At 41.8% G+C, this 142,262-nt stretch overlaps 6 protein-coding genes and 1 long non-coding RNA gene across 7 annotated transcripts in view; 4 read left to right on the forward strand and 3 right to left on the reverse strand.

The window, feature by feature from the left end:
- Positions 1–51,032: 51,032 nt before the first annotated feature.
- dlx4b (distal-less homeobox 4b) lies at positions 51,033–55,692 on the forward strand. The gene is made up of 3 exons (XM_084567938.1): positions 51,033–51,945; positions 52,843–53,036; positions 54,494–55,692. The coding sequence occupies exons 1-3, from the start codon at positions 51,639–51,641 to the stop codon at positions 54,746–54,748; spliced, it is 756 nt and encodes a 251-aa protein (XP_084424064.1). The 5' UTR covers positions 51,033–51,638; the 3' UTR covers positions 54,749–55,692.
- A 4,999-nt stretch (positions 55,693–60,691) lies between these two features.
- Positions 60,692–63,581, reverse strand: dlx3b (distal-less homeobox 3b). The gene is made up of 3 exons (XM_084567023.1): positions 62,875–63,581; positions 61,968–62,152; positions 60,692–61,670 (listed from the first exon to the last, which is right to left on the reverse strand). Exons 1-3 carry the CDS (start codon positions 63,209–63,211, stop codon positions 61,356–61,358), a joined length of 837 nt encoding a protein of 278 aa, XP_084423149.1. The 5' UTR covers positions 63,212–63,581; the 3' UTR covers positions 60,692–61,355.
- Positions 63,582–78,800: 15,219 nt separating this feature from the next.
- On the forward strand, positions 78,801–102,947 carry itga3b (integrin, alpha 3b). Its single transcript, XM_084566903.1, has 26 exons — positions 78,801–79,216; positions 91,365–91,492; positions 92,811–92,893; positions 93,770–94,019; positions 94,234–94,332; positions 94,412–94,616; positions 95,163–95,356; positions 95,611–95,699; positions 95,775–95,911; positions 96,171–96,257; positions 96,348–96,415; positions 96,626–96,768; positions 96,873–97,019; positions 97,145–97,242; positions 97,442–97,610; positions 97,858–97,932; positions 98,029–98,108; positions 98,634–98,711; positions 98,843–98,942; positions 99,264–99,440; positions 100,594–100,725; positions 101,385–101,498; positions 101,761–101,859; positions 101,944–102,069; positions 102,298–102,453; positions 102,808–102,947. Exons 1-25 carry the CDS (start codon positions 79,041–79,043, stop codon positions 102,406–102,408), a joined length of 3,165 nt encoding a protein of 1,054 aa, XP_084423029.1. The 5' UTR covers positions 78,801–79,040; the 3' UTR covers positions 102,409–102,453; positions 102,808–102,947.
- A 37-nt stretch (positions 102,948–102,984) lies between these two features.
- Positions 102,985–121,268, reverse strand: ace (angiotensin I converting enzyme (peptidyl-dipeptidase A) 1). Its single transcript, XM_084566898.1, has 25 exons — positions 120,542–121,268; positions 117,232–117,399; positions 117,055–117,142; positions 116,075–116,218; positions 115,757–115,948; positions 114,732–114,829; positions 114,415–114,584; positions 114,063–114,286; positions 113,777–113,921; positions 112,943–113,041; positions 112,245–112,367; positions 111,937–112,142; positions 111,626–111,762; positions 111,159–111,317; positions 110,584–110,671; positions 110,012–110,155; positions 109,060–109,251; positions 108,577–108,674; positions 108,106–108,278; positions 107,644–107,867; positions 107,418–107,562; positions 107,224–107,322; positions 106,855–106,977; positions 105,891–106,081; positions 102,985–104,970 (listed from the first exon to the last, which is right to left on the reverse strand). The coding sequence occupies exons 1-25, from the start codon at positions 120,773–120,775 to the stop codon at positions 104,789–104,791; spliced, it is 3,846 nt and encodes a 1,281-aa protein (XP_084423024.1). The 5' UTR covers positions 120,776–121,268; the 3' UTR covers positions 102,985–104,788.
- Positions 121,269–129,501: 8,233 nt separating this feature from the next.
- Positions 129,502–131,956, forward strand: abi3b (ABI family, member 3b). The gene is made up of 5 exons (XM_084568209.1): positions 129,502–129,884; positions 129,984–130,151; positions 130,645–130,824; positions 130,996–131,066; positions 131,300–131,956. Exons 1-5 carry the CDS (start codon positions 129,741–129,743, stop codon positions 131,706–131,708), a joined length of 972 nt encoding a protein of 323 aa, XP_084424335.1. The 5' UTR covers positions 129,502–129,740; the 3' UTR covers positions 131,709–131,956.
- Positions 131,957–132,129: 173 nt separating this feature from the next.
- Positions 132,130–134,007, forward strand: LOC311504920. The gene is made up of 4 exons (XR_014699648.1): positions 132,130–132,320; positions 132,811–132,855; positions 132,939–133,197; positions 133,342–134,007. It is a non-coding gene; the product is annotated as an uncharacterized lncRNA (long non-coding RNA).
- A 3,435-nt stretch (positions 134,008–137,442) lies between these two features.
- mpp2b (MAGUK p55 scaffold protein 2b) overlaps positions 137,443–142,262 on the reverse strand; it is a 25,826-nt gene continuing 21,006 nt past the window's right edge. Inside the window, 9 exon segments of the mRNA XM_084567821.1 lie at positions 137,443–138,585; positions 139,269–139,397; positions 139,748–139,863; positions 139,866–139,905; positions 139,907–139,950; positions 140,251–140,412; positions 140,517–140,585; positions 141,647–141,749; positions 141,865–141,996. Coding sequence (XP_084423947.1) covers positions 138,409–138,585; positions 139,269–139,397; positions 139,748–139,863; positions 139,866–139,905; positions 139,907–139,950; positions 140,251–140,412; positions 140,517–140,585; positions 141,647–141,749; positions 141,865–141,996 — 972 coding nt within the window. The 3' untranslated portion in view covers positions 137,443–138,408.

Here is a 142,262-nt window from a genome sequence, read left to right on the forward strand (position 1 = left end):
TCTGTCACTCTGGATGAAGCTGCGCACTGATGCCATGCAGGCTCCTAAAGGTGCTTTCAGCGTGAATGAAACCCTGCTCTAGATTTGTGGCATCTCAACACTTTTCAGCGAGTTATGGAATTTTAATTTGATAACACAAACAGAGAGAGCCTTCTGTATTACACTCATCTGCAGCAAGGGAAATTGTACATGACAGATGTAACAGACAATGTCTGCGCCTAATTTCTTTGTGGTCTGCACTAATGGAAACCATCATCTTTTCCATTGTGGAGTGCGCATTACATAACTCTGCTAATATGGTGCTAAATTGACACCATATTCTTGATTTACTAGGGCTGCTGTTTTTATCACAGACAACTGGGTTTAGCTTTAAAACGGCACATGCGCTGCAGGTACGTCTTAATGAATAATGCAAGGTGACAAAACCAGTCAGGTTTTCAGAGCTGAGGGCCATAATCCCCTGTTAGCTACGTTATCAGATGATTGATACCATCACCTCTGAGCCTGACAGAGCAGCTTATAAGGCTGTTAGTCCCGCTGCTGTGTATCCACACAATCTTAAGCCATGTTAATACTGACAAATTAGTCCATTCATCAGACTAAGTGAGCTTTACTGGAGCTGGTAAGTCCAGTAAGCAGCAGACAGAAATGTAAGGGAGAAACTACTAAAGAGTTGTAGGTATCTTGGAAATACAGCCATCTCTAAAACATTTCAAATTCACATTTACATTTAGACTGTCACATGACCAGAATTTAGTTAAGACCATGACTGTGGGTCAGAACCAAGATGGACGCAGAGGAAGGACATAGGACCCTGAAATCTATGTGTTTTCCAAGAAGCTCACATGATAACTGTCTTTCATTTGTTTTTTTGTTGGATAATGCTTATTGCCGTGCCTTTACAGAAAAAAAATGTAAAACACTGGCATTGATTGAGTTTGGATTAATTTATATTTCTCATGTGCTAAAGTGTTTTGCAGCATATACACACACACGCACACACACACATACGTGTTTCAGAATGTAAAGTCTGTACAGTATATATATATATACAACAATTCCTGTTTTCTTTTTTCTTGTAGTTTTCACAATGTCTGGTGAAGAAGAACAGCGAGAGCCACAATGAATCTTCAAAGAAGTCGGTCACATGCATGGACTTCTTTTCGCTGGACCAGATGGTAAGTTTAGGGGAAAAGTTTACCCCATGACACACTTCAAAAGGAAAGCCTCCCTCATTTGCCTAACGAAGCAGAAACGCATAAACAATTGTAGAAAGAAGAGACGAGGAACAGTCAACTTGTGGGGGAAAAAAGTACGGGAAATGCAAAGGGGGATAATACTGAAATAAATCTGTTAATAAATCAAATGGGAAAGTAAAAAGATAAGTGAATCAATACAAAAATAAATAAACACAGAAGCTAATTCAAACGGAAATAGCGATTTAGTTTTATTAATTAATTTTAACCTGTGCCCATTTAATATTATGTTGGTGCGTTTAGTGAGATATTAATTTAACTATGGACTAATTTTTGTGCGGGGGAAGTAATAAAATATACACATTAAAATCATAAATAAGTCATGTTTTAAGAAATAATTAATACCTACATTTTTATTTAATATTATGTTGGTGCTTTTAATGGCTTACTTACTACGAGCTCTCTCCACTGCAGTCGGTCCTTGGCAGCATGTTGGGCCTCTCCCCATGACAGATTAATCTGATTTTAATGGCATATTAATTTAAATTATAGTAATTTTTGTGATGTGTTTATTTATTTTTATTTTCATCAATAGTGAACATGTTGTCCAGAAGGTGGCAGTGTTGTATCGTACATAAAATCAGACAGGCATGGCCTGCAGTGCTTGGTGCCCTCACTACCAAAATGTTTCCAACTCACTGGAGATATTTCATCAACTCTTTAAAGTCTAAAAATTATGACTTTATGTATCTCTTGTTAGGCTTTGTCTGTTTAAAGGACACACTTAAAAACGAAGGAATGTGCAAGTATTGTTTTGACGATTTCTCTTTAGCTTTTGCGGTTCATTGCTGTTCATTCTTATAAATGGAAACAGCATACAATATTTTGCCACCACAAACATATCTGTTTATTTGCTGTTGTACTCAGTGAACTGGCATTAAATTATCCCCATTAAAAGATGAAAACCCTGCTTTTGCAATAGTTTTGCATAAATCAGGAAAAACATGGGACTGTGTGTCATGACATCTGTTCAGACCACAATGTAGAAAACATGTTAAAACACGTTCAGTATTTCAGTTTACAAACTGGAATCACTATCAATAGGAAATTAGGCTGTTCTGCTAATTATTTTGTAACCATTATGTAGATTGTTTATGAAACAAAAGTGGATGACCTTTTAAGCACAATTATGGATGATATTAAAACAGCTAATTTTTTTCTGTAGTACACTGAGAGGGCGGACCCTGATCATTTTCATATTCAGTGTCACACACCAGAATAGATAAGACGCTGTATGATATATTCTGTTCATACAATGGTAGGCGGTGCAATCTAGTGTACACGTAACTATAAATTATGTTTGAAGTTTTCACTGCTGCAGTTAGCGTGAATGCCTCCGGACTCTCTTGTTCCTCGAGTTGTTTTTCCCGTTTGGTGCCCTGTGGCACTTTAGTGTGGTTTCTCTGGAGAGGCATAAATTTGGCTCTTCAAGGCTCCCTGAGAATGAAATACCACTGTCTGCCTTCGCATGCTCAGACTGGGGGCTTCAGGCTGGTACTGTGGCCGTTCTGTCTTTAGTGTCAGACAGCCTGGTGTCATGTGATTGGCTGAACCGAAAGGAGCGTGCGATGTGTATTTTATGTGTTTGATTCTGTCCACGGCGACAAACACCAGAGCGATGCCATCTCAACTTTCTCTTGAGAAAATGCAGGTGCTTGGCTTTGATTTATGACAGCAATTTTGCACAAGTAGCCAAGTGAGTGGCCTCCAGAGTAAACACAACCGATTTCCTCACCGATAGATCATAAAGGCATTCCGCCGCCTGCAACTCTCACACATCAGCAGGTCCTGTTATTGTCTTATCACGCTGGTCACGCTCTTTTGGAGGTGATGTCAGGTGGCGGAGGTTCGCTGGATCCTCCTCAAACATAAACAGCAGCAACAGATTCTCTAGGAGAGGCCTGCATTGGAAGCAGCTGATTGTTTTCTTTGAAGTCAAGAGACGTTTGAGTCTCAGTGTTTACTTTACAAATTACCTATATTTCCTCAGCATTGCTACAGTTCTGGCATCTTTTTTAAAAAAAATGAACATCTTGAACACAAGTAGGTCATGACTTTACACCGTGTCAAGTTAAGCGTTGGTAAGTTACAATACAGGTTATATTAGCTGCCTGCCCTGATATGTTGTCATACTTGTTGGTTCTGTAATTCCTCACAATATTATTTCCCTAGAATACTACTTCTAAGTGTTAGTGGCTATCCTTCACATATATTGACCAAGAACATTTAGCTTGTATGCAAATGCAAAGTTAGGGTTAACCTGTTCACAGGAAGTGACATATTTTCCCCGAAAAGAATAATTTAACATTTTGCGTAACATGCCCTCCGGCGGAAAGTTGAGTTGAGACGAGAGGATAAATGTCACTCTGATGTTTGCAAGCCAGTTTTGAAGCTTCAGTTAGCAGCCAGCAGACTTAGCTTAGCACAAACCCCGAGATGGGGACACTGCCCAGCAGAGTCAAAACCTCTAAAGCTCACATGCTGTGCCTTGTTTGGTTTACTTGTTCAAATGTGCCAAGATATTATATTAGTCACCATTAACACTAAGTTTTGGACAGAGTCAAGCTAGATGTGTTCCCTTTTCCTGTCTTTTTGCTAAGCTAAATTAGCTGGGTGCTTTTCATATTGGCGTTCCCATAAGGCTGTCTACAAATAGGGCTATGTTTATCCTGTTCATGAGGAGAGTAAATATGAACCTCCCTCTCTTGTGGTATTTACAACCTCATGTGGAAATTCTCAGTAAGGTCTGGACTTGTGACCCGTTTGCTGTCATTTTCAGAAATGATGGCCGTAGTTGGAAAGTTAATATATTTAAATTTGGCCATACCAGGTCTTCATTGTCGCTTTATAATATGTTGGAGGTAAATGTTGAAATTCAGCCTCATTCTTTCTCTATGCCTTCGTATTTCCCATATTAAGTTCCCTTATTGATAGCGTGTCAAACTGTTCGCAGCTGCATCGCAACGGTACTCTTACGAACTCAAGTCGCAGTTATAACGGGGTGTGTATTGGTGTGTTTCATGTGCAACTCTTTGCCCAGAAGTTGACGTCGGGCTTCGTTGCTGATAATTCCCTGATGTTGGTTTGGTGTGTCCATACCTTAAAAGGATTAAAAGGCTTTAGACCTTACTAAAAATGAGCAAGAAATCATGACGTCTCTCGTACGTTGTTAAAGTTAATACTCTGAGATTTGACATAGCCTACAAGCGTCCAAGTCTGCATTAGAAAATTCATACACTTTTACAGAAATTACATTTCTGTAGCAGCCATGTGGCTTTAAGCAAAGAATTTGCTTGCTTAGCAAGTTGCATACATTGGACTTTTGCCATTTATCATGCTGTCTTCACGTCATGGGAGGAAGGTAACAATGTGAGAGATTCTCTAGTTGATGACTTGTGAGCGTTCACGTCATCGGAAACTCAAGATGACAGTTATCAGTCTTCCCGTGCTTTTGCTTCACCCTCATTATGAGACAATCAAGCAGTTTTAATTATTGAACACTAACAAATTCAAACAGAAATTTTAGCCACATTTTTTAAAACAAAGTTTGTCTTCCTCCTGGGAAAACCGCTTAAACTCTCGGAATGTAATTTGAGCTAGGTCGAGTGATGGTTGATTTGCTGCAACGTTTCTGCATTTAATTACCCGTGACCTTTGCTGGCGTGCTGTCGATGTTTATTTTATTGTGCTGGCACTTCAAATACTTTTTAGCACCAGGTTGGACATATTGGAGCTTTCACTTCTCACTTGTGCGATTTCAGTGTGGACTCGAAGTCTATTTAGAAGTGTGAAACATATAATTATGGTAACTCCGACGTGACGTTAACACAGCGTTTACTTTCACATTTCGCAATCAGGTGTGAGAATGGTATTAACATCTGAGTATTTCCTTTCCAATTTAGATCCTGACTGGGTCATTAATATGCTGGGTCCCTCTGTCGCAATATGATTGTTATCTTTTCACAGCCTCTCTACAGTGCTCATCTGTTGGTTCCTAGGTCAGAGCCTACAGGTCCCCAGAGGCCCGTAATTAGCCCTGTTACTGATGTTCTTGTTTGCTGGGCTCTTGTGGCTTCTTCGACACTGTCAGCCTATTGCAGGCCTCTCTCGGTCAGATGTGCTTACTTTGTCGAGGAGCCAATCACCAATTCATTCCCAAAGCCTCAGAGGTTCAAAAGCCAAGTGCATAATTGCTCCTTAAATCAATCTGCAAATTTCGTGGTATCCGAGCTGCAAACATTTGGCCTGGAATCGTTTATTCACAAGGAACGGCCGTAAATAGTATGTATTTAGAGTCACAGAAAATATTACAGTGTCCTGGGGAAAATTACACATGAAGTGGGGAAGATACATTCAATTACTGTGTAAGCGTGCGGTTTACATGCATTTTACATTGGCCTTAGTACAATCTATCCCATTTGTTCAACCTTTATGGTTATCATTGTGTTTTTGTGGTTCTGATTGTGGGACAGGCCACACAGATAGAAAAGTGTCCCAGCTCTGCGTCTGAAAGCCCCCCCCCCCCATCTTAGTTTGAGCTTTTTCCCTCAGTCCCTCTTTATAAACTCCAGTAGACAGACAGAAGAGACAGACAGTGCGGTTGCAGTAGTGTCACTTTAAAAAACAGACAGGACTCTTCTTTTAGTCTCTCCACCTTAATAACAGCTCCTCTCCACACACACACACACTTTGATGCCCAGGGCTTTACGAGTCTTGTTTAATGCACACTGTCCTGCTTTCTGCTTCTGTCTCTCTTTTGAGTTTTCTGTCTCCATCTCCTTCTTCCTCCTTCCCTCCCTCCTTTATGTCTTTCTCTCTTTCTGTCTCTTCACTCCTCCTACTCCTCCTCCGCCTCTCCCTGCTGTATTTGCAGTCAGCTTTAGTGCCAGACACCCTGAGGCAGCGGTAGCGCCAGCGAGTCTTCCCACCTCTGTTTTTGTGGTGGGAGATGACATGTCGAAGCTTTGAAGGGCAGGGGAAGGGAGGGAGAGGGGGAGGGAACGGGAAGGGAGGGAGGGAGCACATCACTCGGCGCGGAGGAAAAGCAAGGGACCCAGAGAGAATGTCATGTGGCCTGCAGTCCGCCCAGATACTCTCTTTCTCTCTCTCTCTCTTTCTCGGGCTGTCTATGTGGGCAGGCAGGAATGGCGACAGGAAGCAAACCCCCCTCCTTCCTCCCTTCATCCTCTCCTGCCCTCCTTCAGCTTTTCACTCACTCACTCACTCATTCACTCATGTCTTCCCCGCTCCACCACCCCCTTTTCCTCTTTGCTGTTCCACCTTCCACCCCCCTCGCTCATGCTTCTCTCTCCCCCTCTTTTAGGGCCCAGTTTCTGTGAATTTCCCAAACTTCATTTTTATTTTTTTTACCTCCACCCTTCTTTCAGTTCGTCTGCCTCCATCACCCACGGGCGTGCCCGTGCATCATAACTCACTTGGTGTTGAAGTGTGCTGAGGTGTGTTGAGGAGTAAACTGTGAGTGAGTAGCAGACAAAGCATGTTTGATTTCAGATCCTCAGGCGTTACTCATCCTTTCAGGTGAGAATGGAAAGCAGCAGTATTCTTGTCGCAAGTATAGGTTCCATATATGTGTATATGTATATATGCACCATTCATATATTTTTACAATTTTAGTTTATGCAAGCCCAAGCCACATGACTAACTGTAACTGGCATCTAGACTAATAAAACAAAACCCCAATAAAACACCTGAGAACATAGTCTAGTCTTCCAGGTATTTCACTGGAGGAATGTTCGGTTTGTGTACTTATTTGTGTACCGGAGCAGTGGGATTAGCACTGTGGCAGACAGGATGGGGCCACACAGAAATGATCAAACATCCTGTCAGATACAGTATGCTCTGCTGGGTGAATGGGCTGGTCGTGCCTTTGTAAGAGAAAATACAAGACGCTCACTGTGATTTTTCCCAGTCAAGCTAATAAAACGATAAAAGGAAAACAGAAGCCTGCGCTGTGGTATATACATAAAAAAAAACTTTCCACCGAGTTTGATATGAGCCTCTGATGGTACTTCAACCATACTGTCTTATGTGGCTGCCTTCTCACCTGTGCTCTTTGAAAGCAGTGACACTTAAGTTGTGCGTTGTAAAGCATCCTCTAAAACGGAGACAGGGACTTTTGCAATGGGTATTTTCTCAAAGAACATATTAAAGATGTAAAAGATGCACCAAGTCACTTTATGTTTAAACTAGTGTGGGGGGTTTGGTAGACGTTGTCTCAGTCAGTGTGCGCATGTACACAAACAACCTGCAAATAGATTCACAAAGAAAGAATAATAATTGCACATTTGCAGATTTTCATGTGTAAAACGTGCCGATCGATGCACATCTTAGGTGGAGAATTAAGATTTTTTTCTTTTAATACTAAATACTTTTAATTTTTTTTCAAAATAAAGACCATGTACATGCATATTCTTTTAAACACTCACCAGTTTTATTCACATTTACACACTGAAGTACACTTTCTTCTCACAATAATAATGTCATCACTTTGGTACAATAATAGTCCCATAGCCTGAGGATAAAAAACAAAAGCATTGTCATTTGTTGACCAAGCTAAGAGACCTTTTCTGGCTCAGGTGAGCTCACTCGATACTGAAACGTTGTGTGTTTACATGTGTGTGTGTGTGTTTACGCCACCGTATGACATGCTATTTGTGTTTGCATGTGTTTGTACGGATTGTATCACTGCAGGCCAGTTTGATATTTCAAGTCATTACCGTCGTCAGAACGGGAAGAGATTACAGGGTACAGCAGCAATAACACTCACTATTAGCAAGACAAGGTGTTATTATGTCTCTGGTGTCAGGTGAGATGTCAGAGCAACTCGTCTGTGTCACGCTTACAATTGCTGGATCAGCAGGCTTATACGGTAACAAGTGAGTAGTACAAACAGGTTAAAAGAGAACCAAACACAATAATGCTTTCTGAATAGAAAGTCACGGGTTTTGTTTTTGTGGACTGATTGTTTTAGAAGCTTCTGAAACTGATACAACATGACATTTTGAAATGCCTGGTCGTGCAGCTTGTCATCACGTTGCGACATATGCATAATCACATAGTTGTTTTGGAGCACATAGTAAGCTACTGTTACAGTGCAGTTTTTTCTTTCACTTTCAGATTTGACATTTTTCTGCGAGTTCTCCCCTTTACAGTAAGTGTGTTAAAGACATTAAGCAAATGCTCATGCCCGCAACTGTGAATGAGCACATAAATTTCTCCTGCCTCTCTTTTCTCCCCTTCTTTCTTGTTGCGTCTAAATTTTCCATGCCTGGCTTCCCTACTGCTGAGAGTGCTGTTCCTCGAAGCCGCAGTGTATTTTGAAGCAAGGTCGGGAGAGAGCCAGAGACTCCAAAATCAGGCACAAGACTCCCAGTGTTCCACTGTTCGGCTTGCTCTTGGCATCGACTCCTGACCATAGAGGTCTAGCTAGCCACAGCCAGTGTGTGTGTGTGTTTACGTGCATGTGTGTGTTTTTGTGTGTGAACATATATAATCCTCCCCACTTCCAACTTCCAGGCCTATATAGAAATAGCTTTGGTTGACTCATTTATGGGCTCTCCCACATTGACACACTACATAGGTGTGAGTCAGAGAGACTCGAGTGCAGTTTCGGTTGGAAGAATTTCCAGTTTTTGTTATAACCCCCAATCCATACACAAAGTCTCTGCCGTAGTAAAGTATGCATGTAACTGAAGTGGAAGTGGGCCCAGATGTACTGGAGTTTGACAAATATGAACACACAAGCAATTCAGGGGAGCTCCTCTAAATTGGTTCCATACCTTTGCTGACAGTGGTGAGGTCATCCCCCCCATAGAAAAGCGGAGCTGGTGATTCCGACAAGGCTCAAATTTCAAACATTTTCTGATGCTGTCATTACAGACCGTCATCTAAAATGTCAGGTCTTTACAAGAGGATAGTGTGTCTTCGACCGTAACCTCTTTTGAGACATAGACCTACAGCATTTTGTTTAGAAAAAAGAAAGAAAAATGGCAGATGGGGTTGGACCACACATCAAATACTCACACTCGATTAACACATATGGATCTGACATTAATCCTGAAGGTTCCTTTAAGTATCTCAATGGAAAGCCATCCATCTGTCTTCATCCTCAGACAGAATATCCACCCGGGGTCTGGAAGTCTAGGACGCAACACGCAAAACCACAGTGAATATAAATAAATGGCTGTATTTCTCTCCCTGCTTTTGTCTGGTCAGGACACTCCGTCGACTGCCTGCCAAGTTGAGCATCTACATTTGGGTTTGGCTGTTCCCCTCTCCCGACAGCTCGTCCCGGGCCAAACCACAAGGAAAAGGAAGCAAAAGGTTCTCTCTGAAGGGCTTATAAAATATTGTCCCGGGTAAAAATGGCCGACATGAATGGCAACATTCAGTCCCTCCACTACAAACAAAAGGCCTTTGAAGGACAGACATTGGGGAAGTCTCTGTTGCTTTCGCTGGCTTTGCTGCCCCAAAACGCTTGTCTTTTACTGTTTCTCATAGTCCATTTGTGTTTCTAGTAAGTGCTGTGTGTGTTTCCTGGCAGAGATACATGATAGGGTCTAATAACCTCGGAGAATGGCACTTTTAACTGTTTATTGGCACTAACACTGCATAGTTATGGCTTCAAATTACCTGGAAACACCATCTAATATAAACGTTGTTAGTGCACTGCGCAAAGTGCATACTTCTAACGTTTTGCACGTTCAGATCAGGTTTTAATATCGTGGTAATACAGTACATGATAAACTGCTAGATCGCATGTTTGTATGATCTCAACCAAACACTCTTTCGGCTACCACAGTTTAATTTGATATTGTGGAAACTGCCAGAGCAGACACTGAGAATTTCTCTCTTTTCTTGACTGAACTTGATCGCCGCCAACTCTTCACCCCGCTAGCTTACAAAAACAATAACCAAACTCTTAAAGGGGCCACAGAAAGTCTAACAACATTTAACAATGTGTCGAACGTACACCAAACATTGGTCAATTATGCCCACTGTAATATCAGTTGTGTTGGAACTTCATATCTGAGAGGCAGACTTGTTTTGCTCATTTTGATAGAGCGTTTTGCATGAGATTTATCAAACAAACTATCCCTGCGCATATGAGGAAAATCTAGATTATAACTCTATCACAGAGTGTGCCCATATTATCTTCCCCATTCTCTTAATCCTTAGCTATTTTGCTAGCAAACCTCGCAATTGATGGTTATTGATCCGATGGCATCTAATAGCTAACTGGGGCTTCTTTTTATTGACCAAATGGTGTGACGTCATAGCACGTGTATCCAGGTCTTCTGGTATGCAAGCTGGTTGTAAATTTTCCCATAATGTCATTTATTACTTCAATATTACTGCAATGATGCTAAATGAATTTAAATCTTGTATACAAAATAACAACACCTGCTGCAGTCCACTGAAGTGCCAGTAATGAGCAGAGTTACTACTTAACTGAGATACGCAATACCTGCTGTGTAGAGGACTAGCCGCGAAATTGAATTGATACGTGGTGGTGGTGGAAAGGACCCATCTTCCATTTCAATGTTTTTCCATGTCTCTTCTGTGGAGTTGTCCCCTCCCATCAAACACACACATGTAACGCAAACCAATGTCTCAAATGCTTAAACTCAAACAGTAAAGCAAACTAATTGCCTCCTACACACACAGATACAAACCAAACACACAAACATGCACCACACGCATCCTCCCACTTTCCCGCCCGCTGCCTCTCTCTCCCTGGCGGTGTCTGAGACAGAAGTCGCTCGGGTTTGTGTGCGTGGATCCGTGTGGTGTGTCTCATGTGTCTCCTTGCAATCATAACAGCATTTTAGGGAAGGTGCATGAAAGCATGGCTAAATGCACCGGTGCGTTCGTTATACGCACGCATCGAGTGTGTGAGGGCTCAGTCTGCTCGTGTCATGTGATGTGTGCGGAGGGCCATCTGGTCACCCCTGCCATGCCGTGGTCCCTGTGAAGTGCTGTCAGCGTGGCCGTTGTGGTCTCCCGTGGCGACTGGAGGCTTGCTGCACAGCACTTCCAGCCCAGGCAGCCGACCTCAGAAAAGGAAATTTGGGTCGCTCAAATGGAGGGGTTGCTCCTGAGCTATTTACAGAGCCCTCTACCGGTCCAGCACCACCCACGATATTCCATATGAGAACCAGTGTGTGTGTGGTGCCTGCGGTGTATGTGAGTGTTGGGGTTGAGGAATTGGGGGGGGGGATGCAGAGAGGGAATGGGGGTGGCGGGGTACGTTTGCGTGTGCCTGTGTATGTGAATGCAAGTGCTTTTATGAGGAAACACTGGTTTTACATACATGTGTATGTCTCCAGGCATGTGTGCCGTGTTCTGGCATACAAATGCATGTGTATTTAAAGCTCCATTAAAACAACAAAAAAAATACTTTATACCTTTATTATAACTTGTAGAACAGAAATAATTAGCAACAAAACTAAACAATACACTCTGATGCCAAAAAATAATAAGAACTAAAACCACAAACGCTTTCTCCATGCATTGAAAAATCATAAGTCACTGTCAAATATACGGATACTAAATCTAAAGAGTGCATACCGAAGCTGATATTCTGCCAAGCCCTTTCGAACCTTGCCTGTATAAACATTTGGGGCGTCATGGTTTCATGATTGTGGAAATACGATGAGGATATGGAGAAGAGCGATGGCTCAGATTAATGAGAAACCTGCCTGTAGGAAACTTTGGTTCATGTGAGATCATGGGCATTCTCTTTTGATGCCCATCACTTGGGTTTTGTGGTTTTCTGGTGGAGCTATGTAGACTTGTGGAATAAGGCTGAGACAGGGCTGTAGATCCATTTACTAAGATGCAGAGGATCTGATATATGTTCACAGTAAATCACATCATGGCTATTGAGAAGTGGGGAAATCATTTGACCTAAAATGAGTACCTCAGTTCCTGATGTATCTAAGAGAGGTAAGCAAGCAAACAATCTCTTAACGCCCACAGGGTGAGGACTGTCCACCGCCACCCAAGGGGAGACCTCCAGCATCACTCAAAGTCTCCTTATGTTGTGAATATTAGGTTAAGGTTATTTTAGGCCGACCCGCTCTAGAAGCAAATTACAGTGCAAGAAAGGGGGTGAAAAACCAAGTGGGCTGGCTAGCGTGTAATTTTCCTGTTTCTCTTTCAAAGGATGAGGTATTCCTCGAGGAAGCCCTGTTAAATTTACAAGCCATGACCCCACATCAGCGGGAAGGAGACTTCTCTGACAGTGAAGAGGAGGCATGAATGTAGGTTTATGACTTTATTTCTAGCGCTTGATGGAGCTGACTTGCTGCTTTTCAAAAATCTCAAGTGTCTGTCAGACACGGAGAAGGTAATCAGAATTTGTTTGAGCTTGGCACGCCATTCAAAGGAAAATGAAGTGATAAATCAGACACCTTGGGCACTTCTGTCACGGTTTAGCGCCAACGCTTGCGCACACCGAATTTGGCTGGTATAAGATTCTCGAATAAGTCCCTCTGGCTGATCTAAAGAAACCTCACTTTGAATAAGTCTTTCCTGCCTGAACACGAGCGCAGCCTTTAGAAGAATGAAGATGATCACTGCTTACTCCTCAAGTGTACCTCCAGACGTCTCCCACCAGTAATTATGCCAGTCTGGGAGAATTACTGGTACCCTGGCATTACTCCTAATATGCACACACTTACCTTTTCTTTATCAAAAGGTACTACACTCTTGTTTTCTCATGGTTCAAGTTTGTAAACTCTTCAGAATACCGTTCAGCTATGCAACTTTGATCTTTGCCAAGATCACTGGCTATAATTATGAGTTAAACGTTGCATGCTAAATTGCAACCAGGGAGTTTGCAACACTTGAAGGCAAATGATTGAAAGTGTTGACATGTAATGCTGTTAAGACACACATATGCACCATGGATCCTTTTCTGCACTTTTCCAGAGCATCTTCATGTATGGGAAGCAGAGTGAGGACATGTATTCTTCCTCCCGAGTTTCCGAGGGGCCCCAGCAGTACTAGCGTGGGGAGGGGGAGGGGATGTGCTCTCCAGTGCGGCTTGCTGGTTAATTATGGGTCGCGAGCTGCTGCTCGGCTGGCCTGGGCGGGTGTTGGAGCCAGTGGGTCTGGCACAGGGAGGTCTGGCCACAGACCCCGGCGGTGACGGCATGAAGTCTGGGACGAGTCAGAACACCAGCCCGGGGTTTGGAGCATTCCTCGCATTCCCTCCTCCCATGGCTGCCTGCCTGTATGTGTATGTGTGGATGTGTGGATGTGTGTGAGACAGAGAGCAAGGGAAGGAAATGTGTGAAAGATGCAATATGTGTGCATTAGGATATGTGCACAGGATGTGTGCACGTTATGCATCTCAGCTGTATGGATAGTGGATCAGTGACATCTAAGCTGAGAGGGAGGAGAATAGCTTAGTCCTTGATGAAATTGCCGCCACTGAATAGACATATTTCCTTGGCACAATTGTATGAGTAAGTCTTTAATGATTTTGACATGCACAAGCAATATAATATCCTGTGGACTTGTTTAAAGCAGAGCAGAGTTCGGTTTTGTATATTTTCCCACTCACGATTCAACTGTCGTGAAGACAGAACCTGTTAAATTAGTAATTTGTATAATAAATGTTTAACTCTCACTCAGACACATCATCAGTGAATATCATGTATAAATAGTGTAATATACAATGGTAGGTAATTAGAAACACGTTCCAGTGGCATGAGTCATGTTCTGAAACCTGCACTTTAATGACACACCGTGTGCTTTCAAATAATTTTACTGTCACCCTTTCATCTAGTTTGTTTTCTATGATGGTTTAGTTTAATATGAAACGTCAGATTGTTAGTAGAACATAAGATGCTGGTCTTAAGAGACAACAGAAGAAAAAAACTAAACTAAATCTATTTATGGAAGGGTTTAGTTCCCCACTTCTTGAATCTTTTAAATTTAACATGCATTTTGTTTTAAAAGAAACCTTTGCAATAATGATTTGTATGATCCCTGAATTAACTTGCAGCATGCTATTTGCAACCTGCTGCTTACTGTTTTTGATACAATGGAAATTCCATTAAAAATATGCAAATTAGTGCTACATGTGTATATTCACTTGTAGACACATTTCTCAGTTTTGGATGTTGAGTCAGCCTGCAATTAAAACACACAGACATTAATTAGTTCCTTTATTAATGCTATTTTTGCTATAATTTTCAGATTACAACCTGAACTGTGCTATCTGTGTATTACAGTGATAGACTGACTGATATGGTTTTAAAAATCGTTCTTGTTCTTGAGTTTGGGGCTCATTTGAAGAGCTGAAGTTTTACATAATTTTCTTTTGAAGTCTTAAGAGCCTGGTCGGAGTCTGCTCTTAGCAGGTGACAAAAGCATCTTGAAGATTCTTTTGTCTTGAGGGGAGCATTTAGAAGAGACCTGTCGTAGACACAGACAGGTGAGTGTTCTCCAAAGACAACAAGGAAGTCTCCGCACTCTGAAAACACAGATCAAAGCAGGCGGGCACGCCAACGGCCTGCCGTGTGTACACAGCACAGGCAACGCTTTACAGCTATCTGTATGTCTTTCTTTGCCACTGTGTCAAAGGATTTACGCCTTTTTAACCCAGTCACGTCAGCTCACCTGCATGTTGTAATAAAGGTATCCAATCGGCTACAGTGTCTGTGTCAACATATTTTTATGTTTCTCATTCAGCTGTGGAAATTTCGCAAGCGAGGGCAGCTGGTGTATTTTTAGCTCGCTTGATGCTGAGCTATGCTTAAAAATACTCTAACGAGGAAGGAACCTCCTTGAATTTGTCTTCATGTATCACTCGGCTTCAGTGCAGCTTCACCCAAAGGTAAAGAGTTCGTTTACTCAAAAATAGCTCCAAAGTGGGGGAGAGGGCCACCAAAAAGGCCCCATTTCTTTCTCCCCACACAACCTTTATTTTGACAAGGCTGGGAGAATAGAGTATTTATATATGGGGCTGTGTGCTGTGGTTTCCCCACAATTACAGAGTGGCAGTGCTTAGACTGGGAGGCGTGCTGGAGGTTTATGGAGGGGGACATGAGGGGACCAGCCCTCCCGAGCCTCTTACAACCTGACGTATGGATTCAAATACCACGCTTTCATGCATGAATATCACTTAAATGCTTCAGCAGTAGAGTGTACAAGACTTGCAAACAAGCACACTTCACCAAACCTCAAACTTTATCATATATACGTCTGTTAATGCTCATGCATTTCAAATGTATGAACAGAATCTTTCCAAGCTGGGCCTACAGACCTCTAGCCCCAAACCTTTACATTGCAATGAGGCTGAATTTCAGTGTTTAGAAGGTGGTCAGTAATGTTTTGAGTGGTTCTGGCGTGGGCTGGAGTTTCTCTTTGTAGATCCACCATATTATGGCTGCGATATAAACACGGATTTTCGACCAAGCGTCTTGCACAACCACTGCAGGCCACGTAGAGGGGAACAGTGGGAGTTTGTGTTTGTTTCGTGGATGCTGTGTTGAATCTGGCACCGGCCCCTGCAGGGGTGAGCCGAAGGGGGAAGCGGGGGTTTGCGGTTCTGCCGGGGGAGCCTGGAAGTCAGTCAGGGCGGTGGCCAAACCACCTTCCCTCCACAGTCCACCCCACTCCCCAAACACGTGCAAACACACGGTTTCACAGGAGCATACAAAATGTATACGTGCATGCACACACTCACAGACCTCCTCTCCTCTTCTCCTTCTTCTTCTTCTCCTCCGTATAGAGGATCGAGAGAGGTGGCGTGCCAGACAGGCAACAGCAAATACAAGTCGGCCTTGTTTACAAGAACAGCTCGAGATGCAGCAGCTACACACACACCAGAGAAATCGGTGCCAGAACAGAGCCGCGTTAATTAAACACCTCTTTTACAGTCTGCAGCGAAATAGGTAGCTCTTTTGATGAGGATATGGACTTTTATTTACAATTTTTTTTCCTCACCAGTGAACTTTATACTGCTTCAGACTTGCTCTTGCCTGTCTGTATATGTCAAGCCGGGCTTTGAAATGTAATACATCTCCAGGGGTGTGAACGAGCCTGTTGTGTCTCTGCGCTAGAATGACAGATACCTGCAAGGGGAAAACAAACAAGTAGAGCTGGTGCCGATAGATGCACCTACAGTATGTGCAATTCCTCTCTTTGCCATAGTGGCACTTTATGTGTCAGGTATTTGCTTTGGGATGATATAATCACATATTTTTTTACAATGCCAAACGGATAATGTGAATCTCCTTGTTCCTCTTTCCATTCTTGTTTTTGTCCCCCTTCCCCAGCCGCTGCCACCGCCTCGATCTAGTCGTTATGGCAGCAAAGCAAATACATGCATTTAAGGTAGCAACTGAATCGCAAAACCCTGCATTTTCCACCCACATTAAAGGATGTCATGGTTTGCTAGTGGAGACAATGGGGCATTTAGGCGTATAGGATGAATTGTGACATGGCTTGCATTTGTGGTGGGCAGACTTAGGGTGTATTGTGATGTACACAGTGTGGCTTCAAGCATAGCTGACGATAAATGGGAGAATTTTGTGATGTCACTCATGCCGATGAAGCGCTGCCGGCAGAGACCGTAAATGACCTATTGTAACATGCGCCGGCTGCAACCATCGCCCACAAGTCTGGCTGAATGTGTTTGAGGAAATATAATTCTTGGAGCAGTTATCATCCTTCCATGTAATGTTTGGTCGATACAGTTAACTGTTAAAGACACAGTAGTACATATGCAATAGACAGCATTCAAATCCTTTATCACACTGCAAAGTGACTTGTAAACATGATGCAAAAATGTGCATCAAGTAAGAAAAGTGACTGTTACATATTACCAGAGTTTTCTTACATGTGCATTCATTTAAAAGCAGGATTTAACAGTAGCTGTTTGAGGCGGAGCTCACTTTGTACTGCTTTGTGTCCATCTGCAACTAATAATTGTTTTCATTAAGGATAATCTGGTTATTATATTCTAAATTAATCGACTAATCTGTTCTAAAATAAAAACAGGAAGAAATGCTCTTGGAATAGTTCTGAACACTTATCAAACTAGATGAACAACTAACACTTTCAGCTGTATTTTATATTTTTATATGTATTGTATTATATCATAATAGCTGATTAAATTTAGTTTATAAATATATTGTTCATATATTTTTTGTGCAAAAAAGTTAAGTACAGCTGTCAGATAACTATAACAAAGCAAAAAGTACAATATTTAGTAAAGCAGACATATATATTACAGTAACATTTACATAATGTGAAGCTTAACCCATAGTAATAGAAACTCATTAAGTATTTTTGTGTATCATCATATGCATTAGAAACTAAAATTTGACCTGTTTCATCTAACACCTTTCTTCTAGACTGTAGTTGAGCAAGAAAATAAAAGGTGTCATGATTAAAATAGCTCAGCATTTATATATTTGTAAGGTAAGTGCAGCTAATGTGTGCTTTCAGAACTGATTTGAAACGTTTCCGAACTCGTATCAGCATCTTCATCATCATCTACATGTTACCGCCTTGCAGGTTTGTCACCAGAGACGTATGTAGGGCACTTTTATTTTTCCTGGTTCTTCCTCTTCTCTCTGCACTCAGGGGCAGATCAAATAGGAGCTGCGCCCGTCACCTGTCAGAGGAATGTGCCAGCACTCCCATCCATCAGCAGCTTGACTAGATCAGGCGTAGCTGTGGCTCGCAGTAGGCCCCAGAGAGCCCCCAGGGGCAGGAGCACCTTACCTGGTTAAACGGCTAGAACGCCCGTGTGTGTGTGTTTGTGGTGCAGGTGAAGATCTGCACGCAGGTTTCCACTCATGCATGTTTACAAGGCATCTACGCAGGCAGCGGTTCCATCATGTGACCCAACATGTCCTGCCCTGCTCCGCAGCCTATGTGATGTCTGCGGTTTAGACAGGGCGTTCCAGCGTGTTCACCACCAAGCTGGGAGAAAGAGGTGGATTTGGCATGTGTCAACAGGCATACCTGTAACCTGGGAGATGTGCCCTGCAGGCACCTAGTGATTTTCTCATGATTGTGATGGCCAGACGCAGACGACAGGGCTTGCAAAAGTAGACTCCTCAGCAGGACTGAGGTGGCTTAGCGTGGCGTCAGACACACACACCACTACATTCCACTGGGATGCTCTTTATGCAAAGGGAGGGGTTTTACACTGTGTGTGTGTGTGTTTATGTGTGTGGTGTGCGCTTATGTGTCTGTTTGTATGAGTCTATCACAATTACTGTTTGTGTTTGTGGCCACTGAGGGCCAGTGTCGTGATAGCGCTCGGGGAACGGAACGCAGGTCCAACCCTGAGAACCTGAGGAACCTGAGTAGACGTCAGGGGACTAACAGAGTCTAAGGGGCTTAGCCTGGCCCGACACAAACACTTACCTACTGTGTCTGCTGTCTCCGTCACTGTGTACTGGAAAACAAGAGCTTTGGTGGAGACGCTGGATCTGAGGGGTACCCCTAGTATCCTACCCAGGCCCTGAGCTTTTTGTTACATGTTTCGTGTTTGTTTTCGGCTTTGGTCATGTTGAAACCACGTTGCGTCTCTCACAATATTCCTCTTGTATTCTTTTTTCTCCCATGTCGTCGTCAAGTCTCTGATATGGTTCCCAACGCCAGGCAACAACAAGTTGGCCCCAAATGCGAGGTAAAGGCGTGTGAGGAATATTAATCTCTCTTTGTCAGCTTGGAGACAAAAGGATGGCCCTCTTATGTGTGAAACGGCTTATGTGTGAAAAATTTTGATGATTGCCATGAGCTGTCATACAGCGTAAGATGAAACACTCGCTCAAGAGGGCTGAACAGAGGAGCTACTTCTATTGCATTTCTAGCACTGCCACACCTAAATACTCTATTCTCTTTGATCTCACTTGTCACTGTAGCCTTTGTGATCTACATTTTTTTTTTTTTTTTTTTGTTGGCCATGGAGTGCATCCAAACCCATTGCGCATGCTTTTACATCAGGTCAGTTAAAATTAGGCAATAACTTCACGTATTTGCATATCCATTCGCCTCATAATAGCAGTCATTATGCTGTAATTGAGCTTCTTTCTTCAGTCAGTAATCTCCATTAAAGCTGTATTTGTAGCCTTTGTCCGTTGACTCAGGCAAACTAATATGATAATTTAGATAGCTGTAGACCCTGAGGTAAGTCTTCCTGGTTGAGTTGTGTAATAGTAATAACAGGGTTCCCCCATGACCAGGGATAGTGAAGCAGGGGAATCTCTAATTGCCCCAATTATCAAGGGAAACCTGCATTCCAGCAGGTGGTAGAGTGAGCAGGGATCGGCTGAGAGTTATGACATTAACTGTGCCATTAGATAACAATAACAAGCGCTACAAATACCTGGAGCTTGATTTCCTCCCAGGTAAAGTTAAAAAAAAAAAAAAAAAAAAAACTGTTGGTGAAAAGGCTATTTTAATATTTCAATTCGGTCACAACCTTGGACAAACAAATAATCAGGAGTCAATCAAATGGCTGATGCGTTTTGGGCGTGGTGATTCGCATGTTCTCCTTGCGTCGACGCCATCGTCGCCACTGGCTGAAAACAGGGTGGCACGCTGAACTGACGCAGTGTGATCAAATATTCACCTCACATGAACCGACCTCATAAGTTAACTAAGTGCTCGAGGCATGGTTCCAATTAGACTTGCGTTCTTTGTTGTGCTGCCAGATTGTTACTCTAGATGGCCTCAAATCAAAATGAACGTGCAACTTGCGCCGTGATCGTAGAACGGGCTGTCATTGCACACAAAGTCCGGAATATACACAGAAGCAGACGTTGGCTGCGTTTATTACCAAGGCCAAGAGGTGCTAGAGCCCTGGAAGTGTCAGGACTAATGTCATGACTAAGCCACGGCCATCTCGTGTCAAGAGGTTTGGATTAGTCACACTCTGAGGTGTGCCGTGTGCATTATTTATTAGCGGCTCCCTTGTCACTTCCAGCCCCCACCACCGCCCCCACACACACTGTCTGTGCCAGCTAGGATTTTTACTCCTGGTGTAGATGGCAGGAAAAAGAAGCACGCATTAATTAGGGAAATGGAGACAAAGTGTAGCTGGACCACTCTGACACCTACTTAATACAGCTGCCCTGCTCCTCCTACTGTATGCCTATCCAATTAGAATAAATATCCAGTGCTTGAAGATGGAGTTGATCAACAGTCAGTCAGACTCAGAGCTGCATGTAAAAGCTCATATTAGTCACTGTCACCGTGAGAGAGCTGCGGCATTAGCGGAGGCAATTGGGAGACACGCTCTCTTGTTTTCAAGAAGCTACAAAGTAGCGATAGGCCAGAGGTCTTAGAGGAACTAATGGACGGAGGTGAAGGGGTTTCGGAGTTGTCATGAATTATTAAGTGCGATCAGGTTTCCTGCTCTCTTGTATACATACAAATGCGCAGGCACATAGGAGCGGGACATTGGTTCCTCTTGCGCAGTGGAAAGAAAACCAACACCTGTAATACCTACAAGGTGTAGAGCAGCAGAGGATCACACTGCTCAGAACTGAGCGTGTTTTTGTAATGTGTGTTGCAGCATGTGCAAACACGTGTGTGTGTGTGTGGGGGGTGTGTGTGTGTGTGTGTGTGTGTGTGTGTGTGTGTGTGTGTGTGTGTGTGTAGGCCTGTGCTTCAACAACAGGGGCTACCTTCATATATGTACTATATATGCTTACATCCAAGTACGTTTCTAATCTGAAAATGCTCTTTAGACCTGAAGAGATAACTGACAAGGATGGAGCAAACAAATAATTATAAACATATTGATTAGTGTTGCCTTCGTTAAGTCCACTGTGTACATGTATGTCAGTGTCACCGAGTTCACAGACACATGATTCTGATATGTTAGACCCCATTCACAGCTGCAGGGGGAAAAGCGGCAGCACCTTTACTGCCGTCCACTCTGAATTATTCAGCCACCTTTACATACTGTATCTCACATCTCCGGGAGCCAAGACGTCCCCCCTCCTCCTCAGCTTCTGTTTCCCCCACGTTACTAATTACATCTACATTTTGACGGCTTGCCCGTCTCCTCGGGAGAACCGCTAATGAAGTGCTCTCAATTAGGATAATAGCAGAAGACTGCGAACTAAAAGGCTTTGGGGACAGAAACACTTTGTTAATGCCTTCCAAATTACTCGTGTCTAAACTAGTTTGCTCCCCGGTCCAAAAGTGTGGCTTTCCATTGATTATCTTTCCAATGCAGAGCAACACATTCAGGTGTCATATGTTTTGTTTTAATGATTACCTCTAATGAAAACCATTGTGTATTTATTGTGTTACTACACAGCAGGAAGCCTCACTGACATCTCAGAGATTTGACACTCTTGACAAGCTTTTGTCTACACATCAAAGACACAAGTACATGTGCGATGGGCTACTTTGTTACAAATCACACTTGGCACAGAGGCACAACCCTTCTTCTGTATTTAAGAATGAATCTGAGAGCTATGCCGGGTGAAGTGACAAGTTTACAGCCACCGTCTGCCTTGCTTTTTGGGATTTATGATGAAAGAACAAAAATAAGCAATACAACAACAGGAAAGGAAATCAGAGCGGCTCCCAGACAGAAAGCAGCTCTGAAGCATAAATCACATTTTCAGACTTTCATAGGTGTCCACTGCAGGCTTGTCTGGTTATGTCAAGCACTTGTCTTTGTTAGCTCATCATGTGAGGATTGAGAGGGGCCTGGGCACCCTCCCTCCAGGGTGCAATGGAAAATCCCAGTCTGTCCTATGTATTTCCCTGGCAGTGAGGTCATGCTGTCTACCTAACCACAGGCCTCAGGACTGAAGCCTCATGGCTGACTGAGTGATTTTAGTTCACTGGGTGGCAGTGTTGAGCCAGAATGGAGAGAAAGAGGAGGGAGGGAAGAGATGAGAGGAGGACTGGATTGTGGCTTAAAGTACAGCATGTCCTCCACATGCTAGATTAAAATACTAAGCGGAACAAGAGAGGACATTTATTTTAGATTTTTTTTTTTAATTGAACACAAACAATGGAAACACTTACTGGTCAGGGGCAAACATTTACAAAACATAGGAGGTTATGTACTCTGTGTAGGGTGTAATGAGTTGTGTGGGTGCACAGTGAAACGGGTGAATCTAGGAGGTACATGTATGTAAGGGAGAAAAAGGGTGAGGTGGGGGAGGAGATGAGTAAATAAATAGAGACTAAAGAGAGACCAAAAGGGATAAAGAAAGAACACTGCTAATTTGTGATGGATATATTAATAATAGTATAGTAATTGTATAATAATATATGACATACATGGCACAATATCAGAATCAGAATACTTTGTTAATCCTTCGAGGAAACTGTTTTGCTTTGTCGCTGCCATAAAGTGGTAGTTTGCTGAAAGTGGTAATCTTTATGGGATTAGTGTAATAACCACGATGGATAATATGAATGCAGGAAGGTAATGGATGGATGGCTTTGTGTGGTATGTGCACACCCACACACGCGCGCACCGATATATCATTTCAGATTTCTAATGTTTTAATTATTCACCAGCCATCATTCGCCTGAGAGTTTCAGGTGTAAAGGCAGTCAGGACGCAGACCACCCCTCACACACACACCAAACCCTTTTTTTTTTCTGACTGAGTAACCCCATTGTTCCCTCCGGGCTTGCCACTGACTGAAGTCATTGTGTGTAGCTGCTGAATCTGAGGGACCTACCTGTCACCAGCTATAGCCCAAAGGTGAACACCCCTCTCTCTACTTTGTTATAGCAGTGACAAGGGGACAAGGGGCTACTTCCCTACTTCCAAGAGAACCTTGTTTTTAGTGATCAGATGATGATGAAGTGACCTGGTCTGGATGCACAAGTGTTGATAGCGGCTGTCAGCGCTTGCCTGATAGGTGGCTGTCCCTCAGAAATGCCAGAGAATTGATAAATGTTAGAAATAAGAGACTCTTTGTGTATTGTCCTCTTTATGTTCCATGGTCTGGCTATTTGACTCTATTTAATAAGGATAACAAAAAAAAAACATCTTAGGAATTGCTGCATTCTTTTTAAAATCTCAATCTGAAAAAGCACATTTCATGTGTCTGCATCGTCATCTTTCTGAAGCACTGACCCTTTGCACACTTTCTGTTAAACCTCTCTGTCTCAGTCATTCTGGAGTGGAGACATGCCCTGGTCTCCTTAATGGCCCTTTGTTCAACCTGCAGGCTCACAGGTCGGGGGTCAACTGCACCTGAGGCCGATTCCCACAAACAAAAGCTCTGTGTTTACTGGCACCAAGTGACCACTTCCCTGTCTCCTGCAGGGGGGAAGCACACAGAAATACACGGGGAAAATGACAGAGCAGCTCACGCATGATAATGTGGACAAAATGCCTTTTTTTTGTCAACATGTCTTTCTGAAAAGCGACTGTTGTAGCTCAGTACACCAGGATGTTGCAAAGTTTTCATGGATGCAAATAGTTAATGGTGTGAAGAAACCAAAATGCCTGCAAAACCGTTTCCACATTAAGAAATTCTAGCCTTGTTATTTTTTTATATTAAATAAAATATGATCTATAGAGAAAGAATCCCAACCAGGCTGGCATTTTAGAGCAAAGAAAACCTCTCTGCAACTTCAACCATCCAAATCAAATTCGTGTAACTTCAGCTACAGAGATCTAGTTCATGCAACTGCATTTTAATAGAACTGCGTTTTAAAAATTTGCATTAATGTTAACTACATTTGATCCTGAGCACGAACATATCTGCGAAATGATTCCAAGTGATCTCATTAACATCTGTGTGTGAGAAAACGAGACAAAGAGTTTGTTTTTCCAGCAGTAACGCTATGTTTCAATGTTTCCTTTTGTTTCCAACACAAATATCATGAAATACTCTCTAACCCTGAGCCGGGAAATCAACCAGGAAGCGAAGCCTCAACAATTTGCTGTACTTCCTGCAGCAAAGACGGCCATTCACAACTCCTCTGGCGTAGAGTCAAGGACGGCAGATGGGAATCTTTAAGCTGCCACACATTCGGGCCGAAAGCGTTAGAGGCGGTTGTACGGACCAGATTGAACCCTGAGATGGGATAAAAGAAACCGTTCGGATGCTGCGTGGGTACTGGGTGGTAATGGTTGGGCTGAGAGGGGGGGCTGGGGTCGTTGGCAGAAGGTGTATCTTACCTGTCAGGACTTGAGTGGAACAGGTAAACCCCCGTCCCCGAGGCCCTGCTCTCATTTGCTTGCAGTCACACACAGAGACAAACACCCACACATAGGCCAGCCCCCTCCACCTGTCACTTGGATTGGGAACCAGCAGGGTTCCTCCCTCCATCCATCCCCGCTGCACCCCAGTTACACGCACTCCTTCTCTCCAGGACGGGGCCTCTTTCTTTCTCTTTCTCATTTTAACCTCTCTGCATCACGCTCTTCCCTGTTCTTGTGTAGACTTTCTATTTGTGAATGCCCCTGACTGCCCATTTTGCCAAAAACGTTAACTAGTAACACAGACTGAATGCAACATCATTTCAAATAAACACCCAGGACGTGAAAATCTTCAGATTTTCTCTCCCTAGTCTGCTTACTGAAAACAGCATTCTGCTTTCCCAGCAACAGCAGCAGTGGCTGGTTTGGCAGATCTGTGCAGCTAGCGTGAGCAGCAACATCTGCCGCTTTTAAACAGACAAATAAAAGAAACACAAACAACATTAACAGAAAAATCCAAAAAAGACACCACAGTTCAGCCCGCACTCTTTGATTAACAAGCGATCTCTGGGGAACTGCAGCACAGAACCACCACAACTACTTAGCACCAAAGAAGAGACTTAAATGTGGTATTAATTCGTTATTGAGTTTTTTATTTTTTTTTTCACTGAAACAAACTGGCTTGTGTACCTCTGACAAAATGCAATCACAACGAAGTTCTGCTTTTACCGTGCTCTTTAGACACGCTAGTGGCACGGCTCTAGGAGAAGTTACGGGCTTACTTTGTGTTTGTGCTATGTGGAAACGGTTAGCATGCTACACTATACTGGTGAACATGGGAAACCTGATCATGTGAGTATATCCAAAAAAGGGGACTGTTTTTGTCCCCCCTCAATGACAGGTAAGTACCCAACCGTTAATGGAAATTAGGTGCACTGGTTTCTGGTTATTAACACAACAAGCAAGTTCCAGTAGGAGTTCCTATTTAAACCTCAGACTTCCCACCAGTCCCCTAGAACTGAAGAAGCTACTCGGATGAGTGGTGAAGCGTCTTCTCAAAAAACTCCAAAAGTCCAGTTGCCTTTTTTTGAATCTTTTTTGGATATACCATGACCTGGATGACTGAGAACCTTCACAGACATACTGATCATGTGAGCATGTTGATAGCACTGTGGTCACCATAGTGCGTGTGCACCCTCACATAGCTGATAGCATGGTTGTAGACTCTTAAGTGAGATTTACATGTGCCTCTGTGTCAGATGTACACCTTACACACAACGCTGCTGCGTCCCCTACACCATAGCCTGATGTGCACCTACCCAGAAATGTAACTACATGTCACGGCGATGCAGACTATGGCAGCTGTGATTGGTCCACTTCCTCACTTCTGCCTTTTCTGCATTGCAGTGATTTCAGTAGATGTTGCAGTTGTCCGGCCTTTATCATCTGCAGCCCTAACTTGAGCTGTTCAATTACAACCACCACTTTTTGAAGTACACAAAGAACTCAACACAGCTTAAGAACCGCATCTAGTCATTTACATATTCAGTTTGAAGGTTTGTCTAATCAAAGTTGTTTTACATTGTATTACAACTGTCTAAATGGTATCAGAATGCAACTGTTTTTGGTAAGATGCCAAATGATTATGATCCAGAAATTAGACACCTACTTTATGTCAAATTCATCATCACTGTAATTGTTATTGCTGTTACTATCGACAACACAAATAGTTAAAAACGTTGCTATGACCCTAGTGTCAACAAGTGTGAATGCCAGACTGATTTAAATTGCCCAACCAGTTTTCTTTTAAATACAAGGAAACTGAACGGGACGCTCCCTACCTTCTCTTAACGAAAAGTTTTCCCCCTTCCAGGAGGACACTTAACCCCCAGCTGCTTGTGGAGCTGCTCTGCAGCCAACTGTAGACGACTGTGGTTTACAGAGCAGACACTAGGCGTGAATTTGTGTTATCATGACAATATGCAGCAACTACGGAAGAGTGAGCACGCTTGGTAAAGTTTCGTTAAACAAATACTGGTTAAAATAATAAATGTTATGGTGGAGAGATGACAGGCAGTGAGTCACTTTGCACTGCACGGTCTGACTCAACTCAACTGTAGCAGACAGCTGCTGAAACCTGTTGTGATGAACACAGAGCAACACGCAACGTCCTCAGTTTGAACATTTTAAAGTTATTTTCAAGTTTTCGTAAGCCTGTGAATCTGGGAAAAATACTGTCTTTACACTTATTTGACATGTGGCTCAAAGGCTTTGTGGGAGCTGCAGTGTTCACGCATGTTAACATTATGATAATGTGTGTGTGCGCAGCTACCTGAGGGGCACGCTGTTTTACATGGCCTTTTAAAAGTTTCTGTGGGATTAAATGAGGTTAGATGTTCACAACACACTGCTATTTCCCTAAGGCAGGAGAGGAACCTTTCCACTCTCTGCTCACGCTCTCCACTAGTCACGCAAGCCCTGTCAGAGATAGGCACACACACACACACACACACACACACACACACTCGCAGTCACAGGAAAACACACAGACAAAAACCTCCAAATGAGTCAGAGGAGCCACTCTGGATGATAAATTCAAGTGTTGTGTAAGGCTGTGTTTGTGGTTTATGTGGTTATTTAGGATTCTTGTATCTTTTGTGGCTCTGATTTTTGTATTTTTATGCCTCTCAGATAGCTTTGTGGCATCAATGGCTTGTATTTGCATTAGCATTTAGTTGACACAGCCACTGAAAATACACAAAAACACTACAACAGCAAAGTAACAATAACTACAACTGTGAATCCACTTTGGTTAGTTAGCGGGGTGTGTGTGAGCATGCTGCATAGTTTCAGTAAACGTGTGAGAGACAGAAAGCGCGAGAGAGGAGGGCCTATTCAAGAAGGATCCATGCTTCAGAACAGGCTGCAGGGCATTGCTGAATGACTGATAGGAGAGACCTTTAAAACAAAGCTCCAGAGACACAGACACACATGCACGTTACGTGAACATACCATCCCATCTACACAAACGCATAAAAACACGCGCGCATACCATCCAAAATGAATGGAAGCGAAAGCTCCTCAAATCCTTTTTCGCTGTCTCCTTTTCTCGTGACGTCGATTACTTTTCGTAGCAGTTCATGACACACGCAATGTGCTGCAGCAACTGTAATTCACAGCGAGACAAAAGCTTTCATGCCTTGTCTTTCAGCGCCGCATCCACCCACTGGCACATACCAGCTAACTAAGTGGCAACTGCCAAAACAGGCAATGGGTGCTTTTCAACCTGTCACAGACTTAGGATCGTGTGTGTGGATAGCAAGTGCGCGATTTCTGACATGCACGGATCTAGTCAGACATGGAGATTTGTGGGGATGTCAGGAGCGTTTTATTTAAGTCCAAATGTCCTTGGTTGCAGATCTTAATTTCAGCCACCAGGTGTGGGGTGTAGACCCTTTGAATTCCAAAGCTGTATAAATGCTCTCAGATGCTTGGGGGTTAAATGTTCAGGGGTTAGGTGCTGCACAAGTTCCTGTGAGACAGCGAGGCAGAAAGAAAGAGACAGAGGTGGAAACCAAACCCAGACAGCCAGTCTGTACGTGAGAGAAATCTCTCCTCATCCGATCAGTGGCATTGAGGGTTGGAGACTTTTGTAACACTGGCAGAGATTTTGAGTTATAATGGCCACAAACTGTCACCGCCACTCAAACCACACTGTGTGGTAGTTGCACATTAGGGCCTCATAAGTCTGCAGCATGGCAGCTTTACTGTAACTCTCTGTGCTTGCTCTTCCTGGAAGTCCCACACAATGCGTCCAATCCTGTTACATGTTAAAAGACAATTAGGCAGCTTTAAACTTTAATATATTTTGCTCTTGGTGGTCAGAACATTCATTGCATGATGATTCAAAAGCACCACACGGAGCATGATTTCACTCTTCAGCCCTTTATTTTTTTTCCTCTGTTTAGCAAATTCAAAATGGCTGCTCCTCCTCTTCCTCTCCTCATGTCACTGCGACACAGAGCCGCTTAGTTCATATACAGTGTGCAGGAAGTGATTAACAGTAAAAGATCAAAGGCGGCGGACAGGATAAACATTCTTCCCCAGGACCCTAGCTACTCCTCCAGGGTATACAGCGCCACTTCCTCTTTTTACAGACTGACTGCTGCCTCCACCGCCACAGCACAGCGCACACATTGTCACCACATGAGGTACTGACCCACAATTCAGACTGCATGTGCGTGTGTGTGTGTGTGAGACAGAAAGAGATACAGAGATAAAGAAGAAAGGAGGGGAGCTGTGTGGGTGACTCTTCCGAGCCGAGGCAACATCCAGGCTGCATTAAGAAAAATGATTACATCTCTATGTTATGGAGACGTACAGATCAGTGGAGAGGCTTAGCTTATGCTAATTTCCCACATGCTCGCAGTGATACACAGCTGTTCTGCTAAAGGACTGCCATTGGGAGTTGATTATGTGACCCGAGCAACTGCAGGTGTAGAAGGCAGAAAGAGCAGGAAACCCCCTCTGATGTCAGCAGAGCTGGAGACGGAATGCAAATTTGAACCAAAGCTGTTATGCTGTGCAGGGCATATTGCTGCATGTGTGGGTTGAGGAAGGATTAGAGGGGATGTAGTTTGCGTGGATTTCGGATACAGATGCATCTTTGCCATAGCCAACATACAAACAAATAGTAATAAAAAAAACATACAGTAACCCTAAACCCAAACGGTTACATGAATCATCCTCTGAAGCTCAGGTGTTCTTTCAGTTCCGTCACTCGACGTCAAGTGTTGCACAGTACAGACAACACTATAATAACTATTCTTAAGAATTCAGTTTTAACCTTTTGATGTTCAGTGTCAATATCAAGGCCTTCCTTGTTGAATCTGGGACTATCTTTGGGACACTTAACCCCCAGCTGCTTGTGGAGCTGCTCTGCACTAGGCGTGAATTTGTGTTATCATGTCAATATGCAGCAACTACGGAAGAGTGAGCACGCTTGGTAAAGTTTCATTAAATAAATACTGGTTAAAATAATAAATGTTATGGTGGAGAGATGACAGGCTCCCTGAGTCACTTTGCACTGCACGGTCTGACTTCTTCTTAAGAATTCAGTTTTAACCTTTTGATGTTCAGTCGGTCTTCACGTCAATATCAAGGCCTTCCTTGTTGAATCTGGGACTATCTTTGCCCCCCTCCCCTTCAACCTGAGGTGAAACATAACCTCCTTTGGGCTCAATGGATGGCAGATCACAGGCCCTCAAGATCTAAAAGAGACAATTATCCTCAATTGAAGGCTGACAGGAAGAACAAACACTTCATAAGTGGTGCAGGAGTCTTTTTTCTCTTGGGGGTGGGGGACTAATCCACTGACGGGGGGCCATGGGATTGACCAGGTCGACCTGTGGCCAGGTGGACGACTCCACAACCTGATTGTGTCTGAATAACAGGACAATGGGTGAGTGATCAGAGGTCTGTGCATGAGGAAAATCATCACTGTACCGTTTCTAGTTCTAGGTCTAGTTCTACAGTGTGGTCCAGAACCAACAATTAAAAATACAGTGTTTGACCTTGTTGCTCCTTTGAAGCTCCTTCCTCAGGGACAATGTTTTTGAGTCGGGTTTGATGATGGCTCCAACAGCCTTTGCTGTGGTAGGCACAGAGCGCCGAGGCCAAATGTGGGTTTAAAAATAGAGAGGCCTCTGGATGTGCGGCTTGCTCTCAGTGTTTCTTTTGGCAGATTGAGGTCAGAACATATTACCCATAATCCGCTTCATATGCAAAGCTACATAATATGATTCCATGTCGTTACAACCTGCCAGTTATTCTCATGGTCAATCAAATCCGAAAGCATGTCACTGATGGAACAATATTGACTGACGGAAAATAAGTTGTTATACCGCTGTTTCTGTGTACTGTCCCCTAAAAGAACAAACAAGAAAACTCTTCCAGAGCTTAGCCCTTCATTCACATATTGGTTACAAATGAGCCTCATTTTGAATGATAACCAGAGAAATGCACATATGGCTTCTCGTGAAAAACCCACATTTGGCCTCTCTGTCTGCCATTAAAAAACATTTAATCTGATAGACTCATTTGTCTTTGTGTCTGGAGTCCGGCAAGTCCAAGGGCAGCTTCCAACATCTAATTGGTCAAGAGGATCATTGACATCACAAGGGGTGAAAGGTCAGTCTGGGACAACCTTCTATGGTCTTTGGTGCCAAGTTCTGTTTGAGAGTTGCCAGGTGTGAAAAGCTTTTCTTGTTGTTCTTGGGTTGATGTGAACATCTGCGTCGGACTGCTAGCCAGTCCAGAGAAACAGAGTCATGCCGAAGGAAGCTCAGACTCTGAATCTGTTATTTGGAAAAAACACACTTATGGGTGAGGAAAGGATAGGGCTTAAACATCTCTGTGTCAAGGATTTTTCATTTCACGATGCAGTCTCCATGGAGACAAAATAAACTATTTAGTAACAGTAACTATTAGATAGTTTTGAACTAGTGATATTTCACCACTCAGGTTGGCATTATTAAACTTATTAAACAAGATCTGGGCGAAATTGGCTTCTAGGAAACATGTATATCACTATTCAGTAAAATAAAATAAAAATGAATAATTTAAACAAGAATTTGCTTTCATAGAATATAACATAGCTTACAAACTTAACAGTTTTAGGGGCTTAACTATATTAACTTAAAGCTACAATGCGGGACGTTTGTCTCCCCCTTCTGGCAATGACAGTAAATACACAAATGCTATTGACACCTTAATACAAGTACAGTCTACAGTCCCTTCTCTTCTGGCTACACTCCCCAGCGAGGAAAGGCCACACAAAGAAGTTTGTCCTTGCATGGATTGCTTTCTTTCAGTCTTCCTTGTAAGACAGAGTTTGTTTTCTGTCTAGATTACCAGTAACTTTTCTTGGACGCATCCCAAATTTAATTTTATTCTTCACGATTGCCACAGACTGAGAATTTATAGAACCCAGGTTACATTCATAACTTTTGTTTTTCTGCCATGGGATCCACCGTAGATGCTGTAGGCTACTCCCTCGCTGTTGCTACTGTTTCTCCGCTCTTAAGCTCTATGCTGGTTGATGTAAAACGCATTGCTGCAGATGCACAATTTATTTGTTAAATTTTTGCACGATAGCTTTGACTTAGGTTTGTTTAGTTTATGCCTGCATTGAGTAATATGTTTGTTCAGTGAGTTAGAGGATTTGCGCAGATTAGAATGAATGGAGAAGTGTCAGATTATGCTTACCTAACATAGTTTGGTTTTACCTCATCTTATTAGGGTTAATGTTTTGTTATAAGAGTTATACTGGGTTGTTTTTACTTTTATATTACATTATATTCAGGGACCATTATGATACCTTGTGTTGATTTCTTTTGGTTCACTCTTAAGATAACTTTAGCTTTTTCAGTTGGTTTAGTTAGCGACATAGCAACAAGTGCGCGGAACATGCACACTTTACGGTAGCTTTTGTATGCATCTCCACTTGTAAACACGTATGTTAATTATTACTCAGATAAGTTTGAACTTGTGAACAGCTGGTGCAGCTGTTGCATCTTATTTCCAAAGCACAACAAGCCTTTGAGTTCCTCGCATGATATAAATAGACACTATTAACTAACACATCTAGTTTACCCTACAATGGCCTAAGTCTGTGTCTGACCCCTAACATAAACACAACATGGCTCCTTTCCCCAGTGACCCAGAGGGGTGCAGGTGGTCCACATGGACACCTCTATATGGATTCTGACCCGGGTTCAAAGGTCAGACCCTCAAATGATGGCCTTCCTTGCCGCCTCTAATTGCCCTGTTTATTTTTAGTCCACAGTGGGCCGTGTTGCGCTATTAAAAGAAACATGAACATGAGGCCGTCTGCTAATTACTGTTGGGCCAGCAGACCCGCACTTTCCCTGATTGTTACCATATGCTAACCCACTCAGAGAGGAGAGTCTCATCTGTCACCTTCACTGTCTCTCCGTGGTCTTTGTGTTGACATAGAACTGCAAGAAGGCACTTTGTTTCAAGTGTGTGTTGTTGAAATATCTTCAGTGATGCCTGAAAAGGACTAATATTAAGCTTTGTGGAAAATCCTGTCTTCGCTTTGTTTTAAGCCTTAAAGCTACTATGCACAAGACTGATTTGTCTGTGATGGAAGTAAATCAGATTTCTATTCCTTCAGTTCAATTGATGTGCCATAACATTAAATTCCCCAGAGTCTCAGTGGACCTGCTGAACTGTTTTGTCACAGGATACACAAGAAGACAACAGACGAAGCAGATAGCGCTGGCAAGTATCAGTAAATCTGGTTCGAGCATTTAAGGAAGCACTAAGTAATTGGCTCGATTTAGACCGATTTGTGGTCAGAGGGAGGTTGAAATAAAGCAGCAGAGGAGGCCATCTTGCCGAAGTTGTGAAGTTTACAAAGGTTTGATTGCAGTAGGAAGCTGGTTGTGTGGATTAGCAGATGGGCCTGGACACAGCGAGTACGTGCTTCTGTTTGGTCATAGACACAGTTAAAAGTGTGGCAATAACAGAGTTGTTAGAGTAAAAATATATATATATGAACATTTGAATGTATTATCTATTATAAAATGTTATTTTATATAAAATCTTAATTTTCTTTCTAATAGGAAACTGCAGTATATTTCTAAATAAAGACTGAGTGATAATATTACATAGGCTTACTATATTTCTAACATTATACTTCTAATCTTTTGTCTCTCACTCACATTGCTGGTAACGAGCATGTCAGCTGTGAATCCAGAGCTGTCACGAAGGTGTCTGGGCATTGTCAAACAGCAGAGGCCCACCCGCCTCGCCCTGCCTTGATGGATTGGGTTTCCTCTGCACCTAGAAGCACGCAAACCTGTAACTTCCTGCAGAAATGAATCATCGAGTGGGAGAAAATAGATATTCACTCGAGAGCAATGCATTACGCTGCTTAGGCTTTTCAGGTAGCTATTATGTGATGTGATGTTTCCTGGGGAAAAAAATGAAAGCCAGGACAAAAGCAGACCATTCAGAAAAAAAAAAAAAAAAAAAGGAAAAAGCTTTGACAGGGAGATGGCTGAGATCCAGCAACTTTAGAAAATATTCATTATGACAGCATCCCAATTAATTTGCATGATGAGGTTTATACAGTTGCAGTTAGTTTGGTTGGTAAATATAACATGTTGTTATGTATTCTAATTTAATATTCGGGATGTGAATGTTCAAGCATTTTTTATTACAACATATGGTTCTTGTGGGGAAAAAACAAACTTATTTTATTTTTTCCTATTTTTTTCATAATGCATTTGTACTTCTTTGCACTAGAACAAAGGGAAAAAGTTGTCATTAAATAATAGGGTATTATGCTGTTATGTTACTGCTCCAGTGTGCTTGAAATCAAATTAGGCTGTATGTGGCCCCTAAACTAAAATGACTTTGAAACCCCCGATATAGTGTTTGAGTTGCCGCACGGTGCAGTGATTGTGTTTATGAATATTTGCCATTGCATAAATAAGTTTCTGTTTACTAGCTTTGTTCAGATGTGCATTATTACTTCTTCCCAGACAGTTTAAGTGAGAGTACGGCGGTTATATTTGAGACTTGATGGGAAGCTTGAGGCTTGTTATTACCTTTTTAAACAGGCACTGCAACCACACAACTGCCAGTCTCCTTAATAGACACGAGAGTCTCTCCCTCACGGCAACTGATCGCTGCCATTTTCCCTCATAAATTGTCTCCTGGATCAAGTTTCAGGTTATTAAAGCATTTTCACACTCGCTTGATAAATACCTGTATCTGTCCACTCAGGCTAAGTTTCTGTCAGTTCCATGCAATAGGGCACGAGGAAAATGTGATCTAAAGAAACTATAGCGCAACGATACGATAACCTGGAGACAGATAATAATGCCGAGGCAGCATCTGGTAACACTTTGTAATAATGGCTGCAAACCCTGGTTATCAGGCCCGAGCGATGCGGATTACTCTTTTATCTCAGCGTTGGAATTTCAGACTTTTGTGAAAGCCTTAATTGTGGAAAAGTTTTTTCTTCTCGGTTTGGTTTGCTGAGGTAACGCCCAGCTGTTGCAGAGATCTTAAAATCTGGAGTGCGTCAGGAGTTTTCCTTGCCACTATTGCTGTTGTTTGTCTTTTCACCAGTGTGTAACATGGTGTGACTTTATATGGTTGAGGTAATCCTTAAATGTGCTGTGCAGATGTACAGGAGATTTCGTTATAACCCTTTTTCACTTCTTGCTTCAAGACGTTTTGTTTTGGCATGCATCCCTTCCGTGGACAGAAATTTGTTAAGCTGGAAGTATGTTTATTTGAGGTTTGTTTGATCGTAGACATGTTGTTATATTTGCAGTTAAAAGGAAGAAAAAACTTTTAAATAACTTCATCAATGCCAATATAAGAATGAATTAGCCTTATAAACACATATATACTATATAAGTGTTAGTGTGCATGTCCTTTTTCATGCACAATGAACATACAGACTGCAGAGAGTGTGTATGTGCTGTCATTCTGCCTGTGTAACCTTTGGGGCCCATGTGATGTCAGCAGTTGGTGGCCCTCTGTTGCCACCCAGACAGCTGTTGTGGAGCCCCAGGCCACCTGATGAGCGCTTCAGCCTGATGAACACACCTGATGGTGCTCCCTGCGGTTCTTTTCTCCCGGGAGCCTTGCGGGCGGCTGGAACATCGGTTCTGAGCGACGCCAACACGGAAGTCGAGGGAAACTACGTTTGAAAGCTCATAAAATCACCAATCACACTTTTATGTTTGCTAACAGTCTGCTGCCACTGAGGAGAAGCCCCTTTAATGAGGCTGCGTTCAGTTATTCATAATGGAAGGCTCGGTAATAGAAAACTGCTGTGTTGCAGTTGCATTGGTTTCACATTTTTGAGTAATAGCCAAACCAGTGAAGCATAAAAAAGCCTACAAGGTTGTTGCAGTACAGAATGAAATTCAAGACCTGAGTATTGCAGACCTGGTCCTTCTCTCCAACACAGCTCTCCAACTGGGATCAACAGTTAGCTTCACGAGACACTCCCAGTTCCTCTGCCACCTCCTAATCTTCCTGAGAAACCAAGAGGGGACTCCTGGGTGAAAGGGTCACTGTCCCCCAGCAATCTTGACTTGGCAGGGGAGCAAGGGTTGGGTTGAAATGGAGGGGCAGGGTGAAGCATTGAGGTGAGCGTGGGCATTGTATATCAAGGGGAGGGGACTGAGTCGGGTTTGGCCCTTTGGCTTTTGTGATTTTTTTTTTTTGGTGTTGTTGTCATTGTTGGCCTTAATAGAACATTCCTCCTGGCTCTGCAGCGAGTGTGTATTGGAGAACGACAGCAGTAAGGGGGAAACATAACAAAACAAATGGACTTTTAAATCTTATGGGAAACAATAGAAGGTGAGCCCCCCTAGCCGTTCTGGGCCTTCATGGCCTTCAGGGCTTTGAGGACAGCACTGCATAACAATAAAAGTAAAGAGGCAGAGAAAATGTGAGCGACAAAAGTCACCTGAGGAAGATTTTCTAAATACCGTATTTACCTCTGGACTACTGATGGTTTTAAAGCAAAAAATAATCTGATAATCCCAATGTGTTTACTTGTAATACTTCTTAGAGTGCCAAATTTTTCATATCTGCTCATCTCAAATGCACGCTTACATTTCAAAGTGTTTACCTGCTCATCTTAAAGGCCTGGTTTGTCCAAATCCTCTACATATCCTCACTTCAAATGGCCCACAGGAAAACAAAGATTCATTAGTTTGCCTTAACTGACTTAGCCAGAGCTAATGGGGTCAAGCTGTGGTCAATGTAAGCTCCTCGTATCTTCTCGTCTCTGTTTTTTTTTTTTTTTCAGCTCTTGACGCAGTCTCCCAAGGCAGATCTTCTCAGACAGCTTTCCCGACGTCACGGGCCTGGCTCGCTGCTCCTAGCTTAAAAACCAGATAACAGGTAAATGGGTTGTTTTAGCCTACAGCCTCCTGTCACTGAAATATGGATGTGTTTGAAGTACTAGCCCCTACACAGCCAATAGAGAGGTTACATGTTTAGGAATGAGCAGGATCAGTCATTCTGACTGTGTCAACCCCACCAGTTCGTCATGTCTGCTAAAGCTTGGCTGAATTCCTCAACTACTATAACCAGGCCATGGTTTGCGTCTGCTTTAAAATGAATAATAATAAAAAAAAAAAGTCCATAAAAGTGCGGCCACAAATAAATATACAAAAGTTTTCATGCGTGGCGTTGGCAGATTTTGTGAGTCTGATCAAGATTTTATTAGTGGAAGAGAAAAACCGTCTCAACTGCCCGTCCACCGCCACAGGGATTATTTATCAACACGTTCAAATTTTAAAAAGCAGCTATGTCTGTTATCTGAAGCTCAGTGCAGAGAGAAAGAGTTTCCATTCTGCACCATTCCAACAGGAGAACTGCCAAAGCCCCATCCATCAGATAAAAGATTTTTTTTTTTTTTTTTTTTTTCGTCTTTGGGTCGTAAGAGGAACATTTCGCTCGGAGCATTTCTTCATGCAGTTGCCAGTCAGAGGTTTTTCAAGGCGGGCCCTGGGGAGCAGATTATGACTAATGAGGTCCAAGTTAACGTGACCAGAGGAGGCAGATGGCGAGAAGCAGGCCCCGGTTTAAACCTTTATCGTGGGATCTCTCCAAGGCCTAGACTGAGGGACAAACCCACAGGAAATGCATCACTGTCGACGCCGGTCATGTCTGCCACAAACAAGCTACAGAGACTTATAAGGACATTTTGGAAAATAGACACTTGGGTGACTGACTTTTAACTCCTTAAAAAAAAAAAAAAAAAAAAAAATCAGCACTTTTACTTGTGTATATACTGTGAGTGACATTTATGAGGCTACATACTGGATATCCAGAACACCTGTTCCCTGGACCTTCATAACCACAGTTTTGTTTGTGCGTATGTAGGTTATTCACAAAACATGTTTTATAAAGAATATATACTCAATCTAATGTATTTTTTCATAATCAGTGATATAAAGTTAATATCTAAATTAAGTTTTACATTAAGTTTTCTTCATACATTACCTTCTATTTAATATAAACAAACTGATTGCCACTACAGTTTTTCCAGTTCGAGGTCTGGTCCCCTGCGTGCAGTTTCATTTTCCCTTCCTGCCGCTTTATTGTTGTCGTAGCTGACAAACAGAAATAAGTAATCAGTAATTGTTTTGTGGTTCTGGGGCACAGAACCAGTCAATTATGTCTCCCCGGCAATAATTTCCCTGGTTGATTTAAACACCAGCTCCCCCTTGGTATGTCATCAGGCCTAATTGAAACCTGGGGATCTTCGCTGACGGATGATTTAGTTTTCAGGTAGTTTTGGTGTTGTGGTGCAGGATGGTCCCTGTTGAATGTTTTCCCAGCAGGGATGATAATAATTTAGGCATGTGGCAAACCTAAAAAAAAATATATATAGGTAGTCAGAGCAGCATCCCTACATTGCAACCATAAGACAATATTTGATTCATTCTATACCATGTAAAAACAAACGCTGCATTTACCTCCTCGCCATGTGGCTAAAAAGAGACCTTCACACTGCCAAGGTGAGAGCAGCAGGTGTGGGAATAATCCGGGACCCACCCAGTTCGCCGGGGCCCCTATTCACACTCTGCCATTGTGTCCCGGTTGCTGAAGAGGAGCAGAGGAACAGGACAATTATGACATTATGGCTGGGTGGCTGAGCAGCAGTCCCAGCTGGTGAGAAACAGAAGGGAGGAATGGGCAACCAGAGAGCAACTGTTCCCTCAGGAAAGCAATCCACCACACTGAGAGAAAACGGCCTGCCTTCCTCAGAGAGTGGCTCCGATGCTGAACCGCTCAGTTGGGAGTAGAGGTGTAGCGAGTTGGTCCATAGGTAATTTGATTGACATTCTGCTCAAGATGTGATTTATATTCATTCATTTTTTAAAAGAATATTCACTTCCATAAACTGTAGTAAATTGCTTGAGTTAAATATCAGGCTCGCTGTTAGTACATGACATTATAAAATGACAATTTTGGGGTATATCCTTGGCCTCTTCCTCTTCTTAGATCGGGTCAGTGATTTGAGAGCAAATTAGATTATACCCGATAACATACATTTTTCATGACATTTCCTTACTAGCAAAACTTTTACTCGCTGGCATAATTTTCAAACGTCCCAGGCCAATCAAATCAACCCTATTTCCCTCTTCTGGCAGAAAGAGAGATAGGATCTGGGCCTTGCTTGGCCCTTGTTTGTTCCTTGTACTACTGCCATACTGCCAACAACAGTCTCACCTTCAGTTGTCAGTGAAGTATAGGCACCCTGTGTAGACCATGTCTCCCCATACATTATCCCACATATTGTTTTTTCACCCTGCACACTAATCTAAATAATACTAAGGTTTACAGGGGAACTACTGTTTTTTACAACCTGGACCTTATTTCTGGCATAAAATACAATCGTTTACTCACCCATATAACTTTGGTGTGATTTGTAGTAGTTCGGGAGATAATTAGATCCATGTATATCCATATAGTGGGAGTGACTGGGGCACCGAAACGCAGCCTCTAAATAACACATTGTCTGCCGCGAAACTTGTTCTTTTCACCAATATTTTGTTATCGTACGCTAGTGCTATATCTCCTGAACGACTACAAATTACACCAAAGGTTCAGGTTGTAAAAAACAGTAGTTCCCCTTTAAGGATTGCTCTACCTACATGTGTGCATAGAAAATGGTCAGTATTTGTATAGTTAACTAAAATTTCAGAATACAATCCCTGAAATATAGTTTATATAATGCATATAGTAGATTATTGAGTATTGACCCAAATATTTGGATTCATTTAAAGTGTTATTGTCACGTCATATGTCACGTTTGAATCTATGCACTTGCATTTATTAGCTTGGCCTGCTAGCTATCATTTGCAGTTGGCTAGCAGTTCGGCTAAGTAGATAGCTAGGTAGGATATTTGACCAGCAAGCGTTACTGCTTAAAAATAAAACCTCCAAGATATGGAACTGGTGGAGACCAAAACTAGAGCTTAAAGACTTAATTATTGGTCTATGGAGTTGGAAAGCAGACCTTTTTAATAATATTGCAGTCCAATTTGCCCTCTATGAATGTAAGACTATCCTTGATTTCTTCCAGAACAGAAATGCATTCCTGCCCTGGCTGTGTGTCAGCTACATTATCTTGTGTAGCTACACTGTGTGCATAGCATACTAAGGTGCAGGCACATTTTGGTGTTTTATTTTAAATCAGGAGAAATTTGCGACACCTTGTAAATTTCAGGGTGAATAATGCAGAACCCAAGTAGTCTATTGAGTTAAAAAAAGATCGTTTTAATTGGATTACAATCTTGTTTTCTCTCAAAATCCTGAATGCTACATACACGTTTAATCCGGTTGGAGACGGAGAGCGGTTCCAGATGTTCGTGTCGACTTGCAAGACATCAGACACCGTGTAATGACAAAACAGAAGCTTTGACAAAACTATTTTTTTCCTGTCAGCGTCTGTTTAGCCAAGAGATGGAAACAGATTAAGTCTGGTCAGGTGTACTCACTTTGGTTTTTCCAATTTACAAGCAACTTGGAAGCTAGGGTAAGGGTTAGAGTGTATCATTATACATTATACAAAACTATCAAAAACAAAGCAAACACACATGCCATAAACATACAGTAACCCATTTGTCACATTTCAAACACTTTAAACACCTATTTAATAATTATTCCACAGAAAACTCCATCAGCTGTTGATGAAATGTCTTACTTAACAATCATTCTCTTTAGGCCCTCGTCATGCAGACAACATACCGTATATTTTTCTACAAATTACACAGACACTGTCTGACACATTTTTAACATAGCAGGTCTTCTTAATATTATATCGTGAATCAGTGTTCATAGGTGTATGTTTTTTGATGGTTAATCATTTGAGGTGTGAAAGAGGTGTCATTTTAATGGTCCAGTTTTGTTGACTTATTGTTTTGGAATGTACTGTATGCAGCCACGGAAAATGCTCCAGTGCTCTGATCTAGCGCTCCAGCTGACATCTCAGCTGCATTCCTGTTTAGTTCCACCGCATCCAGGTGTTTGTGACTCTCGCGTCACTGCCCCGTCCTCTAAACTCGACCACTCTTGACATCAAAGCGGAGGTGTGTTGTTCCCTCTCCACGCTGAGGAGGATGTCATGGGAGAATGACCCTGCGAGAGGCCGGTCCAGCCCCAGGACAATGTGGAGCCACCTGAGAGGAGCGGTCAGAGCATTCCACTGTAAAGGCTGAGTGGCCTGGTGCTTGGACAAGGAGTCACCAGATGCCTCAGAGAGAACCTGTTTCATGGTGTGTCACACCCAGCATGTCACCAAACCAAACTTTTTAATACATTCAAGGTAGCACAACAACAACAAACGTGACACAGCTCTTGGTTGGGCCAGCATTATCTGGAAATGTCTGGCCAAGAAGTAGGTACATTACCCCGAGGTATCAGTTTTCTGTTTTTGCATATGTTGTTACTTTTGTGCATAACCAGGTCATATCACGTTTTGTGCTAAGCTATGTTAGCGTGTGTGTGTTACATGTTCTCATAGCATTAAAGTGTGTTATGAATCTTCTCATCAAGAAAGCAATTCCTAACTAGATTCCATTATAGTGCACTGCACAACTATTTGGTCACTTTACAATTATGTCTTTTACTAAAATGCTTAGTTGATTGAATTTTAATTGTATCGGCATCACTTGCAATGCACCACCATGCAGTTTACATGATGCGGTTCTTAAGACGGAGCTTATTTTGTAGATAACATCAGAAATATTAAAGTGCATTAATTGTTCTGTTGTCAGGACCGATTATTAATGTACACTGCAATAACAAACCTTCATCCTAAACATTTGCTTGCGGTCCTTCTTTAAGGGTCAGCGCGTCCGCCCTCTGTCCAGTTGCATACCTGAACTGACGCTGTAAGTAATAAAGTAAGACCCCCTTTGATCTGATGTTCCACCCAGAGGCTTCTCGCTCCGAGTAGACAATGCTCTAATTCATTACTGGACCTGCCTCTTCAAAGCTCAGCCCCTCTGCACCGGGAAACCTTAAACTTAGGCCCCAGACAGGCTCCTTTAAACACCCACTAACCCCCCTGGGCGCTGAGGTGGCGGCTGGATGAGTCCACATAAGTCACGGTGGCCTGCACATATCCCCTCCTTAACCCTGCAGCACCACACCTATCCCCCTCAGGTGACAGGTGGATTATTGGGCATTGGTATTTCAGCATTCTCTTGGTCAGTCATAGGCACGCCCACTGAGCGTGGGAAAACAACACTTGCACATATTTATTTATGTTTGCAAATTTCTATACAATTTAATGTGATTTTTTTGTTGTAGTAAGGTGGTAATGTCAAATTCATGCTGCTACCCCTGTGATCTCAGGTCATAGTGTGGAAAAACTACTATATATGTTTTTGCATAGGATCAAAACTGATGCAAATTTGTTGCTTAGCACCCCTCACCATTTTATTACGTGTATTCAAAGTATCCCGTTGCACTGGGATATGTTTGTTGTTGCTGGTAATCCCTTGTTATGACCTCAAATGCACGGCTGATTGGCCACTCAGAAGCCCTTTGAGCCCCTTGAGTAAAACACAAGTAGTTTGACTTGTTCAGGAAAGGGCATCAGTTATAAAGAGTTTGTTGGTGATCTGTAATGGAATTCATTTTGCCCATTATTGTTGTCTTTGTTTTGTGATATAGGTTTATAAGATGGGCTTTATTGTGAGGCTCTTTTGATGTCGTAATGCGTTCATATATGAATGCTGCTAAGTGTTTTCAGTTTCATTCAATATAGACGGATTCATTTCCAGTAACTCTGATGATAAACACATGGTTATTTAAGTAACCACATAAACAGAGATATACTCTTACATAACTTGATATGCTGAAGAGGATTTCACCCCCTGGGTGGTATGAAGTTGAAGGTGTCAGAAAAAAAAAAAACCCTGCACATCTCAGCATCTCATTTTTCTTCTTCTCTCCCTCTGTCTCTTTCTCTCCAACCCTGTTTACCCACCACTTGCCAAGTCTGATGTCAGCCCGCCGCACACAGGGTCCCAGAGTGAGTGTACAGTTTCTGTTTTGACACCCGGTCCTAATTACACATGTAAATGATTGATCACCTGAACTGGGCAGGGGCAGCAGAGATGGAAGTCCCTGTTACATGATGGCCCTGCGATTATGTCAAAGTTCAGGACAGTTTCTGCTGCCGGGAATGGGGGAAACAGATACCTGCCATGGCCCGAGAGTCGGGAGATTAAGTTCTGAGCGACCGCCATTTGGACCAAATCCTCTCCCTATTAGCAGTCCTTGAGGAGCAACTTGCACAGGTGCAGCGAGATATCTATGGCTCTTTGTTTGGTCTAATCCCACACAATTTAAAGCGAGACTCGCTTGCCTGTACCTTTAAGCTGATTCTGTGACACCTGAGGGGCCTGGCCACTGAAAGCAGAACCCAGCTACTTTTGTGAGATGTGATTTGCCTAATTGATTTTGGAGTGGCCAGTCTGGCGTGCCTGGGGGTGGGGGCGGGGTGGGGGCACATTAGATGGACTATGATGGAAGTTGCGGCTGCCTCTTTCATGCATAGCTGCGCAGGTGGGAAAATGAACCTGTTTCTAGGTGAGCTCTGTCCCTTCGGGTGCAAGATGTTGAATACAAAAAACAGACGTTTGAACTCAAATCATTAAGAAAATAAACAGTGGGCCAAAGCCAGGAACCGTGTAATGCTTTTACAGATGGGGCAAGAGCCTCTGTTTCCCTGCTCTGGCTGGCAACAGCTGCTGGATTGTCTGCGCTTTGACTCAGGTATGGAGCCAATCTGAGGGCCAGGAGGGTTTTAACCCCAATCTTCTCCTCTCTCTCGTCTCGCAGCCTGGCACACATGGGCCGCGCAGCTGCACTTCCCATTGATCTACTGGGATGCCTGGATGGCTGGCTGGAGGGAGATAGATTGGAGGGGAAATGGCTTAATTGTCCGCACTCTCACTGCTGGAATGCAAATAGCCCTCCACCACTGGCCTCCACTGTGAGGAGAGCCCACGTAGAAACCAAGGTCCTATTTATTTGGATGAGGAGTGAAAAAAAAAATAAAAAATGCAATAAAAAACACAAACTCTCATCTGTGCTACTTTTCTCTGTGTTGTCACAGCGGTATCATCAATGCCCTCTCTGTTATGTTTTTTCACCCCCATTACACTCAACTGGCAGCCACTCTCAGTGCCAATATACCCTTCGACAGCCAGTCAGAGGTGAAACAGAGAGACAGGTGAAGGGTCATGACTCACGCAGAAGCGGGCGAGAGATGAAAGAGTTAAATGGTGAGGCGTATGTATCCTGTCTGACTTTGATCTCTGCCTCAGGTAGCTCTTTCACAGCCATCAATCTTGGCCAGGAGCTGATGGGAGGCTGCTCCCTCTGAGAACGGGCTTGCTCAGACTCAGACTGTCTCCTTGTCTTGACAGAGCGGTGGCACGACATGTCAGACATCCGCACAAAGCTACAAGTCCACAACAAACCCTCGGAGCAGTATCTCCTTTAATTTTCCACTTGGTCTGATTGAATAGTCGTGTTTATCAGCTCAGTTTAGTCTTTTTTTATATATATATTTATTTATCAAATGTAACAGGTGATGGGAGGGTGGTAAGGATGCATGCAGAGTAGGATAAGGGAAGGTGCGTTTCAGTGAGGTTAAAAGATGAAATGAGCGAGTCTCTTTGATGTTTTTTCTTTTTGTTTTTTTTTGGCAGGCTTCAGGCAGGCAGCCACTGACAATCTGATGATCAGGGAGCACGGGCCTTTTTGAATCCCCAGCCCAGCCTGGCCCCAGTTGTCTCGCCCTCCAGTAACAAACACTTTAATATGACAAGGTTAAACACCTGAAGCACTGCAGCAAATGGCACAATGAAGGGGTCGGGGGGGCAACTTTAAGCACCGCGCGGATTACTAGTTTACCACGACCGTTCACTTATTTATGGCTGTTTTACACGACAGGTCTCCTCTTCCTTTGTAAATGTATTCTCGAGGAAAACGAAGCGTAATTAAAACAGCTATTAAAGCCGCAATAATCATTATCTTCATATCATCATTTGATGTGTACTTATACCGAAAGGTGTTGCTTGTGGTGACAAAAAAAAAGAATCATTCTCAACTGTGGAGATTTACAACCTCCTTAAAGTGACTGGTCCTTGAATTTATCATTTTGGTTCACTCCCACTGCTTTTGTCAGATGCAGTGGGTAGTTTTTTTCCCCGCCAAATGCATTTAATGAATTCACTCTACCGCCAACCATCTGATGGGAAAAACATTTGAAGCTAGCTAGCGAAGCATTTGGCAGCTCTCTTACTCTAAACGAATGCCAGTGTTTCTCTTATATTAACTTTAAATCATATAATTCATCAGTGTAGTGTTCACAGCTATGCTCAACTTGTCAAACTTGTCCTCGCAATTTTTAAAAAAAATGCACGTCCTTTAATTAAAATAACTTGGGCGAGAGTAAAAACGGAGACTGAACACATTTCTAATAATCATGTTGGTTATTGCGCCACATAATTAAAGATATTATCTCTAAGCCTGCTCCAACTCAGGTATTGTTTGTACAATAATACACTCAGAGAAGCCAAGAAATCTGTCACTGTTTGCTGTATATTGCTTCACACAATCATTTCTTTCAGAAGGACCTAAAGTTCAGAGTTTTGATGTAATTCGAACAAAAACAATAGGATTTTTTTCTGCCACCTTTGTGTTAATTAAAAAAAAAAATCCCATGAACCATAACCTTTTGCCAAAAAACAAAAACAATAAACATTAATATATATCTCAATATCAATTTTCCATGTTGCTCTCTGAGAGGTGCTGTCATTTGATCGGCATCGTGGTGCTGCAGGGCCATTGTGTCCTATTGTAGGTCACAATGGAACTTAACACTTGACAGAGCCAGGGCTTGTTGTCAGGAGCTGAACTTGATCCTGTCATGTTGTTCCCATTGAAGAGCTATAAAGAAAGGGCTTTGACCTCACGGCTGTGAAAGCTCCATACGGGGCCAAATATTAATTCTCTACATGAAGGATATCTATAGGAGATCCACTGTAGGTGTTTCTACTTCGCTGGAAACCTGCTATGACAGTTGGGTTGCATGAGAAACATTCGTGAAGCGCTTTTCACAGGGAGATAACGGTGGAAGATTCTCACTTAACCTGGAAACCATGCCCAGGTGACCTGTCCTGCTGCGCACAAAGATGTCCCACCCTCCGAGGTTTGTCATCTCCGTCACCTCTGGCTTTTCAAACTGACGCCTGCCTCTCTCCCCGTTGCCCTGCAGTTCACAAAAATGGGTTCACGTTACCAGAGGGGCAGGTAACTTCAGATGGATAATCCTCAGACCTGGTAAACCGGTCTTTAACAGACCTAGTGTCTATGCCTGGCAACCCTGAGCCATGTGTCATTGTGTGTTGATTGGGTGTGCATGTGTGACTCCCCTGGGCAAATTATTCTCAGGTATATGTAGTATTTCCACCTCCGTCTGTCAGCTCATCTGACAGACGGAGGTGGAGAGGCAAAAAAAAACAAAACAACATTATAAATCCACTTGTAAAATGATTTTCCTCTTCTCAACATCTGCATCTTGTTAAACCTGTGGGCCTTTATAGTGACTTTATGAGCGTTATGAATTTTTTTATTGTTTCTGCAGGAGATTTATTGCCTGAAGACATTGTCTGTGCAGTTTTCATGCTTTATTTTCCTCACAAAAGGCCTTAGTAGAGGTTTTTCGAATTACGGCTGGAATGTAACATCAGATGTCTCCCAGCAGCCTTGAGATGCTGCCTCCGTCAGCTGTTTCTGACCTCCCTTGAACTCCATCTCAGCCACAGTGAGAATTCTCACACAGAGGGACATCTCCTCCATCCTCTGCCACCCTCTTGTCTCCACCTCTGATCCGTGCCAGCTTCAAGCTTTTTGTTTTTCTACCCGCCTCCCCCTGGTACTGGGGGCAAGATTTACAGTGGAAAAATATAGTATATTTTTTCCCCCCATGTTGAGCTGGTGAGTCTGGAATGTGTGTTTGGGCAAGATTTTGCGAGGAGTGTGAAAAAACAACAGAGCTGTAAACACGAGGGTAGACCCAGACTGGCTTCTTTGCTCCAGATGTGGAGCAGGCGGTGCTCTGTGAGTGCAGCTCCAACCAAGCCATGAGCTGTAGCTCAACACATTGCCACTGCTGTCCCACTGCCTGTCCATCAGCTGGGCTCTCGCTGCATCTGCACAGGCAGGTTGCTGCCTGATTCTGCAAGGATTTTTCAAAGTGAGTAAACTATGAGGGTGTTTTGTGTGTGCCAGCGCCCGCAATCACAATTGGAACCAAATGCGCATTTGAGCCGCAATGTGGACGGTTTAAAAAAGTATAATTTAGACATATGACCGCCGTTCTGTACAAATGAAGCCTTTTAAATCAGAGACCCCGTGTGACACAGAGCTCGGGTTGCACCCCGAGTAGCTTACGGGTATTACGGTTAACGGACTCCAGACGGTTTTTTTTTTTTTCTTCTTCTTCTTCTTTTCACCGACTTGCCAAGGCCTCGATATTCAGCCAATCAATTAAAAGTTTAAGCCCAAGCGTCAGTGCGATGCTGCTGTCATCCGCTGTCTGGCAACGATTATGCCAGTGATGGATTCAACGCCCGGGCCAAAAAAACACACACACTCCGCCATTTCCCACGCAGCATTATTCACTCCTAGTCGTATTAGCTTTTGGAGTTAATTGCGCCTTTTTTCTTTTAATTACGACTTCCATTAATCTATTTTTCTTTTGTTTTACTTACTATTTATTTTATTTATCTATTTTCTTTTTGCCCATGCCTGAAGGGTTGGACTTCACATTAACGTCTCTTCTTTATACATGCGTCGAAATGGCGAATATTAAATAGGCAGCCTCTTTAAATAAGCGTATTCGTTTTAAATCTACAGTTCTAATTAAAAACTGTCGAAATAGCTTTTGGGGCTTTCGAAAAAACAAAACAAAAAAATCTTAAAAACTTAAGCAACCCGAAGGAAAAAAAAAAAAAAAACAGATACAAATATCATAATTTTGCCGCGCATTTTTATTATTAGGAGATTAGGAGATTTATAGAAAGAACTACAGGTTACATTTTTATGTTTAAATGAATTGTGCAACATTGTTTTACTGCCACATTAGCTCTTACTGCAAAAATAATCCATTCAGACAGTCAGTCATTCATCAGTTTAATCAAAAGTCAAAAAATTATGTAATTAATAAGGATAAGTCTTGTTGCAAACGTTTTAAATAAAAACTTTTTTCAAGCACATAAAGTAGCCTATATATTTAACATTTTAATTATATATTTAAAGACCAAAAAATAAAAAATCTACACGTACAATTTCTCAAATGCAATAATCTGAAGGAGAAATTGTTAATTTAAACTTTAACAATTTGTAAATTGGGAAATTAAATAAATAAATACAACTTAAATTAATACATTTGCAATAAAATACAAAATAGAACTTGCACCATGTTCATTTTATTGCACACGGAAAGTTTTAATCTAAATTTACAACAAAGAAATCAGACATTTACAGATTCATAGTCCATCTGGAGTTAAATATTGATCAGAATGAACAGGTTTCATTTCTTTTTTTAGTCCCATGACCCAGCATGTAAACATTAGGCCTCCATGTGCCAGTCTTGAGTGATGTTGACCGTGATCCTTGTGAACACTCCGGGCCCTCAGCTGCTGCTAGCACGGCCAAAACACAACACCGGCAACGTGGCTATACACTTGAGGAATGAGACTCCGGCCGTGCAGATATTAGTGTTCCTGTGTGATGGCGCCCGGAGGAGAGATTAGGCCGTTCATCCTCTGCACCGCTCCGGCTCCTCCTCGGCTCCCTTCTCTCTCCTGAGGCACAAAACAGTCACAGAAAAATGTCAGTCCCATTGTTTGCATTGGCTTTGTTGATGCAAAAGGATTGAGACGCGGCCGTCTTGTTCAGTGGTAGGTGTTTCAGTGACAGGCACCTTCTTATTTTTACATGAGAGCAAAGGAGGGAAGCATGGGATCTCCATGGACACAGCACTAACTTCAATGTGCCCCATTTAAGCTATGATAACTACATCTTGTTTTAGTCTTTTGGAAGATGTTTGTTAGTTTTCAAAAGATATTTTCATGTTTCTCACGGATAGTTCACACTTTGATGCATGTCTGGTTGGATAATTGTGTCAAACCCCACCTCAGCTTCAACCCCGTCATATTGTGCTGGTAAAATTGGACATGCGGGTCTTTATTCGTGTCTATTATGTGGTGAGCTGAACCTATGATAATAAATCCTTGCATCCTGTCAGGGTTGCGGACTGTCAGTCTGAGTCAGGGCCTCCGCTCGGCCCCAGTAACAGAGGGTTACTTGTACAACATGACGTGCCAGTGGGGAAGATCACAGCAGCGGCAGCTGCCTGAGAATATGCTTTTGGTTTGTACACAAAGAATGCTGTTACTCCGCACTGGAGCTGCCTGATTGACAAACTCGACCGGTGTGTGTGTGTGTGTGTGTGTGTGTGAGAAAGGGATGTCAAACACACCTCTGCAGATGTATGCTCATGCGTGCTGTGCAGCAAACTAGACGCCAGTAAGTCTGGGCTGCATTCAGGAGTGTGACTGTTTTTAACACCATCCCTTTGCGTGTATTAATAGAGCCAGGACGAGGACCCATCCCTGCTCTATGACTGCAGGGCCCGCCTTTGTTCTTCACCCGTAATACAGACATAATTACAAGCCTTAAAGAGCCTCCTCACCTTGCTTTCTCTCCCCCTCTCTGCCTTTGCTCACCTCTTGTGCCCACACCTTGCCCGTGACACATCACATCAAGGACTCGGCCTTCTGTGTTCATCTGTACATACTGTACGTACAAAGCCTTGCATATTGTGTTTAACTGTCAAAGAGAGAACGCCGTGAACTCTAAGGTCACGCCATGTTGTTTTCCTGATTATAGCATATCGACTCTGAATGCAACACCTACTCCTTAGCAAAATCAATCTCTGCCCTGCAACTGCAACTACCATTTTGCACCAATAACACCAATGATATCGCGCCAAATTATAAGAAATTTCCTAATAGGCTTGGCCACAGCAGTGCATTCTTCAGTGATATAATTTCTCAGCGACAATTTACAGCTGTGAGGCCTCATGTGTGAAGTCAAAAGCTGTTGCCCACAATATAAAACTGCAGACTTTTTTATTTTTTTTTTTCATTGTGACTGTAATTTTTACTATGATAATAATTTGTGGCTTTGCTCTGGCTGGCTGCTCGGCCGAGGCCTGTGGGGAATCGGGAAGCAGTCCAGCCCCCGGCAGGCCTTTAATGCTGCTGGATTCCCAGTAGTTGCAGACAGGGTAGGACATGACCAAAATGACGGGGTTGGACAGCAGCTCAGCACCACACTCAACCCACCAAACACCCTCTTTATACTTCCACTGCAGTCTGTGTGTGATTTATCTGAGATGAAAAGTGAAATCAAACTGGTGACGATCAGATTTTGTTTTGAAAAAACACACAGCCTCAGTGGCAGCAGTAGTTTCCCCCACCGTTCTCCACGCTGTTCCAGGGTGAGTCAACACAGGCCGGAATATATCAACACAGTTACTCTCTGAGCCATAGTGGCCACACTTTTCCTCCCACTTCCACACGATATCCACATGCACCTTGTGAGATTTGCTGACTTTGCAGCGTACACCACAATTCTGCCCTCTTTTGGCAAGTTTTCCTGATTTTGTAACCATAATGTTTAGTTGGTTAATAATATGAGTGACATGTGGGCTCAGTATTTTTGTTTCGGGAATGAAACATCCTTTAGGACCCTCAGTGTTTTTTTTTTTCTTTTTTTGTTTTTTCTTTTTTGTCGTGCATCTCTATTTTAGATCAGGAAAATATTTATCATTCAAATTTTATGAAAACACAGTGTTAAAGCATTTATCCAATTTTATTTTCAAAAATGTGTCACTGAATATCTGTACATTCTGGTCCTGTGGAATCTAACTTAGGTGCAAATTTAAGTTCTTAAACTACGAGTGAGGAGTATTACGACGAGAAGTGAAATTTGCAGTTTCCCTTGCTGTAACAAGCCATAAATCACGGCGTGTGACTGACTAGTTTTAACAACCTCCTTTGTTCAAATAAATATTGCAATAGGTCGAATTAAAAGGAGCAAATTTCCAAATATAGAAATACAGTTTCCTCATACTGATCCTCTTTCACCAGCAAATATCACAGAAAAAAAATAAATAAATAATAATAATTTAGGACATTGTTTTATCCCGAAATAAACTTGCTTGACAACTATAAAAATCAATAAAATGAAAATATCTAATAGGCGTATGGAATTATTGTAGCTCTTAAGCTGTTATTAAATAACGTTCATTTAAGCAATTTCGCAAAGAAATAAACTTGAAAACGACACCAACATATGAGTTATAAATCTAATAAATCTACCACTTATTCTGATCGTTAATTGTCTTTATATAATAGAGTTTTTCGTATATTTTGGCTAATAAATTGATTGTTTTTTAACTGGACAACCTTTGAAAGGTTTTTGTTTTGTTTTTTTGTTTGTTTGTTTTTTCAGGAAGAGTTTTTCTGTTTTATTTTATTTTTTTATTCCCGAAGTAGTTGGTTTCCAGATAAATGCGGTACATTTTACTGAATAGTATTTCATCCTGACCAGTTTGTATTTATTTCATAATCCCTGGAAGGAGGCGCCTCGCGGTGCGGAGCTGCGTTCTGTATCACATGTTAATGAAGTTAATGGTGGAGCTCCAGTGACAGCCGGCAGCTGAAGACCAATCACAGAGCGCGGAGATGGAAGGCAGTATGTTTGAGGCTATGCAGGCAGGAGGTGTTTGAAGAACCATGTCAGCTCCTCTGGTGATGTAAAGAAGGATCCCTTTCGCTTTTGTTTTTTATTTTGCCAAACACTTGAGATCATGTACGCTCTAACTTACTACTGCGGGGATTTTTTTTCAACGAACAATGCGTTGGACCTAAGTGTGGATTTGTTCCAGGTTTTCCTCGCTGTCCGACAGAACTCATGAAACCCTCTTCAGAGCGACGGTTTATGGACTCCCGTATTAGCTAATGATGTCTGTGGGTTTCATGCCTGACAGTCTGAATGGCTCAGATCCCTCCAAATCTGCCTTTCTGGAGTTTGGCCATGGACATCCGGCGCATCAGCAGCACTCTCCCGGACTCTCTCACATTTACCCCGTTCACGGCTTGCACGCCGCTGGGCATTCCCAGCACGAAAGTCCTTTTCCCGGCAACACGTCCTATGGCCGCTCTTTGGGCTACGCCTACCCAGGCGCGATGAACACTCATCCCCCGTCTGCTTACATGCCCTACCAGCACAGCAATCACAGCAACAGCAGCAGATTAGAGCAGACAGGTATGTTAGAAAGTCAAACTGAGGAGGGCTAAACTGTTCATTAATGGCTATAAAACTGATTTGTCACTGTGCGTAATTACGCCCATGGCGAGTTTTTTTTTTTTTTTTTTTTTCTGGCAAAAATAGTGCATTTCAAGCTTCACACAAATAAATTGGGTGTTTGTTTCACATAAAAATGTGTAACGGCCGATGTTTAATGAGCACTGGCGTGAGCAGGATTATTCTCACTCAATCACTAATGTACAAACAAGGTCAAGGATTAAACTACTGCGTCTTGGAGGGATGCTGGCTTTACCACTACTTATGTTATACAATGAGGGCAGATGGTGCCATTAAATTTATTGACCATAATTTTCTGTGGGTAATTCCAATTATAGCCTGGGCCTACCTCAGAAACTAGTTTTTGCCCTCATTGTTTGTGCACATTTCACATCCATCTCTGTGTGCTTGTGGAGAGGCTGTGAAAACTCAAAGTATTCTCTGTCGTTTAAGTGTGAGGATATTTTCATCCACGAGGCTTAGAGTCTACGTGAACATCTCCCTAAAATATTAGGACTAAATTAAGGTAGAACTGAGGCCATGTGATTAACATTTTAATATAACCATCAAATAAAATTGTAAATTACTTACTTTTAATTTTAGGCCCCAGTGCCTTTATGTTTATAGCGTGGGGTGCAGTGTCAGTGAGTACTGACGAACTAAAGTTCTGCTTGTATTAAATCTGCAAAATCTAACCATACATTCTTCTGATTCTGATTCTGTTTCTACTTCAGTGCTCTCATCTTGTTCGCAATTACGAATTTGTTTGCTTGTGGGAATGTTGTGTTTGTCTTGACGTGCAGCCCGATGACAGACAGCCTCCACTTAAACCCTTCTGTTCCCTGTTTCACCCACAAGATCGCGACAGGTCCACTGTGATTGAAAGCAGGGACCATCGTCTAAATGGCAAGGGGAAGAAACTCCGGAAGCCTCGGACCATCTACTCCAGCCTGCAGCTGCAGGCTCTGCACCAGCGCTTCCAGCAGACCCAGTACCTGGCCCTACCGGAGCGCGCTGACCTGGCAGCCAAGCTGGGGCTCACCCAGACTCAGGTGGGCCTTCAATGCATCCTGAATGGATCAGGGAGCGTGTAGGGATTATGGTGGAAGATACAGGCACTGTATTAGCTTATTATTAATAAAATTGTAATTAAACAACCTTCAAGCCTCAAACATCACCAATATTAAGCATTTAGTGGCTCATTGAGTTTCTTACTATTTGCATTTAAATGTCTTAAATCAATCGAACTCACAGCATGGTGAAGAAAAATGTAACTAAGTGATAGAGGGTGTTGTTGGTTATTTCCCTGCGGTTGAAAGGGAAACCTCTTATTTGTACCATTATCGAGGATCACGGAGCTTCTGCACCTCAAATGAAAAGCAACTTTGTTGGTCAATCCTTTAATGCATGCCTTATTTACTGTACTTAATTCCGTTGCCATATTTTATTTCTCAAATGTGGTTCTTGAAGTAGTCTTTGTGAACAGAGCGTGACGGCAGCGGTTACGAAATTATCAAAGAAAGAAAAAAAATGCCACTACAGGTCTGCAGAAGTAAGAATTGCCAGCTGCTTTCAGAGGTTATTTATTTATTTATTTATCTCAGTGGCTGCAATTTTTCTTAGCCTCTTCGTCAGATTGTTTACGCTTTGACCTAAGACGTCTAGAGTAACTCTTTAGACTAATGCCTCCTTTATAGATATAAACATGCACAACAGGCGCACACGCGTCAAAGCCAATAATTCTGCGTGTGCGCGCATTTTGGAGACAATCAAGTGCACTTGTCAGTGACAACTAATCATTATCAAATGGGCCAAAATGAGGCCTTCAGACGTCGACTTGCTCTTTATTTGTCTCTGCTTTCATCGCGGAAATTATTGAGTTTCAAAATAAGAGATAAACAATGAAATGAAATCCTCTCTGTCATCGCTGCCTCCTGCACATTATTCTTAATCCCTCAGCACTTCTCTCAGCAATTGCCTTTCGTGTTGCTGTTGCTCAGATGTTCATATGGTGCTTTGATCTTGTTTTATGAATATTCACACCATTGTTGCAGCGTTGAATGTGTCGCCATCTTGATTTGAACCAGAAGAAATTTCTCTGACCCACCACAGCGCTTTCTTCTTATTATATATTTTTACAATACTCTCAGTGTCGGCTTGTTGCTGTCACATTCATGCACCGCTGGACGTATAAAACAGCAAACAATAAGAGGGCTCAGTTTTAATGGGCTATAAGTGCCACTCAGACATGAGGCTGAATAGCTAATATTGCGCCAAGGGTAGGCCTGGGCTTTATAAAAACAACACAGAGGAATGTTACTAGGAGTTTTCCCTTTTTATTGTTCACAACATTCAGTTCAGGGCAATTCTGATTAAAAGTGTTTTGACTTTAATTGGGGGGAATATGCTAATAAAAAGTAATTGGCAGCAATATTTTCATTATATGACTTCTGACTGTTAACCGCAGTGACAGTTATGTGCCCTTTTCTTTTTCTTCTTTTGCTTTTAGGTGAAAATATGGTTTCAAAATAAGCGCTCTAAGTATAAAAAGATCATGAAGCATGGCAGCGGATCAGAGGGAGAACATCTCCACGGCACCAGCTCATTGTCTCCCTGCTCGCCGGCGTTGCCTCAGCTATGGGAGGTCTCCATGGCGAACAAAGGAGCCCCAGTGCACCCGAACAATTACATGAACAGTTTCGGCCACTGGTATCCGAACCACCATCCTCATCAGGACGCGATGCCCAGGCCTCAGATGATGTGAGTGGATGGATTGTTGTTTTGGTGTTCGCAGGCCAGCTGCTTGGCCTTTATGAAGCGCACTTCAGCCTACACTGAACCATTTGAGGCCTCCTCTCAGAACTGAACTGTGTTTGAAAGCGTGTTTAACAGACCTTGTTCATATTCACTGTATTTCGTGTGCGGTTTGAATCCAGTTTTTACTGCAAAATTCAACCAGGCGTAAAATTGTTTTTTTTTTTTTGGATTTGTTACGTCGCTGCGACTTGTGTTGCTCGACCTCTCTGAACTGTATGTGTTTAATAAGACACTCTGGATAAAAGAGTTTTGAAAAATATATATTGTGTGCATTGGTTTATTTTGGTGTGTATCATCAAACAAACAGACAGCTGCTGGCTGCGCCAGGTTTGTTTGTTTTGCAGCTTTATCAGTGAAATACTTTCACTGTAAAATTATTCTTCATTCTTCATCCATCCGTGAAGGAGCCGCTGACTACTTCAATAAATCTGGATTAATGTCAAGATGACTCCTACTCTGATAAACAAAAGCCTGTTCAGGATCTCTGGGTTAAATGCAGTCTGTATTTACTGTAATGGGCATCATTTTATTAAGCACTACAGCTCAACCTGTGATAAAGGATTATCAGCTGTTTTTTTCTTTATCAACCCTCCTGCGCTGCGGTTGATGAAAACCTCCAACTGTGCTTTCGATAGTCAAGCTTTGGGATTGAAAAAAATCGGTGTTTTACTTTGTACGTTTTAATATTTAAAATTAACCTATTAGATTAAGTTAAATCGAAATCCAACATAATAAGTCTTACTTAAAGTAAAATAATAATTTCAGGCTGGGTGGAACAAAGGGGCGCATGGTGTCACCTTTACGCACGGTGCTTAAACTTTTACGCACGGGACGGCGTCTCTCTTTCCAACGGTTTCTTTGAAACTCAAATTGAAAGCCATTATTAATGCATACAGCATTACAAACTCCTCATCTCTCTCCTTTTTAACTTATTTATTAAGGACGCATTTTTACATTCCCCACTTTCTGTAGAACAGCCTACTTTTACAGAAGAATATCTGAGGCAGCATCCATCGCTTCTTTTTTTTTTTTTTTTTATTAAAGAGGGACACATATGCCGTGAGGAGAACAGCGAGCCAGGGCTTTAACAATATTTACCGTCTTCTCCACCGAGTGAAACAGCAAACATAATAACGTGATAAATGTGCTGTGCTGTCCTTCCGATAAACTGCGCCTGATTTATAGTCGTTTGCACTGATTTGCACATTCTAGTGTTCATGCTGTCTAAATAAAGACAATTACTTATTTATATCCTTGCAAACATACTTTGCCGCAGTCCGGGCGGAGTGGGCTCTTGATTAAATGGAGAGCTGATCTCAGATTAATGGAGCAGTGTGGTGCGTTAAAGAAACATCCAGTGACTCCTTTTTATCGTTTTCATTCATCAAACTGCTGTCTGGCAAGCATTAGACACCATTTGTATGATGTCACACTCAGAAAGGGGAAAAGTAAGAAAGCAGACATGCTTTTTTTCCAGGTGATATTTATCCTAGTGTCATTATTACGACTACTTCCATCACAATATTTCTGCATGTGTGAGTTCATTTTAAAGGCTAATTTTAAAGTGTTTTTCTCATGCTTCAGCAGAGATATGCCTATCTGCATGCAGCAAGGTGGCATATCATTAAATCCAAGGGAAATCCAACTTAAATAATCCACTTGTCTCAATTAGCTCTTGATAAAACTGCAATTTCCAGGATATAACATACCTTTTAATCTCAGCCACATATTGATGCATTCAGAAACTGCCTTCAAGCACACCAAGCCTCTAGAAGCCCCATCCACCCAGCGTACGTTCGGCCCTTACCTAGTCAGAGAAGTGCAGCCTTGTTCGGGACGTCTCAAGCCTTCCAGGGTGTTTCTGTGAAGAACAAAGCCACATCAGAGCCCTGTGTTTTCACTCCTCCAAGCCGAATTTCTCACATAACGAGACACATTGTGTTACACTAACGTCTCCTTCTTTATATATATATACACCCTCATGCCCTTTTCCTCATTCCTGATCATTATGTGCCTTGTTAAACATGCGGGCCCGGGGAAGAAGAGGCGAGCATTGCTGAACCAAGTGACGGGGCATCAGGGAAAATTATAGGCAATTTCACATCTCCAGATTAGAATAATGGCTTGTGGAGTTGGACAGAGAAGAGTAGGACCTTTCAAACGGGGACCAATTATCAAGCAGGCAGATTGAAGGGAAAGTGAAAAGGCTCTTCGTGTAATAGACAAGCTAAGAGGAGGGGATGGAAGGCTGTGAAATGGGTTGAGGCTTAATGATAAAGGCAAGTCTGACTGTATCAGTGATGTGGATGTTCGGGGTTATCAAATACGAGGTGTCTGATGGGTTTTAATTGCAGGATAGCAATAAGAGGGAAAATAGCTTGTTATTAAATCCCAGTTGCTTTGAATGGGCAAATGGCAAAGCAGGTCTCAGGGGTGATTATTGTTATTAGCTTGAATGATCTGACATCTTGGGTAATTGTGAGCAGCTTCCCTGTTAGGGAGAGTGAATGCATCAAGGAGAGCTTGACTTACTATTGAGACGTGATGCACACACACTCACTGGAGGGATTAAAAGATGGAATACAGTCTGACAGGCAGAAAGGCATGCACGTAAATACACGTACTAGATTCAAAGAATGCAAAAAAATGTGGTGAGAAGCAGAAAACAAATGCATATTTTGAATGATTTTCTGTTCTTTTATAGCATTTACCATTTTAGAGGTTTTAAAACACATGTCTGTATGCAGCAGTTTTAGTTTTTAGGTCAAGGTAAGCAGCATAAAGGGTGAGGCTTTATCAGGGATGTGATGACTAGCAGCGAAGCATCAGCACACAGCCCAGCCCAGCCCTGCCTTGGCCTGAGGTCAGCCAGGGTTCACGAGTCCACAGCTGTCAAGATGCCTTTCTCCCTTCATTTCTTCTGAGTTTACAGCAAAATGGAGAGCGTGAGTGATCTGAATGCTGCGGAGGCCCAACCCGGGCTGGGACTAAACGTTGGACAGCTGCTGGAAGTCTTTCCATGGATGCATTTCAGTGCCCGACCTCCACCTCAACCCATGATCGCCGCACCCAAGAGACAAGTGTTGACATCGCACTGTTGATTGTTGCAGGGGGAACCAGAGGAGAAGGGTTATAGGGGCCCGGGCACCAACTCTATTTAGGGTGCTGTGATGCCGTGCCATGCAGGATCACATTCAAGTTCAACAGTTCACCTCCACCTCCACGGGTACTTACACTTGTTAATGTTTATGGATGACATATATGGACATGCCTAACAGCCCACACACACAAGTGCAGTTTGCAGTGAACACACGTTTGTCTTCGGCACAAATGTTTCCCCTGACAGGCACAGAAGAGGGCCCACACATGCTGAGGGAGCCACCGGAGGAACGTCACATGCACTCTTGATGAGATTTCATTGATATTAAAAGGCAATAGTAATCACACTGCTTTTGTCAAATCAGCACAGTGCACCGGCATGATGACTGATGCCATAGACAACTGGTGTTGAGTTCAGGGACATAAGCCAGAGAAGACATTAGGGGAATTGGATTAGGAGCTGTGACAAAGTTCCCTGTTTAGCAGAATTATCAGAGAATGTGTGTGAAGGTTTTGTAGAATAAATTAAATGTCAGAGGTGTCAAAGAAAAATGGGCTTACTAGTCTCATGGTAAACATGCCAAAAAATGTGAAAATCTTGATTTAATTACAATTCAGTAACAACATAGGGTGAAATATTTCTAAATATTTTAAGAATAATCCTAAATACTGAAACTCATAGAAAGCACTTGCTAATAATTAATAATTAATTAATAACAGTGGACATAATCCATATTATTAGCAACAGCAACAAAACAATTTCCTTGAAGGATTAATAAAGTATTCTGATTCTGATTAGTCTCTGTCTTTACTTTCCTGAAAGGTGTATATTAGCCAACATTATCAGTATTAGCTAGATATATGTGCTCATAATAATACAATATAATAAGCAACTGTTGATTTTAGACTAAAACATACTGTAATTGAGAAATTCTTTTACTATAATTTAATTTTAATTAAATTTATTTTTAATGTATAGGCCATATACAGAGACGTTTCTTCAAATAGGTAAAAAGATAAATACATTTGACTGTAACGTTTTATTTCTCACAGCTTTAATATCCATCTGATCTAATTCCTCTTTCATAAAAATGTTTTTTTCTTCCTTTTTTTTATTGCTGTATTTACAGTTTCCTTTTATAAAGTGTGCTGAGACACACTCGCGATATTGCGCTTTCAAACTGGACCTGACTAATGTGAACAAACATATCCAACATTTTACGGAATAAAGTAACGCCAGCTAATCTAACTTGATTTGACATTTAGTAGCGATAACAATAGACCTAATAACAGTAATTAGCCTTTTTTTTCCCCAACATGCTTTTCTTTTATCCCAGCAAACAAGAGAAATTATCCAATTTAAGAAAATCAGAACTTTATGGCAGGCTGTGAGACGCACTGACTCTCTCGTGTTGACACCGACGCAATGTTGCAATAAAGTTTGATACAGTAACACCTCCGCTCCTGAGCGCATACCATTCCGATTACTAAAAGCAGTAGAAAATGTTATAAAAACCACCACAGCCGTGGGTGCATTTTCTCTCAGTGCGCCTTGGTGGTCCATGTGGCTAAGATCACCATTAGCGGTTTCTCCATCATGTAATTTTTTTTTTAATGCAGCATATTTAATAAAGCATGGTTTATGTGGCCAAAATGAGCTTATTGTCCATTTCCATTATTTGCTAGTTGACGCAGAAGCAGTGCGTTTCTTTCCCCCCACTGGGCCTCTCTTGCAGGAATTATCAGAGCTCTTGTTAAACTATCAGCTAATTAATATCTCCAGGTTTCCTTTTAGCCACAGTCGCCCCCTTCGAGTCTATTTCATCACCTTTTTTCCCCTAATTATTAAAAAGCTTTACCTTAAACTGTGGAAACTGGGCTTTAATATTAGGTAAAAGTGCGTCATTAGATGAATTACAGCAACACGCGTTATTTGGAGTCTTGGATCTTTTTTCAAGAGAACTTGTTTGCCAAACGCAACAGAAGGAAACCCAGTGTCTAAAGTGAAGCGTTGAAAAAATACAAAGGGGTTGTGTTTTCTTGTACCTTCGGTTTTTGGCAGCGTTTCCATCCATCCTGCTGCGCGGGAGATCCCCCTCAGCAACAGACTTGCTTCGCCCCCCACACAGCCACCCACGCCCTCGCGTCTCTCTCTCCCTCTCTCTCTCTCTCTCTTCCTCTCTCTCTCACACACACACACACACACACACACACTTCAACGAGCCGAATCCTCTGTCGTTATCTGGCATCAGAATCGTAATAAAACCGGAGTGACTCCAACATGTCTGCATCAGTGCGCACCACACGTCACACTGCACTGTGGCTATTATCTAAGTGGAGCCTTTGCACTTTGGTCAGTGAGATTTAAAGAAAAAAAAAAAAACTAAATGATGATTAAGCTGACTCAGTCATAAAACTTTTAGTTTTCAAATTTCTAATTTAAAGTAAATAATTTAATTAACCAGTGAATGCATGTCTTTATTATAATATCCAAGGGCATCGCTTCTTTTTAAGACCACTATGACATGGCACAATATTCAAATTCTTTAAACATATAGCGTAAAGATGTGTGTTTACGCCAAATTTACTTCAATTCACAACTGATCTAAATAATATAAATGAATGACAATCCGTTTAAACTGATTTAAAAACGACTTCACCGCATCGCCTGTGTTTTCCCTTTACTTCTAAACCCCTTTGACCGCACATTTACTTATCTGCACGCTTTCCTTTGCATCTCAAACATACGGCTGAACGACAGACGGTTTAGAAAACGGCTAGACACACAACATGCAATTAACACCTTTATTCAATTGACAGGAAGGCAACAAGTGGACTAATTACATGAATATAAAAAAGGGGTTTTGAGAGCACCACAGTGCAGTCGTTCAGACAAATATGATCATAGTGGTTCTGCATATAAACACATATTTACAGCCTTCGACATTTTTTTCTTTCTTTCTTTCTTTCTTTTTTTTAACAAATCGATATAAATATATGACCTGAGTTGTTGTTGTAAGGGCAAACCCACATGCATGATTTGATTGTAGCATGGATCAGCCGCACAGTTTTTCTTGTCATTATTCGGTTTGTGGTTAGGCTACTTGTTTTCTTAAAAAAAAAAAAAAAACTTTGCATTTTCATTTACAAAAGAAGTTAAGGAAATACAACAGAAGCGATAAATAATTTAAACAAAAACAAAAAAAAAACAAAAGAAAAAAAAAACACGCCAGATGTCCTTTAAATATGCTGCCACAAGTGATTAGACATCCCTCATGTGTTTTGCGTATGGAAACCCGGTTCTGAAACATTCTTGTTCATCCAAAACCAAAACCAAAAAATGTTTCATTGTAGGCCTGCTCCCGGTCCAGTCAACATTTGCTCTGCAGAGTCATTGTGGAGAGACCTCGCTTGAGTTAAACAACAGATGAGATGAATGTGCTCTGGAGTCAGTGTTAATAAACAGCTCCCACGCTTTGCTGCGGGACCGTGTGGTGCACGGTTCCAGGGTGCTGTAGGTGTGAACCCTGCTGGTACCAGTGGTTGTTATAATCCTCCAGATACGGCGGCGAAGAGCTGTGCGTCGGCTGCGGCACCTGAGGTCTGCTGATCGGGGTGTTCTGAGGGGTGCTGTTCTCCCAGACTGCTGGGGAGGGCGGGGAGTTGCAGGCCATGGAGTCGCTGGCGTTGGGACTGTGCTCCAGTGGGACCTCGCCGTTTTTGTACAGCTTCTTGAATTTAGACCTCCTGTTCTGGAACCAGATCTTGACCTGAGAAAAGGAGAGTGGGCTTTAATTGCAATGCAACGCAAGATTTAAAATACTGAGTTCTTTAAAAATATATTTAAGCACATACTTATTTCTAACTGCAAATAAATGAACAAAACTCAATTCTTGTTGAAAGCATTTTTAAATAATCAAAGCAATACGGAAATCCTGTCTGCTGTGCGTAATTACGCATCAAAGTATAATTACCAAGTAAATTACTGGCCATATTTGGAAGCCCTAATTCACGTGACTCTAAAGTATTGATCAGAATAAAAACATCAGATGCCACCGTCGGCTTACCTGTGTCTGAGTGAGGCCGAGCTGCGCCGCAAGCTCCGCTCTCTCGGGCAGGGCGAGGTACTGCGCCTTCTGGAAGCGCCGTTGTAGAGCAGCGAGCTGGTAGCTGGAGTAGATCGTCCTCGGCTTGCGAATCTTTTTCGGTTTTCCGTTCACCATGCGCACCTCGGGCTCTGGCTCTTCTTTCACTGTAAACGAGAACAAAACGTCAACATAAGGACATGAAAACGAAACTGTTAGGACTGCTTAAGTAATGTGGGTAAAAAATGTGAGTAAAAATGTTAAACTTGAGGATATTTTTATCATATTAAAGTGGGAAAAAAATATTCTCAGTTAAAAACTAAAGTATGGAAACATTTTTAAAACACCAATGACTCAAATGAGCTACCTCCATTAAATTATTCAGGCTAAATAATGCTGTCCAAATTTGACTTAAGGCCAAACTGACATTTCAGCAAGCCAGGGGTAACATTTAAAATTAATGGAGTGAATATTACTTCTTTGATTAAACCATCATTGTTTTATGAGCACCAGTTAATGTCTGGCTCTTTCACGGTCATGCTGCTAAAACCTGACATTAACACAAGGCAGTAGGCTATCACTGAATAAATGTTAGTCTTTACCTCTAAATATACGTCAAACGGCATCTGGATAACACTGGTCTTACATTTACATCTCTCAATTCTTAGACAGTTTGCCTCCAAACATTTCTCTGAAACTTGAAATTAAATTGAAAGTAGAACTGAAATAAATTAAACTGTGATGATTCTGGTTTTCACGTACAATCAGACGTTTTTTTTAGTTTTTTTTTACAAGACTGCATTTGGTCCAACACGTACATTGCTCTACTTTTGGCGTTATGGTCACCTGAGATAAATACAACGTAACATGCGATTATCTCGACATTTACCTGAGCCCGGCGGTGAGGCCTGCAGGTGATCTCTGTTGTAATGTCCGTACTGTCTGTAGCTATTCGTGTAGGGATATTCAGATTTGGTGGCGTACGCTCCAGCAGCTCCCATTCCGTTCAAATTAAACTGATGATGGTAAGAGTTCATGGGCTGTCCGTACGGCTGACTCTGATAATATTCGTGATGGGCCGTCTGTCCGCTGTAGTAGCCCATGTCCGTCACCGAAGACTCGGGGAGAGTAGGAGAGTCCTTGGAGCTCGGGTGGCAACTCATAGATCCGGGAAGATCGGTCAAAATACTCGCAATCTTCTTCTCATACGTCTGCCCGGCGCTCATGATGAAGCAGCCCTCCAGAATAATATAATTTTTTTAAAGTCCACTGATGGATTGTTTTGCTGTGGAGTGTACAAAGAAAAATCGCAATAGAGAAGTGCTGTGTGCGCGCTCTTTGAACGCACGGCTTGTACTGAGCCTATAGTCCACCGAAAGTCTTCGAGCTGCAGAAACTTGGTTGTGGCATTGCTCAGTGCCTGTGACACGGAGTTATAGAGAGCTGGGCTGGATGCTGCCCTCCCATTGGCTCCACTGTTTCTCCCCCTTTGCGCTCCGGGCGAAGTCGTGGTGTAACCCAGCCTTCAGCCATAAGCGCCATACTCTACTGCCCTGAGTTTTTTTTTTTTTTTCTCCTTTGATTTGCATTTACCTGTTCGTTTGGTGAGCATGCAGTTCTGAAGGCCTTTAGGGACCGTCAGTCCAAAAACACAACAACACCCGTCTCTACGGACTGCACAGTGGCACCATAATGTTGCAACACTATAGCAGCACGGAGCTTTTCCAGAGACTAATCCCGCAGCCAGACCGTCTCCTTGATGTTTTATGCAATGTTTTCTTAACAGTGCCTAGAGATCACACTTTATTCAGCCCATTGAAAGGCTGCCAGCCGGTCTCCCACTGACGCCCATTGTCATTCAAAGGTGCTGGCGGACAGTGAACTTTACGTAAAAGAGATGGAAGAGATAGGTAAAAGACTCGTTCAGCTGATGCTGCCTGCGGGCAAATACCTCCACGCTGTTCGTGTTGTGAGTGTGTGTTTATGCAAATCCGATCAGTGTTAGGAGATGAACTGTACCGTGTCACGGTACACAATATTTAAGTAAACAAGTTCCCAGTAAATGTTTTTTTCCTCTCAATTAATTTTTAGTTTTTGTTTTTTTTTTTTAAACAAAAACATTATATACACAACCTACATTGCACCCTTTCAATCTGTTATAACTAATTAAACATGTCCATAGTGTTTTTTTCCCCTCCAGTTTGGTTGCCCTCTGTTGAAAACACGGTGCACAGCGCCTCCTGGTGCCTTCATTTGTAAATGTAACTTTAATGTTCCCCGCCAAATTAATAATAAACAGAGATTCACTCAGTTTAAGCTGTATAATAAACTGTATTTTGAAGTCCTCGGTCTTCTTTGTAAAATGAACAGTTTGCACAGAATGCAAGCTCAAGTCTTTTTTATTTTTATGGTTTTCTTTAAACCCGTTCCTTTGGAGCCCATCATGGCTGATACAATAGCGCCCTCTTTCGGTCAAATGAAGCAACACAGTTATGTATGTAGTTTTATAGGGTCAGTTCACGAAATTCACCAAAATTTGAACACAATTAAAAACAAGATAAAACACTGTAGCTTGGCAGAAAGCTGATAACATCTAAAACTTTTACAATTAACAACAGTAGCTTGATTTCCAATCCAACTTTAGTAAAAAGACAACAGCAGCCATATACAGTAAAATAAACTCATCATGTTACAGGATGTCAAAGGCCAAATAGAAGAAGTGGGTGTTAAGAAGTGACTTAAAAACAGACAGAGAAGATGCCCGTCTGATGTGCAGAGGCAAATCATTCCACAATGAATGCAACAGCAAAAGCACGGCCCCCTCTGAGCTTCCTTTTGGTCTTTGGAGCACTCAGGAGCAGCTCATCAGCTGATCCGAGAGAGTGGGTGGGTGGATGAAGGTGTAGCAGGTCACAGAGGTAGGACATGAAGATAACATTGAGGGATTTAAAAGCAAATAAAAGAACTTTAAAATGGATCTTAAAACGCACGGACAGCCAGTGGACTGAAGCTTAAATGATTTGTTGTTAGCCAATTTTTCTACCTACTTGTGTAGATCATGGTTGTATGTTTATGTTGCTTTGAACAGCTGCTTTTCATAGACAGATATTTTGTTACACTGCAGGTCACTTCACAGTTACACTGCTCAAAACAGACTTAATCCTTATAAGCAAAAAAAAGGGGGGGGTGGGGGGGTCATAGAAGGACTTCTGGTTCGATGGTATCTTTCCCTGTGGGATCAAGAATAGTATTTATTACCTAACTAGTAGCCACTGTTCCACATTAATATTTTACCAAAAGCAACCCATACCAGCTGCTTATTTTAGAAAGTCTGTGCAACACACTGTGCAATTCTCAAGCTTTTTTATAAAGCCAAAATCTGTGGTTTGCTGTTGGGGCACCTGTTATGTTTAGAGCAGGTTTGAATTTGCACAGGAAATGTTTCAGCAGAAAATAATAAGCGTAGGAATACTTTTTAAAGTATACCTGTCAGTGTCATGTGACTGTAAAGAGCAAATACCGTGAGCTCCCGTTTAATTGTGAAATTCTCAGGACTTGTAATATCAAAGAACATCCAGTAGATGGTGGTCATCTCTTAAAGTTTGTTGTCGCGGTGCTGGCTTTTTCTGATACACACAGGTTTGTGTATCACGCGTGGACATTAACTTGACACAGTGCATTCCCCAGCCACTTGCCCTAACTTTAAACACCTCAACCAAGTGGCTAGCCCCATCCCTATCCAAACTGTAAGCTTTACCCTAAAAATAAATCTCAACAGACTCTAAGAACGACATGGCCCCAGGACATCAGTCTTCCACAAGAGTTTGGCCCTCGTAACTTAATAAAAACAAGCACGCACACACACAAATGGAGGATGCAGCTTGCTGTGATGTTTTATTTTGTTTACCGTAACTGGAATTGGAGGCTTCCCTACTTTATATTGATTGAACAGTTTTGAGTTGTTTGTTTCTTTTCTTCTTCTTAAAAACTTCAGGCCAGTTGAATGACTACTGATTTTGGAAGAAGTCCATACAGACACTGCATGTGATATTGACATGTTGTGTCTACATATACAGTGTCAAGTTAATTATAGGTTTACAACAACTTCCTTATTGCTAAGACTGCGGAACAATACAGTTTATTAGCAGGGATCCTCTGAGATGTTGCAGAACCCAGACTCTCTAACCAGCCATGTTATTGTTTTCTTTGATCCACAAATGCCATTCTAAAAGCCAGGGAGAAGAGAGACAGTATTCACATAATATAAGAGAGTGCTTACGTGGTCTGAAGGTCTAAACCAGATAGTCAAGTCTCCAATACATAATTCATATTTAGTTGATTTATTCTGCACATGGCCACATGGGCTACGTAAGTTTCCCAGCCAGTCAAGCCTTCACAACACAGTAACACGAGACTGCACTCAGACAGTCTGTTTTGTACTTTTCTAATGCAGTGTGTAAAAGTGGAACAGCTGGCGTCGGTCCAACACAGTACAAAAGCTCAGACCATGCACAGAGAAAATCCCGCAATTACAGCCTGGGTTTGGTCTGATTGCTGACGAGGTTAAAAAAAAAGAAAAAAAAAGGAGTATCTTTTGTGCTTTACATTACAAATGGAGCAATTTTCCGACTTGAGAGTTGTCGACGTGATTAAGGGAGACCCCGTGGGCCAAAAAGAGCAACACTAATGAGAGTGACCCTGACATGGAACGTATGCGGGAGAATCAAAGACTTGGGTGAATGTTATCAGGACCTTGATGTGATGACATGAGCTCTGCTTATCAAAGTTTCACTTCAAGTACAAGCAGTATTGATATCTTTCCTCCAGGCTCTTGCTCGCTGGTTTTTCAGTTTGAAAATACCAGGTTCAGCATTCCAGATTCAACCGAGTGTCCTACAGTATTATGAACCCCTCGAGACAAATGCTGGACATTTTTCATCTTTTCTCGTGAACACTTTGAGGAAGCATCCCTACAAGGGAAAGACAGAGTTATACAGTTACTACCTACTGTTCCATGTGTGCTATAGGGACCCCTATAGCAACGGTGGGAGCTATATTTAATCTCCTACATGCATAAACAACACAAAGGTATCCTCATCAGTAACGTGCACATAATCCCACATGCACACACCTACACTGTGGAGGATGTTTAGACTTTAATAATTACAAAGGGGGACCATGACACCACAAAAATAAACTCCACTCATTGCTTCCTACGCCCCCACAGCCATCAATGCAATTTCATCTCCCTTTGAAAACTTCAAGGCACCAGCGTGGAGCTCCTGGAGATAATGAAGTGCCACAGGCCACTTTGTGCTGATGTGACTGAACGGTCAGCTCCCTCAGGGGTTCAGCGCTCTCTCGTGAGGGGGAGACTTGGAAGTCTATTAACTCTCTCTTTCTCTCCGCCTCTCCCTCATTTAGTTCTGATTAGAGATACAAAGACTAAATGATAATGAGTCAAAGACTTAGAGACATCTGTGTGTGCAGCCACAGAAAATATGATGCTTTTTATTTACACTCCCTTTTCATGAGTGAACTCTTGTCAGCCTTTTCTCAGAATGTTTCCAGCAGGCCTTTTAAGTGCATCTCTGCAAAATGCATTATCCAGACAATGACTAAATGCAGTATAACAGCACAAAGAGAAACTCAAGGCCATTTAAAAATTATAGTAATTTGGTTGCCTTGATACTGGCAGAAGGTTTCAGCGCTCCCATCCCACCGGACTAAAAATACTCGACTGGATCCGAGATCTTTCTGGAACAAATGATCGTTCCAAGTTCCCAGTGGTGTTGTAAGTTGGCTCAGCCACATGGAACTGAGGCCCCGCTGTTCTCAGGCTGCTTCACACCAGGACAGTTGTGCAGAGGTGGTGCGTGTATGTGTGCAATGTATTGGGACCAGAGGAAGAAGCCCAGGTAAAGCCTGGGTAATGTGTTCCCAAGGGGTCCACAGCTGCCAAATAAGTCAAAGAGCTAATGGAAGACAGATGTGGCCAGATGTTAAAGGGCATACCCTTTTCCCCAAACACACATGCACACTCAAGTAAACACATCCAAAACAGTTTGTAAAGTTAAAGGCTCCCCTGCACAATGTCTTCCACCCACACTGGTTCTCCTGTGAGCTGAGGGATGGAGTGAATCCACTGCTATTGGCCATCTGCTGACTTTAATTGCACTAATGACTCTTGTCTCGTTGCTGTCACGCTGAAGACTCAGCACACTTCCTTTTAACATCAGACTCTGTCGTTCTTCCTGCAGGACTCCACTTTTAGATTGCTACAGGTTATTTTTATTACTATAGTTAATTCCTGAGTGTATTTGTTCATTTATAACCACACTGTGTAGATTAATCCCCCCAATGAAATCTAACTAATATCTGATACTACCTTCAAATGGAACTTTTGAAGTCATGTAGAGCAAATGCTCAACATTTAAGTGGAAGCCTCAGCCCTTTAACCCTCACCCTAACTGTTGATATAATAAAAAGTTCAGGATGCGGGAATTTCAACATTTTCCAGACATATCATATCTATTTGACTAAATTCTCTTGCCTCCTCCATTACTGAAAAAAAAGCCAGGCAAGGGACCAGGAGAGAAAAATAACTGGTCAATGTTTTTTTGAGGCATTCTGCTGAGAATATATGAAAACTAGAAAGCCAGCGAGCGAAGACACTGAAAACGATAAATAGTTGAAATTGTTGCTGCCTTCAGCCTTGTTCACAGGGAAAGTTTAACCAGCCCCCTCTTGTGCATTCATCACATTTTAAGTGGAAAATGGTCCAAGTTAAGGAGTTGGGGCGTGTTTGGTGATGTTTTGCAATTTAGGACTGCAATTTAGTTGTAATTAGCTTTGTTTCATAATTTTATGTCTGTAGAAAATGACAATATTCCCAAAGGCCTCATTGTTTCCTTATGCCTTTGCATTTCCTGCATTAAGTTACCTTGCTTGTTGCTAGCTTCCTAAATTACCTCGGTGGCTTCTACATGGCAATGGCTGCCTTATTGCGCCGTTATTTTGACTTATGGCTGATGGTTCCACTTGAACGTCAAGCATTTTGTGTTCACATGTTCCCATGTCACAAGCTCACAAGCTCAATTTGAAGGCAGCATGCAAATGGACAGAAGAGTTAAAAGAGCTGAGGAAAACGGATGAATTGCAGAAACGGCCCTAGTTAAAAATATTTGTTGAACTTGTTGGCCAAATGGAAACCAAAAAAAAAAAAGTAATGGATACACAGGGGAACTTTATCTCAAATGGATAAACACTTGACGCTAAGAATATTATAGGCTAACTGGAGAACAGTTCAATTCAATGTGTAACTGAAATTTAATGCTTAAGATAAAAAAGCAAATAGGAAAAGTTCAGTTCAGTTGGTAGCCAAACACTTAAAAAGGTTAATGAATTGTTGAAACTGTTTCTATATGAAATGTGCCCTAAATAGTTCTAAAGTTAGTGGAAAATAACAGTAAATGAAAAACTGCTGAACTTATTAGTGAAAGTGGATCAACAGTTCAAACACTTATGGAAAATAATGGAGAATTGGGAAAAAATTCAACAGGTAGCTTTAAAGTTGAAATAAGAGCAACTGGTGACAGAGGTGCCTTTCTACTGTAGTTTACCTGGTTCTGCCCTCACCACAGTGGCACTGCTTTGATTCCATCTTCAATACATGCTGTCCCCTTTCTCTTGCCTCATTACGTCCCGACTCTTCAATAAAAGCTATCAATAAATGATGGTTATGTGTATCCAAAAACTATTTATCATCCACTCCAGACCTCCGACTGCTTCAACAATTCTTCAGTCTTTAGTACTTTTTAAAAACAGGGATCTAAACAAACAACCTCTTGGACTGAGACAGCAGGCCTCTGACTTGAACTGCATTCCATGTTAATCAGCCTTTGAAACATTGCACTGCGCTAATTTGATCGGTGTTGTCCAGCTGGAGTGTGAGCTGTGCCAATACCAGCGAGCTGGACAACCGGCAGCCTGACAAGTCACTGTTTGTGTGTTCTTCTAAGACGTGATGTTTTCATCAAGATGCAAAGTTTACATACTGTTTCCTTGCTAACCTTTGTTTTTTTTGTTTGTTTTTTAACTTGTACCACATCATTTAGTTCCCCTGGTGTCCATGCTTCTCTCTCAGTCCATCATGTCCTACTAGTCCTCTCTGTCTTTCCCACTTCTCTGGCACCAAATCCAGAAGCTGCTCAGAGGCATCTGTGCAAGTGTCCCCGTCCTGGCAACGCCAGCCTTGCTGACAAGAATGCATCTATTCTCTGGCTCCACTTTGCCAAGAGTGGATGAGTAAGAGCGGCTTGCAAAAACAGCTGTTCAGAGAGCGATCAAAAGAAAGAGAGGGACTTCTTTGATTACTACCTCTTTGTTCACCTTGCACTCAAACTTTTCTATACACTGGGGCCACATTGAATGGGCTGTAAGCCAAAGGAATTCACAGGGCTATACTTGTATCTACTACTGGTATTTTAGAGCCACCTGCTGCAGCAAAGTTCCAAATATCACTTCCCACCGAGAGTCATTTAAATTAGAACATTTGCAAAGATCTTAGTTTCCCATGACTCCTTGTATCCACAATCCAACCCTTCACCCCTTTTGTGACAGACTCTTTTGGCGTTTATCACTACAGAGTGAATATGTAGCCTTAGAGATGGCTTCAGTCTTTAGGTTGAGATGTCCTCTCCCAGGATTCAGGCAGGAAGCTCTACCCTGATTCAAGCGCGTTTGTTTTGGCTCAGACTGAAACGCACAGACTAGATGAAACTGCTCCCTTCGATCTGCTTCGATCTCCACTAGATATGCAAGAAAGATGACATCAGTTTTCTGTTCTCTCAAATCTAGTGTTTCTAGTACATGAATTACAATTTTTTCTTTCTCAAGGCTACAGCATGTCAAAATGGTCACAGATATCATGAGAGGTATCTTTGCCTAAGGCTGGGTTTCTTCTAAACTTAACTGTTTGCATAAACATCTCATAAACATTTTTTTTATTCTAACATTCTGTAAAAGGTAAACTTTTAATTATAAAATCTAATGGCTTAAAGTTCCAGACGCACGTGAAAGTCCTAACATCCAGCATCTTTGTAAAGGTGTTTAACATAAACCAATTTCAAATGCCCAATTTCAACTCTACTCAAACACCCTTGACTGGAAATCTTTTGTGTGAGGGAAAATCACAGAAAGGGCTTGTGTAAGACATCCACCTAGTTATTTGGTGGGCTTGTTAACACAGTATAGAGAGATGTCATTTCACCAGGCATGTCTGAGCATGGCCGTTGTTGGGAGTTCCTGTTCTTCCCCCTTTTCTTCAGGAATGGACACAAAACCTCCACAATGTGTTCTCATACTCAAATTATAAACTGGCAGCAATACCTTTATATCTTATGCATCAAAGTGAATCAGTCAGGTTATAAAGTCAGGTTGAAACAAAGCGCGTGAGTGTGTTAGTTTCTGTATTTGGCCTCAGGATGTGAGTGTCCTCCCTTCTTTCTCCACTCCCTTGTCTCCTGTACAGGCATTTATACTGAATCTGGTGTCATCGGGCAAGTGATGACAACACTAAGTTTAATCTGGAAAAAAAACGGATACAGTACACACCATGGACTGCTCTGTCCAGAGAATGAATTCCCAACTAGGGAAACTTGTACCTTGGGATACTTTGCTTTGTGGCATGTGGATAGATTGTGGAGTAGCTCAACTAATATAAAAAAAGACAATAGTTGTTAGCTAAATAGCTAATGGAACAGTTAGCTAAAGGTAATACATGATGACTTGAACAACAGCCATAGTCGGAGGTGATATGTTTTTGGTTTGTCTGTCCGTCCATACTCATATCTCAAAATCACCCTGAATACATTTCTCCAAATTGAATACCAACGTTCATTTGGACGCTACTGAAACTTAGTGGCCAAATGTTAAACTTAAAGGTCACTATGTCTCCACAAAACACGTTTGTTTTTTTTTTCCTTAAATGAGCACAACATGTGCTAATCACGGCACAATTTCCCAAACTGCAACTTGACTCAGTTGGTAAAGGGATACAAATACTAGGTGGTAATTCTAGTTTTTCATAAAAGTGGTTATCTTTAATGTTGTTCCCACCCACAGTGTTGCAAACCACATTGTGATAGACAGAGCCCCTCAGACAGGCCTCTTTGTATTTGCCTTGCTGCTGAGTTCCTCTCAGTGTCCCTCGCTAATGAATGGACATTTAATGATCTGAGAGGGCTATTCAATTGAGTGGAAAATGTGCAGGTCTGCAGAGTACAGCTCCACTTGTCGTACGGAACAAAGAGCCCGGCTCTGTATTCACACACAGTAGAGAGTGACGGAGCGGATTCACACACTGGCACCGATTTTTTAAGGACCAAGTGATATGCAGTACCTTTCAAGGACATTTCAAACCTAACCCATAGCTGTATATCCACACTGAACATCCTTCTAAAGTAAATTGTCGGACTGAATTGCTAACTCAGAAAACTCTTTCTCATTCTCATGAGTTTATTAACACTGAGGCGGTTTCAGCCCCAATCAGATCTGAACTGTCTTCCAGTCTGAGTCAATATTAACCACAGGTCTGTCTGTCAATAAAACAACACATATGTGTTTAATAAAACCCCATCCTTTTATGTTCCAACATTTATTTGCAGGTCATGCAAGTCATAAACAAAATGGCACGATGTGGTCAGAGAGCATCCACAGCAAACAAGCGATCAAAAGAGAGCAGAGGAGAAAAAATCTTCAGTGTTTGTTGTAAGGCTAACCAGTGAAGTTGGGGTCAGGTATCCAGACGGCCTATATGCTACACAGACAGGAAGGAGGCTTTATGGGGAGCAGTGTAAATCATAGCAACTCACTTTACCAAGAGAGAGAGAACAAGCGATCTGGTACTGAGCCGGCATTGTGTTTACAGGTCAGATTTACTGCATATATCCTCCAGATTGTGTCATTACTCAATGGTCTGTCCACAGAATTACATTAGGCCTGGTCACAGCGCCATGCATGAGATTTACTGCTCTGTGTATTCACCTATTATCCAGGGAGAGGAATAGTGAGGCTGTTAAGAATTGGATTATTTGAATGTAGATAGGAATATCATTTGGACGTTTGTCAGTGCGAGACAATTGTAAGCCAATATTCCAATCCTTTCATGATATATCATTTAAACTGCTCTGTTAAGTGGCATCAAGTGTATCTGTATGTGTGTGTTTGTGCTTTGTACCTATAAAGGCAATGCAGCACTCGCTGTCTCTCTGTCCCAGAGACAGATAGCTTCTCTTTTAGTAAACACTGCAGACAAGCGACGGTGTGGACTTCACAAGGTTGTTATGTATCAAGTTCTGAGTTAATGTGTCCCACCGGAGGAGGGGGAAAGTCTCGACTAAGGTGAAACGTTCTCGTGACCTTTTTGAACGCGCACAAGAGCCAATCCTAATAGCTGGTGTGGTCAGAAGGAAAACACTGTGAGAGCCCTGTTATGATTGAGCCCTGGCTAAAGGTCAAGCTGGTCAAGCTGGTGTCACTCCCCGGAGAGATAGCCCCTTCACCTATGCGATCCCTAAAGATCTGTATATTCTGGTTGACATACAGCTAAGCCGCACTGGATGAATAATAAATGCATAGTTTTAGCTATTTTTGTTGGGGTTATTGCTTCCCTATCTTCCAGACTGAGAGCTCATACCCAAGGTTATCAGCCCTCTGGGCACGGTGCCATATCAAACCCAGCCTCCCCTCAAACATTTCTGTCTGTACCTATGACTCCTCTGCAGAGAATTGTTCATTCAAACAAAAGCGTCTCTACAGGCAGAGGAAGGAATGCTACATCAAGAAACTCCCTTTTAATGATTAAACACATTGGAGAGTGTACGACCATACAGCAAGTGTTTAAATTTCATTTACCCCTTAATAATTATTAACTCTATCATACATTCCTGCGAATTTCACTGCAAATGCAATTTTGCCAGGGAGAGTTGAAAACCTGTGAAAAGCGGCATCTGTTGTGGTTGTTTGTGATGTTTCTGCTGAGAGTGATTTGTCTAGCTGCTTCTGAGTGCTTTAAAAACTGTCAATGGGTGGCAGGAAGAACAAACTACTCAGCTCTAAGTGCATTTCTAGCAAGTTGTAAATTCCATTAAGAAAATGCCCACCTCTAACATTTGGGAAAGCGATCTGATTCTGGGAGTTGTTTACATTTCTTTGTGGCATGACAGTTATTTATCCAAGCCAAACAACTCCTTAAAGGAAAAGTTTGACAATGCGTGATGTACGCTTATTTGCTGTCTTACTGAGACAAATACTACGCTCATATCTGTATTTTAAGCTGGAGCTAACAGAGGAAATAACTCGTCATACCAGTAGGTGGCGCTAGTCTGTATTCGTTATTTGAAAGGGGAAACTGGAAGAGCCACTATTAGCTGGGAGGCTAGTGCAAATAGGGTAGCTGACACATGTTTTGTGTGTTTAATGCATGCCCATGTATGAGGATGTCTTCACGGCATCCGGCACTAGCTGCAAATCAATACTGTAGGTTCTCTCTTTGGTCACAGTGCTCGGAACTGTGTTCACAACTGAGAACTAAACTGGTTCTCTGTTGGTTGAACAGCCGTATGTTTATTTTTGATTATTGCTCATTTGTTCTCCTAGATCCTGCCGTTGTGAGACTAACAGGTTAACTGCTTCTTCGTTTCCACTTCTAATGCTAAGGTGGCCGTCTGCTGGCTGTAGCCTTGTCAACCTATTCCTCTAACAGAAAGAAAAAGAAATCTTGTTTAATGTCTGGAGTCTTGTATTAATAACATGAGTTTGTGTAACAGCTGTTTTGTTCCGACAACACAGTCACAATTTCCCGCCGTCTCCCATCACTCTATCTGAAAGCTAAGCTGAAAAACAGGTGCCACTGGACAGTGGGAGAGTGTTCGGAGCCACTCCTTTCTCCTCAGGCCATACATTCCTACACTTAGGCATGAACTGGAGACTTGACAAACATCAAGACCTTGCGTGGGTCCCAAACCCCTGCTGCATTTCCTTCCTGCCACACACACATACCCCAAACACTTACAAAGCGTGTGGATTCTGACATACAGCCCCCACACTCAGATGAGCATATACTCTCAAATATTTCCATATGTGCATTCTGTACATATGCATGGAAAACCTCAGCCTCAATGCTCCCACTCCTAAATGAGCATTTTGACAGATTTCACAACAAAATCAGGGAATGCTCAATGAAATGCTCAAGCCAGTTCTTCCATATTATATATTTATTACAAACATGGAGTATGCAGTCCAGTGGTGGCTGATGAATCTCAAGCTTAGGATGGGAGGATTTTGGAGGATGAATATTTGATGTCTAAAACATATTTTTCCATGTGCATCATCCCTCCCTTCATACCATGAAGTCAAAAATGACTGGTAGCTAATAGCCAGTGTCAGTTGATACCTTGCTGAACATTTGTTAGGAGAGATATGGCTAATGCGCCTTCATTATGCTGCAATCCCTTTCTATGGAATCAGGGCTAATAGTTGACAAGATTATTCCTGAAAAAAAGCTTAGGAAACTAAATGGCATATTATTAGATTTTGCTTATGTATAATTCATATTTTGTTTTAAAATTAGATTTTATTTGTGCCAGACAGCTCAAGTTACAAGAGGAAAATATGGAGTTCATTGTCTTTTGTCTCTCCGGGATGTGTGCAAGCTCACTTGATATCTTGCAAAAGTGCCAAAGAACAGCCCAAGGTACAACAGCGCTGTCATAAAGAGCATGTGTTTGCTGTGTGTGGTGGTTAAATATAAATATAGGTTTCTGGGGCAAATTCACGGTAGATTATGTTTTATTCCTGTGAAAGGTCATTTGAGCCCGGCGAGGGTCCTGGCTGGTGTTTAAACAAATCACACTGTCTTCCACAGACACAGCACTCGGAACATACTGGCTTCATAGCAACTCCTAGCTCCATGGCAACGGTCAGCTCGGCCTTCACCGTGCAGCGAGGACTCGGTGTGAGAGCGTGCTGTGTTTAATACTCAACCAATGTCCTGCTCTGTATGTTATGCTCTCCAGGCTTGTTAATGTGGATTAATATTCATAGAATTCAACATGAGGCTGGCATCTGGTTATTATGAGGCCGCTGTTCTTAAAAAAAATTGCTTACAATGCTTATAAGTCCGTACTGTGCAGTTCTCCCAGTCTACTCCAAGGCACTGCTTCGAAATTTTACACAAAGCTTATTGAGCTCGTACAGTAACAGTGTGTTCAAGTAAGAGCGTAATGGGCGTATTATGGAGCCTGCTGATGCACTCGGTCTTTACATTTCTCTCTCTCCACAACAGCCAGTCAATTTCTGTTATCACACATTCACATCAGGAACTCCCCATCACTCGCCCACCACATCCCATCAGCCCCCAGCGCTGTTTCAAAGATGCCTTCAGAGGACTCTGTGGAGCCATTCTGGATACACGACAAACCACAAAGAAGCGGGAAAGTCGAGCACAAGGATGTTCTAAGTATGCAGGCTTAACCTGCTCAATTAAATGGATATTATGAGGATGAAAGATAAACATGGGAGTAATGAGAAGTGGGGGAAGGGGTCATTTTTTGATGGAATGGTGGCGGGGGAGGAGATGATGGGTGGTGGGCGACGCAGAAAACAGGAAACTGGGAGATAAATTGCAAATTACATTCCATGATTGTTGTGTGTGCTTCCAGAGCAGCAGCAAATGCATTTGGGCCTTTATCCCCGCAGTTCACAGAGACTGGTGTTGGCTTACAGTTGAGTCTGGGGAAAACTTTTGAAGGCCGGAACTCTTTTTTTCACTGCGGCGCTCTAACTCTCAACAGGGGCTTAAAGTCAGTTCACTTCTCTTTTGCCAAAAATGATCAGATACAGTTTTTGTATTTTTTAAATTCCCATTACTCTGTCATGAATAGACGCACATTCGTAACAGTGATTTATTGTTGGACGTCAGTGCGGCTACACACCTTATGGAATCTTTTTACAGAGGAACGTAGTTTGTCAGTATCATCTCTCCCTTTTTCACAGTGACAGCTTTCAGGAGTTAAAAGGGCGAAGCTAAGACCTAAAGGGGTTAAGGATCAGGTGAGCTCCAGCCCTTTCAGAAAACGTATGGAATCTCTGACATAGACCAAAATAAAGGGGTAGGTCAGATTGCTTGCCTATTGTTCTTTGGTTGCTTTACATTCCTCTCCGCTAGCATCTCTCTCAGGATGCTAGTCTTCCGTCGAGTCGGGGCAGTCGGCTCTTTATCTGTGTGCATCGCATGGATCTGTTTAATGTCAGCGCTGTACCAGATGCATGCCTTGATAGGATCACAGTAGATGTTGACACTGTATACACTGGCATGTTGTGCACTCACCTTTGGGATTACAGGCATTCCCCTGGCAGATCATGTGCAAATGAAAACACAAATGTTAAGTTTGGATTAACTTTAGCAATGTCTTATCTTTCAAAGTCAAAGGGCACTTTAGACTCTCAAACATAACCTCCAAAGGACATGTGATATACCTGGACCTGTGAGCTGTACAGCAGACAACTATGAAATAGTGTCATCTTTGTAGAATGTATCCAAGAGCTGTAAATCCCCTGCTGAATACCTGAGACACTGTTTCTCAAAAAACAGCTGAACCTTCCGCAGTTAGCCATTGGAATGTGAAAAGGGAACTACAATCCCCACAGGGCATTATCTCACTGCGGGTGAAGGAGCGATTACCTTTGGGTGAGAGAAACTACTGCTGCGTGAGGAGACGCAGAGCAGGAGCTTGGCTCATCAATTAAAAGGGGGCCAGACTTTAGCCGGTAGTCAGCCAATAAAGCAGACATGTTGAAACATTGCTATAGGAGCTACAGGCAAGCGGGGAGGAGATGGAGCTGCAGTTGGTCTCTTGACGACACTCAGGGTTCCAAAGAAAGACAGAAGAAAAAGGTGGAGGGGGGTTCGAGAGAAGGAAAGGATACTTTAAAAAACTCTGGCCTGTTCCTTGAACTCTGTAAGGGGATTAAGGGTTTAATGAACTGCCCATTGGAAGCCAGAAGTTTGAGCAATAGGCAGTGGAGCAGAGAACAGGGTGGCTGTCACAAGAGTGCTCATGTGAGGACGGGCGTCTGTTGGCTTGGATTAGTCCCCCCACCTCCAGCAAAAATAAAACCCAGATAATTTAGTTTTTGTTGTTGTTGTTGTTGTTTTGTTGCTGTTGTTTGAAGAAGTCTGCCTCTTTAGTCCGTAATTAGTCACATCATTCAAAATGTAGGTTATAATGATGTGCATTAAACAAAAATATGGATACTGAAAACAGATTTCAAATGAGCTCACTTGATTTTTTATAAATTGAACACTTTGGATTCAGACTAGAAAGGAGAAAAACAGTTTTCTGACATTAAGCACAGCATACTTTATGCAATTTTAACCAGTGAAATGATGCATAGCTGCAGGCTATAGATTGTTCATGCTGTGCATTCACGAGAGCAGCTAGGTATATGAAAATAAGCTGACATTGTAATGCATATAAAATCACAGTATTTCAATCCTTGAACCAAATGGCACGAAGTCACAGTACAATGTTCAGTTGAGAGCCGTTTACAGTTTAGTCATACAAAGCTAAAAGTTTGTAGCTGGTGCATTATAACTTGATTTCTGTCAGTGGTCTTTTTTAGTCAGATAAGCAACACCAATGTGTGTGAAACAGAGGAGGGGTTGAAATATGAGAGACGGAGATTTCATAAAACCAACCACAATGCGCATGCAGTGTGTGCGCTTGTTTCATATGGGTGTGGAGGGCAGGAAGGAAGGTAGAGCAAAGGACTGGCAGAGAGAGAGAGAGAGAGAGAGGTACTGGGAGGTAGACACTTACCTAGGCGGTGACACAGAGTGCGCTGGGGGACAGCCGGCTCTCAATGGGCAGGTCTCTGTGAAGCGGCAGCATACCTGTTGGAGCTCATTGGGAGAGAGCGCCGTGCCGGACCCGCGTCGACCGTGGACCTGCTGGAAGCTGACTGCACTGGAGAAGGGAGAGCGGCTTAAACATGTCTCCGAGGCTGATACTCTGCGCTGTGTTTGCCTTGCACCAGTGGACTCAAACCTGCACTGGATTTAACATAGATGAACGCTTTCCTGTGATCAAAGAGGGGAAAACCAAAGGGAGCTTCTTTGGACTCTCCGTGGCTATGCATGAACAGACAGTGGGCTCCCGAAAATACCTGTAAGTTCTTTTATGTGCGTATTTTCAAGCATGATCCACTTTTATATTTTCCTGATGTGGAGGTTCGCAGTTTAGCAGGCACACCTAACGAACCCGTCTATACGCACTGAAAAACCCGGCGATGACGCTTCGAGTACTGCGTTCAACACCTGTCTCCCATTTCTAAAAGCTTGTGGATATCTGCATCACACTCTGCATTTTTCTCTCTTTCTCAAAACAGCACCACGCTAGACTCTGCAGTGTTTTGAATTGCTCCAGATTTATTCGGTCTTTTTTTAATCTTTAGATCAGAAAGTGCACGCAGGTGTTCTGTTCTCGTCCTGTGCCTCTGTCTTTGAAGGCAACTCGGAAGTTGTAACCCGAGGGATCATAAAGTGTGTGTGTCGTGTAGCCTGTTTCAGGCAGTGCGCGGACGCCAATCACGCAGGGAAGAGATATGAGATATTTAAATGCAAAACAGACGGTTGAAGTTTATTGTAATAGAGACATAATATCAATAATATATATATTTTATAATATTTTTCGGTTTTCAGCTTTTTTTCCCTCTCATTCGTGACATTCGTCTGCCCAACCAGCAGTCTTATAATCCTACACACCACTGGTTTACTGTTAACAATGCATGAATAATATTTGCATTTAACAATGCCTTTAGGTTTGGGTGGAACATCTAGACTGTATGGTTACTGAGCTGTGTCTACTTCTTGTTTCCTAATAATGGTGTTCACTGGCTTGTAACCTAACAATAGATCATTACCAAGACATGAACACTCATGTGGCGTTAACAGTTCTTGGAATGATCTACTTAAAAGTATACACTTTTGTTTTCCGAGTTAAAAATCCTAGTTGATGTTCATGAATGCGTGTTACAAATCTCTCCTGTCTTCCTGTAGGGCGTCTACAATGAAAGCTCCTCAAACTGTGTCACTGTTTAGTGTAGGATTTCACTCGGGCAATTATAGTGGCCCCCTCATCCTTCCGCCTTCATGATCACACGGTGTGTTCATAACTTGCTGTTATCTGTGCTTGTTCCGCTTTGAAGAGTTATGCTGGAAGACAATTGTGAACTGGGGCCCACTTCCTCTGTGCTCTCAGCAGTGAAGTGAATCCAAGGTTGTCTAATTTCTGCAAAGTGGCAGATTGATATGCATTGCTGAGATTTCCCCAGTTAGTAGAATGGATAGTGGTGTCCGGCTGACATATGATCAATGTGCCATCTTGATCTTGCCCCCAGAGGGATAGAGTCACCATCTACAGTCTGCAACCCAAGAAGGGGGCCACATGGCTGTGGTAATGAGACTGGTAGACTGTAGGGACAACGGGACAGTGAACAGACTCATTAAGCAACTTTGTATTTACTCAGCATCTTATTTCTATAAAACAAGGTCAATAAAGTCTCCAGGGTTATGAACTACTGTTTTTTACAACCTGGACCTTATTTCTGGCATAAAATACGATCATGTACTCACCCATATAACTTTTGTGTAATTTGAAGTCATTCGGGAGATAATTAGATCAGCGTATATCCATATAGTGGGAGTGACTGGGGCACCGAAACGCAGCCTCTAAATAACGCACGAAACTCGTTCATTGCACCAATATTTTGTTATCGTACGCTAGTGCTATTCCCCGTAGAGTCCGGAGTTACCTGTTATCATCATCTGTAGATTGACCTACAGACCCCGGATGATGTCTTCTGACCTGGATGATGTCATCTCTGAGCGCCACATGCACCCGCGACGGTTGGCTTGTATACCTGTAATTTGCTACTGTTATGGTTCGTTCACAACCTCAGAATCGGAAAAATATTCAGCCATGTTGCCAGTCGGTGCCCCAGTCACTCCCACTATATGGATATACGCTGATCTAGTTATCTCCCAAAAGACTACAAATAACACAAAAGTTATATGGGTGAGTAAACAACTGTATTTTATGCCAGAAATAAGGTCCAGGTTGTAAAAAGCAGTAGTTACCCTTTAAATCCAGGGTATGCCATATGGCCTTTATTGCTATGGTTTCATTTAAAATGTTATGCACATGTGTAGAATAACTGCAAAATAATGATATAATGACTTTATCGATCACTTCCTTACAGAGTTATAAAGTAAAGACCTGCTGCCGTCTGTAGTGTTGCATTCAAATGTAATTCATGAGCTCACGATTACAACACAGGAAGTTGTACACACAAAATGGTTTGCATTCAGATGGTCACATCGGCTGTGGGTCGTGAGAACGTCACCATTAGGCACTTGGCTGCATCTAGAAGCCACAGTGTGCAACAGTTTAGCAAGCTAATGAGTGAGTAATGTAATGTTGAACATGCAGAGGCATAATGAAAGGACGAGGCCGTTGGGAATATTAACATTTTCCTCAGACGTATAAATATAGCCTATTGACTTACCACCAACTCAAAAATAAACTTCAGCGGTTTGCCGCCATTTCTGAGAATGTCAGGAAACGTCACAAAATTTCCACTCTCAAGGTTGTGACCACATTGATACAGACAATAAATACTGCCGTCAGCAGTTAAATGATATCCGTGTGTCTGATTTTGGAGAAGTGAGACTCCATGATATGTGATTAGCAGATTGTGACAGAGTGTTAACCTAACACACCTGCACCAACAATCTCTTCCATTCACTCTGAAAAAAAATAATGATCCCCTCTCGGTATCAGTTCGTGTTTGTGTTTTCTCATGCAGTATGTTTTTATGTAGCAGGCCAATTTCCTTTTCCAACAGGGGCCTCTGTTACTTCTACGCTACTTCTTCCAGCACTGAGCCCTTGCTGAGTACATACTATGTGATTCTGTAAAGACGTCACAAATGTGCTGATGGTGTCTCCCATGTTTGAACTGGGCTGGTTTTACAGTCTTGTCTGTATTCTCTGCCTTGTTTGGTGCCCCAGACCTGCACCACAGAGAAGCTAGTGGTATGTTTCCTAGTAGCTGAACTGATCTGCTGTGTGAATATTCGAAAAGTGCAAGAACTACGCTAATAAACCAGTCGTGGCATGTACAGTGTTTTAAGTGCCTGTGCTTTGTGCTCCCATGAGTCAGACAGAGTCCAGGATAAAAGTCAAGACACTCCCATTTCTGCAATAAAGTTTTTCCTTAACCCTTCTAAGATGTAGACTATTATCCAATTAGTCTGAATCTAGCAGTAGCAGTTCTAGGCTGAGCTCAAGCAATTTATAAAATGTATTTTGAGTCGTTGGGGGGGCAACACAACCAATTAGAAGACCAACATTTCTTCTTGTTGGGGAAGGACTGCACCTGAATAATTTAAAAGCTACCTGAGGCCAATTTGTACAAGTATTCACCTCACTTCTCCCTCTCCCTCTTTGAATCACCCATTTAAGGTCTCTTTCCAGATTTCTTCTCCTGAGAAGGCTTTTTTGTTCTCCGTCGTAGTAGGGAGGGGGGACTGGCCAGTCAGCTGGCCAAGTATTGGCTCTTCCAGTCCCCTGACCCCATGGTATGCTTGGAATGTATTACCCTTCTCTGCACAGTCACAACCTGGCAGGTTTCAGGTTGAGACAAGACAAGGGTGCAAATGATGATCCAGGAGCTGCTGAGGAACACACACACACGAACCCTCCTAATTTAAAACTCATTCTGCTCATCTTTCAGCAGACAAACAATCCTTCGTTTTACTGTAAGCTGCCGAGACGAATAATTGAGAAGAATAATTTAATTCCTCTGACTGATGAATATTTAACCAGTCCTGAAGCGCATTCGCATTTTCGGCTCATCTCTGTCTGACTGCAGCAGCCAGAGGCCATGAAAGTCAGCCATTTAATTTGACGGGGCCTTCCCCTGTCTTCCGTGAGGTGAGAATTAAACTGCCTTCTGTAAGGATTTATAGACACAGACAAACTAAACTGGTGTTCAGTTATAGCCCAGGAACATGTTTTTATACCTTAAACTTACCACTTGTGACCAGGAATGATATGTTAGGTGTAATGTTTGCTTTGAGCTGTGAGGTTGGTAGCTGCGTGCCTTCACTCCACTTCCTCTCCACCTCTCTACCCATTTATGAGTTCAGTTTGGAGTTTACAAACTCCAGAGTCAGCCAAGCCACTTGCCAAGATGGCAGCTAGCTGAGACACCTCCCTGAGCTTCAAAACTGGTCTCTATGAAACCTATAGTTGACGTCACAGATGGTTCGCCATCTTTATATACAGTCAAAGATTTGCCCATTGTCTGTGGATTTTACTCTAGTCATTTGTTCCCTGTCCCTGAAGTCATTTACGTACATATGTGCTTTTGTCTACGTCTTCAACAGCACATGATCCAGCACTGCTGTTGTCTTGCTGAGACTCTGTTTACACTGCACAGGCAGTGACTTAGTCTAAGTCTTAAAAAGTGAATTATTGGATAGAGAACAATTTCAGCTAAATTGTCCAGTGTGCTATATTCTGTGCAGAAGCAAAGTCGAATGTACATGATGTAGGTGGGTACGCACTTGGCCATGATCCAACATTCCTCCTTATACAAATGCTAGTGGTCTTTGTCTCTGCAGTAGGCCTATCTGAGGGCCGGTGTGGTGCCACAATGAAACACTTTCAGACAGCAACCCTGTGTTGTCCATCAGACGCTCGTACATGTAATTACACCAGAGCAAGACCGTGGACCTCAGTCATGTGTGAAATGGGGGCATATGATTTCAGAGATATTTGTCAAATAAATTTTATAGTTTTCGAAAGAAAAGTCAAATTCGTTCTAATGGCTTATAAGTGGTAGTCTAGGATTCATTTTCACCCTTATAGAATCATTGGATGCAACTTATAAACCCTGAATGAAAAGGTGCCTTATTTAAAAGCGGAACCCAACCCAAAGTATGAAATTAAAAAACAAACTGTGTCAAATAACAAATAGAAAATCCAGACAAACATGTAGGTTTAGAGGTTAGAAACATGATTAAAAAGTTTTAAGTCAAGCTTCCAAATCAGTCCTCACGGTAGTTAGGTGCAGATTTGTCCATGGTGACGGGCACTGATCTTTAAGGTATTTATTCACAGTATCCATTCAGCTGGTAATGGCATGAGTAGCATTTTGCAGCAGCAGAGTGAATGACTGCTCCTAATAACATGTTGAAATAGATCCCAGCAGGACCCTCAGGTCTCCTGCTAATCTCCACAGAAGAGACTCTCCATGGCGGGGCTTTCATTGGAAATACCTGCAGCGAAGTCTGTTTCTATCTTAACAAAACTGTAAGAGATCCTCTTTTTTCCTCTGCTTGTACAAACGCCCTTAGCAGCATGGAAAAGAAGCTGCTGTGGCTGGCCTCCGGGCTAACGAGGGCTACCTGTAGCTAGAAAAACCATAGCCTTCAATACCTTTCCCTCTGCATGCCATTTTTTTTCATCTTTGAAGAGGGAAATGATTCTGAAGTATCGGTTTACGCTTGGTATGTGTCTGTGGAAGTAAAGTGCATGTGGTCACTTGTGGTGTGTTCTTGAAAATACAAGATTTGTCATCAAATTATGTGAAATTCCAGCAGCTTATTCAAGACAAAAGCTGAACGGAAAAGGCCACAGATGAAGACAAAATATTTGTGGTTGCAAGTTCTCCAAGCCTCAGCAGGTAAAAGCAGATGTTTTTTTGTCCTCACCTGCACTTGCCTTTCACTTAAGATGAGTAATATCTGAGATGAAACTTGGCACCAACAGTGTTGGTATTATGGCTGTATGGCTGGTCACCTGTATGGCCCCCTCAAATGTAGGGCTGTAGTCAACTGAAGCAAATCTTGAGCTGGCTGAAGTCATGCTTACTGTACAACAAAGCTATTGGTCACTTGGAAATGTAATTATTTTGTGCTGAAAGGGTAACACCATACGCCGACCAGCATGGACATGCTCACATTTCTGATCTCTCATCTGTTAAACATGAAATTTGAAGGAGCATTTTAGTTTAAATGTCCTGATGGTTATTGAGCTGTGATACAAAAACCGCTCTTTACAAAGCTTACACTGAACTTTTTGGTCATCTCTTTTAGAAAAATGCAACCACACTGATCATTTCTTTAACATTGCATAAGTTGTGAGCCTATTCCTAATAAACACATAAACAAGTTATTACGGGCATTCTCTGTTTAGTTTTAGGCAAGTTCAGAGTTATGAAAATAGATGTTTTCAGACGAGCTATACATTATTTCCCGAAGGCTATGTAGCGCTTTTCTCGTTATAAAGGTAATACTGTCAATTGTCTGACCAATGAGAATTTAGTCGGATGAGAGCAGCTCCACTCGAACACAATATCCTCTTCGCTTCTTCTCTTCTTCTGTGGTACAGATGTTAATGGAGACACTATTTCTGATACTGTGAGTATGTTGAGCTCTGCATGATATAGACTGATTGGGGTCACTGGGGGGGGTCACTGAGAAACATGACACTAGCTATGTGAGTCTGCGTATTGTATGTGTGTTTCCCCATGTTAGTACGATGGAGATAGATAGATAGTGTGTATGCAAATCATGTCTGGCAGCGCCCCGCCTGTGTCTGCAGTGGTTGAGTTGCAGTAACATGCTCACATCATCCATCCAGACAACTGGTAGGTAAATTGTAGGCAGACCTGCAACAAACAACAGACCTAGGCCAAAATGGCTTTTTTCTCGTCAGACAAGGTTTTACCTGTTGCTAATGAAAAGGGAGTTAGTTTATTGTCAGGGGACGACCTGCCTTGTTTAATTTGCCAGACTGGGTCTAAATTAGTTTGCTCTCTCGTTACTGTTTGACCAAAGGCAGATGGTGGTCTTCAAACAGGATGTTTGTCCAGCTGAGATACCCTGTTACACTGGTGTGTGGGAGTCCGTGTACAGGTGCGGACTGATTTTCTTTTTCTTTATTTATTTAACACTTCCTTGTCTTTTGATTAACAGTTGTACACAGTGCATTTCATTTCCTGGCCTCTGGCCTCAGTGTGCTAGGTGTGACCACAGTTCACCACGCAGTTCTTCTCAGTAGCGTGCATATTGGTTAAATATTTACTCCCTTCCAACTGTTCCACGAAAGGATTAAAAGAGATGCTTTGTGGAGTCTGCTCCATGTTGTAGGATCTATAATGTCGATCATTTTGTGTGCTGATGGTTTAGGTATTTGTGGTTGGATGTTAAAATTAAAAGGTGTAAAAATATGCAAGTCACTATTCTACTACACGGCAGGTCTGTCACTGTTTGACCAGCGATTACTCATCTGCTGTCCATGTTCTGTGAGTGCAGACTCACAGTTAAATTGTGAATAACTAGACGTGCTTATTGTGAATAATGTGAAAGCAATGTTCGTGCTCAACCCCACATTTTCATTGGTTGAGAGTGTTTCCTGAAAGGTTTTGTGAAGTGGTTTTGTAAAACAGTGAAGCCACACCGTGTGCAGACCAGAAGGAGAGCGCACACATTCCACTGTGTGGGTTTATGTCCTCCCACCATCAGCACAGTGACAGGGTCCCTGTCATATTGAGCATCTTCTCATCTTTCACTGAAGTCGTTACATCATTATAAGAGCATAAAAACATCTGAGGCCTGGTCTCCTCTTGTCCTCGTGCTTAATTCAATCTGCAAATTGACTCACTCCTTTCAATATTATCTCAATTTATTTGCCTAGTGGGTCTAAGTGGCGGTGTTTCCCTGTAATCAATACGAGTTACCTGCACTGCAGTATATTTATACTATGCTGAGAAATACTGAGGATGCAATAGGTTGTGTGTTTTTGTGTCTGTTGAGATATTAAGGATAGTGGTGAGGATAAATGTAATTTTGTGCACTTGTTCCTAGTTTGTACTTGCTTCATAATTTGATGACCCACTGTGTGCTGCAGTGTGATGTGTCACTGCCTTATGTTGGATGTCAACAGCTTTTAGTTTTGTGTGTTAATGTCACCTTTACATGGTGGAGGCGCACCTGCGTACACCTCTCCAACATCACTCAACCGATTTTAATATATATTTTACTTGTTGGTCACATTTTTATTATTTAACAAGCAAACATGCGGGACTCAATGTGAAAGGTTTATACAAATGATTAACTTAAGCTTTTACTGCCATTTTATGGCAGCATTCATATGGTCTATTTTTAAGTACCTCATGCCAAAGTGTGGAGGCCAGTTTCGCTGGTTGCCTGAATTAAAACTTGCACAAGCAGCACCAGCATTTTGGGAAATACCTCAGCGACTCTGTGCGGTTATCACACAGATAATGCATTTTTAATAAAAACTCTTTTTGTACCATGAAGACCAAACCTTAACTGATGCAACAAATATTATTATTAGACAGGACTTCAGGTAAATAGATGGAGGGAATGCGGAGATGGATGATGGTCTTCAGCCGTGGAGGGACCCAGACAGGGAGACTTAGAGTGGGGGCATGTCTCAGGAAGCGTCAGCTCTTCGTCCCCCTGGTTCCTGTAATGAAAGAGAGAAGGGGAAGAGTAAGAAGGGTGTGGGAAATTGAATGACATGAAACGTGGTCTTGGTCCCGAGCAGAACTTATAATAACTTGATTGTTTTTTTCAGTGGGTCTCGGTTCTGAGAAGGTTGACCAGAGGCAGATATACATGATGTAGCAGAACAGATGCGTTTGAGTAACCCCCTTAATTGTTGTTTTAAAGAATCAACATACTGTGCCTCAATTCATGATATTATTCCCTGCAGTAGTGATTAACTACGCTCTATAGAACTGTAGGAGAAGTGAAGTTGGTATAAAGACGGAAACAAATCATAACTCATGACTGACTTCTTGCATTATGTGTTGTATACAGTGTAAATGTTTCCTAGTGGTTCTTAACCCCTTTAACGCCTGAATTGATTTTTCAGTTATGTAAAGAAATTAATTATTTGTATTTTTGCTTACCACTCCGACCGGTCCTATGAGAAACTAGTGCTTGCAAAAGGTTCCTAGGAATTTTTTGAATGTGCACAAACCGACATTGACACCGAGTATTACATTCGTTGTTTCGGCTGCAGTCTAAGCGGACAGCGGCAGAATTCGCAACACTAGGCGTTAAGGGGTTAAAGCACTTTATTTCTTAAAAACATGCCCTGAGGCTCTCATGAACCTGTAGATTTTTTTCTCTTTCTTTTGTTCCCTGAAGGCCACAACCACACCCTGTGACAAGCATGTTGGTCTAAGCCTTATCTGGAAGGTGATTAGACATTTGTGTGAGGTTGACTTACTCATAGACATTTGCAGCAGCTACGATACTCAAGCATGCGAAATAATGCCATGACAACAAAAATGCAATATGTTAAACATTGCACTTGCAGCTGAAAGCTCCCCCTTTTGCTCTACTCCGATTTCCATCTTCAACCTGTTTGTCTCTCTCACACATCTTGATATTGAAGGCAGGACCCTTAAAGGATTAAAATCTGTGTGCCAGACACCTGCATCATGTTTAATCTGGACTACAGTCCTGTTCGGACTGGGTCTAGATGAAGATGGATGTAGTCTAAATGAGACAGCAGAACCACTGTTAACACCACTGACTCATCCTGCGCATTGTCTTTTCTTCTTTGTCTCGCAAAACTCTATGAGTTGGACAGGAAATGTTAATCAGATGTTGTGCATGTTAGTCATCTTTAATAAAGTTGGATATCCTGGTTTCAGGGTTGTTGTTTATTCTGAGTCATGGATTGTCAGGTGGCGGTTGATGAAGGTAATAAATGGGAGATTATTGTTTTATATTGTTTTGCATTAACTGAACTATTTGTGATGAGACTTTTTTCTTCTTCTTTGTAAAGGAAAAGCAGCCCTCCGTCACTTTTCCAGTTCTTGGTGCTTCTTAGCAATAGAAAGTGCTTACAAGAGATCCGGCCGTTCGGATCACTTGAGAGGCAAAAGGTGAAAAGTAGTAAAGGCGAATTTCAACATGTCCTCCGAGTAGGAATGTAGCTGACGGTTGCCAACCCCCTTCTTTGACAGCCTGTTTATGAGGAGGTGATGAGCACTGAAGGAGATAGGGGGAGAGCAGACATTAGACAGGAACTGAGGTGTGCTGTCATGGCCGTATTACTCAGGTCTATGTCATTTTTATGTGAGAGAAGGAGACGTTAGAATTCTGACTAAAGCAATATGAAGGACATGCTAGCAGTGATGTTTGGTCTAGCTGAATTCTTCTGTCACCGTTATCCTCCTTAATACATCCATGGTCATCATGATAGCAAGGTTGGGTCCAATTTAAAGGTATCACATGGGAAAATGCCCTTATTCACTTTTTTTGCCAAGAGTTACATGTCTGAACTGTAAATCTGAACCTAATGCCAGCAGACGGTTAGCCTAGCTTAGCTTAAGTAGAAACAATGTAACCTCCATAACCAGCTAGTTGTGTTCATATTTACTGTACACATGTTTGAGTGGTATCTGTTTCCTCATCTTACTCTGGACAACATTCACAGTGTACATTAACTCAGATTATAGCACATGCTACCTGAATCTACTGCCATTATTTCCTCACTGTATGTCGAACCTGATAGCTTCACTCAGCAGTATTGAATTTCCACAACAAACACAGGTGACCCATGTGGCTCTGGTGAGGCACTGAGATAGTGAGAGTATGTCGCAGAGGTTGGGTTAACGGGTCTTTTTCTTCCGGCTTTTTGCAACCAGCTCTCTGTCAGCCAAGATTGTCCCAGCCCCTGAAGCATGCGCAATTAGAACTGCGTTCAACTTCTACCTGGTGCAAAGTTCACACTCACCAATGTCTACGTGTATATAACAATCTAAGCTTGCTGCCTTTTGTAAATGCTTTGCATAATCTCCCGTGAGGCGCTGTGTGGTTTGGTTTTCCCACAAGAATGGCTAACCTTGTTAATCAGTGTTTGGAGACACTGTGTTCTCTTGGCAGCTGAAAAATACTTCAGGTGGCCGTGACTTTTAATTTAGCTGTCATGTAGACATAAAAACACACCTACATATCAAGGACATGCATTTTCTTTAGTAAAGACACACACACACTTACTTTAGATGTAAAAACAAAAATGGGCCTTCACACACACCTAGTCTACATATCTGTCAGTCCCATTCACTACTACAGTCCTCTGTGGTATCTTAGATGCTCCCTACATGACTGAAACTAGAAACTGCTGGACCTCAAAGGCCATCTTGGCTTTTCCTGGTTGTCAGCACCCTGGCAAGATTACTGATTCATTGCTGATGACGCCCATCTAGTAGCAGAAAGAGGAGAGGCCTGTTTTGTTCTAAATGATGCAAAGCTGGCTGGAGAATGTCAGCGGTCAACGTAAACAAACTAACAAACTAATGTGTACCACGGCATCTGATCTGAGACTTTCATCCTCTCCCAGACTGACAAGTTTCAAATAAGCTAATCAGGTAACTCAGTCTAAAATCTGTGGAGGAAGCCAATTCACATGACTCTGTTCTGAGTCTGTTCATGTTCTGGTGACGCATCAAAAAAGGAAATATCAGTGTCTGGGCTTTTGTGACGCGATCATGATTAGATTAGTAAGTATATATGGGGGCATATTATCAATCTAAGTGTGTGTATGTATGAAGAAGAGTGTAGTGGTGTAGTGTATTGGCAGAGCCTGGCGCACCGTCTCTCACTATGTTTGCGTAAAGTGAATAGCCGCCATGCACCCAATTGCAGTTAACATTCTCACAATCTTGATTCGATATGCATTCGACATGCATAAATTATGAACTTTGACTACACCATGGTATGCTTTTCTTTCTGGCCACACAAAAGCAGGTCACTCGCTCACACAAACTGTAAACACGGTCGTCTACACCTTCCACCTACAAAGTGGCGCTAATAAATCTTGTGCTGACGGTAAATAGTGTGTTCGAGCGCAGAGCCCTGGAGTGAAGTAATCCCTCTGCTTCTGTGATGTGTTAAAAGGTGCTGATGTAGGGAGTGTCTGGGTGAGTGGACAAAAAATCAGTTCCATCACCACAGAGTCAGTGTGGGAGTCTTGTGTTTGTCTGTGCCCAGACTTGTCACGGGTCATGGTCTGACTTCTTCACTCTTTCTTTTTTTTTTTTTTTATTTGCATTTGCTTGGTAGAAGTAAAGTTGTGCATATGCAAACAGCACAGTTGTTGTTGCCGCCTGTGCTTTGTGTTGTCTAAATGCTCTGATATGATCTAATATTTTGTTTCTGTCTGTGCCTTTCTTTCTTCTCTGTCCTCCTGCATATGTGCAGGCTTCTCGCTGGAGCGCCCAAAGAGAAAGCCAATTCTCTACAAAATGTCAATGAAACAGGCGCTGTCTACTCCTGTCCCATTACCACTGACCCCACAGACTGCTCCAGAATGGACCTGGTCACCAAAAGTAAGCATGATGCAGGGCTCCCAGAGTTTCTGTACAACAATCAGTTTTTGAAATACTTTTGAAATAGTTCCAGTGAAGGGAATTAAGTTTTTATTTGTGAGAGTTTATTTCAAATTCCTCTGCATTGTTTCCTGCAGGCCTAGAATATATTTGTGTTGACTGGTTGGTCGGAGAGTAACTGATATGCACAGAGATTAATGTATTTTATGATCATGTTTTTTACCAGTGTTCCCTAGGTATTAGCCAACATCAATAAAACCAGTGTTTAGGTGGAATACAATATTTTATATTCAATAAATATCTTTCAAAACAGGGTCAATTTACAATAAAGCTATAAAATCCAGCTTCTTTCCCAGAGTTCCTATAAGACACTGTTCCTGCCTTCAAATGCACCTCTTGAGCTTGTGATCGGGAAAACATTAAAAAAAAAGAATGCTAATTAATGAGGGACACTGAACATGCTAACATAGCTACAAAGTAGAAACATGTATTAAACACAAGTGATTTAGTTTTGTACTTCCTCAGCCTTGACTAAAACAGGAGAACTCTGATAGTATCAGGCATTATATTCTCAGACTTGCCACAGAAGACACTAAATAAATGTATTCATGGTCTGAGTGGTACTCCCCCTGAACTCTATGTGTTCAACTTCAACCCATACAGGTTCTTAACAGGATTTCCCCGATGGTAGTGAGGAACTGAAAATAATAACCTCCAAACAGCCATCAGCTGGCTTCCTCTTTTCTTTCCAGTCGAGCGAGTGCGTCAGACATTCTCAGCATCTTCCCTAAAAGTGCATCCTTTCTTAATTCATGGTTATTAACTGATAAACTTCCCTCTCCCCCTTCACCCACCCCTCAAGACTACAAGTAGAACTCTAATGAAAGGATTGTGCATAACTTTTAATGTTGAGGTTAGAATGGCTGTTGCTGCATTCACAGCTCATTTTTGTGGTTTATATATGTCAGGGCATGATCCAGGCTGAGCGAAGCTTCACTGTTTGGGTTGATTTTAGTGTGACTATGATCATCACAGTCACGCTGAATGTTTCTTTTAATATATGGTTTCGGTTGGTTAGTCAGTGATGAAAAACAGATATGTGATTTTGAAGTTATGACATGACAAAGAAAGGACCAAACAGTGAAACCAAACATGGTCATTTGTCTCAGTTCAGCAGCTGAAAGCTTCTCTTATACAGTTTATAAAAGGAAATACTGTACATGACAATATAGACAGAAGTTAGTTTTCATGCAAACCTGCTAACGATTTAATTTTGAACGTTTAACACCTGACTGAACGCAATGTGGCACATTCACAGCAAATCCATCCGAGATGGTTGATGGCATGTGGTTGGGTGTGACTGTGGCCAGTCAGAGGGGCCAGTCGTCGGGACGTGTGCTGGTGAGATGACACCCTGTTTCATTCCTATTAGTCAGTTCTGTCACTGATGTATTAGACACACAGCATTGAGTGATGAGAGCAGGCAGAGCTGTTTATTTCCTAGTATTGTATTTCTTTAGTTAATTTGTATTTATGACGTACTGGACCACATATCTACATGCACTGCTGGAAACTGTCATCATCAAAGCAACAGCCTGTATTCTCTTGTCTTGTTCTGGTATTTGATATATTTTAAATTGTTCTTTTGTATTGCACAGCAGCACAGGGCGGGCGGCACAGTGGCGAGGTGGTTAGCACTGATGCCTCACAGCAAGAAGGTCACCGGTTCGAATCCATGGGCCGACTGGCCTTTCTGTGTGGAGTTTGCATGTTCTCCCTGTGTCTGCGTGGGTTCTCTCCGGGTACTCCGGCTTCCTCCCACCATCCAAAGACATGCTCATTAGGTTAATTGGTGATTCTAAATTGGCCGTAGCTGTGCGTGTGAGTGTGAATGGTTGTCTGTCTCTCTGTGTTAGCCCTGCGATGGACTGGCGACCTGTCTAGGGTGTACCCCTGCCTCTCGCCCGATGACAGCTGGGATAGGCTCCAGCAGACCCCCGCGACCCTTAACAGGAATAACAGCAGCACGGGGCTAACATCCTATATAATATTGTGTTTTTCTTCTATTATTCTTCTGTATTTGTTATTTTCTCAACAAAAAATATATATATTTATTTCACAAGAAGACTTCTATCATGTACATAACAATCAAGACATTCTTTCTTTATAGTGGTACTGATATAAACTAAGGAGGAATACATTCAGTAAAGGGCTCTGATATGACACTTGTGGCGGGAACAACTTGCCCATAGATACATATTCTTTTCTGGTGTCCAGGCATGTGGGCATCGCTATGCGAAAATCATCCTAGGAGGCACAGAGGAGCAGCTACGGATGATAGGAAAGTGTTATGTGAGGAGTAACGACCTGACCTTTGACCCCAACGATGAATGGCAGACTTACAGTTATGAGGTCTGCAACCCTAACCTTGACATGGAGGTTGAGGGCATGTGCAACGCGGGCATCTCGGGCGGCATGACAGAGACTGATGTCTATATCGGCGCTACAGGCAGCTACTTGTGGCAAGGTGGGAACTGATGAGCAAATGCCAAAGAAACTTTGTGTTTGGTTATTTAATGCTGAAATAATGGGCAGGTTTCACTGAGGGGATTAAAACTCTATGAAAGCCAGCTGAATTCCATCGTTAGTCTAACACCGAGATTATTCTCTGTCTGGGAAACCTGTCCGCTGTGCATGAAGCAGATTTTCACATTGTTGTATGGTTCTGATTCATTATGAAGGAAATGTTCATGTAACATGGAGAGACCCAGATCCAGCTAACGCCTGGGACTCTGTCAACAAAAACTTTGGACCACTGAAGAAGCAATACAGTTATATGGGTAAATATTAGTTAACCCTCGCATAATTTAAAATGATAAATCATTTGAAAACTTTAACAGTACAAAAATGCTTTCTTAGGTTACTCGGTTGTTGAAGAGCAGAAGCTGCTGAGCCAGGATGACTACACGGTGGTGACAGGGTCTCCCAGGTATGAGTCCAAGGGCTCTGTGATGTTGGGAACTAAGACCCTAAACGACATCGCGCTGGTGCAAATCATCCCCGGCGAACAAGTGGGCTCGTACTTTGGAAACACCCTGGCAGTCATCGACCTCAACAATGACAAGTGCGTTTCTTTAAACCTGATATTGTGAAAACAATGAAAAGCGGTCCTGTTCTTAGTGTTTTAGAACCCTAAGCGTATACCTCAAATCAAAGTTTTCTTCAAATTAACAGGAAACTACTTCCAGAAAGTTGTCAGATTCAGAAACAATCTTTCTTCCAGAAGAAAGAGAAATCAGAAGTGTTTGGTTTTCATGTTTCAGTGGATTGACTGTAACTGTATCGTTATCTTGAGCTGCCTCACGCTCGGACGATCGGCGGCTGTGATCTGCCCTGTTATGCGGGGAATGCTTGAGCAATGACAAGAGAAGAAAACGTGTCCTTTCAACAGCTGAGATAAGGTGTTCATCATGAGCTCATGGTGAAATCAAACTTCTCCCTTTAATGAACAAAGGAAACCTTATGGGTCCGTAGCACTTTAGCAAATGAGTAAAGTGCAAATAATCCAACGTTGTTATGACTAAAGTCTGGTCAAATTTAGGATGTTGGGACATGTGTGCATATTTTTATGTTTAAACATATTTCTGCATGTTTCTCTTATCTGTTGCAGCTGGAATGACTTGATTGTTGGTGCCCCGTTTTACTTTGACCGTATGAAGGAAGAGGGAGGAGCCGTGTACATCTTCATCAATGAGAACGGGTCTTTCCAGAATACCTCCACCATGGTGCTGAAGGGCCCGTCTGCCTCTGGATTCGGCTTTGCACTGGCAGCCATTGGAGACATCAACCAAGATGGATTCCAAGGTATGCCTCTGAGTGGATTTAGAGGTGATGACGTTGACTTCCAGATCTTATAAGTGCCCAGTGCCCTTCATGCCCAGGCTGCGTTTTTATTATACCCCAGTATAATGCAGTTCCCTCCACCTTGTTGCAGTTCAGACTGAAACAATTGTACCATGCTGCCACCTAGAGCACTAACATTTTCCACACACACACCATTTTCTTTCAGCAGCTTGCCTTCCCTCAAAATGTTTCACTTTTACCTTTAATGTCTGCAGACTTTGCAGTGGGAGCGCCGTTCCACGAGACAGGCAAGGTCTACATATGGATGGGCAGTAAAAAGGGGATCTCTAACGAGCCCAGTCAGGTAACCTCTGACATTCTGGTGTGGACAATTGAGACTTTGTCTGAAGGGCTCATGTGTCACTGATGCCCTCTACAGGTGATTGAGGGTAAGTCTGTGGGCAGTAACGGATTCCACACATTCGGCTACTCCATCAGTGGAGGGATGGACATGGACGACAACAGTTACCCTGACATCTTAGTGGGCTCTCTGGATGATCGCATTGCACTGCTCAGGTATAAACAGCAGAAAGTTAGGCAGAACTATGTTATAGTTGTGTGAAAATAAGGCATGCTTTGTCCTTTTGTTAAAATATATTCATGCCTTTTAAGATCAGAGGCTTCCAGCTACACAGAAAATGTTATTAATTTAAAATATTAGTTCTTGGAGAGGAGGAGGCTGTATGTATGTATGTAAATACTGTATGTTTCATACAATGATGTAACTTGGGTATTACACGGTAGCAACTGGATTTTATTTGCTTATTTGTTTCAGAGCTCGACCAGTCGTTCACTTAACTAAAGAGTTCAAAGTCGAGCCCAAGATTGTGGACCCCAATAACTGTCTAGCAAACACACCATGGTGAGATGTCCATTTAGAATATATCATTCTGAAAATGGCTTGTTCACTTTTCTTGGAATGAATCATTTGACCCTTTTTTGTACTTCACAGTATTACAGCAACCCTGTGCATGTCTTTCACGCTAAGCAATGGAAACAAAGATTTCAAGAGGAATATCAGTGAGTAGTTTTTCTCACATATACTACAGATTTCTTCAATGACAGCAGAGGTGTATTGGGCAAATGAGATATATTCTCGACCTGCATGTATATTTGCAGTTTCAGCTCCACCTGTACTTTAAAAACGTAAACTTGTATTCAAACGTATTTTGAATTGGTTATATATAAGTATACACTTTAGAAATTAATATGTTTTTCTGTTTTGTGAAGCGGTGAATTACACAGTGGAGGCTGACACGGAGAGGAGGAGGAGCCCTCGTGTTCGTTTCGATGGTAACACTGACACGTACACTAACTTGCTGACCATTTCGCCGTCCAAATCCAAGTGTGTTACTCTGAAACTGGTTGCAGTGGTAAGGTCCTAACATTGAGTATGATGATTAATATTGAGTGACTGTGAGCTGTTGCCTAATCGACATGCTTAAATCCAATAAACCTCTTGGAATTTAATTTACAGGCACCTGTGAGGGACAAACTGGAACCGGTGGTCTTTTCCCTCAACTTGTCGTTGCACGAACAAAAACCTAAAGGTAGACGCTCCCTGCAGAACCTGGACTCATTCCCGATACTGAGCCAGGACCAGAAACTCACCCAAACAACTGAGGTACAGAGAGGTGCATACGCTGATGAGCGACATTTTAATGTGAAGTGAAGAATACCTATATAGTGTATGACAGCCCAAGTGTAAGGTACAGTATGATATTATATCATTTGTTCCTTTTCCTACAGATTGACTTTCAGAAGGAGTGTGGCTTAGATAACAAATGCACCAGTAACCTGCAGCTGAAAGCCCAGTTTGTAGACGAAAAAGAAAAGCCTTTCCCCAGGTAAATTTACATTCTTACTTAAACATGAGACAAAACCTTTAAAATAATAGTTATATCATTTTGTAAATACTCTTATTCTCATCCCTAGGATAGAGCTAGATGAGATGATTGAGGGCACTTGTTGTGTTATTAAGGCAAATGTGAAACGTATGATAGCACCAGAGTTAAATTAAATTAGACTCTACATCCCCATTTCCAGGAAGGGCAACGTCCAAGTGCTCCATTTTGAAAGCACTATGAAGATCATAGGACTGAAGGTGGAGGTGACCAACTTTCCCTCTCCTGGGAAGCTGGCTGAGGACGCACACCAGGCCATGCTCAACATCACCATCTCTGATGCACTGAGATACAGAGGAGTCCGATCTGATGTATGTCCACTGGAGGGCAGCAGATGACTGAGGATTGTCATTTCATAATCCTCCTTTCGCAGCATCTCATTCTTTTTAATGAATTTTATTATTTCACTTAGCTGTTGCTCTGCTTGATTTACATAAAGATGTTAAAATAGTTACATTTACCTTTTTATATGTGCACACTGTGATTGCTTGTATTTAAACATGTATTTCCAGTCAATCCTTTATGTTCACTGGTTTAATATGCTGCCTTTTCGTTTAGGACACAGACGTTGAATGCACTTTTGACACCGCAGTCATTTGTGAGCTGGGCAATCCACTTAGAGGCAATGAAAAGGTAGGTCAGACAAGACAGAGGATTTTATCTCCCAGATTTTGACTTCGCCGTGTGCTCAGACTGCAACGCCTCTCATTTGCTTGCTGTCGTTTCCAGGTGTTGCTGCAGGTCAATTTCGAGACATCGGGGATCAGTTTGTACACAGAAGAGATTCAGGCTCAGTTGCTTTTGTCAACGTAAGGGCTTAATATAGTTGCTGTTTGTGTTTTGCCCAAACAAATCTATGAGACTGCGTGTGTACAGGTTTTTTTAGAGCCTAGTGTTAATTCAGATTTGGTTTCCACATTTATGTATGTCCCAGTTTTGACTACAATATTGCATGTTCATGTTGCCATTCCTGTTTAGACATTTATTGTCATTTGGCTATACAACAAGTGAACACTGTATATGAGTGTACACAATTGGTCAACACTGTGTTAAAATGTACAACAGTAGACTAGCTACTGAGAAAAGTGGGTATGGTGAGTACAAATACTCATTCAGTTATTTTAGCAGCGCGTAGAGTACAGTATAACATACAGTGCATTACATAAAACCAAATAAACAAATTCAGCAGTGGAAGAGTGATCTGTGGTATTGGCAGTAATGCAAGTTAAGTAGTATTAGCAGTAGTAGCAATATTTATAAGAGTTTTTCTTGTTATTGTGACCCTTACATAATCAGAAAATACTACGCTGTTGTAACAAGATTGATTTCTTCAGTCTTAGTGAACAGAATGACCTGAATCCTGTGCCTGTGGCCATGCTGATTGAAACCACCATTCTCCCGTCCTTCTCCTTGTGAGTCTCATTAGCTCATCAACTCGTGGCGTACTGTATGCAAACGACACTGGAGTGTCGTGTTACTTAATCTTCCACACTAGTCTCTGCGTTCACACTGTAAAATCACTTCTAACCCTCTCCTTGTTCAGAAAGAATCCTTTGTCAACAACATTTGGTGGGACAGTGATGGGCGAGTCTGCCATGGTCAACACCAGTGACGTGGGCAGTCTGGTGGAGTTCACCTTAAATGTGAGTCACCTCTACCACTCAGAAGCTATATTGGACCTCCAGGACAGTGAATTGCATCTACAATATGTGTGCTCCTAACCCACATTTCCCTGATCCCCGCCCTGTCTTTGAAGCCAACACTTCAGAAGTTTAATATTGCGTGTGGAAGGGATTATTATGTGAGCCATGGTTTGTGGTGTGAGCGTGACCAGGGGTGGATACTGTTTAGGAGCCACAGTCTGCCTGTGCTCCTACGGTCGTTTCACACCACATTGTTACTGTATTTCACGCCATCAGTTTGATGAGTTCTGTTTTTGTGCTGCTGGCTATTTTCATCACTAGGTGAACATGGGGGGACAACTCCTGGGAGACATGGGCACCCTGGCCTTGGAGTTTGAGTGGCCCTACGAGGTGGCCAATGGCAAGTGGTTGCTCTACCTGACGAAGATTGTTGTTCAGGGGAATTCAGAAATGGAATGTAACCCCCCGGGAGACATTGTCAACCCACTCAACCTAACTGTAAGATTCGTTTTGAGACTCTGGTTTCCATTATAGATGTATTAACCAATCATGTTTGAGTGGACATTATTTTCACAAACAGAACTAGCAGAATAGCCCACCATACCCTATAAGGAAGCAAGCTAACCTTTCACATTTGTCAAGCACATACTTGACTAGCAACATGAATTTATCCTCTCGTACGTGTCTAAACTCTTCTTTGCGTCTCAAGTTGCTAGTTGGACTGTTAACGGTTACTGGCGCACAAAACAGGAAGTCAAAGCCTGCACCAGAATCTCCAAAACACTGGCCATTGCTCTTAGAGTCATCAGACAATAATCAAGGGTTTCTCAGACTGAAGTAACTACAATAAAGAATGTACAAGTCAATATCTCAAAATGTCTAATTAGTTAAATGCCACAAAAATGCATTTTAATAAAAGAGGCTTTGGACAAAAATGCTAGGGCCATGCTAGCTGCTCTGTTGCGACCTCTGTTGAGGCTGTACTTAAGCATAGCTTTGCTTTATGTTAAATGCTAACATCAGCATGCTAACAAACCATGACCAGGCTGATTTTTAGCTTGTATGTTTACCACATTTACCCTCATAGCCTCCTAAACCATTGTTTATTAGCACTAAACAGAAATTGATATCATTAGTGTTGCTGGCAGCCATTAGGCCATGAATCAATAAATATGAGACATGAGTTGTATTAACTCATACCTTTAGGAAATATAATAACAAGCCCGTTCAAATTTAACAGCACTGGGTTTATATCAAGCATGGCTACATTTACTTAAAGCTGACTGACAATGAATGTGCTGTACACAGAGTTGTTACGTGTTCTCTAAGTCATCCTGATGTCAGTGTGAACTGAAGTAGTCCCGGCGGAATAAATAGAAAAGTTGTGTGAAAATGGTCTTAATGCCAAACCACTAGTGAGAGGAACATTTTGGGGAAAAAAACATCAGCGTCGCCACATACAAACCTCACAAAGCCCCAAATAGAAAACCATGCAGCCTACATATAGACGGTGGAAATGACAATGCTATTCTGAGAACAATTTGGTAATGTCTTTATCAAAACCAGTAATTACCACTAGTCCTCTGATGTAATGTCTCTGTCTCCACTGCTTCCCCCTTTGGCTTTCCCCTCTCCGTTTCTTGTCTTCCAGTTGTCAGAGAGCAGATCTAAGCGGGTTAAACGGCAGATTGTTGTGGATGATGCAGAAGATACTAGCTCGCCGCATATTGAGCCACAGTCAACAATATCACTCAACATTCCTCGCAAAGAGTCCTACCTCTTGGTAAGAAATGGACCTGTCTCACTCATTACATGTCACTGGTATCAACAGAGACTGATTAGCTAATCCAAATCAAAGACATAAATTGTGACTTTACATTATCATACAGTATATTGAGCAAGCGCAGGAGATGGTTATTATTCAGAGTGATAAAATGAGAACTTGTAACAACTTTAAAACTTCATGGCACAGGAAGTTATAATAAAAATAGATAAACTGTATATTTATTTTGAGAAGAAATCATACAAAGGAATGATTTTTCAAAAAAGGACCAACACATTATTTTAGCCCTTGGCCTGTGGTTAAAGACCACTAGCAGGTAAAAGCCTGTTTTCATAGAAAATGACAGAGGTGAATTTCCTAGAGGTGAATCAGCCTTCTAAAACCTTGAACACCTACATTTAACAGTCTAAATGACCTTAAATGTTAGGTCTCAAAAATTGCAGAGATGCTAAAATTTAAAGTTTATTTAATGCTTACTTTTCCCCACTGTGGAATAAATGAAAGAATTATCTTATCTTATCTTATCTTATCTTATCTTTTATCTTATATATTTAAAACTTTCCAGATTTTCAAAATCCTGAAAACAAATTCTGCAAAAGTCAAATTCACTTGTGTAATAGTGATTCCTTACCCTTCTTTACTCTACCCGTATCTTGAAGGACTGCTCCAAGGGGACAGCAAGATGTGTGAAATTTACCTGTCCACTGCTCAACATGTCAGATTCAACCACGATTCACGTCAGGTCACGATTGTGGAACAGTACAATGCTAGAGGTCAGCTCACTCAAACACACACACACACACGCACACACACACACGGAGGTTTGGGGGGGGGGGGGGGGTTTGCAGAGTCCTTCCGTTGGACAGATTTGTGGTTGTGTGTCAGCTCTTTGCTGTAGGTAACTCTAGCTCCATTGCGTATGCTGTAGCCTGACGTGCTTGTGGGAGTATAAACCAAACTTAAGAGTATATCTGCGCACAGAGCTTCTCAAACATTTGTTTTCTTTGTGAACATGTGCTGTGTGTGTCCCTGCAGGACTATTCCAATGCTCTGAGAGTCACAGTCAAAGGTCAAGTCACACTGAAACTCATTACCGACAAACCAACCATCAAGATGGAGAATCAGACAGCTGTGGTATGTAATGATGATGGTGGTGATGCTAATGCTGATGGAAATGTTAACTGTGATTTTAATAATTTTTTTCCTCCTTTCTTGCAGTTATCAGTAGATTTAGATCCAGTGGAGGGAGTGGAGACACCTTATGAGCTTCCCCTGTGGATAATCATCTCTGCAGCTGTAGCAGGAGTTGTTCTACTGGGAATTATCATTCTTATACTATGGAAGGTGAGCCTACATCTCCACTGATCACACTCTTCTACATGGACAGGTTATATTTCGGGCAGACTTCCTCTGAAGCTCTTGACATGTATTCACAGCAGACACCTTCTCTGGATTATATAAAAGCTGCTGACCCATTGATTTGATTGATCTATAATCCATATGGAGCCCTTAGTCTAACCTTTGACTTTACGTCCTTCTTGCACCCTCTTCCTCCTCCTCCTCCACCCCCAGTGTGGCTTCTTCCAGAGGGCCAGCAGGAGGGAGATGTATGAGGCCAAGGCCCAGAAGGCTGAGATGAAGATCCAGCCCTCTGAGACTGAGAGGCTCACTGAGGACTACTGAGGCCCCCATGTGTCTCCCAACAGCACACATCATTGGGGCTTTTGGGTAAAAACACCCCTTCAAATGGATCTTCTGTACAGAGTGCTGCTGACAAGCTTGGGGTGTTTCAACTTCTCTTTCCGTCTCTTCACATCTCGCCTACTTCTTGTAGTTAATCTAACATTTCTTCTACTTCCCTTCCAGACTGTCTATGGACTGCTTTATGTCCTTCACCTTTCTTTTCCATCTTACTCAGCTGGATATTGTGGGCTTCTCTGTTCTCTGTCTAACCTGCTGACTTCAATCTCGTCAGCATCTGGATTCCTAAGTCTTCTTCCCAATCTGTCACTCATCCCAGCTCAACTGCAGTTCAAGCATATCCTCTTTAATGCCACTTTCTTCTCTTTCTTTTCCTGCTAGTTTGGATTCTTCAAGAGAGCCATCTACTATCGGATAATGCCAAAGCACCAGGGGGTGAAAATTCGCAAGGCTGAGCGCTATCAGTTCAATCTGGGATTTCAGCCTGAGGAGCCACAGAAAAAGTACTGGATCACCAACTGGACAGAAATGCAGCATTATTACTACTGAGGCCTTTTCTTGGCACCTTGAACCTCTCACAGTCAAACTAGCCTGACAGTGGGCCAAACAAAGAACGCTTTATCAAGCCACATGGACCTTGCAGTGCATTGGCCAGCTGTGGATAGTGCATTCAATTTTTATGCTTTTGTTCGTGCAATATTTTGGACATTTTGTTTAAGAGATTGTAATTTGTTAAGTATTTGTTGATGAATGCAGCATTGTGCATGTGCATTGGAATCTGGGTTGCAGTCAAGAGTAAATTTCTTTTGATTTTGTTGTAGGTATTAATGTACTGAACCTGTTGTCTACATGTATATTTTCAATTTTTTTCTTTCGGAGTTGAGAGGAGCTGCTGGTCATTTGTTGTGTTTATTTCTACTCTGTCTGTTTTGTCTCCAATTGGACCAGTTTGTTGATCTTCTCTGTGGTTGTTCTTCAAGCTCTGTTCCCAGACCATCCTGTTGGTGGCTCTGCAAGGTTGACCAACAGTTTAACTGATATCGTTTTCAACCTGCACTTATAATATGACGCTGATGACCAGCATCCATTCTGTTCTGAGTGAACAAGCATTTTCATATGAATGTCCATGTCAGTGTCTCAACATGGCTGTTGCACTGATCTCCGCTGCAGAAAGAGACTTTGTATTTTTCAGGCTGGGTAGAAGCATTGTTTCTCTGGTTTCATGGAAGTAATGTTTATGTGGGCGAGTAATACATTTTATAGACCCAGCGGACATACTGTTATTATCCACATTAAATTCCTCAGCAAGGGTCATCCAAGCAGCCCTTTAACAAGCTGAGAAGCAATATCTTCACCAGTATGTAGAATTAGGCGAGGGAGTACACTTGATTGTTATTTATTACACCATCTTGGACTAATTAAATAAATGATCTGGATATATTGAGAATCTTATACAGGGAGTCACAACACTGGATTAAGACATATGTGATATTATATCTGTCTGGAGATTTTAAAGCGCCAGCATTGATAGGTACGTTGTAATTGTACATAGTGACAAGTTGCGTTAAATAGATTATTTGATTGAATGCATATGTCATCGTGCTTTGTTCTTTCACTGTCACCAAGCTTTGCATTTTTATACAAGAGCGCTGGCTGACACTTGTGGCCCCTTTCGAGGTAAACCTGCAGCACTGAAGACTGGCTGGACTGAGGGAAGACACTGAACAGTCTCTGATGGGACTAAGTGTTGTGTTACCACTCTAGTTGGTGTTACCTGAGAGCCCGCAGGTATTCTGTTGTCTGTGTGACTATGGCCGTTACAGAGGGTCCATTGACTCCATTGAAAGAGGGAAGGGCTTAAACCAATGCACAAACTCTGTTTTCTGTGGTGGTGTTATTTTTGTACTGTGCAGCTTCAATGTCATTAAACCATTTTTAACAACCTCTGCAGGTCGGTTATATCTTCTTTGAACACACAAGCAGAATAAATATTTAGCATCTTTATTGTAGAAATGCAGAGAATTTAACAAAGAGAAAAAAATCTAATAATCAAAAATGCTTACACGATGAATGACTTTTCAAACATAATTTTTAAATATATTTTCCTCCCTAAACATTCAAATATTACAAATAAATTACAAAACTGTAATGTTCTTTTGCATAGGCAAAAAAAAATAATAATTTCAGTCAAAGTGTGTACAATAAATATACAAGACTACGCAGGGAGGCAGTCCTAAAAGAAGAGCAATTTTTTTTCAAATGTACTTCAGTTCACAAAAACACTTATGTTCACATTGAGGTTGGTTACGAGCTAGCTACAGCAAGTCAGGCCTTACTTCAGCCCTTTAGCTATCACTGATGGCTAGTATTTCTCTTTGAGCTCCATGTTGGATAAGGACTTTTTAGACTTTTTTGTCTTCGTGTACTTGTACGCCAATAGGATGGTAGCCAACAAGAGCACCACACCAAGGACCAACAGAACCCACTGGCCAGCGGTGGCCGCTGTGCTGTCCACACTCATACCCAGGAAGTATACTTCACCTGCTGGACACACATATGAAAAAAAAAAAATGAATAAGAACATACTGAATTCATTGTTTTTCGCTCACTTGCTCATATGAATCATGATGCGGATTCTCCATTTTTGGAGGACAGGAAATTAAAGCAACAGCTAGAGTAACGCAGATATGGAGCACTTGACATCACCACCTATGGTACAACGGTAATAGTTGCAGCAATTTTGACACTTGGGTCACTTTTTTTCCTTAATTTTCCTTTATGTCCATTTTTGGGGTTCCCATTTTGCACTTCTTGTCTTTAAACATAATTAATGAGATTGGAACATACAGTGCAACATATTCCTGCTCCTACCAACAGAGGGCGCACATTGACATGTCTATGTCTCTATCAGTTAGGTGCCACAGGTGGGATTTTTGACACTGCTGCTTCGGTTGACTCTCAGTAGCATTCACAAAACATCTGTATCAGAATTTCTGCATTGGTATTAGTGCCGCATATTAATGATCTAAGAGGTCAAATGCAGGGCAACGCCTCCTTCCTTTGTCTCCTATATTTATTTATCTTTCATCTGGCTTCTGGATTTCTCTCTCGAGCTCGCTAACAAAAGTTGTGCTGTCTTTTTGTGTCCATCTCTTCTTAGTGCTGTCTTTCTCTGTGTCGCTAATAATTTCATCAGTCTAATCTGTATGCATCCTTTCAGCAGGATCTCATCAGACAAATCAGTTAACCCAGGAGAGCAAGAGATTGATTTCACTGTGAGCTGCACTAGAGAGGAAGAACGAAATGAATCCCTTTACATGAAGACTCTGAGGCTTTTCTTTCGTGAAAGGTGTTCAAAAACATCTGGCGCGGACAATGGAAAACACATTTAACACAAATGTTGTGCAAATACATGCATGTGTCTCCGTGGATGCATGTAAAGTGTGTGAATGCACTTGACTTACTTGACGTTTGGGCTGAGGGTTTCCAGTCGTACTCAGGCCATCCAAGAATTTCGTTTGCATTCTCTTTCTCCAGCCAATCCATGAGAGGTTTGAAATACTCCCTGAGAGGCAGTGCACTCATTTTAGGCTGGCCGGTGATCATAGTCATAGCCTCAGGCCAGGGCTTGCTGAAGCCCAGCTTCATCACATCACTGTAAACAGCGATAAAAGCAAGACAGGAGGTCAGAGGGGACTAGGACCAGTAGTGTGTGTTGTAATACTAATTACACATGGTTTTATGCATGTTTTCACCAGCTGTGAATGCTGAAGAATACGTTGAAAAAATATATACTTTATATACAGTTAACTTTATGATGTATTAATCTAGCATCAATGTGTCAATAACAATCCAAAGCAGGTGCTAAGGCAACGTTGGCAAAGAAAAACTCCCTTTAAACAGGAAGAAGAAAACAAATCAACCCATTTGTTTGATTACGACCGGGTACCTGTATGTCATTATACTATACTACACTAGTATAGTATAGTATAGTATAGTATAGTATAGTATAGTATAGTATAGTAGATATATTTTATTTTTGGATTCTAATTATTCATTCATTAATGAGTACATGACTTAAATGTTGCAGTACTTTTGGGTAGCAAATACTATACTAATACAGCAAAATGTACTATCTCACAATTATTAGTAATATTATTCATATTTTATATTAACATATTTAAAAAAATAAAATAATCAATAACCAAACTTTGCAATAGATGTTGTACCAGCACATTACTATTAAGTACAGTACTTGAATGAATACTTACATGTACTGTATGTAAGAATGCACCAATGATGGCATCATTTAAATGGTGGTAAGAATTTGACTTGTGTAATAACGCTTTTGCCAGTGGTTTTGTAACATCCTCCAATAAAGTTGGTCATGGGGGGCTACACTTGATGTGTTCATGTGTGTGTACTGACCCAAGCAGCTTTCCAGCTTCTTTAGAGCTGTCGATATCACAGGTATGGAGAGGTCCTTCATGTTTGGCAGCTTTGCACAGAGCCTCGTGGAACTGAAACTGGATGATGAAGCTAACGAAGTACCTGATTGAAGAATATAAGACAAGATATTGTCAGGGCAGCAGAATAACACAGAGAATCAAAACAGCCAGCTGGTTACACCACTTGCTTATAATTGTGATAGATTTTATTGAGCCATGTGACTGTGATGTTCTACAGTGTATTTATCTTATCTATCCAAAGATGACTGAATTGTGAAAGACAGTCCTCTATCTGTGCTAAGATAGTTATCATGTGTCTAGTTTGTTCTGCACAATCTGAAAACTTTACCTGACATAGGGCACGTTAGCAGGGATGTGGAACTTTGCACCTGGGTCGAAGTCATCCTCTGTGCGAGTTACAGGTGGACACAGTCCCTGGTACTTCATTCTAAAACAAAAAACCAAAGTATAATCTTATAGTAACTTCAGTAAATCAATCAACCACTCACCCATTATGTTCAGCAATAGTAAATGAATTTTTACCTGAGATTCCACCATTCTTTGTTGTATTCTGTTGGTGGGATGCGTCCATCAAATACTTTCCACCTCCACTGATCCATCAGGTAGCCGAAAGGTAGGAAGGCAATCTTATCGAGTGCCATGCTCATCAGAAAGTTGATATCACTCTCTAGAGGAGGGGTCAAAAATAGTGAATGCTTACTGTGTTACATAGCAAAACAGCATAGTGCCCGTGATCATGGTCAATTACCGGCGTTGCTCTCAACTTTATCCAGGAGGCCGATGCTCTGAAGATGTTTGGGTGTGGATACAGACAGGGCTAGGACGTCACCGATGGCCTCATGGAAGCCAGGGTTGGCTCCATCGCGGAAGGACACTGGCTGGTCTTTGTACTGCAGGAAGTACTGGACATGGCCCATCTCGTGGTGCACCGTGACAAGGTCATCCATAGTCACAACAGTGCACTGTTTAATCCTGGAGTCACAAATCACGCAATAAATACAATGATTCCTAAAGATGATGTTTCAAAGATGGATACGCAATTTTATCTTGGTTTCGGCAATGGACGTAATAGTACTAAAAAACAACTGCATAATCTTTTACATACAGTCTGCTATGTTCCAGTATTAGATTTACATAAGACCACCAGGATACCAGTCACCATTTGATACCAGTTAGTTCTTGATCAATGAAAAAAAAACTGAGGTTTAACCTGAAGTCTTTTCGGTTATAGAAGTCCCACGCAGAGGCATGGCACACCACCTGGCGTCCATCAGTTGGCTTCTCCAGCATGGATTTATTCCAAAACTCAGCTGGCATTGGCACTAGACCCAGAGAGGTGAAAAACTTGTCTGATTCCTCAAACATCTTTATGGGGGTCCATTTCTGAATGAGAAGAAAAACAAAAGATGTTACATGTTTAGTATACAAAAAGATTTTTTCTGAAAATCAGATATTCAACCAGTGGAGAAATCAACAACTGATTTTAGAAAACAGATGAATTCATAAAGTTTAAACACAGGAGGTAATGTACTGCTTGAAAATGTATTAACGTATTAGATACAGTACACTTTATGTCAGTTTTGCACAACAGCTGCTTTTATTCCGTGCAGTTAAAGTGTGTGTGTCCTTTACGAGTGTACCAGAGGCCATTATGCAACAGCAGGTTTACAAGTTCATTCACCTTTTCCACCATAGCCGGTGTGGCATCAACCTGTGTGGCATGTGGGTAGGGAATGGCCAAATCCATTATGCCAGACCATGTCTGTGCCCACATGTTGCCTGAAAGGAAAGAAAGAATTCATATTTCAAATCTCTTAACGTAAAAAGTTGGGGCTCAGCTTATTCTCTGCTGTGCCAGTGTTTAACCAAGTGGGATTTGTGACTGTGAGTTAGTCCAATCCCTAACCGTGAGGACCTGTCACACACAATCTCACGCCTGGTGCCTCTGAAAGCAAATGAAATCTTGCCTAAACCCAAAAGCATCTGCCACCAATGACAGAGTATCAGTGGGGTATGCCTCAACATGAAAGGAGAGTCTTGGCTATAGTGCTAGAATATTTTGGATTCCGTAGTGAAATGCTGGCTTAAACTGGTTTTGAAATAATGGCAAATCGATGTAAGTGCTAAAACTTTGCTTAATTCTCTTCCAAAAGTTGTTACTCACCCAGTAAATGAGCAGGAATGGGTCCCTTCAAGTTGATGTACTCAGGACCATACTTTTTGTACAGAGATCTTCGTACATAGGCATGTATGTGCTGATAGAGTGGCTCCAGCTCCTTCCACAGAGTCTCCAGGTCTTCCTCAAAGGTAGGTGTTTCATACAGTGACCGCCAGAAAGCCCCATTATCAGAGTGACCTGCAGACAGTAGCAGGAATACATCCATCCATCAATAAGGTGTATTTTTAAGACTGTAATACAGGCATACAGGACTGCGTTTCACGCAAACCTGTCATCTGAATAAAACCGCTTCTTGAGCAAAAATTGTCAATTTAAAGTGGCAGTTTCAAAGATCTTGGAAATGACCACTTTGTCCTCTTTGGCGGCACCTATGGCAGTAAGGTACCGGGTGCGGTCCATAGGCTCAGTCTCAGAGACAGAGACTCATCATTTATTCAGAAGGGAGTCAGATGACGCGCAAGCTTGGTCAACTTTCCCGTGGTAAACATTATGTTATAATGAGCTTAGCTTAACTCTGCCTGATGCTAGCAGAATCTGGCTACAGTTGTTAATTAGCTTTAGAGAGATTTCTTACTACACTTTAACCATTATATCCATTTCCACCTGTTTCCTGTCTTTGCTGTAAGCCTACTCTCTAGTCTCAAATTTATGTATAGACATTATGTTTAGACATAAAGTGGCCTCTTAAAAAGAAAGAACATAAACATATGTCCCAAAATGACAACTGTGTGGCGAAGGCAGGGTCAGAAGTGGTTCTTTGACGCCACCATGTTAAACTGGTCACCCAAATTATATTTAACAGCTTTGCATCTGAAAAATGAAATTCTAAAACTGCTCTCTCGCCTATCCTCCAAGGCCGTACTTTTTGTAATTTTCCAACAACACAGACTGGTGGAGAATCTCAAGGCGAATGTACAATTACTCCTTAATGTCATACCATTGAGTGTGGCGGCTTTGTTGGCCAGTTCCACATATCTCTTGTAATCCTGACGGAGTACTTTTCCGGCAGCATCTCTCCATCCTTTCCAGGCAAATAAGAGCTCATCGTAATCCCTGGACTCTGCCATGATCTTCTGGAGGTCTGAAACACAGCACATTTTTATTATTACACAGTATCACTGCCTACTGTATGCTGCCTAGTGTTCATGGTGCCTTTTTAGGTGTGATAATCAGTGTGCACATTATTCATACTAGCTAAATGTAATAACCAAAAATTAATTAGAAATGTCTGAAGAATTGCTTTTTATTAATCATCAATAATTAAAACTGTTTGTTCATATGCAAACATTTCCATATAGGGCTGCGATTTGATTCCATATCTAAAAATAGTAAGAAACACACTGACAAACTGTGCATCATCTGATCTGAAATACTAAGTCATTATTTATGGAAGGAAGTTTGGAAATGGGCATATCTATTTATTTCTTTTATTTATTTATTTGGCTAATATTAGTTTAATTCAGAGTCAAATTGTTCGCTTTACACTTGGCATGTAATCCATAGTCTTACCTGGATCCAGTGGATGGCATGTCCCATTGTCTCTGCAGACCTGAGCCACACTGTACTTGGTCTCCATGTTCGATAAGAGAGTGTTGTACTGAAAAGATACAGATAAATAAATCCTCAGTTCCCACTGAAACTATCAGAAATCATCTGGTTGTGTTATGCAGTAAACAAATATGTCAGGTTTCTACAGCTGCTCAGGTGACATGGAATGAATTTGAGCATGTTAGTGAGTCAAGTTAGTGTAAAGTGTTTGTTTAATGTATATGCTGACCATGGTTACACCATGGTGACTACTTGGTTTTAAGCGCACCAGCATCTGAGCTGGATCATGCTGGTATGATAAATGTATTCTCTCGTGCATGTATTCTCTTTGTCTATGTTATCTGTCTACATTATGTCTAATGTTGCCAATATACAATTTAACTTCTTTAGATTCTGTTGTGGTTTGCATGCACATTGGTTTCTGACATGGGAAACACTTTGAAATGGTTTTCTGTGTTTTATTGCCCAGAAATGACACATCCTCTCACAGTCACTTGAATAATTATTTTGTAAAACTGAATCTATTTCCTCTGCACCTCTTCCAGTTCTGCTTGTGGTAGGGCCGCCCTCTCAATGTCGCTGAGTTTTTTGATGATGCGTTTGACTGAGCTGTCCTGGAAGTCAGTGGTGTCGTACTGACGGGCTTTCAGTCCGTACTGCAGGGTGTGAGCTGACATATCCAGGTTCTTTTGAAGCTAGAAACGAATAAAGAATATTATTATGTGTCACGATGATTGGATGAATGAATGGCTGGATAGACAGGTTAAAAGATGCATTGATTAAGGCAATTAAATTGAGAGTGAGGACCATGAATGCATGGTTTTCTTAAGTGAATGACTCAATTGGTTGGAACTGATTCGTTGACATAATTTTGATGGAGCAAATTACTTTTGCCCTATCTCCTGACTTACAAAGATTGGGCTTAAGAAACGGCCTGTGCATGATGACAAATGATGCCCGAACAAAGAAGGTAATCTACAGTGAGTCGGTCAGATGGTCTCACCATTGCCTTCTTATTTTCTTCATTGATGTCCGTGTTGTAACTCCAGGAGGCCTCAGTGTATGCATTCCACACCACCTCTGCTGTAGAGTTGTACTCTTCCAGAAACTTCTTGGCATCAAGCTCATCTGTGTTCTTGTCTGGGTTAACAAGGAGAATGATGGTCAGCTGCAGGATGTGTGATGTAATGTGCTCCACACCTTATCCACCACAACCACTTTTTTTGAGGTAAATAAAACATTATTTTTTTAATACCACGTATACATTCTTAATTTTAACCTGGAATCTTTAGTGTTTTCAAATTCTTGTCTTACCAATATCCTCAGGATATCCTTCAGGCATGGGTGGGACCCAGTCAAAGTCAGGCCAACCCAAAGTCTCGTCCACATTTTGCTTTTCCAGCCACGTGATAATGGGCTCAAAATACTTCATTAGTGAGTTGGCATTTAACTCATTGGTGCCTATAGCCTCCTGGAGCACTTCAGGCCAAGGTTTGGAAGAGCCAGCCTCAAGGATTTTCCTGAAGGAAAAACAAATAATGTTATTACATTCTCACTTTTTCCCATACGCCATTATGTGCTCTCTGTCTAATGAACAATGAAAGCCCAATCAATTTATTTACTTTAATACTGCCCCTGCTTCTGCAGAGCGGTAGATGTCACATGTGTGCAAGGGACCTGTGTGGTTGGCTGCCTCGCAGAGCTTTTCATGGAGCTGGAACTGCAGGATGAAGCTGACAAAATACCTGCACAGAAAAAAAATAGCATTCTAAAATTCTTAGCACATGATATTGATTGCTCTATTTTTCAAAGCTATTAATTAAAAACAAAAATCACATAGAAGCAACAACTTTTTAACAGGTGTTACAACTGACTGAATGAAATAAGTGAAAATGGTTCTGACCCTTGTCTAGGCTCTTAAAAATTATGCTTCGATGCTTTAAGACTTACATAAGCATTTGTTTTAGCAACCATTACATTAGCAACCATTGTTTGTCTAAGTGACTGTGCGTTTTGCTTTCATTTCTCCCTTCCTAAAAGAAACCAGATGCTGGCTTTTCTTGGAAGGCACCAGTCTTTGCAATGAGCTTCCTGCTATTGAAGGTTACTGTATTGTTTTAAAACCACAATACAATACAGCACACCATATCATAACTCCTGGCTCACCAGCTATTTTTGCTTGTTCTCTCTCTTCATTTTATTCAATTAGTTACCCTTATGCATCATAATATGTGACATATCTAAGACATCTTAAAAATTTCAATAAGTGATCAATTTATCACTAGTATTACACAGTGGTGAGGCTCAACCATGGTCTTACCTGATGTATGGTGTGTTTCCAGGGATGTGGTATTTTGCCCCAGGATCAAAATGCTCCTCTGTACGTCTGGTGGGCGGGCAGATGCCTTGATATTTTGTTCTGTTGCATAAAATAAAGGACAGATTAATTGAGAACATACTGGCATGGGATATTCAGATATGAGCTCTGGAAAGTTATTCTTATTTGTAAAACTCCATGTATCCATTACGTGTCAGCTGGGCATGTGTGCTCGTTTTCCAGAAACACCTCATTTTACATATACTCAGACACTTTTCAGTTTGAATGCCAGCCAGTAAAAACACAGTCTTCTAGTGTTACTGCAGAGCAAGTCGGTGTGGATAAATAATCATTCACTGTCCTTTAAGTTTATACTATGCTGTTCTCATCTCAACCACTTGTTACTGCTGAGTTTATCAAATAAAAAGCAGCTATTGTAGTCATTTTATAAACTTATTTCAGATTCAAGCAAAGACCTAGTCCCCCTTATAACATGCTACTGCACATATTCTGCAAAGAGAGGGAATCAGTGTGGCTCTGGTTGTCCCACAATCTCAAGCTGAAGTTCCTGTGCCAGAGCAAGAAAAAGTCTGGCAACACATGTAAAGCTGCAACTTGTCATTTTAACTCTTTGGGTCAAATCAGATACATGTTAATTACTTCAACTAGCTATTTTCCCTTTATTCCATTTTTTTGTGCTATGTTAAGCTAACCCATTAATATTAGCTTTGTATTTAACTATACTAATATAATAGTGATATTGATCCTCCCAGCTAAACATATGTCTCTAACATGTCTTTTAACTTCAAATTGGTACTTCTTAGCATGACCTCCTACCTGAGGTACCACCAGTCAGAGTTGTACCGCTCTGTAGGGGTGCTTCCACTGAACACACCCCATCTCCAGAGGTCGATAAGATAGCCGAAAGGGAGGAAGGCGATTTTCTCCAAAGCCATCTTCAACAGGTAGTTGGTATCAGTTTCTGGAGAAACACAATGCAGCATTTATATTTTAGTAAGTTATGTTGGAATACAGCTCAGCTGTCTAATGTTGCCAATTTTCTTAGCGTATTTATCCTATGTGGTTTGGAAGTTGGCTATAATTTCTGCATTAGTGTCATTACCAGTGTCAGAGGTCACAGATTCCAGTAGATTAATGGTTTGCAGATGTTTGGGTGTGGAAACAGAAAGAGACAAAACATCCCCAATAGCCTCGTGAAAACCAGGGTTAGCTCCACGACGGAAGCCCACAGGCTGGTCCTTGTACTGAAGGTAGTACTCCACATGTCCCATCTCATGGTGGACCGTGAAGAGTTGTTCCATAGTCACTGTAGTGCACTGCTTAATCCTAAAGGAAATGGGAAACAGAATTCCTTAATGACATTTCCTTACCAAATTAAATGTGTTTGCTAAAGTTGAATATATACATTAAATATAACTAAAAAGAAAACATGCAACTGTATAAATAAATTTTACCTGAAGTCTTTGCGGTTATAAAAGTCCCAGGCAGATGCATGGCACACAACCTCACGACCTTCAGGCTTAACTAACATGGATCCATCCCAGAACTCCTGAGGCATTTTCTCTAAATTCAGAGAGGTGAAGAACTCCTCCGCCACCCGAAACATGTGTGTAGCATTATAGCCCTGTAAAGATAAAATGGTCACACTTCACTCTAGTGATATTTGACAAAATTATAATCATCCAAAACACAGAGAGAGTTTGAGCTATTAGATTTCTGACTGGTTGTGCATTTTTCCACTGGTGAGGTCACTGCCTCAACTTATACTCACTTGTCTGACCATTTCATCAGTCACATCCACATTGGGTTTGTCAGGAAATGGGATCATCAAACCATAAATGTTGTTCCAGGTCTGGGACCACATATTTCCTGAGGGTAAGGAAGAAAACATACTTAAGCGGCGATTGTGATTTGTTATGCGATAATCCACTTCAAGGCACCGCAGGAAATGGTTGTACAGCATGTTCATTTAAAGCAGTGGAATAAGAACACAAAAGTGGTGCATCTGCATCTTAATTATGTGTGCTTGTTTTGTCCCTGGACTGTGTGATTACATGCCACACGATTCAGTAATGATTGTTTATGTTTGAACACAGTAAAGTTCATCGTGCTTTATCCATACATCAAAGAAAAGCAAAAACTACTTTTGCAATTCAGTGCAGGATTTAAAAGGACTGAGCTTCAATTAGCGGATTTGAAAGACAGTCAGTAAGTGCATTGTCTCCCTCATCTGGCAACGAGTGTCACCCATCTTGGATTTAAGATTAAGTCAACTCTGATTTATAACATCCCTGGATTGCTGTTGGAGTTTTCGAGTGAGCTGAAAGACGAGACAGTTGCCTAATTTCCAAGAGGCAACCTAAGAGGCTAAAATATGTAGATAATGTGGAAGAGCCAAAAACTGTGGTTCCCTGAATCGCCACTTGAGGCTGGATCTAAAAGCTAGTCAAACACACACCCATTTTTTTAGTTCTATACCTGATTTTCCCATTCATGCAAACCGCATGGGATGAATTAAGGCTTAAAGTTATGGATAAATAATGTCCTGGCCCCTTTGAGTGACACATTTCCCACAGGTAGCTAGCTGTGAACATTAATTAACTGGTGATTCTAAATTGGCCGTAGGTGTGCATGTGAGTGTGAATGGTTGTCTGTCTCTCTGTGTTAGCCCTGACATAGACAGGCGACCTGTCCAGGTTGTACCCCGCTTCTGATTTTTCTATGGTATTGTAATAATTTTACAGACTATTGCTTATGTTACTCATGCATTGACAGCAAATACTATAGGTATGTTACCTAACAGGTGTGCTGGGATAGGTCCTTTAAGGTTGATGTACTTGGGCCCATACTGGTTGTAGAGCTGCCGGCGCACAAAGGCATGCAGGTTCTGGTAGAGGGGCTCAATGGTCCTGTAGAGTTTTTCTATATCCTGCTCAAAGGTTGCAGACTCATACCAGGAACGCCAGTCAGCCCCTGTGTCCGCAAATCCTGAATAGGACGAAAACATTGATGTTCCTACTGTCAGTATTTAAGTCTTTAAGTGTCATTTGCCTTTAACTTTTTCAAACGTGAATCTCATGATCTCAGTGTCAGAGGTCAAGGAGAAGTTCTTACCATCAGCTTGAGAGGCTTTGTTGCTGAGTTCCACAAACCTGGGATAGTGCTTCTTGAGAGGTATACCTGCTGCATTGTGCCAGCCCTCCCAGGCGAACAGCAGCTTCTTGTAGCTCCTGGAGTTGGCCATGATATCTGTGAGATCTTTAAAATTAAGAAAAAAACAAAAACAAATACACATTCAGTTACAAAGCTATGGAACTGGTGGGATATACAAGAAGACCGACCAAATTTAGCGCCCTAACGAAACTCAATAGCTCTAAGTTTTCCTAAGACAATCAAAATGAATTGGTGTGAGCATGACTTCATGCTCCTTGCATCCTCTTAAAACAACAGACACATTATCCAAGAAATTAGCTCTTATCTATGACAAGTCCGTGATATTCTGAAAAGGACTTAAAACAGAAACATTTATCTTAGAAATGCCAGAGACAGGAAATTAAGGTGAGGAAAACATGAAGTGCTGGAAGCTGTATTGCATGGTGGGATGTGCCACATACTTAACAGCAACCATTTTTCCATGGATTGTTTCCAACATTAAGTAACCAATAACCATTGCATTGGCTGCACCTCAACAAGAGCAATGAGCTGATGTTGTTCAACAAGCAATAATTTATACCAGAAGTGACTGTTTTGCTCCTTTGTCGTACTGTATGGGTTAGTAGGTATGTTTTCAGTTTTACTTAAGCAGTTGTTGCATACAAAGTACAAAGGACCATTGTTCACAGTAAATGCTGGTGGCGTTGAAAGCTGTTTCTCTTGCTCTTTCACTCAACACTCATGGACACATCCATAGCACTTCCTTTGGAGACCTCTCTGAAGTAATTTGCCCATCCTGCTACTTCTGAGAACTGATAAGCTCTTAACCACTTACAACTGTTTTTCTTCCTGGACCTCTCTTCCATACTTGTTTGTTCCATATTCTTATCACATTATTTCTGCGCCTTGGCCATCTAGCTGTGCATTTATTCTATACTCACGTGGTTCAAGGCTCCAGCTTATGTTAGGCTGTGGATGCACCTTGGCAGTTGAATAAATATTGTCCATGGTGCTGAGAATGGTGTTATACTGTTGGCGAGAAAAAAACAAATCCAGTTCTTTGATGTACAAAAGCACTGACTCACGGCAGGTTTTTCAAAAGCAAATATGTAACAAACCTCCTCTCTTTCGTGCGGGGCAAGGTTGGCAGCTCCAAGTGACATGATTTTTTCCATCAGTTTCTTGTCTTTGGGGTCAAGAGAATTGAGAAGCTCAGGAGAGAAGGTCGTCTTGGCCTTTAACCCCCAGGCTTCGGTAAAAGCCTGTTCTTCAAGGGAGGCATGTACCTAAAAGAAAGAGGAGGCAGAATGATAAATTGTATCTCTTTGATTCCACAATAACAAGTAGTAAAGATTTACGTGATGGGGTTGTTGTTGTGTGTAAGTAGCACAGCAATGCTGCCATATTTTCAACTTTTAATGTTTGATGACACAAGAGATGTTAGGGCTTCTGACAGTGATGCATGGCCCTTCCTCGAGATTACATGCAACGAAATACGCACGCATGCTGACTCCACATGACTTACAGGATGTTACTCAAGCACTGATACCAGAAAATACTATGAATCATGAGTCCTTTTATTTCTTTTCATTTCGTGTGTGATTTTACAGCCATGCAAGGTCTACAGTGACAAGAGAGTTATTTTGGAATATATGTGGAACAGCGTGCATACATTTGTTGAATAGTGAACGTAAAATGAACTGAATTAGTGATACAAGGGCAGATTTTCTATCAGTGCTGTCACGCATGCCACCTTTTTGTCATGTAGGTAAGAGTTGGTGAAGTCTCTCTACAAGATGGATTGGAACAAATTTTGTACGGACATTTATAGTCGCCTGACATTTGTTCTTTCACCCCCAGCAGGTTCGTGCCTCACAGTGAAATGTCTAAGCAACTGCTGGATTACCATACCATTTGACCCAGGCCTTTTGGGTTTTTGTGAACTTTGGTGATCCCTGACATTTGATCTTTTTTAAACAGTACATTTGTGCTGGTGAACAGTTTGGTTATCTTCTCTCTTAGTATTGTTATTGAAATCATATATCTGTGTCTTCATCTGTGACTTCATTCTATATGTACCAACACTCTTCCCTGTCTGTTGAGCAAGGACAGAACAACAACATAGCCTTCGCTCAAGGATAATCTTTTTTTTTTAATTGCCATTGTCACCTAGTAAACATGGTCATCTATACCCCCAATGAATCTTAAGAGCTTTTCTTTATGGCACTCTGAAAGGTCATGGACATCGGCGTTCTCACTGCATAATAGACAGTGCTGCAAGAATGCCTGGGGTCAAGGCTGCTGTGGAACACTGGATGGAGTACATATGTGTTAAACATTGATTTGCTCCTCTTCAAAATGATAAACTACTCCTTTATTGTTACACCACTGTGTCGTTACACGCACACCTCGGATATTTTGTTTTTCCTAAGAACTGAATTGCAGCGTTGCATGTCATGCAAATAAATGCAAAATCACACCGTAAGATAAGGTTCACCTGACAAAGCCCTATATGTCTGCACACATACTGATGTACCCAAGGTACTCAATGGGTTTTTCGTCACATATCATTAGTTGCTCAACACACACCCTGATAAAAGTGACAGAACAGTAGCTTTTTTACAGTAATGTTTTCATTGAATCCTGTCTTATCTGTCTTTCTCCCAGCCTTCACTAAAATAACAGGCTGCAGGAGGGGGAAAAAAAAAACGGATGACAGTGAGTTGAAGTATTAACTCTGACCTTTGGGCTCTTCCTCTCAATCTATCTTTTTCTCAGTCGTCATTTCCTACACCCATCCATTCACACAGATAATCACATTCTCAACCAGAGGAGCACTGTTAAAGACAGTGTCTTTTTCGCTGACGTTTTTCCATTAGGTTTTATTCTGCTACACATTTACAGTAGTGACAAACATGTTCAAAGGCTAACTGGAACTAAATTCTGCTCTTCGTTCCTTCAGTCATTAGTTCTTGAGTTAATTACAGTCACATTTAAGTTGTACAATATTTTTGTATTGAATTCAAGTGTAAAAAAAAAAAAGCAATGAAATAAATGTGTGATTGTGCTACTTGAAGGCAACTGGTATTTCATTCTGGGTTTCAAAGGACATAAGTTATTGATATCTACTCTCATCACTCATTCATTATGATTTTATTCTGTTTGATCATGTACATGTCTAACATGGGAGCAAATTACCCTCTGAGGCTGCGTGAGCTTGTGCATGTATTGTGCGGATGAGCAGGTGTCCATGTGCTGTAATTTAATCAGCGCCTGTTTTACTGACAGTGTGTTTCTCAAACAATCTGAACGTCTTGGACCTGCACTGCAGGATAAGCAGAATGTCAGCATTAGAACAATTCTTGTCAAGCTGAATTGCCATTCTCCCCTTGGCTGCCACATCAGATGGAGCTTAGCTCTCTGATTTACTTTGATCCCATCTTTGAACTGAGGAAATGTGCTCATACATGGGAACTAAAAGTCTGCTCATCTTTCACCTCGAACTCAAGAAGATTTCCATAGAGCTCAACGTATTCTGCGACATGACCCCGTTTTGTGTAGGCCACATCTACACGTGTTCAGAGTATGAGGACTGCAGTGTTCAAAGCCTGGATAGTGTACTGAAATCCTGTTGTGACAGCTGTTCAAGCACTCAGATTAAAAAAAAAAAAAAGGTTTTCACCAAAGTATGTTAGTCGGACAGTTTGCTTTCATGTGTAAACTTGCATTGCAAACACATATCCAGGAATATGGATGTGTGATTTATTTACCCAAAGCCAAGTAAACACTCTTTCACACCGACAATTTTGATTGCAATCTCTTGCCAGGAGGTGATTTTGTTTTGCGTTTTTGATGCTTTCCTCTATCCTTAGTCTAAATTGTTTATGCAAATGTTTCTCAGGCATGTGGTGAAAGTACTTTTTGAAAGTACTGCAAAAAGGCATTTTATTGGCCATAAAATATTGCCTCAGTGGACCATAAAACTGTAAGTGTGTATTAAACCATATTCTGTAGCGAGAACCTCAATCAAGAGAAATTGTTTTGAGCACAAAATGTCATAAAACACACAAATTAATAATGACGCAAATATAGCCAACATAAAAGCATGCAAGACCCCCGAGCAATAGATTCAAAAGTTGAAGATGGTCACACTGCAGGCATGGGGATGTGATATATATTTCCAGATGCAGAGTTGGCTGCGTCGGGAGGACACTGAGCATGTAATTCTGGATAGAGATGAATAGCTGTAATCTCCAAGTAAACCAGAGCTAAACTCCACAGAAACCCTTGACCGGGCATGCATATGTGGTGACGAAATCCCAGTATACTGACAAGAATGATCTAAACTGAAAAATCTAACACTAGCATGGGAGAAAGCTTTGGCTAACAAGTCACCCTCTAAGCCCAGGACTCCGGGAGTTGTCTTACCTGAAGCTTGGAGTTGTGGTCCGTTATGTTGGTGTTGTAGTTCCAGCTGGCAGAGACGCTATAGAAAAACACCTCCTCAGCAGTGCTGTTGTAGTCACCGAGGAACCTTAGTGCATCAGGTTCGTTGTTATTATATTCCCCTGGCAGCCAGCTTGCTGGCAGAGCCACAGAGAACCCTAAGACTGGCAGCAGCAGCAGTGCTGCCCAAAGAAACCTGTCCGTACTAGTACCCATAGCTCCCACTGATGAGTGGAAGATATTAATGTAAAGAGGAATAGTAGGGTGGAGGGCTAAAAATACACTTGTTCCAAAAAGGTGAGAGTACACCTTCTGACTGAAGCTGTTGTCTCCTCCACTTCTTCACTGTTCCCTTCTTAGCCTCCCAGCCTGGCTGCTGGTGAAATGCACAAAAGCCAGAGCGAGCCTCTTTTTAAGTGCCAGTGTAAGCCAGCCCACACTTTTCTGCAGCCTTCCCTCTTACCAGTTTACAGCACTGGGCACATTTCCCCACCAATGCTCTCCCTTAGCCCTATCTTTTCCCCCTCCCTCCTTTTTTCTGTTTACCACACTGCTCGGATTCAGGTGGCTGGCATTATCTTTCATGAAGAAAAATACAAGATAAGAGATAAAATATGTCACACCAGCAGTGTGCTTGCCTGATCTGCCTGCTTGCCTGTAGAGTGGTGTCTCCTCACTAACCAGCAGTGGAGAGTCTGGGAGGGACTCTACATACTTTGCTCTCAGTTCCCTCCTTCAGCTTAGTGACAGCTGAGGGAGGGGGAGTTATGGAGACGGGGCAAAAGAAAGAGAGGGGGGACAGGGGAATGAAACTGGGGGGTAGGGGTGGGGGGGTATATTCATGGCACAGGTTTGGAAATGCAGAAAAAGACACTAAATGTCAGGAGCTCATCTTGAATCATGACTTTCATCTAACCTAAACTTTATAGAGCACAGCTTTATCATGCTAATGAGAGGAAAAGAATGTGCATCAAGAGATTACAAGCATATGTTCCCTTGTGTTATGCACCTAAGTTATTCCCACACTAAATTTAAAAGGTTTCCCAAGACATGGCCTTTCATTGAGAACGATGAGGTTTGCAGCTGTGAGGCAGAGGAGGGATTCTCAAGCTGTCTTCATATTTGGTGCTTTTACAGTAAAAGTGTAAAAGTGTGTTGGATGTGTACAGCCCTGGAGTATTGTAGGCTGCAATCAGCCTTATTTCACTGGTTGTTGCACAACAACTGCCAGAGCACTTTTTGCGTATTTAGATTAGTAATGACCAAAGTGAGGGAGCTGTTTTATTCCCTGGAACTGGAGACGTGGCCACTTTGTTCCCTTAACCGGTGAGTAAACAAACCAGATTCGCTGAGTTTCTCTTAATTGAGCTGTTACACTTGAATCCCCCTGCAATCCTCTCATGCAGACGTTTATAGATATTTAAGTTATGTAATTTGTAACATATTGTGTATAAGTTATTAAATATGTCATACTGTCATACTGTATAAAAATATGCAGCAAGTAGCTGCAGAGCAACCACAGTCTAGTTGTGTCCTCACAGGGAGTCATCGTCGATTCTTATGGCCTGAGGGACGAAGGACTTTCTCGAGCTGTCAGTACAGCAGGGCAGAGACAACTGTCTGTCAATTAAAGAGATTCTCTGTCTGGTTATGTTGTCGTGTAGAGGGTGGTGGACATTGTTAAGTGTTTGATCTGAGTTTCATAGATCTTAAACTGTATACAGTATAATGAATTATGTACGCCAAACATATGCACTGTTTAAAGCAAGATGCAAACAGCATGTCTGACATTTTTAGACATGCATTAACTTTCCTGTGTTTACTTAGAGGCAGGGGTCGGGTAATAAACAGTGAAGATTCAGACAGAAATCACTGGGTGACGTGCAACATAGGTCCCAGGCTGGAATCAAATCATACACACTACAGTTAAGATACAGTGCAGTAGCAGATGCTCATCTGCAATCATTTGAAATTACATTAACTGCCCAGTCTGTTCACCAGATTCTCATTACCTTTGTCTATCTGCTGTTTTGTCCCCATGTTTACGAGGACGTGAATATATATATAAAAAAAAAACAAAAAAAAAAACCCAAAAAAAAAAACGTTGCAGTTTCGTGTCGTGAAGGCCAAATAAAAGCCGAAAGATGCAAAATCAGGGAACTGCTAATTCAGGCGATAAGGCTCTTTGTCTGCTCACAGTGAGCGACCCATAGTCATCTGATCCATGCAGTCATCGTTCTTCAGTGTGGCGTCGAACAGATGTTTCTAACTGCTCCGCATTTGTCTTCCAAAACTCTGCAGAGCTGCAGACCTGCGTGTAGCCACGTGACCTAGTTTATTGCAGCAGCAGGTGTATTCACTGCAAACAATATGTCACCAAGCACAAACAACAATTGTGCTCTTCAAACTAGCCTATTGTCACACTTTTATGTATTATGATACAAAGTTCAGACATTATTGAAATCACCCCTGACCACGCTGTAACATACCATATTTGATGTTTTTCTATGATACATTATGTTTTATGTTTATTGTATTTGAGGTAATTCCACAGAAATTTAAGGAGAGAAGATGCAAATGTAATTCTTATTAGGAGATAATAGAATTTAGTTGCAGCCAAAAACGGTGCACTTAAATCCCACATTGTCCCTCCAGCATGTAGAGGAAACGAAAATGAGAAAAGGTAACACTGGCGAGTAATAATGAAGCAAGAGTGGCTGGAAGCCTGACACACCGTTTCATAACGTGAATTTGTTCTATATTCCGGCGGCGTGGTAGAGTCGAGTATTAAAAGCAGGGCACACTCTTTCTACTTATGCAGTAACACATCCAAACAAACAGACACACTGGGAGAGAGGGAGAGAGGCTGCCGGTTAGGGGCGAGTGGAGGCCGAAGCAAAGGGAAGCAACACGTGCTCACTGCTGATATTGCAATCAGTAACTCTAATCACGCGAACGTTTGTGGAGTATGAAAACTGAGCTAAAATTAATTTGAGTGATTGATTTTTGAATGATTGAGCAAACAAAAACAAACAAAAACAATGTCTTTAAAAAGATCATTCACATTGACTGAATGAGGCCATGGAAGTACATGAACATGTATTGCAGAATGAGTTGAATCACAATGACATAAGTAGCAAAATATGAAGACAGTTTTCTTAAAACTTTGGTGAGTAAATACGTGTTGGTGTATGTATCAATGCAAATGTATCTGACATGACTTAATAATCGTCCATCAGACAGTAAACTGTTGATTCATTTCCAGCAGTCAGCTCGTGTTTCCCCGGTTCATGCCAATCTATAGAATCGTGAACAGAGTCCACGAAAGTCTGCATCAATAAGACTTTATTGTGTCTAGCAGATTTATAGTGGGCTGTAAATGAATGGAATAAATTGCATTATTACTGATAAAGTCTGGAACAGATAAAGAACATTTCAATCATGCTGACATTTTACTTTTGTGAAAAATAAACTCCAGAGCACTTAATGTACCTCATGTACGGTTGATCATGGAGCATAATATGAACGTTAACTTCAGCCAGTTAAATAAGTCACTGACATGGGGAGTGTGATGTGATCACTTTAAACAACAACAGAACTCTCAGTTTGATCGGAAGTGAGATAGCTCAGTTGAGTGGACTTTGAGTGGTCAAGGCAGAATAAGTCATTATCACCTCACACTGAGGCAGATATTGGGTTCACAATGAGTTCGGCTTTGGATCATCACACCATGCTTTCCTGCAGGTCATCCTCAGTGCTGAGATATGTCTCTCAATCTCAATCGTTCCGCCAGAAGTCATCTCCCATATCGACGATGAAGTACCAAGATATCTTAAAAAAGATAGCAAATATCTCCAGTGTTCCCGGATTCACACTTGCTGATGTTTTCAGAAACGTGTGGCAGCACGTGAACCACCAGAACGAGGCCAGCTACTTATTGACAGAATACATTCTAGCAGGGTAGAAAGGCGGTGCGTTACAGTGAATTAATCAGTGTGTTAGACAACATTGCTGATGAGAGAGGCTTTTTACACTTGTGGTTGATGAGGCATAGTCACGACAGTGTGAAGTTAGAGAAACCACAAATGTAAAAAATGCATTCCTCTGTTATAAACATAAATTCATCCCAAGTTCAATTTTTAGAAGCAATTCAAGAAAGGGACAGCAGGTGTCTGAAGACTAGATGGAATTGACTTCACCGTTGTGCGTTCTCAGAAACAATAAAACTGTCCACAAAGAGTGTTAACCGCTGCCTTATTGTGTGTGTTTGTGTGTGTGTGTATCTGTTCAGTCAGTGTAGTTTTCCCGCCGTCTCCGGTACAGTAATTGAATTTGGCCTTTCCTTTAATGAAAGTCTGTGAAGTGTGGAGAGGCTGTGATAGCCCAGAACACCCAATCTCCACAAACAGACGGATGCACCACACTATTGGACATAGAGGCGGCAGAGCAGCGTGTGTGAGCAGGTACTGTAGCATATAAGACGACATGTTAACTTTCTTGAGCAGAAATAAGATGCATTTTCACCTGCTCCATTTACACATATGCTAGTCTTTCACTTTATTCAACGCTTATCCTGCGTAATGGATGCACGCAGATTTGCAAAATCCTTCAAGTAGTGCCTGGTTCAGTATTAAAAGTACATTAAAAGGGAGAACTGTTATAAACACAAGGAAATGTGTGCAGCATGATTCAAGTCCTGCTATTAGTTTCATGCAGATTAACATCTGCTGGTTACGAAAGGATAGAAAAAGGAAGCCAACGCAGAGGTGCCAAAAACTGCAGTTCCTTAGATGATGACTTGAAGCTGGCCCCAAAAGTGAGTCAATCCCCTTAGACCTCTATGTTAAAATGCCCAGCACAGTGTGGTCTCTATACAGTATATCAGGTTATATAGCTCACTTATTTATATTACGCCTAGGCCTCGACTCAGGGTGTGGTATTTTTAATTGACAGATAGATGAAGCTTGTCTGCTGCAGGTAACACGTGCCCGCCTCATCTCCACTCAAGCTCCACCTCTTTGCACATTTTTGAATAAGTCTAGAGCCACACACTGCCGAGATGGCGACGCCCAGAGACACCACGCTGAGTTTCAAAGCGGCTCCTCCGGAACCAAGACGTCACAGAAGTTTTTTCCATCTTAATATAGAGTCTGACATGTGCTAACGTGCCGACAAATTTAGAAATGACCCAAAAAAGCGATTGGAGAGGAAGACTGCTGGTGGGGAAATATAGAAGCAAAAATGCAGGATTTAAAATACTAATATAATAAAAACTTGGGTTTTCAAATGTTTTATGAGTCAGGAAAATGGTCTTGTTAGTACTCGTGGATACTCACATTGCTTTTCAGCAAGAAACACTGAATGCAAACTTAACATTCATTTATTTACAAGATACAGGACATTTTTAACTGGTTGTCTTAAAGCCCTAGCACAAGTGTTGGAAAACATGAACAATGATTTTGTTCTATTCTTTATTCTAAATTGTTGCATTGCACACATATACTGCAACTTTATGACTTCTTCTTTGTTTTTGGTGACTTTACATTATTCCCAGCATAGCTCTACACATAAACTTAATCAGAACTTTTATCAGACCAACGATGAGCTGTGAAGCTGGTTTTCCTCCCCCAAGGCCCCTTACTGTTCAGTATTTTATTGTGAGTCACAGAGAATAATTTCTGCTGAATAACAACTTTATTTGAGGGTAAAGTCCCAACTAGAAATCGCATCTTCAAATCAAGCGTCCACTTTCACAATTTGATAACTTGGCTGCGTAAACAAGACCATAAAACAGTGTGCAGTTTATGAAGTCCTGACTATTCTGCACGTTGGATCTAAACGCGACTTATCTAGGACAGGTGGGACTCCAGTGATAAACTTTCTCCTTATTACTCCTTATAACTTCCCCACATCAGGCTGCTTTTTATAACCAGTACTGTTTGTATATTTGTGTCTTATTCTTTTGTTGATTGTTTTTTCCTTGTTATTGTGTTTCTGCCTTTCTATTTTTCAAATTCCGTGGTGTATATTACACTTTCTGCTGCTGTAACATGTGAATTTCCCCGTTGTGGGATAAATAAAGTATAATCTAATCTAATCTATTATCCAATAAAGGTTCAAAAAAGGCAACTGGACTTGTAGAGTTTTTTGAGAAGACGTTTCACCACTCATCCGAGTAGCTTCTTCAGTTCTAGGAGCACCATTCCCCTAGAACTGAAGAAGCTACTCGGATGAGGGGACTGGTGCCCCTAGAGCTGAAGAAGCTACTCGGATGAGTGGTGAAATGTCTTCTCAAAAAACTCTACAAGTCCAGTTGCCTTTTTTGAACCTTTATTGGATATACCGTGACCTGGATGACTGATAACCTTCACAGACATTTCTCCTTATTAGATGGCTACAGATATCACTTAATACTCTCACAAATATGGTCCTTCCTATGCCCAGATTCCAGTGGACAAAAATTGGGTCACAACTTAAGAATCAATTTGAGTGTGGACCAATTACTGAACGGGTGGCAGCACTGCCCATTTGGGGATCCAGAAGAAAATGACATAATGTCTGAGACTGATGGGGCGGCGGAGAGGTAAGTATAGAGTGTTTTCTCTTTCTTTAGCTGTACTACTATATATTATATCGTTAGGCCATGTCCTGTTGTCTGGGCAGAGTGAGTTAAATGATACCAGTCTCTCTGTGAGTATACATTACCAGCATTAAGTCATGCAGAACATCTACAGCAAGGGGCAGATTTACAACTATCCGTCATTGCCACAAGAGTGCTGAGAACATTTACTGCTGAGCAATACAAAGCACAAGACACAGAAATTGTGCTGATATGCACTAAAAACTATTCAGACCTTATCAATGTGGTGAAACAAAAATGAGAAGCAGTGCTATAATTGCAGGAATATGAGTAAAATGGATATGGATATTCTATTTCCAAACCATATCAACAATCACATGTACGTGACAGTCAACATGACTCTGGATTATGATGTACACAGAGAAAATGACTGACAAATAAAGAAATAAAGTAATCCGAAATCGCATATCAGTAGATAAGGATCAGGATTATAATATATTATGAGCTGAAACAAACTGATAAGAGCACAAAGTGTAGCAAAGGCTATCAGTCATAGCCAGTCTTTCAAAGGACTGGGGCGCAAATTAACAATTATCGGCTACTTAAAAGAACATTTTATTTAAGGTGATAATCAGCGTACTTGAATGAGAAAATATCAGATGATTAACGAGATAAGATTAGATAAAGAAGAAATAGCTGAAATTTGCCAAAACAGAGAAATAACTTTCCATAAAGCCTCGTTACAAGGTTACAACAAAGGGACGCCTACAGAAGATTCATAATGCTGTGAACATTGAGTGTTGGAAGGAATTCAGCTTCAGAATAAGCCTATAAAAGAATCAGTACAGGTTATTTGGACCAATTAACTTGATAAGCTCTGTAAATCAACACATAAGCATTATGGTACACCGAGCCAAATGCTAACGTCAGCACGGTGATTGAATTACAGTTGATGACCGCAGCACACCGATTTGTTAACAGCCTTCGTTTTTACCCTGTTCATCATCTGAAAGTGATGATGACTGGACTGACAAAAGCTTTGAAGAAACAATATGAGTGCAACCTCAAATTAGCGGATCAAAGTTCACCCTGAGGGGAACATGAATATTCGTCCAAAATTTAAAGTTACGGCACCATTCCACTACCAGCGTGGACCTCATGGAAGTGTTTGAAATAAAAATGATCATCATGTTAGAGCTTGTTCTCGGGGAACATGAATCTGTAGCAAATCCCATGGCAATTCATAGCCATTAAAACGTATACAATGTATAGTACTGTCTGTACAGTCAAATTTCCAATCTCGTCATGGTGCTAAGGGAAAAGTCAGGCGATCATTAAGATGCATCTTCTGGGGACAACGAATCTCAGCAACCCATTCATGTCAGTGCAGACATGAACAATTTCTTTCTTTTCTTTATTTATCAAACAAGCAATCCCTAAGGCTGCTAGCCAACAGCAAAACAAAAACAACAACACCAACAACAAAAACACATGTCAGTGTTTATAACAATTATGGAATTAACCAAAGTAACTGACAAACCGATTTGAATACATTTGCCATCCCGATGAGCTGGATGACAGCAACAATGAACTGCAAAATGTTTCCTGGCCCTTTTTTTTCTTGTCATTCCCCATTTCTGTCCCTTCAGTTCCTGTCATGTATCTGCTGCTGGCAATCTAGGAACTGTGCAAAAACCTCTTCAAAACATGCAAAGCTAAACTGCAGCATGGAAACTGTCAAGAAGGCCCTTGTTTTTTGGCAGCTGACCACCAAGCGTTAACACTGGGCTACATCCAAATCAAGTACTTACTCTGTTCGCTTGCATCATGGCTCAGTTAGGTGAGCGTCAGACAGTGTGAAAAGGTCCTGTAGAGCTGGACTATTTTCTAAAAGCAGGAGAGCAAACGGAAAAGACCTAAAAAGCTGTTGTCCGGGGAGTATGAACTTTTGCACAAACACAAAGGAGGATGTTAGGGAATTCAAGTTGTTTATACAGGATATCTCAGACAATACAATGCAATTTACCTTGGCCAAGCATTTGTCTAATTATGTAAGTGTGTTCCACAACATCATACTGTCTAGCTGATGAATAGTATACTAGCTAACTATAAAATATAGTAGTATAGTAACTAACTATAAAATATAACAGATAACTTTTCACATTCTGCAGTGTTTTCCAGAGTGCATATAGTGCAATAAACACGGGGCGCTCAACAAGCCTGAGGAGCTTTCCTCTAGGTTGCACTGACCTCTAGTGGCTGTTACAAGTAATACAAGTGGATGCCATCCAGACTCCTCATACCTGGTGTCATATTATAGGTACATCTTCTCCTATAAATTGTTGCACATGTAAACGAGCAGTGTAAAAAATAGAGGCTTTACTAAGATTCATAAATATAGAGGCAGGTGTTAGCAGCTGAACAGTCCCACCTTCTGCAGCCCTGCCCTGAGACCAGCTGCTCCAAAATCTTCACCCTGCGGTGTTTTCCGCGTTCACCGCCGCCCATACACCTCCCTGCCTCGACTGAGTCCTGCCCAAAGCGACTCAAAAGGAAGTGTTAAATACCCTTTTCCTCCAGTGCTTTCGTTAGCTGCGCCGAATGGGAGAAATGACGGAGCAAAACAACTTTTCAGAAGTTATTGCTCAGATTTTTCAGGAGGCGCCGGCAGCCAGGAAGGATCTTATTGATAACCAAAGCAACCTCTACCGAGTGGCAGACTACTGCGAAAACAATTATGTTCAGGTGAGGAATGCTGATAAGAAGTCAGCCTGTGATAGTCTTAGAGACATTTTGAAAACTTCATAAACTGCACACTTTTTTTTTTTTTAATGATCCTTACAGGCAGATGATCCCAACAAGGCTATGGAAGAGGCGAAGGCTCTGGCCGCCCAGGCACTGGCCAGTGTCACCTACCAGATCAACAGCCTGGCCAGCTCAGTGCTGAGGCTGCTGGACTCACAAGCCATGCAGATCAGACAGATGGAGTGCTCCGTCAACATGCTGTCATTGGTGAGGAACACCTTTCACCTAAAAAGCACCTGAGAGCTGATCTGAGCTTAAAACTAATGCTGAAAATAGACTTAAATATTCTTTCTATAGATTCACTTATTCATTCAGTTTTCCTTTTAAAGATTTTCTACCTCTTGCTACACCTGCAGAAAAACCACACGTCTGGTTTGAGTACAAACAGAAAACTCATAGATTCAAACACTTTTTATGCCTCCTGGATGTTGTTGATCATTTGTGGACTGGCGTCTGCCTACAAATTTGAATTCCCTATCGAGGGAATCTTGAAAATAAATAGAAAAATTTGAAAAGAATTCTGCACAGGCGATTGGTTGTATATATGTGAACCATGAACTGTGTGCTGTAATTTTATTGACATGAATGTTGCCACAGAATCCTTTTCACTGGAGACAATCTCCAGGGAGGGCAAGAAAGCGATGTGAAAATGAAGTTTCTGTGTGTTGACCAAGGCCGTTCACACTGTGCTTCTGTCCAGGCTGCGGCCATCCACTTCGAGAAGGTTGCCAGGAAAGAGATCGGCGCGTTTACCACTCCCAAAAACAAGACCCGCTCCAAGCTCATGACCCCGCCGCCTTCAGGCAAGGAGCCGGAGAAAGGTTACACCAGAGTGCCAATATCTTACTCCGTCTTGGACTCCGTTGGGCACTGTTTTCACGTAAGGGGGTTTCAAAATTGGAAAACTGAACTGAGTTTGCATACCTTTAGAGATTTCTTAAAGATTAAGGCTGAGTGGAGAACAAAGATTCCTTCTTTTCCGTGGTCTCGGTGTCGTGTGTGGATGTGTGCTGTTGATTCGCTTTTGTTTTAATTTATCTTCCATGTGCAGGTCACTGGGCAGCAGCCCAGGACGAGAGCAGGGACGACAGAGAGCATTCGGAGCACTGCAGACATACCTGTGTATGTACACATGTCTTTCTTAGTCTTTTATTCTGGTATCACAGTCACAGTCACACTCTGCAGGTCATGATATGGGGATACTATCACATTTTAAACATTAGGGTTTACTATAGGCTATAGCTGCTTTCTTTGTTTTCACCTGCACACTGGTACAACTACATACCTTTTACCTTTAAAGACACTCACTGTCAGGATGCTGCTGACGGTTCATCTTCTTGGTCTCTTCCTTACAGATCCAGTCTTGGCATCGCTGTGCCTCCACCCTCCGTCCCCACCTTGCAAACCAACCCCACCGACAGCAACCCGCCGCCCCCTCCTCCACCGTCTTCTGCCAATTCGGACCCCAACCTGCCTTCACCTCCTCCCCCACCTCCCCCTTCCTTCATGGACGCTGGCCTCCCCCCTCCTCCGCCCTCCTTAACCTCACCCACAAATCTTCCCCCACCACCCCCGCCGGTAACCAACAGCATCTACCCGCCTCCACCTCCTCCAGCTGCTGGAGGTGCCCCTCTTCCTCCTCCACTTCCACCAGTATCAGGAACTTCTCCTCCTCCACCACCGCCCCTTCACACTGGCACCTCTGGTATTGTGCCACCACCGCCCCCTCCACCGCCTCCTCCACCTCCCCCAGTGTTACGGTAACGTTATAGTTCATGTTATTGGATGATAGTAACTCATTTATAACTCTCAGCTTCTCACAGACTGTGATCGGGCACGCTGGGTAAAACCTGTGCCGCCATAAATGTATTTTCACAGCAGTTGTGACGTCAACATTAAGTGTGAATAAAAGCTTCAAAAAGGTGTTTGCTGGTTTAATCTTGAGCTGTCGCATCTGGCTTGAATGACTGTGAATGATTCTGTAATGACATTTTTTCTGGGACAGAAAGTGTTGGCACAGAGAGCTTCTGCTCAAATTCTTCAGACATGTTTCAACAACACCTTGACTGCATTCCTCTAAAACAAGCTGTAACAAGGATTCTTGTGATTCCTTGTCATCTTTTTTTTTTTTTTTTTTTTTTTTGTGTGTGTATGTGTAATCAGATTTCTCTTCCTTAATGTGTCTTTGGGTCATTACAGCGTTTCATAATCAGAGTCACCGTAGAAGCCACTGTGTGGTGGGAGCAGATAAGTTGTTTTCGTCACTGACTGCAACCTCAGTGAGTTCCGCTCCTTCAAACAGTTCAGTGAGGCTATAAATTGTCTGCTGCAAGTCAAAGCTTCAGTCAGCCTGCGCTACATGGCTTTTAGCTGAAGGTAAGCTTCATTTTCAGCTTTTCAGGATCAGCTAGCTAAATCATCTATTACACGGTTTCGTATTTGAACCGCTGAGAAAGACCTGAAACAGAAGAAGAAGCAGCTTGTACACAAACAAGGCCCCGTACAGAGACGAGGAAGTGCTTCAGCTGCCTTTCACTGCGACCTACTTTCACTTTGATCAGTCCAAATTCCGCTAATTTAACTTTGTACTGAAGTGTTACACATCTGTCATCCTGGGTGAGTCACAAAAGTCTCCCGTCAGTTGCATAAAACTTTCACACACAGTAGTCCCATTTGCCTTTAAGACAGTCTGTTTAGGTGGGTGTGATTTGAGAACTCGAGGAGATAAAGAGCTACCTTTGAACTGTACATGCGTACATGCATTGCAAAACTGAGCGCTAAACTGGGTGACAAGCAGTGACACAGAGCCACTCTGTTCTGGTTTCTCTTGACAAGGCCTCTTCTTCTTTTCTCAAACTTTGCTCAGGTGTGAAAATAAAACTACCATGGTAATTTACTATCCTACATTTGAGTAAGTATTCCTTCTATTTTCTCATCAGCTTGCACCTCACTTGATGTGTGCAGCGCGTATGATTAAGCTCTCTTCCTTTTCAGGATTCCTCTGTTGTGTTGCTGTATTGGCTTGTGGATATTTTGTTGCCATCTTGCGAAGAAACACAGAGAAGTAGAAGGCTGCAGTCTGAGGTCTAACTCTAACACTCCGTCTGTGTACATCATCCCTATTTATACTGAAGATCTGGAGGATGAGGAGCAAGAGGATGAAATGGACATAAGTGAAGCATATAGTCAATCTTCTTACAGACATCCTCCTGTGTACTCTCTAAGAAATGTCAGCCCACCCCCTCCATACATGGTAAAGCACCCTGCATTGAATTGATCTGATTTCATGACATTCACATATGGAGTTTGTTGTGAGCTTGCCATTTTTTTTAAGAGACCAGAAATATCATCATGAGTCATAAGTCATTATTGTGATTCTGTGTTACCTGTTTTACAGCCTGAACCACCGTCCTACCGAGACCCACCACCATCCTACACAGACCCTCCAGCTTACTCAGAGCGACCCTGACCCTCCTCTTCTTCAACCTCTCCAGACACCTCCTCCCGCTCCTGCTGTTCTTTTTACGACCAGGCAGACTCCCAAGCTCAAACCGATGAATTCTGAGCTTGTCAAATTAAATTCAGAAAAAAAAAAAAAGCCTTAACGTGCAGTTGTTGCTTGCGCAAACCTGCATTCATAAAATAAATGAATGTCATCAGACATTTTACTACAAATTGTTCTTGCTGAATTGGACAAGGATTTTGGTTTTCCTCTGTACCTTTTCCGTCTGTTGAGCATAATTACTGTATATGTAGCCTTTTCTAATGTATAGTTTTGTATTTTACTGAATGTACTTCCCAGATATTTTAACTTAAACATGAGACATCTCTGCTGTTTGCTACCTGATTGGATGGATAGACAGATAGATGTCGATTCTGATACACATTACGTAGAGGTATGTTTAAGAAAATTACATACACTAAAAAGGTGTGTAATTTTCAAAATAAAGTCACTCGCAATAATGAGTTAAATGTCTAACCACGATTAAAATGTGTGTATGTATGTGCGTGTGTGTGTGTGTGTATGTACAGTATGTACAGACAATTTTGCAGATTTAATAACTGAAATAAATAAATAAATTTGAACTGTGGCCAGGTTGATCCTGTTTGCTTGAATTGTCTTTTGAGTGCGTCCAAAACTTGACTGGAGTTCACCTGAGACAAAGCATCATGAAGTCAGGACATTTAGAAAAAAATCCAAACGTCGAGTGTGGATTGATGGGCAAAAATGTTGATTCATTCATTCGTCTTCTGTAACCGCTTGTTCCTCTGAAGGGTCGCGGGGTCTGCTGGAGCCTATCCCAGCTGTCATCAGGCGAGAGGCGCAGCACACCCTGGACAGGTCACCAGCAGGGCTAACACAGAGAGACAGACAACCATTCACACTCACATGCACACCTACGGCCAATTTAGAATCACCAATTAACCTAATGAGCATGTGACTGTAATTAGAAACAGAATAGTAGAGATGATCTCTGACCTTGGAGAAATACTGACGCTGATGTGAAGTTAAATACATTTATGAAATGAATTTTGTCCAGTACACATAAGAAATATTCAAGACAGCACACCTCCTGTGTCCCTGTGCCTTTAAACAAGACAATGATGCTGTAAAAGATCTTCACACCATGCCCTTCCCTAAGTGACATATGATCCTTTGATAGCGACCCACAGGTCGGGAACATTTCTGTGTGTTTTGGATTTTTAAATAAGGTAAGACTCATCGCATCTTATAATATAAGGATTACAATCCTGTACAGTCATCTCTCAGATTAGCAGGCTGCATGTTAAAGTTATTTGAATTCAAGTCACTTTTAGCTACAGTTGTAATAAGTGACAGATTTACAGGATGAAGGTTGATTGCTAGCAGTTAAACAGCATAAACAGCTTGAAGTCAACCACTATCCTGTTTTGGCATGTTCATTTACACGCGGCTGACAAACTGATCAAACTTTTGTTGCTGCTTAAAAACTGCACTTGGTTAAAATGACATTTTAGTGAGTGAAATGCCGTAGGCTCACCACAGATCACAACACTTAGCAATCAAAGTCTTTTATAACTCATGTAACAGCTCTTGTGAGGTTACATAAACTGAGACGTAAAGGCTGACACACTATCACATCCTGTGACAGCTGTTCGCACACACTGTGTTTCAGAGACGACAACCTAGATGTTTTTCTATCACTGTATATTTCACTGTGATTGTTGTATCAAATGTGGCACTGACAAGATTATACTATCTTAAGTTCACATTAGATTTTACAAGGAAATATACATGTATTATGAATGCAAATAGCCTAAACTGTTCATTATGGTAGATCATGAAATAATTATAAATTATTGATTTCTAACAGTAATGCCAGCAAGTTGACAATGTTCCAGCAATGTCTGTGGTAGTGACTATCGTTCAATATTTGTAAGTATCAAATTAAGTCAAGAATGAATCTGTTGGCCTTTGAAATGGAGCGATTAAATCTTGAAATGGTGGGAATTTGTTCCTAGATGTCCAGTCTTGGTGGTGTCCCTAGCTGTCGTACTCCTCTGCTTCTATTTTCGCCTAAAGAAGAGAACAGACGCGTACGATGTTAACGCACCGGCACAAGAAGGCGTTGCTCCTTCGGCCGTCAACGTGGCATCGCCATCAGAGGACCAGCAGGGAGAAGTGGGCAGACTTTATGACAGACTCCCACCTCGCTACAGCACAGTGGAACCCCCGCCGCCATACTCACTGGTGTGTTAATATGTACAGTTGGCCAAGATCAATGGAGCACTCTGCACACAGATGTACACACAGATTTGCATATAATAGTGGAGTATCTTTGGCATCTAGGTGTGTCATGTTAAACTTTCCTTTTTTCCTTTTTGCCTATGTAGTCTTTAAAGAGATACATGCTGCCTTCAATTAGATTTTGTGAGTTTATGATAACAACATAGGAAGTTGTGTGAACAAAATGTTTGCCGTTCAAGTGGCGCCAAGTGTACATCATGAGAACATGGCTGCTAACCAACTGTCGAAGTGTAGAAGACAACCAGGCTTCAGTTTAGCAAGCTAAGGGCCGGGTAACCTAGGAAACGCAAAGGCATATTAAAAAGATGAAGAAAACTCTCTGTGACTTACAAGATATTAACTTACCATCCACCTCCACTGTTTATGTAAATGTTGCCAAACACGCAGCAACTTTATCCTTATCAAACATTTCCACAACCACAGTTGTGAAGACGATAAATGTGTCCCCATTTGAAGGCAGCAATATTAGGGTTTTGTAGTATTTACACAGAAAAATATTCAAGACTAGTTGAAGGACAAGTTTATTTTTATTTTATTTTTTTTAGAAATATTCATCATGTCTAGATTTCAGAGATAAGATTGACACCATTATGCTAAATATAAAGCTCCTGCCACTATCCAGTTAGCTCAGCTTATCACAGATACTGGAAGCAGGGGAAACAACTAGCCTGGCTCTGACTGAAACTCACAAAATCCTCCTCCTTGTTCCTCTTTTATCTCGTTCGGGGTATCCGCACAAATCCAGAGAGCTGGCCAGGAATTATAATGGAGTCTTGGAGTCGCCTAGTGCTAGTTTCCAGTGTTTGTGCAAAGCTAGGCTAAAGGACTTTTGGCATCTTTTAGTCTATGAGTATTAGTGTAGAATTTGAAATATTCTCTATAAAATGTTTACATGCAGTGTGTTACAACAAACTAAGAATAACTTTACTTGTTTCCATGCAGTTTGACCCCAATCTGACAAGCATCTTGCCAGGCGGGCCGCCGCCTTCTTATGAGATGTATCCTATAACGCTACCTCAGGCGCCTTATTACTGAACAACATCCACAGGACCCGTCCAGTGGACCTCACCATCCTAACGTGACTCCTAACCAGCCATGTCCCCCAGAGGTCGCGCAGGATATCCTCCAGCTAAACGCCACTTTAATTGTCAGCAAAAGTGTAGGCTATTGTTTTTTGTATATTTTGAAAATAGTGTGTATATTAAGAAGGTATATTAAAGTATATTAAGAAAGTTTTGTTATTTAATATAATTATTTATTTAATATGATGCAAATTAAAACTAAGATGCATTGATATTAACTGTAGAAAGGGAAACAATATTCGCAACAATTTAAATTTTAATAGATTTTCATATGAACATCAAAACTACAGTAGTAGTCGTCCAACTGCATCTACACACCGGCAGAATCCTCAAAGCACAGTGTTTCTCTATGTTACACTATACACTCTTTATTACAATACAGTACTTACAGTTTGAAAGGAAAATAAATATCAAATAAGATGCGAGAATTATTGTTTCGTTTTCTAAGGAGGAACATGTGCAGTGAGAGAAGTGAAATGTTTGGAAAAAAAATGAAAAATAGTGTTTCCTTGGCTTTTGAACCGTGTTAAGGCAAAAGTAAGCATGAATTAGAAGCCACATATAAATAGGTTTACTATCTGTACATCAGAAAATAACTAAACCGAACCACCAACTGTCCAACCTGTAATGTTCAGTAAAACAATGTTTGCCTCCATTATACAGTCAGTGCATACTGTAGGCTACTTCTTCAGGTGTTTTGATTTCTCTTTTTAAATAGGATTTAAGTTTTCAGTGCTACAAATACAACTCAAGCAGGTAGTGATCCATTCATTGGAGCCTCTCCCTGTTAAACAAACCAGAGCTTTACCAGCATGTGACAGGAAATGCTCAATGTAATCAACATTAAAAAAGGACATAAAACTAGCAGTATTAACGCAAACTGTCTCAGCCAGCCACTGCTCTCACTTTTTCTGAATATCGATCAATGAGTGTGTGTGTGTGCACATTAGAGTGTGTCACTAGATGTACTGTATTGCATGTTTTAAAGTATCTATTGCTGCTCATTTCTCAATTTAGTAGACACGACACGATTAAGCACATTTCTGAACACATACAATCGTACTGTATGATCAAGTGGTAAAATATAGAGGATTTGATACAAATGTGATGCTTGGTGTCTTTCCTTAAACAATCCGCCCTATCGAACCAATGTAAACATTACACTACATTAAGTATTTAAGATTAGCAAAGGCAAACAATTCCTTCAACAAAAACCTCCAACAGACCACTGGTACTTGCAAAAATTACTCTAAGTCTATATCCACATTTATGATAACATACACACACTCACTCACACTATTGCACTAAACCTCATAATCAATTGTAAATCCTTCTGAACAAACATCGATAGAGTTATTCTGGTTCTGACAAATAAAAATACACCTTGACATAAGGCTCAACTGAGGAACACTAAGTTTGTACAAAAATGCTCTACATGAGGCTGGTCATTTGCTCTGAATCGTGATGCTCGGCTCCTTCACCACACACCTGCACCATCAATAGCTGCAAGAGACAGCTGGAGCTACCAATGTTAAGTCGTCCTTCGGAGGTTGACCTGTGACCTGGCACCTTGCCGATGAGCTCTTGGCGACTTTCAGAAGACCCAGCTCACAGGGACCCACTGCTGCTCTGTCGACAGTTTCTCCAGCGCCGACCGTAGACTTCGGAACGCTGCTTCGAGACCGTCGTTTACGATGCAAAGGTCAAAGTAATGTCCGTAGGCTCTCTTAATCCGCTCACTCTCATCCACCGTCCTCTTTAGTTCAGAGTCCTGTAAGGACAGTTGTGGGACTTTTAGGATGCACATTATTTAAAGGCCCTATGAAATAAAATTCTGTTTTTATTCAACATGTCTTGCACTACACCTCATCTCAACTGTATGCTAGTATCTGACCCTGATACTAGCATACTCAAAAAAAAGGTGTTAATTACTAGTGTTTTAGAGTCTGTCATGTCATGGAACAATTTAAAAATGCTGATGAGTCATCCTGCACTAGGAGGTTTTACATCATTTTTTGCGTGCAATCAAAAGTTTTCTCACACATTGAAGCAACACATCTATCAGAGCAGACCGGCTGTTTAGGACAGGACGTCTTTTGTATGTATTTCATTGGAGCTATTTCAGGAAACATCATGAAGTACATTACATTTCAGTTGATTCTGAAAGTTGTACTGTTGGATTTTAAGTATTTTTTTGTAAGATCAGCTATCCATAACAATACAAGCCCTGGCCAGCGATGAAAAACAGAATATGGCAATATATTCAAGTGATAATGAGAACAAGTCATGGGAATGGGTAAGGCGTACCCACACAAAATAGTTGATTTTCCAAATGTTTCTGTTTCAGGGGTCCTAAGACAGAAGATGTTATGTGTTTTAAAATAAAAAGCGTGTATGTAGGTTAATGCTGAACTCTAACGGCCATAGTGGAGGATAACTGAGACACACACTCACCGTTAATTGTTTTGTGACCACTCCTGACTCAATTGCTGACCTGTTCATTGCTTTGAGGACTTCAAAGTCTGGGGCTTCAATGAACACAACATAGGGCAGGAATTCAGACGTCCGCAGGATTTTAAGAGCCTTAAGAGAAAAACAGGCATAATGAGGATGTATATTTCACTACGTCCACTTCACAGCCAGCAACTGGAACAGCTCAAACACAAATGCAATAAAAAGCTAAGACTGTGATTAAAATTCAGCTGCATCATTTTCATCTAACTTCGCTAATGTGTGTAAATAGGATTAGCTGAGTGATTCCAGTGTGGTGATGATCATTAAGAGATCCTTCAGATAAATCTTGATGATGTGCTTTGCCTGCAAATACTTCAACAGCAATGAGTTGTACATAGTCAGTATACATTTTTAGACTTTTAAACTGGAAAAAAGAATTGAAGGCATTGAAGACGTGGAAAAAAAGATGCCTCCTTTACCTGCGGGTTGACATCCAGAATGCAGATCTTTCCTGTTTCTATGACCTCGTGTATGGAGTTGATCTTTGTGCCATAGAGATTCCCGTCATACTCGCCGTGCTCTAAGAAACGACCATTTTGATGTCACACTCCATTTCGCTGCGGGTCATGAAGGAGTTACATTTGGCCATCCCTCTCATCCACCTTTGGCTTTCTGGAGGTGACTGTGCAATAAAGATAAATACAAGAAAATAAGTGTGCCAGTGTTGATCTTAAAAGGTTCCAACAAATATCTCACCAAAAGATAAGGCTCTTTGAGGAACTTAATGCAATTTCATTACTTCGATCTGGTTTAGTTTGCTTGCATGGTTCACTGACACTCACTGGTAGAAATACGGAATATGTAAGGATAAAGCGATTGAACTGCCAAGTCAACAATGAATGTGAAAAACTGTACACACAATTGACAGACTGTACAACAAATACATCAGATATGATAAATGTATGCAGTTTGTTACACTTACAGGGGATTGTGGTGCCGTAGCGTTGTGGATCCGACACCAGCAGCTTATTCTTCAGACTTCGACGACCGACCCCCTGTGCTCCAATCAGAACCAGCGTCTTCCTTCTAAATGGCGGGACTTTGGCAACCTCCTCATAGATCCGCAGCTCATGACGATCAAATTCTAGTCAGAAACCAGTTATCAGACCAATCAGCACAATTAACCAAAAGGCACATTGTCATTATGTCCGAAGCTCAAACATAACATACAGGTTGTTGTTTTTTTACCTGCATTCTTGGTGGTCAAATACATCATCCTTTTTTTCTTCTTACCGCCCATCCCTGCACACAGAGGACCTGGGACAAACAGCAACACACAAAACACAATCAACCTGCCAGTCCTAGCACTTATCTCTGCCAATTACATCAACAAAGTCCCACTTAAAATGACATACTATCAAGGTGAAAGCTCTGCCAGGTTGTAAATTTTAAGTATTAAAAGATAGAGGAGACTCCACCACTAGATGGCACTGTGAACCAATATTGACCAGCCTGTGAAACCAGTCTGCTGCCAAGGAACACCTGTGACTAGACGATCTGTTTGCCTTCTGTTCAGAATGGAAGATTATTTGGCGATGGGAGAGAATTACATATAGTGTCATATACGGAAACGCAATTTCAGTTATAGTTAGATGGAAGAATTCATAAGTCAATAATTGTGACTTTGCTCTTTACAGCTAAAATGCTAATTATTATTTTTTGGATATACAAATGGATCAACCATTATCGGACGTTACCATTCATAAGTTTACTGTTCAAATGTCTTATTCTAACCACACTCTCCTTTGGTCTAATATGTAGAAATGTGTTGCCAGACAGATGTGTCCTTCCCCAGCTCGAAGGGCAGAACAGTTGGACTGTCATCTTCCTCTCCTCCCCAAGTGAAGGGCACGGGGCTGGCTATGACTCACCACCTGTTTTGCTGCTGCTGAGGACATTGTATGGAGCAGATAAATCTTCAGAAACCCAGCTGGTTTTCACTTTCATACGAGGAGAGATCGTTATCGATTAGGTTTTTGTTTACCGTGTGTCTTATCGCCAATGCTTAATCAGGGATCTTTCTCAGGGAGGGTAGTTTATGAATGTCAGGCCCTGCAGCTTAATAACCAGCAGATTGGATCAGGCCGCCTGAGTCATGCCGATGCTCATTACCAGTTCTTCAGTGCTCACTGTCAGTGGAGCAAACTGGAGAGGTGAGGGGAGGCTGAGCGATCGACGGCAGATGAAATACTTGACTGATACGGAGAGGAACAGATGTTGTCTTTGTTGCCAGGATGTTTGTGCACCGAGGAGTCTGTGTTGAGTCTGCATAATGAGAAGTGCTTCTCTGCCCTGCTGCATGCTGCTTAGAGCTGTACCTGTGGTAGCAAGTTCCAGATCTCTCTTCACAAACGCTTTCCTCTTCTCCTCAAGCAGCTGGCTGGGTATTAGACCTGCGCTGCCTCCTTCTATGTGACATGCCTACGAGAAGAGACACACATGCAAAAAAAAAAACTTAAACAAGCCAATGGATAAAAAGTCTGCGGTTAACTCAAGCAAAAATTGTAGAAAAAAATGTGCTTGTGTCTTTGCTAACCTGCCACCAGTTGAGGTCCTCCTGGTTAAAGATCTGTAGAATATCTCCACTGTTGAAGCTAAGCCCCGCCTCTTTACAGGGAATCAGGTTGTCATGAGATGGGTCGTAATCAAAGTGGCACTTCACAAATGCCTAAATGGATAAAAATGTTGAAAAAAGTATCAGTAAAACATCCAAGGTAGACTGAGTAAACACACAAAATAGGTCTGAAATATGGTGGAACTGTACACTTTAAATGGCTCTGGTGTCCGAATTGTGGCAGACTGGCTGAGTAAGCGTCCATCAACAAGAAACAACCTTGCCCACTTTAAGCCTACTCCATCTCTCAGCTCACTATCCTGACATCTCAAGGCTACGGGATTCAGCTCATAAACCAAACCATCTATCCCAGCCCCCAC

The sequence above is a fragment of the Chelon labrosus genome (genome assembly GCF_963514085.1).
Source record: "Chelon labrosus genome assembly, chromosome: 19".
In the NCBI taxonomy this organism is placed as follows: domain Eukaryota; kingdom Metazoa; phylum Chordata; class Actinopteri; order Mugiliformes; family Mugilidae; genus Chelon; species Chelon labrosus.

What these genes read in the sequence shown, in the direction of transcription:
- dlx4b (XM_084567938.1), top strand. Translation starts at nt 51,639, where the DNA reads ATGATGTCTGTGGGTTTCATGCCTGACAGTCTGAATGGCTCAGATCCC. An exon ending in CAGCAGATTAGAGCAGACAG is followed by an intron (nt 51,946 to 52,842) that starts GTATGTTAGAAA and finishes TTCACCCACAAG; the next exon opens with ATCGCGACAGGTCCACTGTG. An exon ending in TGGGGCTCACCCAGACTCAG is followed by an intron (nt 53,037 to 54,493) that starts GTGGGCCTTCAA and finishes TTTTGCTTTTAG; the next exon opens with GTGAAAATATGGTTTCAAAA.
- dlx3b (XM_084567023.1), bottom strand. Translation starts at nt 63,211, where the DNA reads ATGAGCGCCGGGCAGACGTATGAGAAGAAGATTGCGAGTATTTTGACC. An exon ending in GGCCTCACCGCCGGGCTCAG is followed by an intron (nt 62,153 to 62,874) that starts GTAAATGTCGAG and finishes TCTCGTTTACAG; the next exon opens with TGAAAGAAGAGCCAGAGCCC. An exon ending in TCGGCCTCACTCAGACACAG is followed by an intron (nt 61,671 to 61,967) that starts GTAAGCCGACGG and finishes TCCTTTTCTCAG; the next exon opens with GTCAAGATCTGGTTCCAGAA.
- itga3b (XM_084566903.1), top strand. Translation starts at nt 79,041, where the DNA reads ATGTCTCCGAGGCTGATACTCTGCGCTGTGTTTGCCTTGCACCAGTGG. An exon ending in GAAGCAATACAGTTATATGG is followed by an intron (nt 94,333 to 94,411) that starts GTAAATATTAGT and finishes ATGCTTTCTTAG; the next exon opens with GTTACTCGGTTGTTGAAGAG. An exon ending in CACTTAGAGGCAATGAAAAG is followed by an intron (nt 97,933 to 98,028) that starts GTAGGTCAGACA and finishes TGTCGTTTCCAG; the next exon opens with GTGTTGCTGCAGGTCAATTT.
- ace (XM_084566898.1), bottom strand. Translation starts at nt 120,775, where the DNA reads ATGGGTACTAGTACGGACAGGTTTCTTTGGGCAGCACTGCTGCTGCTG. An exon ending in ATCTGTGACCTCTGACACTG is followed by an intron (nt 113,922 to 114,062) that starts GTAATGACACTA and finishes GTGTTTCTCCAG; the next exon opens with AAACTGATACCAACTACCTG. An exon ending in GCTAACGTGCCCTATGTCAG is followed by an intron (nt 106,978 to 107,223) that starts GTAAAGTTTTCA and finishes TTCTTCAATCAG; the next exon opens with GTACTTCGTTAGCTTCATCA.
- abi3b (XM_084568209.1), top strand. Translation starts at nt 129,741, where the DNA reads ATGGGAGAAATGACGGAGCAAAACAACTTTTCAGAAGTTATTGCTCAG. An exon ending in GCGAAAACAATTATGTTCAG is followed by an intron (nt 129,885 to 129,983) that starts GTGAGGAATGCT and finishes TGATCCTTACAG; the next exon opens with GCAGATGATCCCAACAAGGC. An exon ending in CCGTTGGGCACTGTTTTCAC is followed by an intron (nt 130,825 to 130,995) that starts GTAAGGGGGTTT and finishes TTCCATGTGCAG; the next exon opens with GTCACTGGGCAGCAGCCCAG.